Source organism: Equus caballus, chromosome 18 (genome assembly GCF_041296265.1).
Source record: "Equus caballus isolate H_3958 breed thoroughbred chromosome 18, TB-T2T, whole genome shotgun sequence".
Lineage (NCBI taxonomy): Eukaryota > Metazoa > Chordata > Mammalia > Perissodactyla > Equidae > Equus > Equus caballus.
In genome coordinates, this window is record NC_091701.1 from 81,806,372 (window position 1) to 81,950,550 (window position 144,179).

General features: G+C 44.3%; 2 protein-coding genes and 2 long non-coding RNA genes across 6 annotated transcripts in view; 2 read left to right on the forward strand and 2 right to left on the reverse strand.

The window, feature by feature from the left end:
• Nucleotides 1-10,029: 10,029 nt before the first annotated feature.
• CPO (carboxypeptidase O) lies at nucleotides 10,030-63,577 on the forward strand. Its single transcript, XM_023622607.2, is given in 10 exon segments — nucleotides 10,030-10,085; nucleotides 50,932-50,985; nucleotides 52,083-52,182; nucleotides 54,214-54,313; nucleotides 54,824-54,992; nucleotides 55,248-55,333; nucleotides 56,464-56,666; nucleotides 62,278-62,362; nucleotides 63,176-63,361; nucleotides 63,364-63,577. Coding segments are annotated over 10 exon segments (1,113 nt in total). The 3' UTR covers nucleotides 63,438-63,577.
• Nucleotides 63,578-64,682: 1,105 nt separating this feature from the next.
• LOC138918823 (uncharacterized) lies at nucleotides 64,683-77,054 on the forward strand. Its single transcript, XR_011428629.1, has 3 exons — nucleotides 64,683-65,630; nucleotides 73,293-73,503; nucleotides 73,716-77,054. It is a non-coding gene; the product is annotated as an uncharacterized lncRNA (long non-coding RNA).
• Nucleotides 77,055-83,400: 6,346 nt separating this feature from the next.
• On the reverse strand, nucleotides 83,401-99,449 carry LOC102149830 (uncharacterized). 2 transcript variants are annotated; one of them, XR_011428627.1, is made up of 4 exons: nucleotides 96,722-99,449; nucleotides 94,350-94,468; nucleotides 87,383-87,494; nucleotides 83,401-86,099 (listed from the first exon to the last, which is right to left on the reverse strand). It is a non-coding gene; the product is annotated as an uncharacterized lncRNA (long non-coding RNA). The 2 variants fall into 2 exon arrangements; XR_011428626.1 differs by lacking the exon at nucleotides 87,383-87,494 and having other exon boundaries at nucleotides 96,722-98,390.
• Nucleotides 99,450-106,661: 7,212 nt separating this feature from the next.
• Nucleotides 106,662-144,179, reverse strand: part of KLF7 (KLF transcription factor 7) — a 117,858-nt gene continuing 80,340 nt past the window's right edge. The window contains exon 4 of one of the 2 annotated variants that reach the window (XM_070242161.1): nucleotides 106,662-106,794. In XM_070242161.1, coding sequence (XP_070098262.1) covers nucleotides 106,677-106,794 — 118 coding nt within the window. In that variant the 3' untranslated portion in view covers nucleotides 106,662-106,676. Of the gene's footprint in view, nucleotides 106,795-142,437 lie in introns of those variants that run through there. The other variant, XM_003363309.5, reaches the window with a different exon arrangement.

The following is a 144,179-nucleotide window of genomic DNA, read 5'->3' on the forward strand; positions in this document are numbered from 1 at the left end:
TGTCCTGGGAAGGGAGGCACAGAAAAGATTCCATAGGAAGAACAATTGTTACAAAGGGCTGGAGCCGTGTCATGCTTACATTTGCATTTCTGCCCCTAATTCTCTGCTCCCCACCCCCAGCACCGCTCACAGTGTCTTAGACATTGTTACTGAACATAAACATGGGTTCGTTTACCTGCCACACAGGAGGGCCAAAAACTAGAACATCAGGAAAGAGGTTTATTATTGAAAGGCAGCCAGATGAGAAGAAAGGAGTTAGAACTCAGATCCACCTCCTCGAAGGGAAAAAGGTAGGGGTTTTTAGGTGGGGTTTTAGGTAGGGGAGGGGGAGCCTGTGGCCTTGCTGGCTGGCGTCTTCCCACCAGCCTGTGTTTGGCCTTGGTGATGGAATTTCTTTTCCCTCGACTGTCTGGACTTTTCTAGCTCGTTTCCTTCTTCAGCCTGCATTTCGCCTTGTGAGGCTGAGTCTTGACGTTTGAGCCTTGACTTCCTGGGGAAGACAGCTCACTCATACACCAAAGAGGGACAGAAAGACCTGGTTTTGGACAAGAACTGATTATGCTGAATATGCACAGCTGCACTTAGCCAAGCTTCTCTCAGAGGTTTTTCTCCCTTCTAGCCCAGGGAAGAATTTTTCACCTCTCCATCCTCAGTTTCGACATGTTGTCCATTGGACTTAGCTGAGTTCTTCCAGGCTCACGGAGGAGTCTCTTCTTTCAACAGGTGGTGACTTCTCTCTGGAGGTCCAACGAGATGAGACTGGGAGCTGTGGCCCAAAGAGGAAAAAGAAATCCATCAGGACAACTCTTAAGAATTCCCTTCTGAGAAAGGAAGTGGAAGCGAGTTTGGAGATAAATGGTCTGGAGCATGGATTCTGGATTTGCCGCATAACAGTTGTGTGAAGTTGGATGAGTGATATACACTCTCTGATTTCAAGTTGACACACCTTTAAAACGAAAGTAGTGATACCAACGCGCCTTTTGATAAAGTGTACAAAGTCAACTGGAAAAGTGTAAAACACTTAGAAGACTAGTTAAATTTTAGCTTCTTTCCGTTGCTTCCAGGAGACCGTCCGGAATATTTTGACTGCCCTCCTCTCCGTCCCTCCACCTGGCTGGCTGGCAGACAGGGATCTATTTCAGACGATACCATTCAGAAATTCAGATGTTGAAGGCTCGATTGAATGACCCCTACTCGGCCATCGTTCAGCATTAAAATCCTTCCGTGAGCACTGCTTTGACCAGCTGGGGTCGTAGTTGATTTTAATTTCAAATCCCAATGACCATTTTTAGGATTGCGTTCAGCAAAACATACCGCTCGGTTACGTCAGCATGGCACACCTTTTATCCAAGTGCGATACGCAGTCGGCCTCAGTCTAGAGAGTTATCTAAAGTCACAGAAACCTTTAAATTTATAGCAACAGGTAATTCTCTGTCGCCACGTCAGATGTGTTGGTGGATATGCCAGATAAGGGAGAAGACCAGCGAGGCGGTGACGCAGCACTCTCGGAAGTGAGCTAGGAGATGAAGCAGAGCTCACTGGGGTGACAGGGTGTGTTCAGAGGGCTCAGCCAGCCTTTCTCAGAACCTCAGGAGAACTCTCGAGTGTGTGAACTCACCTGGCTTCTTTGCAATGAGTCAACCCAATACCGTTAATGCTATACACACCTCCAAATTATTGCTTGTTCTGTGTTTAAAATGGGAAATTGAAGTTCGACAAAGTCATTTGAACCAGCCCAGATCTCACAAAAAGCAATTGGTTCAGAGCTCGCAGTACAGCAGACATCTCAGTCCATTGAGAGTCTGACATATTAGGGGAATCTCCCTGTGATTCTTGCCATTTCAAGCACCAGAAAAACTGCCCTCCTTTAGCTTTTTCTCTGATTACTTTTTAAGTGCCTCTCAGGAAAGTTTTCCCTCAATTTGGTGCTCACTGTTGCAAGCCTTCCATCCCTCTCTCCTTGCTCCCAGACTGTTGTTTCTTTCTACACCATCTTTGAGAAACCACATCATATGGAGATCTCCTGAATTCACTGTTCTCCACTCTTCACTCTTTTCTTGGCTGTCTACTCCTTTTCTCCCTTATATTCTTGCAGTAATATTTCATATATTCACTCTTTTCCTCTAAATGGTTGCCAAAATATGCAGCTGCTTCCTCCTAAGTGTTGTGAAGATCCAACCTCGCATCTATCAAAAGGGAGGGAAAAAAGACTTTACTTTCAACCCCCAAATTTCAGTGCAGCGTATAGGACATGAACAGAATCCCCAGACATCTACTACTTAGTCAGCAGGATTTTTCCTCTTGATTTCCCAGCCCCGTCTTCCCTTAGGCAGGTCAGCCAAGGCTCAGGGACCACCATCACCCCCATTGCCTCCACCGCACTCTGCTCTGGGTGCCCTGTCCAGGCAGCGGGGGTGGCATAGCTACCGTGGCTCGGGGCCTGCCTGCACCGGATCCTTCCTGTGGCCAGGGTCACGGGCAGGGCCTCTTAGAGGGTGGGAGCCATGGAGGAAGCAATCCCTCCTTTGGCCCTTATTCTTCCTGGCCAATAAAATAGACATTTCCAGCCTGCCTGCGGTAAGAGGAAAATGTTTTTTACTTTTTTGGCTCCTTCCCACAAAAGGTAGGGTGGTATGTGTCTGTTTGGTGGGACGGTGAGGGTTGGAAGTGAGCGGTCGCTGTTGGGCGGAGTTAATGTGTGAAAGGTCGCTTGCGCTCAAGGCCTCACTGGCTTCGTCTCTGTTAATAGGGTCCTTTGCATTCACAGGGGACGAGGGAGCCAGGGACCTCTACACAGCCAGCGGGTGAGTGCTTTGCAGGTCTGAGGGCTGTGGGTGCGTGAGGGTGGGAGGGAGGAGTGTTACGAAGCCTATATTGGCCTCACGTCCAAGCTATGTTCTTCAATCTAGTTTTACTCGTAATCAGATTTTTTTACCTCCATATCTATAGCTGGTTTGGGGCTCCAGAAGAGAGGCAGAATGATTACTATGTCAAACTCCAATAAGACCAGGTTTTCTTTTTCTTTTCTGATTATTAAAATTAAATATACCTATGAAACAGTAGTCATGTAATTTCCACAGCTCATTTCTTTCCGGAGGTATTCTCACAGCAGTCCTAAGAAACTGAAGAATTAAAACCACCTCAGGCCCAACGTGACTCTAGCAGCAGTTCTGTGAGGGGAATGGGGTCTCACAGAGTCAGCCACCTTTTGTAGGTGGGGAAACACACACGGGAGGCAGGATGACTTGCCGAGGTGCAAGCACTTGTACAAGCAGCAGAGGAGCGAGCACGATGCGCCATCTCCGTCCTAAACGCAGAGAAGCCGCCATGATGCCCCGTCTCATTCCTAATGCTTCATGTTATGCTCCACTAAGTACAAAGGACTCTTAGTCAATATCGTTATCTTAACATACATTAAGAGTTTTTTATTTCGTTTGGGAAAGAGGTGAATTGAGTAATTCTACAACTCAAGAAAAGAGGAATTAAGAAGGGACGTGGTGTGGCTCTTGAAGAAAAGAGAGCTCGTTTATGGTGGCCTAAGTCTAGGTGGATAGACAGATGTGGATCCATCCATCCATACCTGCATATAATCTTTTAATGCTCCTTACTTTCTATCTTTAAATTAAGCCACTTTCTCCCTGATCATACTGTCTTCCTTTCCAGCATTCCACTCATCTGCTTTTGCCTGCCACTAACTCTCCCCTCGTCTCCCTTATTTGGCTTATTTAAATGCCTTTTCACATCTCACTAGCTAACTTTATGCCTTGGGCAAATCATTTTATGTTTCTCAACTTCAGTTTTCTCAAACCTAAAGCTTGAGAGTGGGGCTGGCCCCGTGGCCGAGTGGTTAAGTTCGCGCGCTCCGCTGCAGGCGGCCCAGTGTTTCGTTGGTTCGAATCCTGGGCGCGGACATGGCACTGCTCGCCAGACCACGCTGAGGCAGCATCCCACATGCCACAACTAGAAGGACCCACAACGAAGAATATACAACTATGTACCAGGGGGCTTTGGGGAGAAAAAGGAAAAATAAAATCTTAAAAAAAAAAAAAAAAAAACAAAAAAAAAAAACCTAAAGCTTGAGAAACTTAAACCATTAAAGGAAATCTCTAGATTCTCTTTAGCTCAAACTGTGAGCCAAGTAAGGTAACTCATTTGCGGGGAGCTCAGGCCTGGATGCTATGGCTAGTGAATGTGGTCATCCTCACTCCACTAACTACTGCCTCTACCAATTGACAGTAGGGTTAAGAGGCCTCCTGGGAAAATACTTAAACTCTATCCAAGGTCTTAACTCTGGAGGTTCACTCATACACAAACACGTCTAATAAGTTAGGGGTTTCCAACTAAGGCCCTAACATAGAAAAGGCGACCGGGGAACTCACCAAAGGGAAACAAACACGGAGCACAACAAAAGTCCTAAACATGGAAGGAGGGTCATAGTTCCATCAATGGTTTGGTGGCTGATAGGAAAGTTCGTTTGACCCCAGCCACCCTTATCATAAGCTGTAAGCTCTGGGAGAAAAGAACCATGTGGGAATGAACAAAGCTTTATCACTAGGCTCTAATGCTTTGGGATTCACACTGTCTAGCTCTGGGACCTCCTCTTCTTTCCGTTAAAAATAAAAGCAGTGAGTTCCTTTTCACTGCTTAAAATCCCTGATCTTAAAGAGTGGTGGTGGGGCCGGCCCAGTGGCACAGCAGTTAAGTTTGCATGTTCTGCTTTGGCAGCCCGGGGTTCGCCGGTTCTGATCCCAGGTGCGGGCGGACATGGGACCACTTGGCAAGCCATGCTGTGGTAGGCATCCCACATATAAAATAGAGGAAGATGGGCACAGATGTTAGCTCAGGGGCAGTCTTCCTCAGCAAAAAGAGGAGGATTGGCAGCAGTTAGCTCAGAGCTAATCTTCCTCAAAAAAAAAAAAGAGAGGGGGTATTATATCAGCTCTGCTGGCATTAGGGCTCCACTGGGTTCTTACTCCATCAGCGTCAGGGGACGTGGAGTTCCAGCTCCTGGACGCTGCGTTCTTACTCTATCAGCATCAGGGCACGTGGAGTTCTAGCTCCAGGAACATGGCTGCCTCCGAAGCTGAGTTGTAGGTTGAAGCGGAACCACTGTGAAACTGTTGGTGCCTGAGTCTTAACTTGTTCAGCCACCACAGTGTCAATGATCAGGACAGATTAATTAAGGTATGTTAGCACCCCAGGAGGCATTCTAGAAATTTCTTGAAGAAGGAGACTCTGTAAACCTGACTTTCCTTGGTCACAGTAATGTGGAGATTAGTGTTGATTAGAGAATCTCCTATAGGTCCATTCACTGCCTTTCTCTGGCTCAGCTCTGTGTGACACGTGGTCTCTTGCAGGCTGCATGTCTCAGACATCATCTACCGCTTTCTGGCTGCTTTGGCCAGAGGCACTGGCAGAAGACTGGAGGGTGGAAAGAAGGGAGAAACCAGTTATTTTTCTACCTTCCTCTGCGCCTTAGGTGGCATCTCTGGCAGTGGCTATGTATTTCTTGTGTCTTCAGTGCCACCAGAAAGGTCTGTCAAGGTTCCAGTTTCCACTGGGTGATCCCCACCTGCCTCCCTTTTTTCTCCAGCCTAGGGGTAGAAGCAGCTCCTTATTGTTACCAAACTCTGGTTTATCTCAATGTCCTCTGGTTGACATTTTAGCCTTTTCCATCACCTGTATAATCAGTTCTCTACATTAAATTTCTCTTTACTAAATAATCAAAGTGCTTTCTGCTTCCTGATTATATCTACTGATACATTAATGAAGCCTGAGAAACCGAATGTTTTAGTCAGCTACTGTCACACTAAAACTCCAAAACTCAAAGGCTTAACATAACAGATTTTCTTCTCACACTGATGCGTCTGTAGGGTGAGTGTGACTTAGCTGGGCTCGTCTGGACTCCAGGCTCCAGCTGAGTTCATGTTTGTCCCATGCGTCACACCTCTTCCTTGGGCCAGTGGTTATCCAGAGCATATGGTACAATCCATGTGTCTTATTCTGGGCCAAGGGTGGAAGGGCAGCAGCTACACTGGGGACATGTTAATCTCATGGGAGGTCAGCAAAGCACAAAAGCTCAACTGTGCAAATTCAATCTGCTCTGGTCACATTCCCTAATATCTCATTGATTAAAACAAGTCACACATCAGAACACAAATCAAGAGCTAGAAGAGTACATTCTGCCCACCATAAAGACAGGCGGAGGTGTGGCTGTCTAATTCTGTACAGGGGAGAAACAAATGAGACCAGTAACTAAAGCTACCACATTTGGCTTAAAGTAAAATTCGCCATCTCTAAGAAAATTGAGCCATATTGTTATTTATTGCACTTTGTGCAAGTGGTGGCTCACTCTTATAAAATCCATTGTACTTAGACTAGACGTTTTATTTTTTATCCGTGTTTTTGGACACTAACGTTGAGTTTAACATTGGAAGCTATAGTCTACTTTTTACTAAGGAACTTTTTCCAAGGAATAGAAGAGTGTCAGCTATTACGTCTCAACTTTAAACCCGCCCTTCTGCATCCTTCTTTCTGACGCAGCGTCAGAAAGCATCAGGGCTGGGACTCTGAGACCTACTTCTGCTTTGCCAGCTGTTGCCATGCTGGGCTTTGCCAGTAGGGGGTGCTGGAGGGGACGGCAAGGCTGGGGCAGGAAGTATGGACTTCCTCCTTGGCGTCTGCTTCCTGTGGGCTCCCTCTCAGCTCCCTCTCCTGTGAGTCCACCCGGCCAGCTGTGTGCCTCAGCAGCTGCAGTGGAGTCCAGTTTCAGTGTTTCCCACCCTGGGCACTCCCACCTCAGAAGAGCTCCTCCTCCAGTCTCCAGCCTCTTCCCTTTGTGGCTTCTCTCAGTGTGTTGGAGCTGCTCCTTCATCTCCCCTTAGTGTTCTCCTTTCCAGTTGACAATTCTTTACGTCTAATGAACAGTTGTTAGTACTGAATTCCTTCCTTTAAAATAGCTGGTGGGGTTGCCTCTCCTAGCGGGACCCTGACTGACACCAGGAGACAGTTTTGTAGACTCCACTTTTACCCAAAAAGATTCTGCTCCTCTTCCCTCCCCGGAGGATGGGAGGTGGGGCTGAAAGTTCCAAGCTTCTAATCCTGATTGGCCTTTCTGGTGACCAGCCTCCATCCAGGATCCCACCAAAATTTGCTTTGTTAGAATGAAAGATGCTCTTATCACCCAGGAAATCCTAAGGGATTTAGGAGCCCTTGTAAGGTGCTCCTATCACCCCCATTACTCAGGAAATTACTAGAGTTTTAGGATCTCTGTGTCAGGAACCAGGGTCAAAGATCAAATATTAGCAGAACTGGGGCAGAGACCAATATGTTCTTATTATTTTATACCCATCCTCACTCTAGACATTTATATGTGTTGTTTCCTCTGCCTCAAACGATATTCCCACTCTTGACCTTAAATCCTTTCCTCCTGGCTGATTCCTACTTGTCTTCCCTCACAGCCTGCCCCGGATTGGGTTAGGTTCCCTAACTATGTCCTGCTGGGCAGGCAAATTCTTATTTTTTTATGGCACTCATCACAACTTATTGAAATGACTGCTTTCCACGTCTATGTTCACCACTAAAATGTAAACTCTGGGAGAAGAACGTGTGTGTTTTATTCTATTGTGTCTCTGGCACCTGGCAGTGACTGGCACATGGTAGGCATGGTAGGCATATTTAATGGAGGGACAACAAAGAGCTAGGTTTATGGGGGTGGTTGTGGTGGCAGCTAGTCCACGTAGATTTCCTACTTGTCTGTTAGACTTTGCACTCTGTGTATCTAGACCAATGCTCCCAGGAGATTTCAATAGCACAAGATAAGGGACCATGTTTTGAGAAGCAAAGCTAGACATTTGGAAAATGTACAAAAAATGGAGTGCTGTGGCTAAGGCCCTGAGTCGGGCAGAAGTGAGATGAGGCTCAGGCGTCCCCATTATTCCAGACCCACCTGCTTTTTCCCTACCCTTTAGATCCTGGGCTCTTCAGTTTCTTCTAGCCCAAATCTGTTTGTTGGAAAGCATCACACTCTTGGGTTAAGTGGCAGAAAAGTTTAAATGACCATGTTACTCATCCAATATTATTTACATTTTTTTGACAAGGAACAAAACCCCTGTTTATTTTGAACCAAAGAAACAGAACTCTAATTGTATGATGTCAGGTTTAAGAAGCTAGTGAGGAAACAAGAGACCACACTGCAGACGTCTACAGACTTGACTCGCTTAGGAAGCACAGCACCAAGCATGGGACCTGGCACAGGGTTGCTGCACAGACATGTTTGTTGAATCAGTAACGTCAGACCAGTCCAGCATATCCCTCAGTGAAAAGAAAGTGGACAAACGGTGTGTGCACAGAAAGTCTGTGTCACTGTGGACCTTCTGGAGTTGTCAATGAGATTCATTAGAGAAACTTAAAAAACATCCTACCTATAGAGTGCTTGCTCACTTGTCATGAACAAAATGAAAATAAAATATTGTTAAACTAGATGTTGCTCTGGCTGAGAATTTGCACATCTGGTAACTGATTCACTCTGTTAGGTAGGCAGAAATAAGCCTAGAAAACTCAGTTGGGAAGGGCCGTGAACTATCGGATATTGGGAATTAAAAGCAGGGAGAAGTACGAATTTCTGTGCCCAGTTCCTTGCATTTGTCCACCATTAAGAAAGAGTCTATCATTTCAAAATGTAGAGATTTATAGCCTCTGGTTTTTGGAAACTTCTCTTAAAGCTATTGGTGCTTCCAAAAATGGGTGGTCTTACCTTCTGTGGAGACGATCTGCATTGTGGCAGGTCAGAGCTGTCACAGCCTTTATAGAGAACAGAAAGGACAGCATGCTGTGTCCTTGAGCATTCATTACTTCAGAGAGGATGCTGTCATTCCTTCTGGTTGCCCTGACGAGCCACTGAGCAATGCTGACGGATTGGTAAGACTCATACCCTGACTCCGATACGCCATTAAGGTTAGAGAGGCTCTACTTTGCTGCCTTTTTGGTGGTTTTGTGTTTGCTTTATTCTTTTCCTGTCTTTTACACATCCCTCCACGTGACACTGATTGATATCACTGTTGCTGAGTTTGGGCATGCTTCCAAAGAAGCTCGGGTTTGCTCTTACTTTCCCATCCAATAAATTCATCTGTTAAGTATTGGGAGAAAAATTCTGGAAACTCCATCACTAGTTGGCAACTATCACATTTCTTAAGAGAAGAAAAATCTCCAATCTAGTTGGAACCATATTTCTTGTGCTGGAATGGATTTAAGACAAAAAAATATATTGCACATTTGAGCATGGACTTTGATTTTTCAACATACATCTTTCATGTGTTAGGAACTGATGATGCACATTCTTCCCTCTGGGGATATTCCTCTTCTTAAGGTACGAAATTCCCTGCTCAGATGTATCCACCACCCTGAATGGATGTGCTAATTAGCAACAGCAAAATTTATGTACATACATTGAGAAGAAAAGGGGCATCAAATTCTTACTTTCTTTAGGTATTTTATATTTACAAAAAGGAAAAAAATAAGGTAAAGTAACTTCCTTTGTCTAACTGACAATTTAGAAACGAAAAGCATTCATTCATACATTGTGTGGAAGGAAGAGAGCAAAGCTATCTTTTTTGATGCCTCTCTGGCAGATATTCCGCATCAAGGGCTCTTGAGCCCTGCTGGCCATGGTAGCCTCTGCCCTTGCTCATGCCTCTATCCATTGCCTCAACTCTCCTCCATCCAGCCATGTCCCACTTCATCTTGCAGGTTACCACCAACAAACAGCTCTTTAAACCTGGCCAGCCCTAATCACTGTTTACTCCTGTGACATTGCTATTCTCTAACTCAGTGGTTCTCAAAGTGTAGCCTCCACCCCAGCATCACCTGGGGACTTGTTAGAAAGGCACATTCTTGACAGTGATGTCAGCATCATGGCAGAATGAGCTCTTCCCTTGGACTCTCCCTTCTAAAATGCAACTTGAAGGACATTCAAACACCAACAGAGGATGCACACACAACACAGGAGACGTCTGGGAGACCCATGCAACCATGCGCCTGAAGGTGGTGGTGAGGCTGTATCCTCCGGAGGAAGGTGAAGCTGCTTGGTAGGAGCTCCATGGAGAGAAAGGACCCATGGCTGGGGGAGGGGCACAGTTGGGGAGCAGTGATCTGTTCCCACCTGGCACTCCAGCCACACATTTGCCAGGAGAGTGGTGCAGTGAGATAGGGGCTAGTTAGAAGAGTGGCACGGTGAGAAAGGGGCTGGTTAGAAGAGTAGCTCAGACGGGGAGAGGAGCTGTGGTCCTGCCCAGTGCTCCAGCCCTGTGCTCCAGCCCCACAATCTTGGGGAGCACCACACGGAGAGAGAAGCAGTGGCGGGTGGAGCCCCATGAGTGCCCAGAACATCACATAGAGAGAGAGGCATCGGTTGGGGGATGCATGTAAGTATAAGAAAGTGCTCCTTACCCCACCTGGCACTCCAGTCCTGCTATCACCCAGAGCTCCACACAGAGTGAGAAGCAGAGGCTGAGAGAAGCACAGGGAGGGAGAATACCTCTACCCCTGCCCAGTGCTCCAGATTTGCCATTGGCCAGAGCATCACACGGTGAGAAAAGCAGCCAGTGGCCAGAGCTGGAGATCCCCAGATCATGCTGGACACAGAATACATAGCACCTGATCCTCACCCAGTGGAAGCATGTGGCAGCAGCTACCAGAAAATAATGCCATGCAGAGGCAAAAATCAATACCATCAAGCAATATGAGAAAGGGCATTAAATCTCCAGACCAGAAGGAAGATGACAAGTACCCAGAAGCCAATCCTGAAGACACAGAAATCCATAACCTAAATGACAAAGAATACAAAATAGCTATCATAAAAAAAATTCAATGAGTTATAAGGGAACATAGAAAGACAAATTAACGAATTCAGGAGCTTCTTCACAAAAGACATTGAAACTTTAAAGAAGAACCAATCAGAATTGTTGGAGATGAAAAACACAATGGATGAGATTAAAAAATCTGGACTCCCTAAACAACAAAATTGACAATATGGAAGACCAAATTAGCAATTTAGAAGACGATACTATAGAAATGCTTCAGAGGGAGAAGAAGACAGAAATAAGACTAAAAAGAAGTGAAGAGGCTCTCAGAGAAATATCTGACCCAATTAGGAAACGCAACACAAGGATTATAGGTATTCCAGAGAGGAAAGAAAAGCAGAATGGAGCAGAAAGCTTGTTCAAAGAAATAATAGCAGAGAATTTCCAAAACCTGGGGAAGGAGATGGAAATCAATGTAAAAGAGGCTATCAGAACTCCCAACTATGTTAATGTAAAAAGACCTACTGCAAGGCATATAGTAGTAAAGCTGGCAAAAGTCAATGACAAAGAAAAAAAATTTAAGAGCAGCAAGGCAGAAGGAAATAACTCACAAAGGAACCCCTATCAGGCTTTCAGTGGATTTCTCAGCAGAAACCTTACAGGCTAGAAGAGAGTAGAATGATATATTTAGAATCTTTAAAGACAAAAACATCCAGCCAAGAATTCTCTATCCAGAGAAAAACTCTTTTAGATATGACAGAGAAATAAAAACTGTCCCAGATAAACAAAAGCTAAGGGAGTTCATTGCCTCAAGACCCCCACTACAAGAAATCCTCAAGAAGGCTCTAATACCTGAAAGGAAAAAAAGGAAAACAGAAAAAGGGCTACAAAGCCTTGAGCAAGGCTATGAGTAGGTATGCAACAATCAGAAATTGGCAGCTCTCTATCAGATCAGGTTGGTAAACACTTGACTCTTACATCAAGGATAAAGAAAAGGAAAACACCAAAATAAAAATTATATCATCACCTTTACCACAAACTCACAACACAAGATGGAATATGATATGACAAAAATAAATTAGAAAAGGAAGAGGAAAGGGATGGAATCGGTATAGTCTAAGGAAACAAGAGGCAATCAGAAAATTGACTATCTCACCTTTGAGACTTTTTATATGAACCTAATGATAATCACTAAAGAAATAATGAGAACAGAGACATATACAATAAACAAGGAGAAAATGAAGAAAACTAACATAGAAAACTACCTAATCAAATTGGTAGCCTGATATACTTGGGAGAAGAAACAAAGGATATGCAGAACTGGAAAATGTGCAATAAGATGGCAGTATTAAGCCCTTATATATCAATAATCACTCTAAATGTAAATGGACTGAATTCTCCAATCAAAAGACACAGAGTGGCAGGATGGATTAAAGAACAAGACCCAACAATATGCTGCCTCCAGGAAAGACATCTCAACTCTGAAGACAAACACAGGCTTAGAGTGAAGGGATGGAAGACCATACTCCAAGCTAATGGCAAACAAAAGAAAGCAGGTGTCACAATACTTATATCAGACAAAGTAGACTTCAAGATAAAACAGGTAAAGAGAGACATAGAGGGGCAGTATTTAATGATAAAAGGGACTCTCCAGCAAGAAGACATAACACTTATAAACATATATGCACTCAACACAGAAGCACCAAAGTTCTTTAAAGCAACTGTTAACAAACCTAAAAGGAGATATTACCAACAACACAATAATAGTAGGGGACTTCAACACCCCACTTACGTCAATGGATAGATCATCTAGACAAAAAATAAACAAGGAGATAGTGGAATTAAATGAAAAACTAGACCAGATGAACTTAATAGATATATAGAGAGTACTCCATCCCAAAACAGCAAAGTATACATTCTTCTCAAGTGTGCATGGAATCTTCTCAAGGGTTGACCATATACTGGGAAACAAGGCAAACCTCAATAAATTTAAGAAGGTTAAAATCATATCTACTATCTTCTCTGATCATAGTGTTATGAAACTAGAAATCAACTACAAGAAAAAATCAGGGAAAGGAACAAAAATGTGAAGACTAAACAGCATGCTACTGAACAACCAATGGGTTACTGAAGAAGTAAAAGGAGAGATAAAAAAATATTTGGAGACAAATGAGAATGACAACACACCAACCGTCTCATACGGGATGCAGCAAAAGCAGTCCTAAGAGGGCAATTTATAGCAATAGAGGCCCATGTTAACAAACAAGAAAAAGCTCAGATAAACAGTCCTAAGCTACACCTAACAGAATTAGAAAAAGAAGAACAAACAAAGCCCAAATTCAGTAGAAGGAGGAAAATAATAAAAATTACAGCAGAAATAAATGAAATTGAAACAAAAAGACTGTAAAAAAAGGTCAATGAAACAAGGAGCTGATTCTTTGAGAAGATAAACAAAGTTGACAAACACTTAGTCGGGCTCACTAAGAAAAAAAAGAGAGAAGGCTCAAATAAATAAAATTAGAAATGAAAGAGGAGAAATTACAATAGATACCACCGAAATACAAAGGATTATAAGAGAATATTATGAAAAACTATATGCCAACAAACTGGACAATCTAGAAGAAATGGATAAATTCTTAGACTCCTACAACCTCCCAAGACTGAATCAAGAAGAAATAGAGAATCTGAATCGACCAATCACAAATAAAGAGATTGAAACAGTAATCAAAAACCTCCCCCAAAATAAAAGTCCAGGACAAGATGGCTTCTCAGAAGAATTCTACCAAACATTCAAAGAAGATTTCTTGCCAATTCTTCTCAAACTATTCCAAAAAATTGAGGAAGATGGAAATATTCCTAACACATTCTATGAAGCCAACATCACCCTGATACCAAACCCAGAAAAGGACAACACAAAGAAGGAAAATTACAGGCCAATATGGCTGATGAACATAGATGCAAAAATCCTGAACAAAGTATTGGCAAACCAAATACAGCAATACATTAGAAAGATCATACACCACGATCAAGTGGGATTCATACCAGGGACACAGGGATGGTTCAACATCCACAAATCCATCAATGTGATTCACCACATTAACAAAATGAGGAACAAAAACCACATGATAATCTCCATAGATGCAGAGAAAGCACTTGACAAGATCTAACATCTGTTCATGATAAAAACTCTCAATAAAATGGGTATAGAAGGAAAGTATCTCAATATGATAAAGGCCATATATGACAAACCCACAGTCAACACCATACTCAAAGGGAAAAACTGAAATCCATCCCTCTGAGGACAGGAACAAGACAAGGGTGTCTGCTCTCACCATTTTATTCAACATAGTACCAGAGGTTTGGGCCAGAGCAATTAGGCAAGAAAAAGAAATAAAAGGAATCCAAATAGGTCCTCAAGAAACTCTCGCTATTAGCAGATGACATGAATTTACCTAGAGAAAACCCTCAAGAATCCATTGGAAAACTATTAGAAATAATCAACAACTACAGCAACGTTGCAGGGTACAAAATTAACTTACAAAAACCAGTAGCATTTCTATATTCAAATAACAAACTAACAGAATGAGAACTCAAGAATACAATCCCATTTACAACTGCAACAAAAAGAATAAAATGTCTAGGAATAAAATTAACCAAGGAGGTGAAAGACCTATACAAAGAAAACTATAAGATATTACTGACATAAAGAAATGGAAAGATATTCCATGCACATGGATTGGAAGAATAAACATAGTTAAAATATCCATACTACCTAAAGCAATCTACAGATTCAATGCAATCCCAATCAGAATCTCAATGTCATTCTTCACAGAAATAGAATAAAGAATCTTAAAATTAATCTGGGGCAACAAAAGACCCCAAATAGCCAAAGCAAGACTGAAAAACAAGAATAAAGCTGTGGGATTGCAATCCCTGACTTCAAAATATATGACAAAGCTATAGTAATCAAACTAGCATGATACTGGTACAAGAACAGACACACAGATCAATGGAACAGAATCTAAAGCCCAGAAATAAAACCGTACATCTATGGACAGTTAATCTTTGACAAATGAGCCAAGAATATACACTGGAATAAGGAAAGCCACTTCAGTAAATGGTACTGGGAAAACTGGACAGCCACATGCAAAAGAATGAAAGTAGACCATTATCTTTCCCCATGCACAAAAATAGACTCAAAATGGACCAAACACCTGAAGGTAGGACCTGAAACCGTAAAACTTCTGGAAGAGAATATAGGCAGTACACTCTTTGATGTCAGAGTTAAAAGGATCTTTTCGAATACCATGTCTATGCAGACAAGGGAAACAAAAGAAAAAATAAACAAGTGGAACTTCATCAGACTAAAGAGTTTCTGGGAGGCAAAGGAAATCAAGATCAAAATGAAAAAACAACCCACCAACTTGGAGAAAATATTTTCAAATCATATACCTGATAAGGGGTTAATCTCCGTAATATATAAGAGCTCACAAAAATGAACTACAAAAAAACAAACAACTCAATCAAAAAGTGGGCAGAAGATATGAACAGACATTTTTCCAAGGAACATATACAGATGGCTAATAGGCACATGAAAAGATGCTTAACATCACTAATCACCAGGGAAATGCAACTCAAAACTACACTTAGATACCATCTTACACCTGTTGGAATGACTATAATCACCAAGACAAAAAACAACAAATGTTGGAGAGGATGTGGAGAAAAGGGAACCCTCATACACTGCTGGTGGGAATGCACACTGGTGCAGGACTGTGGAGAACAGTATGGAGATTTCTCAAAAAGTTAAAAATAAAAATACCACATGACCCAGCTATCTCACTACTGGGTATTTACCCAAAGCACTGGAATCAACAATTCAAAGAGACTTACACACCCCTATATTCATTGCAGCATTTTTCACAACAGCCAGGATGTGGAAGCAACCCAAGTGTCCATCAACTGATGATTGGATAAAGAAGCTGTGGTACATATATACAATGGAATACTAGTCAGCCATAAAAAAGGGATGAAATCCTGCCATTCGCAACAACATGGATGGACCTTGAGGGTATTATGTTAAGTGAAATAAGCTGGAAAGAGAAAGACAAACACCATGATTTCACTCATATGTGGAATATATACAAACTCACGGACAAAGAGAATAAATTAGTGGTTACCAGTAGAAGAGGGGTGGAGCGTGGGCACAAGGGCCATACTTACATGGTGTATGACAAAAAATAATGTACAACTGAAATCTCACTATGTTATAAGCTATTACAACTGCAGTAAAATTTTTTTTTAATTAAAAAAATAATAAGAAAAGCACATTCTTGGGTGAAATTCCGGAACCATTAGATAATAAATCTGAGGCGGCGCCCAGTGATCTGTGTTTTAACAGGCACTCCAGGCAATTCTTTTTCTTATGATTAGAACTGTTTTTATTTTTTATTTTAGTTTATTTTTTTATTGCAGTAACATTGGTTTATTACATTACATAAATTTCAGGTGTACATCATTATATATTTTGATTTCTGTGTAGACTACATCATGTTCACCACCCAAAGACTAATTACCCTCCATCACCAGACACACGTGCTTAATCACACCTTTCACCCTCCTGCCTCTCCACTTCCCCTCTGGTAACCACCAATTCAGTCTCTGTTGCTATGTGCTTGTTTGTCATTGTTTTTATCCTCTACTTATGAGTGAGATCGTATGGTATTTGACTTTCTCCCTCTGACTTATTTCACTTAGCATAGTACCTTCAAGGTCCTCCATGTTGTCACAAATGGCCGGATTCCATCATTTCTCATGGCTGAGTAATATTCCATTATGTGTATATACCACATCTTATTTCTCCATTTGTCCCTTGACGGGCACCTAGCTTGCCTCTAAAGTCTTGGATATTGTGAATAATGCTGTTATGAACACAGAGGTGTACGTATCTTTATGCATTTGTGTTTTCAAGTTCTTTGGATAAATACCCAGCAGTGGACTAGCTGGATCATATGGTAGTTCTATTCTTAATTTTTTGAGGAATATTCATACTGTTTTCAATAGTGGCTGCACCAGTTTGCACTCCCACCAGCAGTGTACAAGGGTTCCCTTCTCTCCACATCCTCTCCAACATTTGCTGTTTCCTGTCTTGCTAATTATAGCCATTCTGATGGGAGTAAGGTGATATCTCACTGTAGTTTTGATTTGCATTTCCCTGATAGCTAACATTGCTGAACATCTTTTCATGTGCCCAACCAATTCTGATACATGCCCTAACTGGAAAGATCTTCCCCTTAATTTGAAAATGAGGATTAAAAGACTGTTCTTTGGTCCTAGTCCAAGGTAGTAAACAAGTAACCACAGAACAAGTATTAAACCCACACTAATCAAGCATTGATAGCCCCATGCCTTTGAAGCTCAGCCAGTCAGCAACAGCGTCACTCCAGGAATTGCTTCTGGAGGTGAGCTGATCTCTAAACTCCACAGCTGAAAGTGAGCCCAGCTCTGAACACCCCTGCTTCAGAGCGCCTGCCAACCCTGGAACTCCACGGGTCTAAGCCCTGTAGGACATCAAGTCCCGTTTTGTGCAGAGAGACTGAGATTTATCAGAGTAGTTCTCCACTGCTTAGTAAGCAACACGTTTAGCTTCTTTGTCTTATGTATACGTGATTGAGAGTTTCATCTTCCAACAAAAGTACCTCTCTAGATTTTAAGAAAGTCAAAATTTGTGTTGAGAGAGAATTTGGTGGTGGAGACTTTTGAGGAACATGACGTTACTTGTCCAAGACAAGGACCAGCTATGAATCAGACAGATTATTTATTTGGTATGGAAAAATATAAAAGAAAAAAAGGAATGAGATATAATCATTCATGATTGTACATACATCGCTATTATAGAGTAAACAACGAATATTCACTTTATAAAAAGTTGTGATGTAATAATATCAGGAGAGTGGCGAGAGAAGAAATGAAGGCATGAGGGTGGTGTTGGTGCTAACTCATAATTTCCTATAACAGGAGACAGAGAAAAAAAGAAGTACATGGCAGAGTTGGAAGTAGGTAAAAATACATGATGTCACAATTGACATTAATTCAATTTTAATGCAATTCAAGAAATATTTATTGAGCACATACCTTATATTGTTAGATGCTGGAGACAGAATGATCAAACTCTGTACAAGAGACAGGCCGTAGGTAATTTCAATATAATCCAAGGAAGAAACTAATTCTGACAGTGGCAATGGCGAGAAGAAGTGGCCAAGAGGAGGTCACGTGCGCTAAGCCTTTTAAAGATGAGTAGGTGCTTCCCAGGCAGACTGACAAGAGAGCAACATTCCAACTGAAGGAATGACATGACATGGGCCAAGGCAGAGGAGTGGAAGAGAAAATGGAATTTGGGCAATAGTCAGTAACTTGGGGAACTGGCCAGAAACGAGGCTGGAAAAACACTTTGGGGCCGGGATATAAAGGACCTTGAGCACCCCGATGGGGCGTTAGATTTATCCTGAAGGCATCATTGTCTTTTAACCTAAAGGAGTAATGTTAGTTTCAGTGTCTTAGTATAACCCTAAGCTGGAACAGACTAACCCTTACTGTTCTCAATAGGGGTGTGCTATAGACTCAATTGTGTCCCCCCAAAATTATACTCTGAAGACCTACCTATCAATGCGATTATGTTTGTAGTAAGAAGTAATTAAGGTTAAATGAGGTCATAAGGGTGGGGCCCTAATCTGATAGAATCAGTGTCCTTATAGGAAGAGACAGAAGAGAGCTTGCACTGGCTCTGTCCCCCCACACGAGGACACAGCAAGAAGGCAGTCATCCGGAGGCCAGGAAGAGGGCTCCCACCAGAACCCGGCCAGGCTGGCGCACTGATCTCAGACTTTCAGTTTCCAGAACTATGAGAAAGTAAATGTCTGCTTTCAAGCCATCCATTCTACAGTATTTTGCTATGGCAGTCTGAGCAGACTAAAACAGGTGTTACTGACATTGAGGGGAACAATCCTTCTGTGCAGAGGACTATCCTGTACGTTGCAGGATATTTAGCATTTCTGGTTCCCGCCGAGGAAATACTAGCAGTGCCAGTGTTGCTATGACAACCAAAAACTGCTCTGACACATCTCCAAATGCCCCTCGTTGCAGAATGGTACTGTTCCTGGTAGAAAACCACAAAAAGAAGCTATTAAGAAGACTACTATAACTAAAATAGGATCCATCATACTTCTTCCTGATCTCTTAGCAACTGTTGAGGAGGCTTTACTTATCAGAGTAAGGCAATGTGGCATCACAAAGAAAGAGCAAGCTTGATATTCTCCCAAATACTCTGCAAGTAAAAATACTATAGAACATTTCAACCACAAAAAATTTCACTATGCCCCTTTACAATCAATTAGAGGCAATTATTCGCTCTCTTCTATCACCATAGATTTATTTTTTCTTCTTGGATTTCATGTAAATAGAATCAAACACCATGATTCTTTTGTGTCTGCTTTTCTCCTTCAGCATGCTTCTGAGATTCATCCATATTGAGGGGTGTATCAGTAGTTCATTTCTTTTTATTGCCAAGTAGTATTCTAGTGAACAGATATAATACAGTTTATTTATCTCTTCTGCTGATGGACATGTGGGCTGTTTCCAGTTTTTGGCTATTATGAATAAGGCTGCTAGGAACATTATTGTACAAGTCTTTTTGTGGATATAAGCTTTCTTTTTTTTTTTTCCTCCTTCTTCTTCTCCTCAAAGCCCCCCCAGTACATAGTTATATATTTTTGTTGTGGGTCCTTCTGGTTGTGCTGTGTGGGACGCCGCCTCAGCATGGCCTGATGAGTGGTGCCATGCCTACGCCCAGGATCCGAACTGGTGAATCCCTGGGCCGCCGAAGCGGAGTGTGCAAACTTAACCACTCGGCCATGGGGCCATCCCCAAAGCTTTCATTTTGTATGTAGAAGTGGAATTGTCGAGTCATGGAATGGTTGTATATTTAACTTCATAGGGAACTGAAAAAACTTTTCAGAGGTTTTTACGGAGTTTTGCACTCCACCAACAGTGTATAAGAGCTCCAGGTGCTCCACAGCCTCGCCTTATATTGTTACTCTTTTAATTTGAGCCATTCTAAGTGATTGTGAAGCAGTATCTCCTTGCAGTTTCAGTTTGCATTTCCATCATGACCAGTGATGTTAAACCTGTGCTTGTTGGCCTTGCGTAAATTTCTTCTGGTTTACGTCTTCTGCCCATTTTTAAAGGGCTCATTTGTCTGTATATTGTTGATTTCTAAGAGTTTTTTATATTTCTGGATATAAGTTCCTTTTTAAGGTATTATAAGCACTTTTTTCCCAGTCTGTGACTTGCCTTTCATTTTCTGGATGGTTTGCTTTGATGAGCAGGCATTTCTAATTTTTATGAAATCAAATTTATTAATGTTTCCCTTTTAATGAATAGCGCATTTTGTGTCCTAAGGAATCTTTGACTAGCTCAAAGTCATGAAGACATTCTCCTATGAGTTCTTCTAGAAGTTTTGTAGTTTTACTTTTTCACTTTTACAGTTTTACCTTTTCTTTTTCTTTTCTTATTGCACTAGACTAGACTTCAGTACAATGTTTAGTAGAAGTCGTAAGAGTGTACATCCTTGCTTTGTTCGGGATCATAGAGAAAGGTGATCACAGTTTTATGATGCATGATATTGCCTTTAGGTTTTCCATACATGACTTTTATCACAGTGAAAAATCTCCTTTCTATTCCTCATTTGCTGAGGATTTCTTTTGCCCTCAGATCTATAATCCATCTCAAATTGTTTCTTTTGGTATGGAATGAGGTAAGGGTCAAATTTGCTTCGATTGAGTTCTCCATGAACCTGATTTGCATGCACGAGTTTTACTGAGGAGTGTTTACAGTAAAAATACATGTGAGGGGTGAAGGGAGCAGGATTGGGCAGAGGGAAGAATTGAACTGTGATGCAAAAGAGGCCTCAGTCAATCCTCTGAGGAGTCTCGCATATGGGATAGCTCTTCAGCATTGCCCCAAATGAGGCAAGGGGGCTCCTCCTTTGTACCTCTACATTGGCCAGTTGTTAGATGCCGGCTCTCACCAAGGAGAAGTTGTCACATTCTTGGCCACAACAATTCTTGGAGCGGAAGGGACTCAGCTGTGAGCCGTCAGCAGCCAACACTCCAGCTGCAGAGAAAATGAGTTTGAAGGAGGGATCTGGACGGTGCACCAAAGCAGCCATTACAAGATTCGTTTTGTTTTATTTTTCATACAGATATCCGATTATCTTACCCTCTCACCATTTGTTAAAAGACTTTTCTTTGCTCCATTGAATTGACTTGGTGCCTTGGTTAAAAACCACCTGAGTGGGTCAATGCACCTACTCTATATTCCGTTTCATTGATCTATTTCTCTACCTTTATGGTGATCTCAAACTGTCCTGATGGCTATAGTTCCTCAGTAATTGTTGATATTGGATAGTATAGGCCTTCTAAACTGTCAATTTGTTCATTTTCAAAATTGTTTTGGCTCTTCTTGATCATTAGCATTTTCAGAAAAAATTTAGGATCAACTTAAATTTCTTCAAAAAACTTCACTGAGTTTGGGATTGTATTGAATCTATAGATGAATTTGGGAAGAATAGATATCTTAGCAGTATTGAATCTTTCAATAGTGAACACTGTATATTTCTCCCCTTTACTTGCCCGTTATTTGTGTTTTCATTTCTCTTAGCAATCTTTTGTAATTTTCACTATGTAGCTATGCCCATCTTTCATTGGTTTAATTTCCAAGTGTTTGATTTTTTTAGATGCTACTATAGTTTTTTTAAATGAACTTCATTTCTGATTTTTTTTGCTAGTATGTAAAAATACAAATTGATCATGTGTCATACTACCTTGTTAAATTCCCTCCAGTTAGTTATAGTAGATTTTGGTACATTTCAAAGAGCATTTTAAATACAAAATCATGCGTGTAATCTTGTAGTCTGCAGATAGTGACAGCTTTACCTTTTCTTCTCCAATCTTTGTGCTTTATATTTCTTTTTCTTTTCTTATTGCGCTAGACTAGACTTCAGTACAATGGTTAGTAGAAGTGGTAAGAGTGTACGTATGTCCTTGCCTTGCTCTGGATCATAGAGAAAAGGTGTTCATGATATTACCTGTAGCTTTTCTATAATAGGAACTTTATCACATTGAAAAAGTCACCTTCTATTCCTCATTTGCTGAGAATTTCTATCATGAATAGGCACTGAATTTTGTCAAATTTTTTTTGCATTTATTAAGATAATTACATTTTTATATCCATTATTATGTTCGTGTCAGTCACTGATTTTTCAGATAACTAACTAACTTTATCTTCCTGGAATAAAACTAATTTGGGCATGTTTTTATGTATTGCTGCATTAAATTTGCTAATATTTTCTTTAGTTTACTCATGTCTATGTTCATATGGGGTGTTGGTCTGTAACTTTAAAAAATAGTTTCATTAAGTATTCTTATTGGAATTATGCTAGCATCACAAAAATGATAAATGTTCGCTCCTATTTGCTGAGTTTTCTTCTTAAAATTTTTGATAGAATAAACTGATACAACCTGAAATTTCTTTGTGCAATGTTTCAATTGCAAATTTAATTTGTTTACTAGATATAGAGCTATTTAATATCCTATGTCTTTTGTGTTGGTTTTTGTAAGCTGTGTTTTTTGAAGAATTTGTCCAGTCCAGCTAACTGGTGTTGGCATATAATTCTCCATGGACCTGTCAAATTTCTGCATGTCTTGTGAGCAGAAGCACTAACAGTTTTTGCTTTAGACTATGTTTTCAAGTTATATGCATGGCAAATAGTCTTGGAAGATCAAGATAGTTTCTCCGTCCAGAGTAGAGGGCAGGTTTGTTTGCTGTCCAGTATGATAAAGATAATGTTTTCCTCCAGGGCAAAGGTCAGGCAGGTTTGCTTACAGCTCCTTATCAAAGACTGGAGTTGCCTAACCTTAGGATTCCTCAGCTGTGACACAAGCTAACCGTGTGTGCAGCATCCACCTGAACTGCTTGTGTCACCTGACGGAACTTGGGGATGAGGGGAGAACCTACTCAGACATGAAACTCACACAGCTTGCTGTGTCAGGAGTAATATTGTCCTTTGTCTCTGACCCAGGAGTCTCATGTCTTCTGCCAGGAGGCGTGAAACTCATTAGATTGCAAATATAGTGAAATCTTCACAGCCCTTGACAATTTAAGACCCTTTACGCTTCTTTACAAGTGACATAAATTGCTTGTAATATCCCTTATTATCTTTTGAGTATAGATTAGTAATAAAATTGCCTTTTTCATGCATTTATTGATGTAGTCTCTCTCTGTCTCTGTCTTTTGATCAATCTTGCTAGGGGTTTATCAATTTTATTAATTTTTTAATGACATCTTTGACTTCATTGATTTTCTCTATTATTTTTCTTTTCTACTTAATTAATTTCTGCTCTCATATATATTATTTCCTTTCTTGTACTTAGTTTGGGTTTAATTTTCTCTTCTTTTTACAGTTCCTTAAGAGGAAACTTAGATGATCAATTTTTTAATATCATTCTTATTTTCTAATAAAGGCATTCAAAGTAATAAACTGCCTGCTAAGATTGCTTTAATGTACCTCACAAACTTTAGTGTGTGATATTTTCATTACCATTCAGTTAAGAATATTTTCTAATTTCCCTTGTGATTTCTTCTTTGACCTATGGGTTATTTAGATGTGTGTAGCTAACTTTCCAAATACTTGAGGATTTCCTAGCTGTCTTGTCATGGCCGGTTTCTAATTCAGTATTAATGTCATAAGAAAGCATGCTCTGTATGCCTACCTTGTGCACTTGATGCTCCACGTGCGTTTGAGATGAGTGTGTCTTTTGAGTATTGCAGTTACTGTTCTAAACATCAATTAGCTGTGGGACCGATAGCAGTTTTCATACTTTCTTTGTCGTTACTGATTTTGTCTGTTGGTTTTATTAACTGTGAGATAAGGATTTTAAAATTTTCTATTTCCATCTTTTTAAAAATAAGTGAAATTTCCAACTTTCCCTTTCATTCTCTTGGCTTTTGGTCCATTTATTTTGAAACATTTTTGTTAGGTGCACGCACGTTTAGAGGATGATTATGTCTTCTTGAAGACTTCTTGAATCTTCCAATGGTATAAGGAAGCTTATTCCCTCCTCCAATCCTTAGTGTTCTTATGGTTATAAATTTTACTTATACAAATGCTATAGGTCTCCACATACATTGCTATATTTTTGCTTTAGACAGTCAATAATTATGCATATCTGCATGCTGACATATTGACCATTCGGCCTCATTTCTCCCTGCAGATCCTCAGAGGGGATTTCTCTTGATTCTCCTGCCATACCCACAGCCTTCTGAGAACCAACCCCAGGAGCTTAGTGAAAGACTGTGGGCAGGAGTTCTAAATTAGTGCAGACTTGCTCTGTGTCTGGGAATCCCTGTGTTTCACGTCCACTGTGCAGTCCACATGCGTCCATTACGAGCGTGTGCAGATTTCAGCTGGTCCTTCCTTCCACCTGTTTATGTCAGATTTTCCTCTCTCACCACTGTCCCAGGGGTGCACACGGCCATGACTCTCTTTTCTCCTAGGAGAGGCTTGTCACTTTCTGGGACTTAGTTCATTCAGATTTCTTTGTGTTGTTAGCTCTCTGACAGATTAAGAAAAAACAGCCACAACTATGACTTAATAACTTCTCGTAGTGTTCTTGTTGCTAGGATGAAAGCAACAGTTTCTTGCGACTTTTTACATCATTACAAGAAATGGAAGTCACCTAACGTCTCTTGAAATTTATTTATTTATAAATTCATTTAAAGAGACATTAAATTTATTTGTGGAACTCAGTCCCTCAGTGTAAGTTGGTACAAGCCCTCCGACTGTTCTGATCTCTTTCAGTTAGTAAGATGTCTTAGAGGCAGCAATTCAAATGTTCAGTCCAGTATAACAATAAACTCTTAAATTTCCACTTAAGTTTTTCCCTTTTCTCAGTTGCAGCTCACTGCCTCTGGAGAGGAGGGCGCTGACTGTCCCCTACCCGCCTGTGCTTCTGCCTCTCCTCCTGTCCTTCTAATCCACGTCTAGACGCTCTCAGGTGGGAACAGTGGGCACAGAGAATAGCGAGGAAGCTCTTCACCAACTGAGGGAGGTCAACACCAATTCTGACTGAGGTAGGTGTTTGATTAGAATCTTCCTGGGGATGTTTCATGGATGCTTGGAGACCTGTGTCCTTCTCCCTCCTTTCCTGGGAATCTCTTCCCTCACTTTTCTTCTGTGAAGGTAGATCCATCTCTGTTCCGACTGGTCTTTTCCGCTTTCCTCAACACTTACGAACTTTGGCTTCAGTTCCGCTGTGATTTTTCTTCCAGGCATTCCTCTTGAACAAAACCTAAGTCATTCCACAGTGTCCTTGCTTGGGATCCTCATCTTGTCCCGAGGAGCACCATCCCTTGCCCAGCCCTTGAGTGCAGGCTCCACGGCAGCCATCTCTCTGTTCCCTTCTAAGCAGTTGGCCGCGCATCTCTCAACCTCAGGCTTTCTAGGTGGGCTGAGGGTGAGACTCAGTGGGTAAGCGTCTTGAAGCTTCTTCCTCTGTCATGAAATGAAGGGTAAGGATCCTCAGTGCGCCCCTCTAGGGAGCTGGATTCACAATGCAAGACTACCGTCTCCAAAATGCTTCCTATTCTCCAAATCCCAACCCTGTGCATCCTCTCTGTGGGTGGGAAGCTCGAGAGTCCCAAACCTGGTTTTTCACCTCCTTTAGAAATTGTATGACCTTTTACCTCACTTTGGGATGGTTAAAAATAAGACAACAGGCTCAAAATGGTGCTGCTTATGCTAAGCTCCATGTCACCAAACTGAGACCTAACTTAATTATAGTTTTGGCTCTCCCAGAAATGGAATCTCAAGCTGGTGAATCAGGAATGTCCTGGTCAGCACTGAGGTCATCTGCCTGATGGACTCCTGGGGTCCCCTAAAGGAAAGTGACCTTGCCACAAACAATTTGCTTTTTGCCCTAATATAACTTCCTTGTCTGGTCCTTCTGCCCATAAACATCTTTCATTTTGTATAGCTCCTTAGAGCTCCTTTCTGCCTGCTCGATAGCAAACAGCCCAATTCATGAATCGTAAAATAAAACCAAGAAGATTTTTGAAGTTTACTCAGTTGAATTTTGTTTTTTAACAGAATGTAACATCGTGGTGCCTCAGTGGAAACTTGCATTAAAAAAAATTTGTTTCTTCTTATAATCACTAAAATTGAAAACAACCCAAAGTCTAGCACTCTGAGACTAGTTAAATAAATTGGGGTACAGCTATTCAATAGAATATTCCGCAGCTCCCCCTAAAAATAATGATGATGCTCCTTATTTGTTGATTTGAAATGATCCCTAAAATACAGTATTAAGCAAAAAAAGGAACAGTGTGTGTAGATACAGGATGCAAAAGCTACTTCAAAAAGTGGAAATAGATGTGTTCCTGCTTGTGTTTAGTAAAGATCTCGGATGGGATCCGCAGAAAACGAGCTGCCTCGAGGGAGGGCACTGGTAACCAAGAATAGTTTTTTGTACTTCTTGGAACTTAAACCACGTGAGTATATAAACGTTTAAAAAGAATATAATGTTAAATTGAGAAAGCACAGGCACAGTGAGGAAGTAAAGACGACAGCTCAATCTTTCAGGAGCTTGTCCGTGAGGGGAAGAGAAGGGCAGGAGCTGGAACTCGGGGCAGGACTGAGGAGCAATGTTTTCCTGTTTGGAGTGGAGGCACGGCTCTTCCACGACTGGTGCAGGACGATAGGGTTCAGGAGACGCTGCTCTAAATCATGGCACCTGGCACACCGAGATTGTAAGCTAAAGGAGGTTGTGGAACAGCAGAGCAGGAAGGTCACTCGGACCTCCCCTGACCCCGTTTCCTCCCGAGAGAGGTCACTGCCCCTCATGTGAGAGGTGCTCCCTCTGAACCTGGAGGGAAGGAGCATCCTTATCCGTGCAGCGAAGGGATGCCGAGAAGGCCCTAGAAGCAGGCCTCGCTGAACCTCCCCGGGTTGACCACACTGACCTCAGACTCCCTGACAGCACATTTCTACACGGCAGCCCTCTCTTCATCAAACCTGGTGAAAGGTACTCAGGTCTAACACTTGCTTTGGGTCTTTGTTACCTTATGAAGGCTCCTATGACGTGTAAAACTTAAATAAATGTGTATGCTTTTCTCCTATTAATCTTTGTGTCAGTTTAATTTTCAGACCCAGCCAGAGACCCTAAGGGGATCAAGGAAAACTCTTCCCTCCCCTGAAACTATTATATTGAGTTAGACATCTTTCTCCCACCCGGGTGTCTACTGACACCCACTGGTTTACAGGAGGCTGAGGATCCTCTTGAGGAAGCTTGAGCTGCACCCAGGAGGGGGATTCAGACACATCTGGACATGTCTACCGGGTGGGGTTTGATTGGAGGTGGGCAAGCAGAGACTGGAATATCAGACAGCACTGCCCCTGAGAGAGAACACGAAGGAGTTATGTTCTGAGTGTGTCATTCACATAGAAAATAGTGTGCATGGAGCCCGCTGGAGTCATACAAGGCATCAGGTCTGTCAGGGGCGTGCTTGCCACTGGGCTTCTCAGAAGAAAGTAGGGCAGAGGCGTGGGAGCTGGTACCTTCACTTCTGTCGGCATCCCATGGTGGTCCGGGCACCAGGCAATGTCACAGTGCTGGCATCCACACTGAGAACCATCAGCGGGACTGCACCCCGGCATGGAGCCCTAGCTCACTGAGGCGAGGCCAGCAATTAGCACGTTGCAGATTCAGCTGGACTCCTCCGAGGCAGCTAAGCTGGAGGCAGCAGTGCCAACAGCTCCCCAGCGGTGGATGATGGAGCCTCAACACAGGCCCGGAGCAGGCAGGAGGGGCAGGGCCATAGCGGGGCAGCAGCAACAGGCACCAGTCCCAGCTTTTCCATGAACACGGGTAAGCCCCGCCTGCCCTTTGGGAAGCCCTCACACACCCAGAGGCAGGGCCAGTGGAGGCTGGGGTTAGAATACTTGGCAAAGTGCAGGAAAACATCTGTAAACTGGTAGGTTTTCTACCTGGTACAATTTGGGTTTAATCTGGAGGCTGGCAAGGCCTGAGAGCATTTGAGTTGTGTTATTTTAAAATTTATTTATAGTTTACTTTCTTTGAAAGAGAGATGTGTGTATGTTTTTTGGCTATGGGTCGAGTAATTAAGAAGAAGAGCTTGAATATATAAAAAAATATAAGTGAAGGAGGAAATAAACCAATTTGTCAAGGTCCTGGTCCCAGATGAATCAGGGGGTAACGGTGGAAAAAGAGGACCCAGGGATGGGCACCTTTCCCACTGAGTCAAGAGGAGAGGAGAAGACATGGAAACGCATCTATGCACAGGGACTGGACTTCCTCAGAGCAGTCAGAGGCTGCCTCACCTGATGAGACACGAGTAAGACAAGGGTGGACTGGGGGTCTTGAGGACAGCTATGAAGTCGTAAGCATAAACATTCATGTAGGGGAATTGCGGAAGACCAGACAAATCATAGCTGAGAGGTGCCAAGGGCCCCGTGGAGTTGAAGACCATGAATTTGAGGTCTCATGGCCTCCCCTGACCCTTCAAGTCTCTAGGTTAGGCCCCCCCTGTGGGTTTCCATGGCACTCTTATTTCCACACGATAATGCTTATCACACTACGGTGTAATTGTTGAGCTCCCCACCCCATCAAACCTCATGCTCTGAGAAGGAGGAAACCCTGTCTCCTATTTACACATGTGTTCTTCGAGGCTACCATAGTTTCTTCCACTGTTTTTAGAGCATAATAAGTGCTAGATAAATACTGACTGAATAAGCATCAGCAGTATGGCCATGGTGAGATTTCTCCCATAGCTCTAAGGAGCCAGGGTGGAGAAGCAAAGGAGGTGGATGGGCTAAGTGATCCCGAGTGATGGGAAGATTTTCAGGATGGGTGTAGTGGGGAGGAAGATGTTAAGGGTGCTGGCAAAAGCCTTGTTGACACAACGCTTCATGAGGGTTGGGTTGGGTAGGATCCGTGAGGTGGCGCTTGCCAAAATGAGGAAATGGTTGGGGTGAGGCCGTGGGAGGGGAGTGTTTGTGGGAAGCATTGGAGTCGAGGCAGGGCTGGGATGTGACCTTGGTGGGTCCAAATGTGCTCCTGGCCTTTAAATCCTGCTTCTCGGTGCATTCCTCACAATCCGGTGGGAACCTCCCATCATCAAGAACAAGAGGGAAAAAAGTTTAAACAACAAATAGAATCTACTTGAAAAATAGATTTGTGAGTGGCAGAAGGGAACAGACATTAGAACTCGATTTTTCAATGACAATGTTGACATTGAATTCTTATAGATAATTTTCTTTCAAGTAGTTGAAATGAGATCTGCACAATTATGTGGCTAAACTGTGCAACTCTCATAGTTTTTGGTCACTATTATTATGCTGGTTTTGAAAGCAGGGACCATACCCGAGTCATCTTTGCAGGCCCTGGGCCTGGCATGTGGGGCCTTGCCCGGTAGGCTGGCATTGACCTTCAACAGTCACCGGGCCTCCCATCCATTTATTTTACTAGTAGTTAGAAACTGTTTCCACTGGCCTCGCAATCAGGTAAAATTATGTGCCCGTTTTGATGGTCTTTTTCAGGCCATCCAAGAGTTGCCCTTTCTCTCGTGCAGATACGCTGTTTTAGTCACCCGAGGCAGGGCAACAAGGGGAGGCTTGTACAGACTGGGCACGTCAGGAGCAAGGGACGCTCACGGGGTCAGGACGACTGCATTAAGAACTGACGTCTGCAGGGATATTGCACTTCACATCCCCCGAACAGATAGGTGCTGAACATCTACTCTGTGGCAAACTGAACAAAGGGAAATATTTCCCACCCCAGCTCTCCAGAAGTTACAGTCGGGCAGAGGCTGACGGGAATCACACAGACGCAGGAGAAGGCAGAATTGCGGGGGAGCTGGAAGGCAGACGGGAAGGATTGAAAATTCACAGAGAGAGGGAAACCGCTCTCTGTGCCCGTAAAGGGCCTTCATTACTTGTCGTTAGTACCGATGAGTGCAAGCCGACTCCTAGCGCCCCCGGGGACAGCAGGACCAACGCTGCCCGTCTGCGTGCGCATCCTCCCCGCCGTCTGGCGCTCTGTCACACGGTGCTCAGCTGCGACTCACAGGGTTTTCCTTAATTATGCTGCTATAAATAAACAGCTTTTCTAAATTACATCTTACCAATATATTTTATATTAAAGAATGGTAAATTTGTAATAAAATTATGGTGTTAAGTTTTAAAAAGAATAGTTCATAGAAATCTATAGCAATTCCAGAGACTACAACTAATACATTACATGAAGTTAATCCTTGGAAATCAAGAAGCAATATAACGCTTGAGAAAAGAGTTATTAGATGATAAAAGATGTCACAATTGATACTAACGTGGAGAAAAATAAGTTAAATCCATGTTTCATCTCTAAAATTTCATTAAATTCTATATGAATTAGTGGGTTAAATGGTATCAAAATAAGAAGAAAACAAAAGTTTATTTCTCCCACTTATGAAGAATAGATACGTATCTGTTAAATTATGAATTTTACATCATTTAATAAAATAAATCTAAGAAATATGGCACTTTCTCAGAACGGGAAAATTACAAGATCAACGTAAAATATAAACTTACTGTTAAAAATAAAGAAATAATTGGGGCCTCCCTGGTGACATAGTGATTGGGTTCTTGTGCTCCACTTCAGCAGCCCAGGATCTATGAGGTTGGATCCTGGGTACAGACCTACACACTGCTCTTCAAGCCATCTGTGGTGGCGTGCCACATACAAAATAGAGGAAGAGTGGCATGGATGTTAGCTCAGGTACAATCTTCCTCAAGCAAAAAGAGGAAGATTGGCAGCAGATATTAGCACAGGGCCAATCTTCCTCATCAAAAAAAAATTAATAATAATAATATAGGTATAAAGTCAGTACCCAAAACTTAGTGGCTTAAAATGGTCACCATTCACTTAGTGCATGAGTCCATGGGCTGATAACTTGAGCTGCTCCAGGGTCCTTCTGCTGCTCTCTGCTGGCTCACTCAGACATGTGGAGTTGGTGAGGGGGTTCTGCCTCTCAGGGTTGGCTGGCTGTTGGCTGGAGCAAAGGAGGCACCTGCTCTTATCACCTGGAAGTCTCGTTGAAGTCTGTGCATGTATGGCAGGTGGGTTCCAGGTGCAGCCAGAGAGCAAACCGCATGCACAGGTACTTACCTGTCTCTGCATCATGTTGGCTGCTGTTCCACAAGCCAGAAGAGTCAGATGGTCAGTGCCAGAGTCCACGCGGGAGGGCGCTACCAAAGCGCGTGAGGTCAGGGAGGGGGTGGACTGCAGCCATTTCTGTAACCCACCCCGCATCAAGAATTGGCAAAGGAGGCTGGCGGCTTTACCAGAGAATAGCAGCTCATCGCCTGGGAACTGTGTGTCAGTACTAGTGATGAAAGAAATGCACAGCAGCGTTGGCTTCTAGCCTTCATCTTGCAGAGGAGGAGACTGAAGCACAAAGTCTTGCGAAGATGAAGCAGTCGATGACTTCTCAGCCTGCTGCCCCAGCAAGGCCTCCGATGCCACGTCCAGCAGCTAAAGGCAAGTCTGGGTTCAAACTCAGCTGTAGCATTTCCTAGTGGTGTAACTTTGTATAATATCTCTAAGCTTCCATTTCATCTCTGTAAAATCAGAACAATAACACCTGCCTCAAAGATGATGAGGATTAAATGAGATCGTGTGCAAATGCTCTGCAGAGGTCCTGGCGCCTGCTCAGTTCCTGCCTCCTCCTTCCCGTTTCTATGACGCAATCTTGTCACAGCAGTGACAAAGCGAAGCAAAGCAAGAAAAGCTCAAACAAAACAAGCCAGCAAGTGCATCGATACAGCTGTGGGGAGCAAGAGGAAACTGCTGCGCTTGTGTAGGACTGGGGGCTCTTCGTCCAGTTATTAATGCAATGGTTATTGAGTGCCTCTTCCGGGCCTGAACTGTGCTGGGCACTGGAAATGCAGTGGCAAACAGAAAGAGGCAGAGCCTGGCCCCATGGAGCTTATGGTCCAACGGCAGAGAGGACAATAACCAAATCACCACATAAGAAGTATGAAATTGCAGCCTTAATTAGTACTATCAAGGATTCTTGATTAGTGCTGGTAGGAAAGCGTGTAATAGGAAGATGTAACCCATTCAGGAGCAGGAGGCCAGGGAAGGTCTCCCTAGGGAACGAGTCGGGGTATGAAAGGGACAGTGGTCTTATGGTCTTATCTAGAGCAGGAAAAGGTCAACCACGCGTCCTAGGGAGTGACAAGAAGACTATCTTTTTTTTTTTTAAAGATTGGCACCTAAGCTAACAACTGTTGCCGATCTTCTTTTTTTTTTTTTTCTGCTTTATCTCCCCAAACCCTCCATACATAGTTGTATATCTTAGTTGTGGGTCCTTCTAGTTGTGGCATGTGGGACGCCGCCTCCATGTGACCTGACGAGCAGTGCCATGTCCACGCCTAGGATCCTAACCCTGGGCCGCCGCAGTGGAGCGCGCACACTTAACCACTCGGCCACGGGGCTGGCCCCAAGGAGACTATCTTAACCTTCAAGGCAACTTGCAGTCCTGGAAAGATATGACCAAATTTGGGTTTTGGAACGCTCTCTCCGGGATCAGGGTAGAGACAGACTGGAGGGGAGGAAGAGTGGCTTCAGGCTGATGAACTAGGAGACTGTTGTAGGAGTCTTGTAATTTGCAATTGTGTTCAATTTTTCGTAAAGTAATTGTAGACTTATTAATTCTGCTTTGGGGAGTCCAAAGGAACACACCCCAAATACTTGTGCATTGATCGAGTGATCGGTGACAAACGCTAGACTGAAAACAATATGTTTCAGAATAAATAAAGTTGACTAACTGGGTTTTAGACAGCTAAGTTAGTGTTAAAACCTGTATATATCTTTAACAACCAACAGGCCATATTTGTTTTATCATTATCAGTTTTAAAAATCCATGCACCCCAACCAAGCTGCCCTAATCTAACCTAATGTTCAATGGCAGGGAGACCGAATAAGTGAGCTGTCCCGTTGCAACATGAAGAGATCCTTGCACAGCTACTGAGTACAGCCCGACAGTGTGGGTGATGTGAAGATGCACAGCGCAAAACGAGCTGAATAGAATGATTAGCAGCACGCTTATTACCGTGGAAAACTCGTGAACAAAGTCCAGGAGTGAGATTGGATTTTTTCCTCTTACTTGGGTACTTAGTTTAAAAGATTTAAGAGTAACCCCTGAGTTGAACAGCCACATTGGGAATGGAGTCCACTTATTCATCAGTGGGGGGTTCAAGCACATGTGCCCCCCACATAAGGCTGAGAGGCTGTACTCCCTGTGCCATGTGATTGTAGCTTGGTCTGCTCATCACAGATTCTTAGAAACGAGGCAGTACGCAGATCTCCCATCCCAAGGCTCCACTTTAGCATCAGCACATTCCAGGTTTTTGGTAATTTACAGTACCTTCTCCTGCAATTGCAAAATACGCGTAAAAGTGATTGCATTTCAAATATCTTAGCTAAATAAGAAATGGAAGAAAGTAGAAGTAGATCTGGGAAGCATTCAGATATTTGGAAAGTAATTTGTGAAGTATGGGTGGAACTGGTGTCAAAAATGAAGTTTCAAGTTGCTGCTGGATCTCCTAGAATAAACCCAGGCCACACTGAGTAATAACCAATGTTTTCCCTCTCAGAGTAAAACCACTGCTTCAAAAAGTAAAAGAGGTTCCTGGAAATAACAGATAAATGGACTAAGTTAATCTGCAACCTTAAACTACAGGAAAGAGCGTGGATGTCGGCAAAGATGGGTCTGGTTCAAATCCCTGCCCTCAGCTGGGCAAATCCCACTGCCCATCTGAACTTCAATTTCTTCATGGGAAAAACGGGGATAAAAGTAACTACTTTTCAGGGTCGATGGAAAACTGAGGTATCACGTAAGCAGGTACCTGAAGAACATTCTGTTAGAATATTAGTTTCTTCTGTAACGTTCCTGCTTCTCTTCCATAGACCTGAATGAGCTTCCCAGTGATTATTCCCTCTCTTTCCCAGCTTGAGGATAATGGCTTTCCAAGCAACACTGGAAATTTGACCTCCTTATCAGTAAAATTTGTGCCGATGTCTTGAAAGTCTGGGCTCCCCCAGACAAAGCTTGGATTTGGGGCTTTACCTTGGCTGCAGTTATTTGAAGAGACTGTTAGCTGAATTAATCTCACTCAAATTCCTAAGTGAAGCTTCCTCCTTGGTTTTCATCTAACTGTTCATCTGTTCCAACAGTCAGTAGATCAGAAAACTAGGGAGTGCTGTCAGGAGAAATGGTGGAGAGCTATGTCACGACCACAAAGATTATGGGGCATCTACAATGGAAAAACTAGACACTGACTGGAGCACTGTTTGTGATTATCTCTGTCTTTCATCGTCTTTGATCTATTTTACAACTCTGTACCTTGCACAAAATGAATAACAATCCAAATGATTCTTGTCCATAGAAATACAAATGACTAGTGTTTCGTGGAACACAAGTGACTAATTTTGTGTCTTTTTGTAAATTCATTTCAACATTCCTTGTTGTCTATATAGCCGTGTTTCTTTGACTTCTTTGAACTGGTTGCAGCATCTTATTGGATCTCTCATCAGTTAACGCGTTAAATAAAATCTTTGACCTGCGTTCATTTTACGTGAAAGTCTTGACTTTATGTTTTTGAAAAATTACCCTTTTTCAGTGTCTAGTTTAGGGTGTCACTAGCACTGGGCTGGAGGCATGGGAGAGATGCCAATTTGACACGTATGAAACAGTTACAAACTACATATGAGAGAATGGGGCAAGTAAGTAGATTTAACAACATAGACTTCGATGGCCATTGAACTTAAACTTGCCATCAGGGTTGGAGTAACCTGTTTTGGTTTCAGAGAAGAGGTATGATTTCAGAGCTAGGACTTCAGAAAACCCAGAGCAGAGGGAGAGAGAACTTGCCTTGAGAGCGGAGGACATGCCTGAGAGTCAGGGTGGTGGAAGCCAGCATGACCTGTTCAGAGATGTGCTCCTTGACAAGGCCCGTGTAGGAAAAATGAGAATCAAGGCTGAATTTTATTTGGCATCCGCAACATAGAAGGCAAAGTGTGCCAGAGGTTGTAGAACCTGACTACCCATTAGAATCACCTGTGGAAATGCAAAAATTCTGAGGCCTGGGCGCCATTATCAGAAATTCCAATGTAATTGGTCTGGGGAAGGAGGTGCCAGAGAAAACTCACCAGATGATTCTAAAATGAAACCAAGTTAGTGAACTACTGTGCTACCCAATTTACATGAGCTCCTTGAGTTAATTTACCCTGCCAGTAACCCCACAAGACAGGTGTTTGCATCTTTGTTTTATAGATGAGGAATCAAGGCTCAGAGATACAAGTGGTTTGCCAAGGGGGCTTCTGTGACTTGCTACTAAGAGAATGAGGGAAAGCTTGACTGGGGTGGGTGGTATGTGGATAACTTTTTAATGTTGCTATTACGTTATATAACAATGAAAATAGAATTCACTCCTTCGCCGTATATTTACCAAATACCTACTATATGCAGGCTCTGTTCTAGAGACTGGGAGTAAATGTGATGGTCAAAACTATGTCCCAGTGGTCATTCTGATGGAGAGAGAGAGCTGGCTAGTTGGCCATCTCAGAGCAGAGCCCTCCAGGCTGAGAGAGGAGCAAGCACAGTAGTAACACAGCTCCTCCAGGTCAAGGAGGTGTTGGTAGAAACCAATAGAACCTGCAACAAACCAATGACACAAAGGTAACAAAATGTGACTCACCAGGGGTCTTGTCACAATGGCGTGTCTGGGCTGGGCTCTGAGACTATGCCTTTCTGATGGTGTCTGGGTCCTCCTGAGGCTGGTCCCAGGCCACATTCTGATTTTTGATTTTGGGTTTTAGACAGCCTGGTCAATGCAGACCTCTGTGACTCAGTTTCCTTTTCTATAATTGGGGTCAACAAATGATCCGACTACATCAAGTTTTTTGTGCATTAAAGCATAGTAATAAATAAAGCACACTATGTCTTGGACATAGTAATAACTCTATAAACTTTCTTCACAACTCTACAGTGTCCTTTAAATTTTAAAAGACTTCCCAGAGAGTAACATGACCCTTCTAAAGAGTTGCGGAAATGCAAATAGAAGCAAGAAGGATATAAGAAATACTGTTCACCAACAGTATTAGTTCCTGTTTGGAGATAACAAGTAGGGGTCTTGTGAAATTTGCTGGTCTCAGTGTATAACGTGGAATTGGACTTTTCAAACGTGTTTGGATTTATTAAGCCCCATAATAAGTTTAGTAACAATTACTTTTCCATGTATAAAATTAATCTCAATTTATGAAGTAACAGAGTCGCCTCACTTCTATCCTTTTATAAAAATTATTTTAGAGATATAGGGAAATTCACAGGAATAGGGATATAGGAATTACATTAAATTAGGGATTTTTTTATATGAGGTCACTTGTGCTGGATAATGTTCTTATTTTATAAACAGAAAGCTAGGATGGTACAGACCATATACAGTTGATTTTAGTAACTAAGATATGGCCCATTTTCAACAGATGCTGCATTTCCAAAATCTGTTTTCTAACATACATAAAGCTGATAAACTGCCCATCTCCCTCCCCCCACCCGTCACCTGTAGGGAAATTCTCTATTGAACTTTACATTAAGAAATTTCATGGTGGAAGAGAAAATAGTTTCACATTTTTCTTTTTGGGGGATTTGTTTTTCCTCTTTTTGATAGTGTGGTTACCGTATTGGAATAATCCTGCGTAGAACTATAATCTGGTTACAGATCCTTGTTATTAGTGTCAATGATAATTACACCACACATTTTTGATCATTTTTACAATCTTCATGTAATTTCATTTAATATGCTCCACAACTCTCAGTGGGAGGCCAGACAGGTATAATTGTTTACGAAGGAAGACGGGTGAGGTTTGCCCAAGATCACATGGCTGATAAATGGTGGAACGACAATCGGAACCCCAGGCTTCTGGTTCTAACCCAGTGCTCAGCACCTGGCCTGTCTAGTATTGCACCGAGGTTCTGACGATGAATATAAGGATCTGTAATGATCTGAATGCGTATAGTAACAGCAATGAGAAAGTGTAGGGCAATGAACCTGGGGGGAAATTCAGAGGACAGGAGAAAGCCTGTTCTAATTGGGTTGCCTTCCTTTATATATATTTTTTCCAGCTTTATTGAGATATAGTTGACATATAGCATTATGTAAGTTTAAGTTGTACCATGTGTTGATGTGATACACTTACATGTTGTAAAATGATTACCATCATAGTGTCTGAGAAGCAGATGTCAAGATGGAGTTGGAAGTGGAAGAGATTGATAGGGGTAGTCCTTGTGAAGGGTAAAAGGGAGAGGAAGCAGAAGGTCAGGAGAGCCTTCAGACTGTGCTCAGGTCTAACACCTGTTAAAGCAGGGAGGAAGAAAGGATGATTAGGTAGGAAGAGCTTCTGACTGTGGTGCAGCTCCAAGAAGACTGCTCAAGAAGAGCCCTGCACAGGCACAATGGTGAGCCCCCGTGCCACCTCTGTGCTCGGTCAGTGGTTGGGGGATGTCCAGGCAGCACTTAGTCTCAGCCTGAATACTGAGTCAGATTCTGAAGACACGCACAGCCAGAGATTGGCAGCAATTTCTTTCTTGAAAGTAGATCTCAATGGGGGCAATCCCACAGCGGCCACATCTGACCAAATGGAAGCAGACGGTCACAGAAAGCTAAGTGCCTAGCTGTATATGTGAGAGGCCAGATCTAGCCAATGGATTTATGCCATCTGACAGAACGTGGGTACAGATTCATGCATCCATCCATGCATCCACCCACCCACTCATTTATTGCCTTAGATGATAGCAGCAATCTCTGAAGCTTCTGTCAGAACAAGAATCTATCCTTGATGCCTCCTCAGAAACCAAATCTAGATTTTGCCTCTTCTGCTACTAAGGCCATAATCTCTAAGTGACAACCAGCCTGTATCTCCACCTAAGCCGCTTCCATCCCTGCCTGTGACCATAAGTCAACTTCTCATACATCAGAAACTAAGTCCTTAAACACACCCTAATTTCTGCCAGTTGGACACACCTCTTTCTTGAGTCCTGCAGGGACGTTGCTCCACTGGATGGACTGTAATTCATGTTCTAGCCCTTTGACTCAGTGTTCCAGGCATAAAACGTACACAACAAGTGTTGAGGTCTACTGCCATGTCGTTGGGTTCAGGGTCAATCAGAACAACTAAAGAGCAGAAGAGATGGTGAGCTGGCTTGGCTGTGTGCTTTTCAATTCTTAAGTCACTGAAGCTGTTTGCCTTCAGAACGACCCTGGCCTTTCATAATAATATTTCATAGCAGCCTCTTTCCAACAAATATGGCAACCAGCCATGAGAAATCATGGGCATCATTTTGAGAGCACATTATTGTGGAAGATAAAGACGGTGGAATTCTCTAGGTCTAGGCAGGTAATAGAAAGAGGGTGATTTTTTAAACAAATGTTCCTGCCAATTAGAATTTAATCTTCCTCAAAATCATTGGTCTCTAAGGTCCTTTCATTTCTTTCATCCTATTACTTGCCTTATCAACGAACTCACCATAATAGAAACCAATTCCCATTTTGTTTTTTCAAGAGCAATGTTTACGTTTCAGCAGGCCTTCTCTCATGTGGCTTAAAGAAGCGCATGTGTTTGCAGGCATTCGATCAAGTAGTTTACAGAACATAAAACTTGCAGTCATATTTTTGGGAGTAAATTTTATTGTTATGGCTTTAAAACACAATCAAATAAAAACAAGAATTCCATTAGTAGTGGAATATTGCAATAATAGAGATGAGAATAAATTTTACTGCTATAGGAACTATAAAACAGCAATCATAAAAAACATGATTATTGTGAATAAATTGTGTTGAGATGACTAACTAGAAAGCTGTTAAACACGACAAGGGATAATCTAATCACCAGGAGAGATGTGATGATAATTCACCCTTGTTAGTGAGGAGTCCGTGGGTCCAGCTCATCGGCCCGGGTGCTCTGGGTCACTGCTTGCATTCCATAAGGCTGAAGAAAGATAACTTTGACCAGGGGGTTGGAAGAGACCACATGTTACAGTGAAATTGGACATGGGGATTGAGGAAAATCCAATTATCAGTGACTGTTAGGAAAACCCTGTGTAATAATGCCAAATGTCCTCAAAACACTTTTAAAAAAATTATGTACAAGTTTCTACTACAATTTTTGTGTATTATTTGACTGCGAATTTTTGTGTATTTCTTATTTTTATTTATGTTGTTTTCTTCAGAATAATGGCATGGAATCACGTATCTGTTTGGGGGAAAGCCTATTCTAAACATGCTTTTTATTTAAACTCCCCACACGTCCCTTTGCCTTGAGTCCACCTTGGTCCCATTCCAACTAGCCGGAGAATGGAAAGAAAACACCCTCCCGTCCTCTGGCCCCGCTCCCTCTGCGGAACCCACAGCTCCCTCAGAACCGAGGCAGGCCCCGTCCCTGCACTCGGGTGGGGGGAAGAGTGTCGTGGGTGTTGCATTCTACCCCTTGTTCTGAACATCATTAAAATTCAAAGTCAAGATTTCTGAACTGACAATACCCCAAGGGGATGGAGGAAGATAGCAACAATAAAGTTTCCACTGAGCAGGCTAAGCTGGTGGAGTTTCCTATACCCACTGCCGCCTCTCTCGCTTTCCTTTCCTCCTTTGACCGACTTCAGTCAGGCTTCTGTCCCCACCACATGCCACATGCCCACTGAAATTGGTCTTCTCAAGGTCTCCAGGGGCCTCTATCCTGTTAGATAAGATCGCTAGTTCTCAGTCCTCGTCTGGCTCGACTTCTTAACATTTGGCCCTGTTGGAAACTCTGCTTCTTAAGATGCTGCCTCACTCGGCTTCTGGGACACAACAGTCTCTGTTTTCCACCTACCTGGTTGGCTCTTCTTTCTCAATTTCTGTTGCTGGTTTCCTCTCTTCTACCGAGACCTCTAAATGATGGAGCCACGTAAGCCGCAGTCCTTTTTCTTCTCTTCTCAGTCTACACTCACACCCTAGATGAGCTCCTCCGTGTGGCTTCAAACATCACCTATTAGATGCTGAAGAGTCGCCAATTATGCGCCTCGCTCCAGCTTCCCTCTGAACTCCAGCCTGCCACAGCTGCTGCCCACTTGCCAGTCCCCTGGATGTCTAAGGAGCATCTCAGACTTATCAGAGCCAAACAGAACTCCAGACTTTTCATCCCCTCAGACCTACTCCTCCCTCAATTTTCCCCGTCTCATAAAAAATCACTATTGTTCATTCAATTCTTGTGCCCCAAATTTAAGAATTGTTCTTAAGTTCTCTAATTCTCTCACATTTCATCTTCTTCCCATAACCAAATTTGTTAGGTCTGCTTCTAAAGCCAATTCCCAGCGTGACCGTGTCTCACCATGTCACCATGACTGGCTAGCCTGAGGCCCCACTGCCCCTCCGCTGGAATGCTACGGTGTCCCCCTAGCTGGTCTTTCTGCTTCCCTTCTTTGCCCTCTCCTGCCTACTCTCTCTGCAGCAGCCAGAGTAACCTTTTAAAATACAAAACCAATTTTTTCCAGTGATTTCTTAGAATAAAACCCACAGTCCATCTGCAGCTCCTGCTTATCTCGCTGGCCTCGTCCTCCACCGCTCTCTCTTGCTCCCGCTTCACTCACACACTGGCTTTCTTCCAGTTCCTGGATCACATGAAGCTCACTTCTTTCCTAGGACCCTGACACGTGCTGCCCTTTACCTAGAACACTTTCCTAGAGCCCTTCACCCACACCACATCGTTTAGAACTTGAAAATCATCTTAAATTGGTCAGGAGAGGCCTCTCTATCTTAATGTACTCTTGGCCCACGATCATCATCTATCTCCTTAATTTGATTCTCTTTACTTAAAATTGTATTTTTCGGTATACTTGTTAATGGTTGCTCCCTTAGCTCCACTGTGAGTTCCAGAAAGGCTGAGACTGCCTCATTCATCCTGCATGTATTCATCTTTGTACTAGTGCTGGTGTATGTGGGTATCATTACATTTTTGTCAAATGAATGAATGAATGACTGTAGGGCAAAGGATTGAGACTGGGCCCCCAAATGCCTGGAGCTCTGTTTAAACCCTCTACTTCTCTGCATTGAAGTTTGCCTTGCTCAATTAGACTTTTAGCAACAATCTTAACCTGAGCCTTTTCCTTTACTGATCACCATCTGAGATTTAGGCACATCCTGGGTTTGTCTGAAAACGTGACGGGGATAGAGTTCTTTATGTGAGAGGGGGATGTGGGAAAATCCACTTGGGAAAGGATTTAAAATATTTTCACTGCTCAGATTTGGAGAAACCTGGGTTTGTTTAAGAAACTGGTGATGCGGCCCACCAGAACAAGAGAAGATATTTGACCCCAAATAAAGCTTTAGATTGCAGAGGGGAGTGGAGATCCTGAATAGTCATGGCCACCGTGACCAGAGTGGAAGACACATCACCTATGATGCCCAGGGGCCTGTGTGGAGGGGACAAGAGTGATCAGCTCCTGAGTATAGGTGATGGGGATTCCTAGAAATGAGGACTTCACATAAGGAAGAAACTTCTTTCTGGATCTAGTGGGGCCAAGAGTTTGTGTAAATGTGGTTTTAGAGGAGAAATGAAAAATCAAATGGTAGGACTTTTACTGTTCAAAACTTGCTTGAAGACATGATGGAGTTAATGAAGCACCTGCTTGCGTATTATTTCTGCTGAGACATCCACTGACTGACTTATCTTATCTTGATTGTGGGAGCCTGCCCTTCGTGCATTCTCAGAGACACTTGATTCTCTGACCTGCGGGAGAAGCCCGGATTTTCTCCCTCTCTTTGCAGAAGAATGAAGCCTCTGCTGGGAACCCTTTACCTCTTGGGACGCTGGTTCCCGGGGGGCTAGGACGTGGTAGGTGAGTGTGAAGTGGGAAGGGGGCCATCTGTTATGGTTCAGATTATCTAAATGAAAGGCTCTTTTTAGTATCAATGCAGCTGGATTCTCCCCTCTTCCTACCCATACACACCACCATGCAGTGAGAATAATAAAGATTGCTGAAGTTTTATCACTGAACATTCCTCTGATAATCTTTGAATAAGATAATGAACAAATATCTAACAAACATTTCCTAGCACAACATATGGTAAATACCGACAGATATGTCATGTTTTGTAATTGAAAAAAGGAAATTATAGAGAAAATTTATATCCCTCATTTACGTGGTTTCTCAATAGGTAAATCACATTATTCTGATTACTGAGGAAAAAATGTTTAAAACTACCAAATAATTTCACCAAGAGATTAGTACTGCTAATTTTTTGGATAGATAAATAGATAGATAATTATGTATAGAGTGCTATTGCCAGAATTTTTCAGTTAAATTGTCCTATAGACATTTTCCTATCACATTCATAATTCATTTAAAACATGTTACAATTGCTAGTACCATTGCATCATTGCTACCCTAGGGGCATTTAGTTGATTTCTACTTTGTTGATTTTGCAAATAACGCCATAATAAGCATCCAGCTACATATAATTTTCTTTGCAAATTTTTGATTATTTCCCTGATATAAGTTATAAGAAGTGTGACTACTGGGTCAGAAGCTGAGAAATTTTAGAATCTTGCTACACATTGCCGAATGGCCTCTAGAAGTGTTGCGTCAGTTTACACATCCAACCACACTGTATGAAAGCACTTCTTAATGTTTTCAGTCTGACAAGTGAATAATACCCACAGTCGACCTCCTTTGCATTTTGTTGATTTCTAATAAGGTTAATAAGCATTTTGTCTTGTTTGTTACTGATTTAATTAGTTTATAAATTGCCTGTTCATGTGATTTGCCCATTTTTGTGTTCTTTTCCTATTCATAATGAATCATAACTTCTCTCAATATGTAATCTACATTAAACTCTGCGGGCATGCGTGCATGCATGTAGTTTCCATAGAAAAAGTGTCTTCCTCTGTTCATATGTTGCTTGTGACCCTGCTCCTGTGGCATATCCCGTCAAGCATGGACAGTGATAAACAATGCTGCCTCCTTTGCTTCATGGTTAAAAGAATCTTGCAATGAACTTGCTGTCACAGAACAGAGAAATCCTCTGAGATTTTTGCCCCAGACAACTGTGTGACCTCAGCTTGTCCCTTAGCTTCATAGACAGTCTGATTTCAGATACATAAACAGAGTCCAAGATCCACGTGATGCCAAAACCCCTGTGGACACTGCCATCTCATGTTTTCCATTCGTTTACTTGGTTTCATGTAGATGCTGCACTTATCTGCCCTTCTGAGATTCGTCATTTGTAAATTAGAGACAAAGACTCACATACATCACAGGGCTTTGATTGGGGAAAAAATCCACCTGCTTAAAAATATCAAAAGCCTTAAAACTTACACATTCTTTGGCCTAGTATCCCTGCTTCTGGAAATTTATACCTAGAAAATAAACTAAGAATGGAAAGAGTTTTATGCACTGAGATGCAGCTTTATTTATAATATAAATATTATATTAAGTATTGTAATAATTGGAAATAATCTGAATGTCCCCTATTAGGTTAGACAAATGTTGATACGTGATATATGACCATGGATATTATTCTTCCAGGAGAATAATGACTTTGAAAAACTTTTAATAGCATGGGAAAAGGCATGTTTTATGGTAAAAAAAAGATTCAGAATAAATAGTGTAATAAAATACTTAGAAAAGTAAAAGAAAAAATATGAACCAAAATGAACATTATTATCCTTGGTTGATAATTTTTTCCTTTCCCTCAATTATTCTTCATTTTGAAAATATTCTACAATGAAGATGCATAAAACTTCTATTTGAAAAGATGATTGCCAAGCCCAGATTAAATTATGAAAGTGGTTTGGCTCAGGCAGTGGAACTCAGACAAGACGGCTCCCATTGAGCAGCTCCTCATGACTGCACTTCAGGAAAACATTCCAAATCTGCTACTCCTGGCACTTATTGGCTGTTTTCATTTTCATTATCATTTACCAAGAATGATACTTTTTAAAATATACTTTAAATGTATACTTTATATGTGATGATACTTTAAAGAAGTGAAACTCTCACTGTTCACAGATGACATGATTTTATGTATAGAAAACCCTAAAGAATCCATTGGGAAACTATTAGAAATAATCAGCAACTACAGTAAAGTTGCTAGGTACAAAATCAACTTTAAAAAATCAGTCTTTCTATACTTTAATAATGAACTGACAGAAAAAGAACTCAAGAATACAATCCTGTTTACAATTGCAACAAAAAGGATAAAATATCTAGGAATAAATTTAACCAAGGAGGTGAAAGACCTATACAATGAAAACTATAAGACATTACTAAAAAAATGGATGATGACATAAAAAATAATGTCCACTTTTATATGCTCCTATCAATTCAAAACATAGGCTAGCTGCCATTTTTGATACTCTTTATTCACTACATATTATGTATTGATAGCCTAGGAAATCCTTAGTTAAAAATTACAAGCATGGTAACCTTTTCTTGGGTATTTAGGGTGGCAGTCTCTCATCCATATTGCATACTGTCAATACAAGCGTAAATCTGTAGAATCATTTGGGACTTAGTAATATGACTCAAATGCCTTAAGAATGTTCATCCTCTTTGACCTTGCAATTCTTCTTCCTGGAATTTAGCTCAAGGAAATAATCAGAAATGAGCACAAAAATTTATGCAAAAAGTCATTAATTCCATAATTACTTATAATAGCAAAAAAACAAAAAGGGGAACAGCTGTAATATCCAGCATAGATGACAACACTTAAAGAAATGATCTATGTAATTTATACTCACTGTCAAATATTATGCAGTCATTAAAAATAATATTTATAGGGGCCGGTCCCATGGTGTAGTGGTTAAGTTTGGTGCACTCCACTTCAGTGGCCCAGGTTCGCGGATTCAGATTCTAGGCATGGACCTACACCACTCATCAGCCATGCTGTGGTGGCAACCCGCATACAAAATACAGGAAGATTGGCACAGACGTTAGCTCAGGGCTAATCTTCCTCAATAAAAAATAAATAAAAAATCTTCATAAAGGATTTTCACTGCTTTCAGGAAATGTCTCTGGTCTAATATATAACAAAAAGAGTGAATATAAAATCATCTATAGATATAATCTTCAGCATGTTTAAGGAAAAAAAAATGCAGAGATAAAAGACTGAGAAGACATATGCCAAAATACCAGCTGTGGTTACCTCAGGGAAGTAGGGTTATTGAAGACTATTCTTTCCTTCTCTTTTCTATTTTTCTTCCCTCTGAACTTTCCAAATTTTCCACTATAAGTATATGCCAATTTTGCAGAAGGAAAAATGTTTGAAAATATATTACTATCATGAAATATTCATGTAGCTGTTTCCTCACTAAGTACTATTTAAAATACCAAATTTGTCTCAATATTCATTAGTTTTTTTGCCTCTTTATACATTCCAGTGAAAATTCCATCAGACAATCTTTGATCTGCAGTATTTATTAACAATGTACCCCAAAGGATCATTTTCTCTGTTAAACATTTTATGAATTTCTGTTCAGAAAGAATACTCCAAGTGCAATAATCCTTTCATTTGATGGGTGAGATGAGACTGCTGATAAATTGCGGGAGTAGACAGCTTTTCCCGTCCCTCTCTCCGTGGATTACGCATCACCCAAGAAACTGCCTAGGAACAGGAAACTGCCTTTTCTAAGTATATTGTTTAAACATTGCTTGAACTAAGTATTTGGGTTTCTGAAGTTTAAGTATTGTGTTTAATTTTGTCTGAAAATGATGAGCACTTTTAGTATCATGGTTTTCACTCAAATTCCATACGTTTCACTTTTTTTGCATATTACATGTACCCAGTCATTCTATGCTGGGCGGAGGAGGCAACATACTCACATATTTTGCAGTCATGGGCCGGGGAAAGCCAAATGTTGGTGCTTGATGGTGTCCAGTTACCTTTAATTTATTCCTTCTACTTTGTGAAATTGCCAGGGAATACTGGCCCAGGTGAAAGAGGAATTCACCAGATGACCGCTTTGCTTTTTAGGGCACTCATCTCCTACCCTACTGAGTGATTAAAGCAGACCCGGACATTTGCTGATCTATGTGAAGGAAGGAACAGGGGCTCTCTGAACAGCCACCGTCCCTGGTCCCAACACTGGCATGAAAGTGTCTCTAAGGATCTCAGTTCCCAGCAGGACACAACAGGCAGGACGGCCAGTGTGAGGGGCTGGGAGGGCGGGGGCTGCGAAAGGCACCCTTCTCATTGGCCTCATTCGCTCCCCTCTCTCCATTCTGAAAAAGCACAAAAATTATTCCATAGTGACTTTATAATGCCGATAATTATTTTGTTCTCTCTGTAGTCCAAATCAGAGATGGACAATTTTTTAAAAATGGGCTAATAAATATTTTATGCTTATATTCTAGGGTATAATAAAAGTATAATTTAGCCTATGTAACAAAATTTTCAGAAAAAAACTCCAACAACCTGGGATAATAGTATTTACCTTAAGAATTGTTGTTAGGATTATATATATGTATGTATGTTAGAATTATGCATCTCTCTCTCTATAAATGGAGTCCTCACACAGTGCTGGCGTGTGTAGTTGCCAGGAGAAGGCTGGTTGTTATTATTCCTGGCTGGGCTTCAGTTTGGAGTCCTCCCTCCTTGTCCTCAATACACCTAGTGCGCCATTTAATTGGTTGCAAATCAGGCACCATCTTATCACACCTCCTGCCTTATTACTTATTGGCTAAATTTTTCTGCTTTTCATGTATTTATATCTCATTCCCCTAAGTAGATATTAAGCTCTGTAAGAGACTAATCTACTTTTCTTTTACTACTATCTATTATTACTTTTGCACAGAGTATCGAGAGTACTTACCCACTGTCTTGTTGAATGGATTAAATGAGATGATCATATCAATGTTTTGGCCAGTGTGTAGCATATAGTGCTCAATAAGATCTAACTAGTGTTATTATAAAATATATATATTTGCTGATTATTTGATAAAGACATGAAATGTGCTCCTGAAAATTCATGTGCAGATTGACTTCTTGTGAGTTTTAAACACACCACGGAATATACTTGTTTTCTTTACAACATGATACTGTGTTTTGTAAATCAATCAGCCTCAGCATATTGCTTGCACCGATATACATGCTTGTATTGAAATTGCTCACTCTGAAACGCTCTTGCTTATTAAAAGAAATCAAATGAATAATAAATATTAGAAATGAATCTCTGAATAACAGAAACGTATTTCTCCTCAACTATTACAATTTTAGTAACATTTGTTTCTTTTAATCTCCTTCTAAAATTCATTTTCATTGTTTTAATTAAGTCTTTAGACAATCCTAAGTCATGAGATTTTCACTTGGACAAGTTAAATAAGGTAAAATTCATTCAACAATGTAATACAACATTTACAATTTTGAGAGTAAAGATCTTCTGTTAAGCTCAAATTATTATTAATTTTAGTAACAATTAAAAATAATAAATTTAGCTCCAAGTTTAAAGTTGTAGAACTGTGTAGAGAAATTGATTCCTGTTAGCATAAGTGTGGTACATGGTGCCAAATGAACCAGATTAAAAAATTTAAAATTTAGTCACTCCAGTTACTGGAGCTGTGTAGATATGAATGGAACTTGAGTTTTAATCACTTCTATCAAAATATTTTTTTAGTTTAGTATTATTTGAAGATAATGCCAGTTAGATGGCCAAATCACTCTCCATATAATTTTTATTTTTAATATCTTTGAAGCTAAATTGGATTTTTACTTTGCTTTGTTTTGAACTACTACTGTTTTTTTTTTTTAAAGATTGGCACTTGAGATAACATCTGTTGCCAACCTTCTGTTTTTTCTTCTTCTTCTCCCCAAAGCCCCCCAGTACATAGTTGTATATTCTAGTTGTAGGTCCTTCTGCTTGTGCTATGTGGGACGCCACCTCAGCATGGCCTGATGAGCAGTGCCATGTCTGCACCCGGGATCCGAACCAGTGAAACCCTGGGCCGCAGAAGCAGAGCGTGCAAACTTAACCACTCGGTCACAGGCCCAGCCCCAAACTACTGCTGTTTAACACTTACTAAGTAAGCATTAACTAGGTGTCAGAAACTGTCCTCATTGTTCAACATGGGTTAACTTATTTAATCTTCATAAGACTCCTTTGGGATGGTATTATTACTCCCATTTTTTGATAAGGAAATGAAGGCTTAGGGAAAGAGCAGATATCATACCATGGATGTTAAGGGGAAAAAATGTAGGAAAATAGATAAAAGTCATTGAAACATTAACTAATTAGATTTCTAACACGTTTCCTTGCAATTCAGGGTCACTATCCAAAAGTTCACACCTCAGCTTCCCCAAACCTCACATCCTGGTGCTATTAACATGGTAATCACTCCATACTTACTTGTTGGGCAAAAAAATTATCAGTTAGTATGTGCTAATAATGAAAATATCACCCCATTTCTTGCTGAGATAAAGCCTTTTAACTAGTGAATAAGACATTCATCAAACATTTGTGAGACTTAGATAGAGGACCAGCTGTAGACTTACTAGCTCTGGGACGTTTGCAAGTCATTTAATTTCTCTTGGCCTTCATTTCCTTCTTTGTAAATCATGGATGAAAACACTTCACAGCGTTGTAATGAGAATGAATTATATAATGTGCATGAATGTGCTCTCTTAGGTGCCAGCACAATCTCTAGCATAGAGGAGGCATTGAACAGTTTTATTAAATGGTTAAAAGATAAGCCATAAATAACAATCTGAATAGGTCCGTATCTATGAAAGAAATTGAGTCAATAAGTAATAACCTTCCAAAACAGAAAGCACCAGGCCCAGATGGGTTCACTGGCGAATTCTACCAAACATTAAGGAAGAAATTATACCAATTCTCTACAGTCTCTTCCAGAAGACAGAAGCACAGGACATACTTCCTAACTCATTTTATAAGGGCAGCATCATCCTAACATGAAAATCAGACAAAGGCATTAAGAGAAAAGAAAACTACAGAGCAATATTTCTCATGAACATAGATGTAAAAATCCAAACAAAATATTAGCAAATTGAATCTGACAATATATAAAAAGAATTATCCACCATCTCTATCAAGTGAGATTTATCTCAGGTATGCAAGGCTGGTTTAACATTCAGTAATCAGTTAATGTAATCCATCACATCAATAGGCTAAAAGTGAAAAACCACACGATCATATCAAAACATGTGGAAGAATCATTTGACAAAATCCAACACCCATTCATGACAAAAACACTCAGTAAATTAGGAATACAGGGAATTTCCTCAACTTCATAAAGAATAGCTACAAAAAATCTACAGCTAACCTAATGCCTAGTGGTAACAAACTAGAAGCTTTCCCACTAAGATTAGGAACAAGTTAAGGACATCCACTGTGACCACTGCTTTTGAATATTGCACTGAAGTCTTAGCTAACGCAATAAGACAAGTAATGGAAATGAAATGTATACTGACTGGGAAGCAAGGAATAAGATTGTCTTTGTTTGCAGATGACGTGATCATCTATGTAGAAAATCTGAAAGAATTGACAAAAACACTCCTGGAATTAATAAGCAGTTATAGCAAGGTTGCAGGATGCAAGGTTAATATATAAAAGTTAACTGCTTTTCTATGTACCAGCAATGAACAAATGAAATTTGAAATTACAAACAATTATCATTTAAATTATCATCCCTAAAAATGAAATACTTAGGTATTAATCTAACAAAATATGTACAAGATCTATATGAGGAAAGCTACAAAACTGTAATGAAAGATATCAAAGAAGAAATAAATAAATGGAGAGATGTTCAATGTTCATGGATAGACTCAATATTGTCAAGGTCTCAGTTCTTCCCAACTTGATCTATAGAGTCAATGCAATTCCAATCCAAATCCCAGTGAGTTGTTTTGTGGATTTCAACAAACTGACTCTAAAGTTTATATGGAGAAGCCAAAGACGCAGAACGGCCAACATGATATTGAAGGAGAAGAGCAAAGTGAAGGACTGACACTGATCAACTTCAAAACTTACTGTAAAGCTCCCTGATGGCCACTGTGATCAAGACAGTGTTGTGTTAGTGAAAGAGCAGACAAACAGGTCAGTGGAGCAGAACAGAGAGGGGCCCACATAAATATAATCAATGATCTTTGACAAAGGAGCAAAGGCAGTACAATGGAGCAAACGTAGTCTTTTCAACAATGGTGCTGTAACAACCGGGCAGCCACATAGAAAAAAAAAAGAATCTAGACACAGACCTTGCACCCTTCAAAATTAACTCAAAATGGATCATGGACCTAAATGTAAAATACAAAACCATAAAATTCCTAGAAGATAATATAGGAGAAAGCCTAGATGACCTTGGGTATGGTGATGACTTTTTAAATATAACACCAAATGCATGATCCATGAAATAAATAACTGACAATCTGAACTTCATTGAAATTAAAAACCTCTGCTCTGCAAAAGACAATGTCAAGACAATGAGAAGACAAGCCACAGACTGGGAGAAAATATTTACAAAAGTCACATCTGATAAAGGAGTGTTATCCAAAATACCTAAAGGACTCTTAAAAACTCAACAATAAGAAACAAATAATCCAATCAAAAAATGGACAAAAGACCTGAACAGACACCAAAAAAGATACAGAGAATGTAAGTAAGCATGTGAAAAGATGTTCAGCATTATATGTCATTAGGTAAAGTTAAAACAATGAGATACCAGTACACACCTACCTGAATGGCCAAAATTCAAAGCACAGCCAACTCTGAATGCTGGTGAGGGCGTACAGCAACAGGAACTGTCATACAATGCTGGTGGGAATGCAAAATGGTGCAGCCCCTTTGGAAGACAGTTTGGTAGTTTTTTACAAAAGTAAATACACTCTTAACATATGATTCAGCAATCACGCTCCTTGGTGTTTACTCAAATGAATTCAAAACTTCTGTCCACACAAAACCCTGCATACTGATGTTTATAGCCGCTTTATTCGTAACTGTGAAGACTTGGAAGCAACCAAGATGTCCTTCAGCGGGTGAGTGAATATATAAACAGTGGTCCATCCAGACAATGGAATATCACACAGCACTAAAGAAATGAACTACCAAGCTGTGAAAAGACAGAGAAAAGTTAAATGCATAGTGCATATTACTAAGTGAAGGAAGCCAATCTGAAAAGGCTCCGCACTATATGATTCCAATTTTAACGACGTTCTGGAAAAGGCAAAACTATGGAGACTGTAAAAAGATCAGTGGTTGCCAGAGGTTAAGGGGTAGGGAGGGATGGATAGGCAGGGCACAGAAGATTTTTAGAGCAGTGAAGCTCCTGTATGATACTGTAATGGTGGATACATGTTATTACACATTTGTCCCAACCCATAGAACGTACAAGACCAAGCGTAAGCCCTAATGTAGACTATGGACTTTGGGAAATAATGAGTGTCAATGTAGGTGCGTTGACTGTAACAAACGTACCACTGCAGTTGGGGATGTTGACAGTGGAAGAGGTTGCGTCTGTGTGGGGAAGGGGGTACATGGGAACTCTCTGTACCTTTTGTCCAATTTTGCTGCAAACCTGAAGCTGCTCTAAAAAATAAAGTTTATTTTAAAAGAAAGATACATTACTGTTTAAAGATTAATTCTCACCATTACACGCAGTGCAGTGGTTAATGTTGCAGGCTCTTCAATCAGACCGTCAGGGTTTAAATCCCAATAACACTTTCCCTCTGCCTCAATTTCTTCGTTTCTGAAATGGGGATAATAAGAATCCCTGTCTCAGGGCTTTTGAGAGAAGCAAATGAGATTTGATTGGCTTAGAGCAGTGCACGTCTTATAGTAAGTTTCAGTTCAATAAATCTTGGCTATTATTTCTTTGACAAATTTATAAGTATTTTTATCGATAATATCTTATGGAATTATTCCAGCCTCCCAGCGAGGTTGGAATGGCTGTTCTCACCCTTCAGATGAAGAAACTGCAGCCCAGAGGGACTCCCCGGTTGCCCGAGGTCTCAAAGCGCTGGCTCTGTCCTCCAAAGGCTGCGCTCGCCACTGTCTCCACCTCTCAACAGCCTCGCAGCCCCCGTGACAGCCTGCTTTCTTCATTGCTTTTGGTCTGACCTTCTCCCCTTTGCAGATCCCTAGTGCAACACAGGCGAGAGGGCATGGACAAGACAGTGAGTCCGAGGAGGAGCGCGGAGACCTATTCCTATGACAGATACCACCCCGTGGGGGAGGTGAGCAGGACACCTGGGGGCCGGGGGCTGGTGGTGTCACACCTACTTTAGGATGGGTGATCCAGTTCACTGTTGCTGCCTGTGGACGGGGGGGGGGCTCGAAATGTGAGGCTGAGATCTGCATGTGCACTGAGTTCAGCGGATTCCCAAACATCACCCACCGATGACCACCGTTGAAGCTACAACCCTGGTGATATGCAGTAAAAAAGTAAATTAACAACAAGAATGAAACGGGGGAAAAGAACATCCCAACCAGCTTTGCTCGTGGGAACATGGATCAGAATTAACCCATACTCTTGTTCATCAGGTCCATGGCCAGTGTGAGCAGGGCAGGGCCAGTGCATATGGGGGTGTGGGACACAGAGTGGAAAAGCCTTCTCACTGAATTGTATTGGGCTGAAAATGTGGTATTTCCTGTGGGGTGTGAGGGACACAGGCAGCAGTTCTCAAGAGGGGAAAACTTTTTTTCAAAGAAGTATTTGTGTTGCTGCTAAGATAAGCGCGGTGGATTTTGAAACTGGATACGGTAAAAAATTAGTTACTACATATGCATATGTGAGGGGTGTGTGAATAACATTATGCAAAACTTTTTTGGAGTATAAATTCCTAAAAATAGAATTACTGGTTAAAGGATATGCACATCTAAATTTTTTATATAAGTGCACAAGTCACCCTCCAAACAAGCTTTACCATTTCTTCTCTCAGTATTGGGAAATATATTAATATTTTCCAGAACTTTTTTCAGAGTACAAGAAAAAAATTACATTTTCCCCTGTAACAATCACTCAAAAGCACTGAAAATTCTACGATTTTGCACAAGGCCCAGTAAGGCCCATGGAAAACTACTGCCCTGCTATCAGAGACAGGTCACACTTGGCTTGGCCACTTGCTCTGTGACCTTGACCAAGACATTTGTCCTCATTTGGCCTCAGTTTCCTCAGACGTGAAGCAGGGAGAGCAGTAGCCTTCTCGCAGCTTTGTCTCGGGGGTAAATGAGATAAACCACACGACAGCTCACTGAACAGCAGATAAACATTGCTGCTGCTGCTGCCCCTCGCTGCTGTGTGCAGCTCCCCAGGATGTGAGGCGTCTGCACCCTGCCCAGTGCCATCAAGAATCACACACGGGCCCCGGGGGACGACTTCTCAGTCTCCTCCCCACTTAAGCACTGTTAGTTATAATCATGCCTTTTATCTGTGGAGGTTCTATGACAAGATGAATGTCAATTGAGATACGAATATTTTCAAATAGAATATTTGTAATCGCAAATTAACTATTATTATTTACCATTATTCTTGTCAGTCAGATATTTCAACTCTAGAAATTGAGTGCGGCAGTGTCATATCACATGCCGACGACTGTCTTAATATGCCCTATCTTTGTGACTTCCCTGTTCACTCTCCCTTATAGAGCCCCAAGGTGTTGACTTATGGGAGAAGGTCTCAGGCCCTTCCTTTCTAAGCATGGTGTACGGCTTGTAATTAAATCAGCATCTACTCAGGTCTACTCAGGCGGACCAAAATGATTAACTTGGCTTGATTTAGAAACTTCTGTTGTGTTCTGTGAAGGGCATCCCCAGGTCTTCTCCAATTTTGGATCCACAGACATCAGCAAAGGAAATTGTTGGGATCCACAAAGACTGAAGAAGCTCCCACAAAAGAAGGCTGACCTGAAGCTTCCGGCGCAATGGAGCACCACCTGGCAGCCTGGAAGTTGGCGCCATCTGAAGGATGTGTTGTTATACAGTGTTTCCGAAGTGTTATCAGTGGACTATCGAAATTGTTAATTTGCAATAACTTATTTGTAAAGTTCGACAGTGTCCTAAGACTGGGTGACAGGGTAGATCTCTAATGAAAATGGGAGGAGGTGGGTAATGATTCTTCGGTTTACTCTTCTGGTTTGTTTAGCACACAGCTGTTGCAACCTAGAGCAGAGTTTGGAGTTCAGTATCTTCATGAAAGAAGCGGTCATCTTAATTCGAGGCAGCAAACGGTCTTCTCATTGATACCCTCAGTCCTCCGGCTGCTGCAGATCTACCAGTGGATGAGCCAGATAAGAGAGAAGTGCACGGAGGTGGTGACTCAGCACTTCCTGGGGACGACCGATGAGGCCCGGCCCGGATTATCTGCAGGTGAGTGAGAGGGCTGGGAATTACCTCACTGGGGGTGAGAGGTCTCCCTGCCCCAAGCCAGGGACATTTGTTTACTATTCAGGGACCCTATAGTCAGAAATGGGGACAAGGTTAACAGAGGCAGTGCAGGGGCCAGCCCGGTGGTGTAGGCAGCCCAGGGTTCGCAGGCCTGGATCCCAGGCACAGACCTACACACCACTTATCAAGCCGTGCTGTGGCAACATCCCATGTACAAAATAGAGGAAGACGGGTGTAGATGTGAGCTCAGGGCTAACCCCTTGCATTTAGTAGACAAATTCGTCTTTAAAAGGTTTCTGACGCATATCACTCCACAAACAAGGGCCCCTGTTTCTAGAGAGTATTCGCTCCTCCGCCTCCCCCATGGTGACCCACAGCCCCTTCGTGAGACCCCTTTGTCTTTCTGGTGCTTTCTGGCCCGGAGTGTGAACAGGTCCTTCCTTCCGAGCTCATCTGGCAAAACTTGTCTTTATCCCCATCTCCACTCACCAGTCTTCTGCTTCCAGAAACACGCAAAGGCAATCTCTGACACATCTGGAACAGCCTTTTTCCATCTGCCAAGCTATTTCCCTTTCCTCCTTTATCACTCGGACCTGAAAAAGGACGCTGACGCTTTCCCTGATGAAGCAGATCTCATCTACCCAGAACTGTTAATCTGCTTGTGAGGAAAAGGCCAAACCACGCCCTCCAGTTGGATGGTTTACACGTGTGTACGTGTTTGGTTGGACAGATCTTCCTGTTTTGGGGGTTGCTAGCCCACCTGTGAGACTAAAAATGACACACACAAGCTTCATAATGTTAAGGCAATTCTTCCAGACAACCCTAGGAACCATTTTTAACATTCGAGAGCCACCCATCATCACTGATGCTGTGATTTATGAGACAGAAGGCAACATCCTCATTTCCTCTGTTACAGGATCTGGAGGAAATCCCGTTCATCCTATAATAATGGCACATGTTTTGGGACCGATCTCAATAGAAATTTCAACATATTCTGGTGCAGTAAGTACATGTTGAGTAGATGAATTGAGGAAGAACAACGACAAATGGAGCAGAGAAGCCAGGAAAGAGGTGAATTACTAGAAATATGACTTTTGAAAATAAACAGGTTTTGTGCAGCTTTCTAGACTTCCTCTCCAGTGTTGTCGTCTAAGGGGATGACCTTATCTCCACGGCAGGAACCAGCGACACTCGGGCGCAGGTCTCTGAGATTGGCTAAACGGGGTCACAGCGCACCTAGACCCCTGTGAATGTGTTTGAAATCCTATTGCTTTGTTTTAAAATATATGAATTATCATAAAGAAAAGGAGCATCAGAGAATGATCCTTGCAGATTATTCTACAGCAGGAGGGCAGAGGTAAATGAGTGCTTTCTTCTCCTTGAGGCTTTTCCATGCTTCCGAATCCCAATGTGCCCGATGAATCAGAAGCACAGAAAGAGGTCAGCGTGGTTAGGGGGAGTCTGGCTAGGAACAGGATGGCAAGAGTTGAAATTCAGGCTTGGCGGCTGTGTGATCTTGGATAAATTTCGTCTTCTCTCTGCTTCGGTTTTTCCTTATTTATAATGTGGCCCACAGTAATACCATCTTATCCGCAGGTTGTTGTGGGGATTAAACGAGATGCCACTTAGGAGGGGCTGAGCATGTGCCCAGCGTGTAAAGGGTGCTTCGTTGATGGTCCTCACTGGTATTGATGAGGAGGACTGACTGCTGATGTCCTTGCAAAATAGCTCTAATGAGACTCAAGCCGTTTGGACTGTGGGAGAGAGACTTCAACCAGCGAGACTAAAGAGTCTGACCTGGGAGCCCAAAGACTGGTCCCAATCATTTGTTTCAGGGCCCACCACAAGTTCAAGTGCAAGGTTACTGAAAATGCCATTCCGTGTTGCTTCTTCCTTCCCAGGCCATGTCAGCATGATGTTTGTTTCTAAATCTGAACGTTAGCCCTCCTGCCTGTCTGCGTTTCTCCTTGAATGACTATCCAGGCTGACTTATTTAACCAGGGCTAACTTAGACAAGCAAGAGCAAGCCCCGATTCCACCCTAGACGCCCTGAGCAAGGATGACTCACCCTCGGTGGGTTCTGAACTGGGCTGGGGATTCCCGCCTTGTTTGTGGTTTCCTGTATATTTTAGGTACTGGCACAACTAAAAACTGCCAAGATATAGCATTCTGTGGGGCAGGACCAGCGTCTGAACCAGAGACAAAAGCTGTTTCCAGCTTGTTAGACAGCAAGAAGGAGAGCATTGTTTGCTTCCTGACCTTACGCTCTTACGGGCAGCTCCTCCTCGTGCCTTACGGCTACACCACAAACAAGTCAAGTCACCACAAGGACCTGGTAAGACCAGAGCGTTGGGAGAAGCCTCGTGGCAGCCCTGCCTCCTTTCCCTGTTTCTGTTCCAAAGACTCTGGCTCCAGCCCCGCTTTTGTTCTCTCTGCTCTTCCTTCTTTCCTTTCTCCTGCTTTCTGCACCTTGCCAGATGCCTGCTGGAAAGGCTTTGGGTTAAATGCCGCTTTACCTACACTAATTAACTAACTGTTTCGCAAAGTGTCAAGTTGGGAGACATCTTAGCTATTCGGCTATAATATAAATGAGATGATTATGTTAAAAATCTGCAGGAATGCGCTTTTATTTCTGTAAATTCTCTTGAAGCTTCGTTCAGCAATTACAGCTTTCGAACCGTGCTTTAAAGAACTCGCCAGCTGTTAGTGGAAGATGGCAAATCTAAGATAACACGGCTAGTACTATCTGCTCCTTCTCTGCTGCACACAAGGCTTTATTTTCTTCCAAATTCTGCCTCTGGTATTTGCCTGGGAGCATTTGTAAGGGGCAGTGCTGTGCAACCCCAGCTGGGTCGGGAAGCGGCTTTGTCCCCTCGGGGTCCCTCTCCGAGGCCGTGTTCACCCAGCCCTGGTGGGGGAAGTGCTGACGAGGCCTGGACTCTTCTCCCTGCTGTGAACCTGAGGACAACAGACACAAGGGGTTGAGGGGGTACATTTAGAATTGTTGTGATATTCGTTATCTTTTTTAAAATTACTTCTTCAATTTTTAATTGTGGTAAAATACACATAACATACAATTTACCATCTTAACCAGCAAGTGCACAATTCAGTAGTGTTAAGTATATTCATATAATTGTGCAACCCATCTCCAAAAATTGAAACTCTACACCCATCGAACAGCACCTCCCAGAACTCCTCGCCCCTGGAACCCAGAATCCCACTTTCTTTTTCTATAAGTTTGGCTCCTCCAGATTCCTCATGCAAGCGGGATCCAGTACGGCTCTTTTTATGACGAGCTTAGTTCAGTCAGCATAATGTCCTCAAGGTTCATCTACGTTATATCATGTGCCAGAACTTCCTTCCTTTTTAAGGCTGAATAATATTCCTCTGCATGTACATATCACATTTTCTTTACCTGTTCATCCACTGATGGACAGTTGGGTTGTTTCTGCCTTTCGGCTATTGTGAATAATGCTGCCGTGCACATAGGTACGTAAATATCTCTGAGATCTCGCTTTTGATTCTTTTGGGTATATATCTAGAAGTGGAATTGCTGGGTCATATGGTAGTTCTATTTTTAAGTTTTTGAGGAACTCTCACCCTGTTTTCCATGGCAGGTAGACCATTTTACATTCCTACCAACAGTGCACCAGGGTTCCACATTCTCACTAAAGCTTGTTATTTTCCCTTTAACTTTTTTATTTTTTAAAACAAGCTCCCCATTATCAACCAGTGCTGGGATGGGTGGGGCTAAGTTTGCTCTGTCTTAAGATCACAGAAGCCTGGAGGCCCATCAGTTCCATTACGCCTCCATTCCCTCTCCCTCGGGAGCAGGACCCATAAAACAGAGGCCTGGACAGAAAGAGAAAAGCCACCCCAGCTCTTTGCTGAAGGGAAGGCTTCCCCCAGCAGTCAGAACTACCCGGCAGGCCCCCAGTATCTTTCTTGCGCTTGTTCTTGAACATTTATACTATGTGATCATGTTGCAAGGTGTGGAAGTTACTAACATTCGCCCAGACCTTTGCAATCTACAAAGGGATTTGACAGACATTATGGCATCTGAGCCTCACGACAATATACTAAGCTCACTTTGGAGATGTGGACACTGAGTCCTGAGGTTGACTGCAGCCCGGGAGCCCCTCTCGACAGTGAGGGAGGACCCGCGCTGGAACGCCCGTCTTCAGACTCCAGAGGCTGCATCCAGCGACCGCCTCACACTGCCTCTCTCTGCTCAGGAAGGGTTTGCAGCTTCTAGGAGCCGGTACCAGGGTAGATGCCCAGTCCCCTGTGTCCTGTTCCCTCCTCATTTCTGGGCCCCAGAAGTTCTATTTCTTCAGTAAAGAAACCTGCAGAGATAGACATTTCCACGGGGAAGCCCAGAGCCCTCCTTATCTCCCAGTTTCTGTGATGCTTGCCATAGATGTCTGCCTCCCGCTTAAAGGGATCTGTGACAAATACAAACGAACCACCAAAAACAGGCCATTGTAGATCTTTGATGGGACGGGCCTTCCACTAGCAGAAAAAAGAGGCACGTAGGCCCAGTATTTTTCTAGGGAATTTTATTTGCTTTTTGGTTCAGGAAAACAGATACTACGTGACCATTTTGCAAGCTTTGTATTCAAAGGTTAGAGGGTCGTGTGCTAATTGGCTGTCAGATTAGAGCCCTCCGGCCACAGGCTGAGTGGGGCAGGAAGGCAGGAGGAGCCTGAGGCGCTGCATCGCCATCCCTGGAAGGTAATTCTGAGGTGGAAAGGACTAGACCGTTGGTAGCCTGTGTGGAAACCAGTCAACTGAATTGAGAGACTTCTCCCTTCTGTATCTCTGACAGTCTCAGGTGCTGAAGAATTAGCATAAACATTCATCCCCAAGACTTTTCAACAACCAGACACTGTGTAGATTTTGCCCCATGTGTCAACCTTATTGACACTGGCTAGCAGTATAAATTTTAGGTTCTTAGGGGTAAGCTTGATAGAGTGCACAAGGACACAGGTTCAACCAACTGTACAAGGAGTTTCCATTTCTAGGAAGATTTGCAGCCACCAGAGACCAGCAATTAATCTCTATGTACTTACAAAACCAAATGCGTAGAAATCGTGATAGATCTTATACTGTGTGATCAAGAACTTGCAATCACGATACAGGGAGGCACAGTGTTAGACAGCCCTGTTCCAAATGGCTCTGGAAATCAGAACAGCTGTGAGAAGCTGATGCTGTAGATGCTGACATTCTTTCCATGTGAGCTCTTCCCACATCAACCCCTGTGGCCCATCCCTAGCTCTGTCCTCCCACACATGCCCGGGCCTTAATCAATCTGTCTGAGCACCTGCCTGTGACCATATACCTATAGGAAATTCTCTGGGTCCAGGTGAGGAGTTATGAAGCAGGCTTGGGGTCTTTAGCAATGTAAATTATGTACTACTAGCAAAGGGATTTTCATTAGTTTGACCAGAAAGTGCCTTTAGGCTGAGAAGAAGGGCAGCCGAGAAATTGGCTGTCATGGCCTTGTAGTCTAGTGTCAGGAGAGAGAAGAAAAATCAGGAATCCCACGCCTAGAGATGGAAGCCGGAGTCTAGGAGATTTTCACTTCACCTCCTCAGAAAGGACTGACCTATAAGCTACGGATTGCGACTGTAATTCTCAGATATCTTAATTTCTTGCTTCTATCTACTTCCCCATAGTCATTGCTGGTGGGGTCATAAAAAAAGGGGGTTTTTTTGTCAATAAAGAAGGGGAACTGGGAAGACTGTTTCCCACACCACAGCCGGGATTTGAGGGACGAGAAGGGTATGGGATAAAATAGGTGAAGGCTAGTGATGGGAAGAAGAAATGGGTGTCTGGGGTGACCTGCAGGAAAGACAAAAAATGCAAGACACCACTGGGATGGAAAAGGTAGTCTGGAGCTGCTCCATGAGACCCACATAGGAGTGGAGGCCCCACAAGGACCATCGGCATGGAGTTTCAGTTGAAGAAATGCAGAACCCATGGGAATTAAGGACAATTAACAGTGCTTCATAGCTCTGCTAGGGACTCTCAAAGAACTTGAGAAGGGAGTGCAGCTGGTGACTCACAACCACTCTCTCCCCAGGCCTCAGGCTCTCATCTCCACTCACGCAGCAGCCGCCCCAAATCCTTTCTCTCCACCCTCCGTTCTCATTTCTCACCAGAATTTCTCTCTCCAGAAATCCCCTTTCTGATTCTCCTCTCCTTATAATTCCCTCTTCTTCCTACAAACGGCGTAATGATTAAACCAGCTTTGCTCCGTGACTTCCTCAGCTCAAGTCCGGGCGACACAGCCCAGGAACCAAGGCAGACTCAGGACCTCTTTTCAGGGAGAGAGACAGAAGGTCAATGGCCAAAGACAGAATCCCCAGTGGTGAGTGGAGAGGAGGCAAAGAGCTTGAAAACATGTTCAATTTAATGTTTTTTCTTTTATCTTAGCCACACACAGGAAGTCCCAGCGCCCTGAGGAGCTGCCCACAAGCTGCGTACAACCCACCACCACTCATTGCCTTTTCTCCTCTCCTCTTTGAGTTTCACTGGGCCTGCCCCCCACTCTCCCCGAGCACCACCCTGTCGCTCCTCAGGGTTCAGTTGGGCAGCACAGGACCAGGAAGAGAGAGGCAGTGTCTGAAACGAGACCCGTCCCGAGTCAGCAGTCAGGGGAGCTGAGACACCTGCAAGTGCAGTCAGGCTGCCCTGAGGGTGAAAAGCGGTGGAGGGCCACAGCCCAGGCAGGGAGTGGGCGTGCGTTCTGGGGGGGTTTGTGTAGAACCCAGGGGAAGTAGCGGGATATCCCAGCAGGCAGGGAGAATAGAGCATCAGGGAGTCTGGGGCGGGAATATTTAGACTGTCGAGAAGGTGTGCGAGGAGATTTATCAGAATGTGAATAAACACAGCAGAACACTTGGATCTCAGTGACTCTGATGTCAGGAAAGGGTCTGCCAAGAGCAAGGCCAAGACCTTGGACAGCATTGCCTTCTGCAGGATTTGCAACGTAGTAAGGTGACGAGGTGGTCTGTGTGGGGAAGGGTGTAGTTTCCAGCTCTGAAGTTCCACGAGCCCATGAGAGATAAGTGTGAAATACCTATAAGGAAAAATAAGACGGGAGTGGTGAGAAAGATGTGAACAAAGGACTCTGGGGGAAAAAGCGGGAGAGAGAATCAGCTGCGGTGATCAGGAATGGCCTTGTGGAGATGCTGACATTTGAGAAAGTCCTTTGAGGTTGGGCAGAATGTCAACAGACAGAGACAAGAGGTGAGGCATCTCAGGTAGAGGGAACAGCTGAGAAAAGACAGAGAGTCTGAGGAAAGGGGCACGTCCAGGGAGGAGCGAGGGAGCTTGAATTTCATCATCTGGCCTGGGATGTAGAGAATATGACGTTGGAAAGACGGGTTAGGGCCATATCATAGAGGATCTCAAATACGAGACTGGGAGGTTTGTATGGAACTCAGTGGGCAACTGAGCATTATTGAAGGCTTTCAGCAGGATCACAATCATACTTCCACCCTACATAAGTTCACCTGGAAGCCAGGTGGGATCAACTGGGATAAGGAATGCTGCTGACAGGAAGGGAAACAGAAGATGACAATAGTCCATTTCAGTGGCAATGAGACTCAGATGGGGTGAAGGCACTGGAAATGCAACTTGGTAACTATTTGAAAGAAGGAGAGTCAAAGATGGCTGCAGGGTTTTACATGTGTTTGTGGAACAAGGTCAGCCAGAAAGATGAGAACCTGGATAGCCTTATTAGTTGGGGAGACGCGGAAACTGGGCTTGAGTATGCGGAGCCTGAAGTACCAGCAGGCTACCTAGGCACAGATGTCCCATGGGAAGTTAGGGACATAGTCTGGAACTCTGGCGATGGATTTGGACAAAATACCAAGCCCTCTGGATTGTTGGATTTATTTTTCACACCAGATATCTGTCTCTGCATTTCCCACCTACAGATCCAAGTTGGACAGAAGGCAGCAAACACATTGAAAGCAAAGCATGGAACCAATTATAGAGTTGGATCGAGCGCAGATATTTTATGCGAGTATCTTTTTTTCACCTCTTCCATAGTATCCAAGGCACAAAAACATCAGCGGACTTTGGGGTGAGCAGAGGAGAGAGAGAAGAGTTCCTGAGATCAACAGGAAGTTTTACAAATCAAAATCACCAAGGATAAAAGGGAGTCTACGAGTCCAGAATTGTGCTCTCCAGGGAGGAGGTGTGAGCGAGAAGAAAAAACTAACACACGAGCTCAGACCAGAACTCCCTCTGGCTTCAGTTAAAAAGAGCTGAGAAGGAGCGCGGGAGTTAACAGGAAGGATGTTTTCCGGTGATCCTTGGTCAGTTGATCCAGTTCCCAGAGGACCCATCAGGCTAAGAAAGCAGAGCAGGTGGGGCCTGGAGAAAGACTCTAAAAACAAGGAATTTAGTTGAAAGGAGAGTGCACTCTGCCTTCCCCCAACCACCACCGCCTCCCCCCGCCCCCCGGAGGACCGCCTGGAAAATATTTGCGCAGTATCTTCCTGTTGGTCACTTTGTTTCCTTTACATGTCAGTTCAGTCTTTCCGTGAAACGTTAGGTTGTTCAGTCTTTGATTTAGCTGAGAAAAGTTAACCAGATCTCTGCTATGCACCGGGGAGAATCTTCAGCCCTGTGGGGATGGTGGAGCGAGAGGGAGGCTGAGCAAAATATAACCCCTGTCCTATAGGGGCTTAAGATAGACGGGGAAGGAGAAGACAGCCAGCCAGGGGACCCTAACTTGAAAGAGTTGATTTATTTTGCTGGATAATGGCCATAGAAATCTGTGCTCTCACAGTACAGTTTCTAAATCTGCCTTCATGGTTTCATTCATAGACACCACACCAGGGTCTTCCAGAGACTGGGCTCGTGACATTGGGATCCCCTTCGCATACACTTTCAAGCTGAGGGACAATGGTACGTAAGGATTTATTCTGCCAGAAGCTGAGATTCAGGCCACCTGTACAGAGGGCATGGAGGCTGTCCTCTCCATCCTGGATGAGGTGCGTGAGAAATACTGGCACTGAACGGTGCTGGAAAGGTGGTGTCTCCCGCAGCGGTGCTGAGCCTGCTAATGTCCTTCACATCCATTCTCTGAGCGCATCCTCCCAGGCCGGCTCAGCTCCAGTGATGAGGATGTGCTCACAGAGAAGGTGTTTGTCTGCGGTCGGAGAGGAACCAAACAATTCAACTAAAAATACGCACTTTCTGTTTCAATAAAGATGAATCATATTTGCATTTTAATGTTTGTTCTGCTGGTAATTAATTTGTATTACTTTAAAAGAGTATAATAGTAGTTAGTTATTGCCACAATAATGCTACAAGCCAAACCACTCTGAAATTCAGCGGCTCAGGAAGCTACAGGTCAGCTGATCTTGGCTGTGCCCACTGACGCATCTGTGGGCAGTTTCAGGGCAGCTGCCCCAGAATCAAGAGATTTTTTTTTCCCTGTCTAAATTCTGAAAATTTGCTTGTGCTTCTGAACATGGTTTGCACTTAATTTTGTGTTTTAAGTTAGTGGCAGCTTTCAAGAGATCAGTTACATAATCTCTCTCTATAGCTGTTGCTGGTTTCATTTATTTTTTTATTTCATATTTTGTTTATTTATTCAAAAATATTTTTTAAGAATCTACTAGGTACATTTTGCCAGGCTCTGGAGTTACGATGGGGAATAAGGTAGACTTGGTCCTTGTCCTCTTGGAATGTCTCTTCCAGTGGGTGAGAGTGGGGTTGGTAGCCATAAATAATTGGAATGGGCACGCTGTTGCATACCAGGCAAATCTCAGCCTGAGCAGGCCACAGTAATCAAGAACACAAATAAATAAACTAAATGTTGCACTTGTGACAGATGCTATGCGAGAAAGAGTGAGCAGAGAGGTAAGCAAGGGCGGATTGCGTGTTTACGGGATCCAGGCATTTAGCTGTGCGTCTTGTCTGTTAAACTGTAGGTGCTCTTAAGGCAGCGTCTGTGACTGCCGTTTCTGGTGGATCTCTATGCGACACCCTGAAACAGTGCTCAGCACTTGTCAGGCTTCAAACAAATGCTGTAGCTGTGACCAGGTGACAGGGCACCCTTGGGTGTTCAGTCACCCATTCCCGACTTCCCTTTTGGTCACAGTCACCATACACTTCTGGGTTGTAACACTTTCGTTGTCTTTCTTTGTCCTCCTTATTTCTTCCTGTTTTGCCAGTGTGTGGCTGATAAGGGTCAGAAAGGAAAACGTCAGGGGCGATGGGGCTTAATGAGTCAGAGAACAGCTATTTACATGGAAACTCGGACTCCACAATTGTGGCATTGTCTGGAAAAAATGGTTGGGTTTCATCCACAGCCAGCCTCGGGTGGGGGAAGACTGGCGTGGCCACCGATGCCGTGATCAAGAAGAAAGCAGGGGAGCTGCGCCTCAAGGCTCAGTTTGAGCTTTAATCTAGCCTGTAGTTTAGTTTCTGACGCTGTCGTTTAACCATTTGGACCTCTGAGAATGAGAGGAGCTCTGGTCTACAAAGCTGAACTCGTGTCTAAAGATTGAGCCCACGGCCGAGGAAAGTTGGAGGGAACAGATGGAAACGCAAGCTCTCAGCTGGCCTGAACCCTCCCACACGGATTCTTCTAAGAGCCTAGGACACAAGCTTGGCTTTCCTGGGGGGCTTCACATGGCTCTGAGGGTGTGGGGGTCGGAGAGCTACGACACGCTTTTCATTTCTCCTGAAAGTGTTTTACTTCCTGTGAAAGGATCCTGAGAGCAAGGACAGGAACGTGGGGACCACCCTGATCTTTCTCTAGGACGCTTTCGACTTCCTGGTCTTAAATGGTAATAGGGAAAACTTCACAACTGGTACAACTAATGCAATCTTGAGAGTGCCCTGTACTGTGGCTTCGCTGGGTCTGGGATCGGATTTGACCCTACCTTAAAGCCAAGGAGTTAGCTCGTTGCTGCTCCGTGGATGTCAGAAGACACGAGACGCCTGAGTCAGAGACGGGACGTTGTTACTCACTGCACAGTAAGCCGCATGAGCATCCGCATGTTTACATCGGTTCCCCTTGCTCCCAAGTTCCAAGGGGTGATGCAGAGCCCAGGGACCCCTGCAAATGTGGTGAGTTGTGTGACAAGAGAGAAACCCCCCTGTGAGGGTTCACTGCTTTCACAGCAGCACGGAGCAAGCCTCATCTTCATCCTGGAAGGAGACCTTGCCTCAGTGCTCAAGTTGCTTGTTTGCTGCAGACACCACTCTGAGAAGTGGCCAGGTCAAGAGTGGTCAGGGCCCCACCTCCTTGGCATGGCCAGCAAGTCAGGTAGGAGAAGAGAAGCCACCAGAGGGCTCTCCCCCGACAGGCTCTATGAATTAGGTTGAATCATATGAAACTGCTGTTCTCACGGGTCGGAGAAGTCCTAGTATTAGCCATTTTGCACAGTTCAACTTAATACTGTCCCAGTGCTAATGAGAGTGTCTCCACGATGCCTTTCCTTTTATTTTCAGGAAATTTGAACACACTGCTTTTCCTGCTCCTATTTCTTTCCTTCCACCAAACTTCACTGATGCCTTTGTTCCATAACTATTCCTACAAAGGAGCCAGATCTTCTTGAGCATAGGTGAATTTAGAGTTTAAAATGGTGATAAATGATAAATTAAGGTGGTATCCAAGCTTCTAGCTCTATTTTTTTGACATCAGTGTCAAAATGAGTTATATTTTTGTTTCCACTATGGATGACCAAGCTCCTGTCCTCCTTCCTTTCTGACGCCGTTCAGCAATCTCCTGATACGTTACTGAAAATATATTATTCATATCTCCCAGTATTATTCTTATCTTCTGCGTATAATTTGAATCTGTCACAAATTTATTCTGGCACTGAGAGAAGCCCACTGGCCAAGTATATAAATTGCAATACTAAATACAAAGGAATTTAAAAAATTAAAATCAATAATTATTAATTTCTGTTACTATATGCAGTGGTTGAAACACTTTATGCGTATTACTTGGGTAATACTCGTAAGAATCCCAAGTTAGCTACTTTCATTCATTCAATGGAGGAGCTGAGACAGAGAGAAGGTAGGTAGCCAGCCTATGGTCATGCTGTTCTTAATAGTGACCAAGCGATCAAATATTTATAGGGATAGGAATTTTCTGGTTCCAGGATGTTGGACATACTGTCCAGTGGCCACAGCCAGTGCCTCAGCAGACCCCTTCAGGCCCCTTCTCCCATCCTTGATGTGTCTTCGCCACCAACAGCTCACACATGTGACTCTTTTTTCCGACGACCACGGTTGGGCTCTGCCTGCACTTTGCCTGAGTGTGTGGGAGTTACACTGGCCGCCAGACACCCCCGCCCCTGCCCGGATGCTGGCGAACGGGTCCAGGAGAAGGAAAGGCCAGTCTCCGTGCAGTGGTTGGGAAGACTCCAAAGCGTGATTCCTGTTCCAGGGGTCCTGGGGGTCGGGAGGAAGTTACCCGCCCAAGAACCTTCTCAGAGGCTGTGCCCATGCTGGGCCTCCTCCCTTCCCTGCCCTGCTGTCCTCAGCCCTCACCACCTTCTCCGGGGAGCACCTCCTGAAGAAACCACCTGTACGTGAATCCTCACCGCTGAGTCTGCCTCTGGGGAATCCCACACAAGACAACGCCCTGGGAAATTATTACTAAAACGTAGCACATTCTTAATTTCCTAAAATGAACTTTAATAAAAGTATTCCCATTATTTAATATTCAGAATATGCCTGGGCATCATGAATGTCGTCTGGACAGAAAAATTCTTATTTTGAAGATGTTATTCTAGAACACAGGAATCTTGTTCCAAATAAGATTTTTACTTCAGGAAAATGTATGCATTTCCAGTTTGGTCTCTATTGAAGACACAGTAAAAAAAAGACTAGTGTTTACGGACTTGTAAATTTTGAAGTATTCGGTATTATGGTAAGACTTTATGGGAAAATAATAGCCCCTTATAACAGTTTCCCAGTCTGCTGTAATCCAGACTGCATGGTCTGTCCTTAGCTACCCAAATAAAGAAATCTTATTTATTTTTAAGGAGTCATTCATTTAAATAGTAATAATAATCATAAAGCTTCAGAGAGCTTGAGGGTGAGTATATTAACTCCTCTCCTACCGGTGTGCTCCCTTCCCACTGAGCCCTTATGTTTTTCTGAGGATTTGTTCGTTTTTCAAAATGCACTTAACACAAGTGAGCTCCAACACATTGGTGCAAATCAAAGGTGAACCGTGTCTTTTATCTTTACATAGATGGTGCAAAAGTAACCGCAGAAACACACAGGAGGCAGAATAATGTGTATTCACGGGTTTGAACAACAACAACGAACACCCCAGTTGACAGGCCGGAGGATCCCGCGGGGAGGGCAAGTCCAGCTGGGATCCGGTGGTCGAGGGTCCTGAGCGCCAGACAGGACTTTATACTTTATGCCCATAGGCTGCCCAGAGGACCAAGGTTTTCGCACAAGGAGCGTAAATAAACACATGCTGTGTGAAGATTCATCTGGAAGGATGAATTAGAGTGAGACAGTTGGAGACGAGAAGTTGGAGGCAAACAGTTCAGAAAATATGACACTGTGCATATACAAACTGACCAAGATGAGTTGGTGGCAATAAAAATGGAAACAAAGGGGCAGAAATCAGAGGTGTTCAAAAAGATTCACTGTGGGGTCTGCTTGCATGTGGAGACGTGGAAAAAGGAGGGTTGAAATTAGTGTGTGTGGCTGGTTAGAAAAATGATGGCACCATAAGACCACAAGAACTTGTCTTAGGGCAGCTTGCTTTCCTCCCTTCCTGGAGAGGTACGGCAGACCAGCGCTGAAAACCGACTTACAGATGCCGGGAGCCAGAGGGAAGCAGGGAAACTGAGGCACCCGTGAGCTTCAGACAGGAAGCAGGAGATGTAGCGTCCTGCTGAACTGTCAGCAGAAACTCGGGGTCCGTTTTCCGACTTTAAATCAGGTCTGTGGTCACAAGCAAGCTTCATTTCAATCTCAGGTTTCAAAATTTCATTCAACACGGACATTTGGTAAAAGCTTTAAAAAAGTTAAAAAAATGTAATACCCACCAGCCTCCTGTACGTAGGCTAATTTACCCTATGACATTTGTTTTATAATTGGGTTTGCAAGTCTGTCCCTTTAAAGATGACTATTTTCTGTAACACAGCTGCTTAAAAGATTAGTTTGCAGCAGAATTCTTTAGATAAAATTTTTCCTTGAAGCATGGCATATAAATCAGATAAAAACAGAGTTGCTCTGCCTGCCCATCTCCCCGCAGCCCTGAGCACTTTCCAGGCTCCCTCTAGGCCTGACTCCTCACGGAGGTCCACTGTAGCATCAGTCCCACCTGGGAGCTTGCTGAACATTCAGATTCTCGGGCCTTGGAGCTTGGGTTTCACAAGATCCCTCGGTAATTTGATGCTCTTGAAAATTGAGGACGCTCTGGTTGACAGCACACAGCTTCCTGGAAAGCGGGTTAAAACATGGATTCTTGGCCCACACCACAGGTCTGTGGCAGAGCATGAAATGTTGCTTGTTTACCAAGCTGCCCGGTGCAGCTGACGCGGTTGGCACTCGGACTCCTACACAGTGAGTAGCGAGGGGCGAGGCAGTGGTTCTCCAACATTATTGCACCTCAGAATCATCTGGAAGGCTTGTCAAGCATGGATTGCTGGGCTCCATCGCAGTTCCTGATTCAGCAAGGGGCCCGAGAATCTGCATTCCTCTCAGGTTCCAGGCGATGCTGATGCTGCTGGCCCAGGAAAGGCACTGGGAGACTGAACCACGGCACTCGGCTCATATCAGGGCAAAGCCACTGAAAGGTGGGCAGCGGCACCTGGATTTATTTTGGGGGTAAAAGGGAGTAAAAGGTGAAAATACAGAAGCCTCTTCCCTCCAGGATCTTTGAGTCAGGTTCCAAATGCAGACAAGTAACCCACACTTCACAGAAGCATCGTCCTCACACGGAGGCCAGGCAAGGAGTGGGAAGATTCTGAGACCAGGAGAGCCGTGAACTCAGCTCCTGGCAGGTGCACGGGCACTGGGAAGGTCTCCTGGCTCGTGGGAAAGCTTGAGCAGAACTGGGACACAGTCTTTGCTGGATTTAGTCGTGCTCTAAGCAAGACATATCCTTTAACTGGAGATCCCGATCACAGCCGAGGGTTTTCCATTCACTATGCTTCCGTAATCAAGAATTTTCTCACAGTCTTCCAGAGGCGGGATGGGGCGGTGATGGGGTGGGGGGACAGGGCTGAGTCAGGGGCTCGCAGGGGAGCCGGGGTGGGGGTGCCCCTGAGCAAGCCCTCCCAGAGGCGGGAAGAAGAGGCTGGAACTACATCCCAGTCAAGGAACATCTGCTTGTCTCCGCTCTTCGTTCCTTAAAAAGTTGAGTGTCTGATGTCGGCTGCTACCCCTGACAACAGGAGGAGATGCCAGGACCCTGCTCTGAAGGAAAGGAATTCTTAGCCTTGGATGAAGGGGAGCACCTTCTTCCGAGGATCCACGGATGTCTTAGGCAGAATTCTTCGCATACGAGGGACTGGAACCCAAAACAATCTGGCTTTAAACCAAAAAAAAAAAAAAGGTAATTTATTGGTTTATGTAATGGAAAGGTATAGGGGGAGTTCAGGAACCGAAGGACCCATGCATTCCAAAGATGTACTCAGGGTTAGTGACTTTCCATCCGCTTTTTCTCTGTTGGTTTTACTAATGCAGCCTCTTCTTACCTGGAGGCAATGTGGCCCCAGCAGCTCCAGGCCTGTCTCTGAGCCTCTCTGAAGCCCGGGAGAGAGAAAACTCTTCTCTTTTCCACTAATTCCAATTAAATTCCCAAGCAGGGTCTGAATGAGCCTCTTTGGGTCAAGAAGTTGGAATATGCTGATGTCAAGGCCTAGATCACGTGCCCACTACAAGACTAGCTCCTCCGAACCATGCAGATGGGGACAGGAAATAAAATCGGGCTGTTTGTACTAAAAGAAGAGTGAATGGACCCTGGTCAGTCAGACAGCAACAGCTGACCACTATCCCAGAAAGTGCCAGGCCTTGCACAAGCCTCAGAATTCCTCCCAGAAGATTCAGAGTAGCATATTCTCAAGAAGAAGTCAAACAATTTATTTTTTGATCTGTGTGCTGGGCATCCATCCAAAGTTAGGTTCTGGGTCCCCCAAAGCCACGCCAAGCCAGAGTCCGTTCCACTCACAGTGTCTGCTCAGTTGTAGCCATGGCGTCTCTGGGCCCTTCACAAATTCCTCAGGTCGCCCTTTCCATGGACTGTTCCCAGATTTCATGGAGAGACACCTCAGGGCAGTGTTAATAGCAAAATTTTGAAGCCTTGTTGCCCAGGTTTATAGCTTAGCTCAATCACTTCACGGCTGGATGTCTGGAGCAAGTTACTGAACTTGTGTGTGTTTCAACTGCCTCATTGATAAAATGGGAATAATAGGGGGGACCTACCTCATACAATTTTGGGGAAGATCAAATACGGTAATGTTTGTAAAGCACTTTGAACAATGTTGGTTTTCCAGGACAAAGTCACTTGTCCACGCCAGACCACCTCTACCAACCAGAAAGGAGGTATCCAATAAATGGAAGGAGTTAAGACACCTCCTAGTATTCCTACCACCCCAGCCCCAGCTCTCACGGAAGTTCCGAGATACAGGAAGGGAACTCTTACTACAGAGTCACCATAAGAAGTAAAGCATCCTTGAGTCTGTTGAGCTGCTAACCATCCTCCCCATGCTGAAAAGCCTGGGGTATGACTGACGTGATTGTCGATGACAAAATATTCCCAATATCCCTTCCTCTAGCTCCTGGTTTCTCAGCATTCTGTCATCCTGGGTTGATGTCTCACAGTGACATCACTGAAGAGGCATTTGCCCCTCAAGAAAAACAATTGCCATAGAAGGCTGGGCTGGAGGAGGGAGGCAGTGTACAGATGAGTGACTCTTCCCAAAATGCACCCAGGGGTCCCCCATATCTTGGCTGCCTGCTGGGCCTCTGCACTTGCTCTGAGAGCCAAGCCTCACTGATGTCACCAGGAAGAGGGGGCTTGTCTTCTTTCTCTTGTAAGGAACCTTCTAATGTGCCTCTTCCTCTCACTGCCTTTTTCCTTGGCTGGCCCCAGAGTCACGTCTCTTCCTCCATGGGCAATCTGGGCTCTCTTCCTCTCTCCATCTGTAAGACCGTTCTGTGTGTCACAGTCACGAGGCACACACGCGTCTAGTGAAGAGCAAAGAGCGGTTGTCAGTAGTTCCTTAAATATTACTTCAGGTTAGAATAGGGAGAAGGAGAGTAGGACCGTTGTCTGAGGTTGTCCAAAGAGATCGCTCCCAAAAGAGAGGGAAGGGGGAAGGTCATAAACCCTGTGGGAGGGTTCTGGATGTCAGAGGGGCCAGTCACCTCTTCTTGCAATGACCTCCTCTCAGTCTTCACTGGCTTATTGCTGGAGCATTTGGATGCCTGGTCTTGACATGGGTTGCTCTCACGTGAGATTATCTGCAGTGGACCCCAGCAATCTCACTCTGAGTTGGGTCCAAAGTTACAGGGAATAGGTCGTCTGCCCCCGGCAGGCAAAGGTTTCCTGTGTGTTCACTCATCTGCTCTCTGTCCGCTGCCTTTATTTATCCCAATCCCATTAGTCCTCAAAGGTTATTTTAAGGCACCATCCCTTCTCTTTGTCTTCATCTGGTTCCTGGACCTTGGCTTGCTCTCTTGCTGCTCCTCTTGAGGTCAGACATTGATGTCTCGGGCTCCTGCCCCCTTTCCAGGAGAGCACAGTGTCACTGGCTTATGTAAGTTTGGGCAGGCTCCTTCGATGGGATACACCCCCCAACTTACTACTGAAAAGTGACTTTGAGTCTCAAAACATTTGCACATGTCAACATGGATACTCAGAAGACAAAATGGGACATTCTGTTCATTTGCTCTGAAGTGGTGATGGAAACGATGAGAGAGTATTCTGTAAATAGTGAGCATTGGGGAATTGTGACTTATTGCTATGGTCACAACTTCCTTCCTGGTCCCATTTCTTATTCTTCCATCATTTCTTCTTATTAATAACTTTCCTCTCCTACTCTCGTTTGTTTGTCTACATTAATCCACCCAGTCTATGCAGGGACAAGTTGCGTTCTTAAAATAACAACAGTGGCCCTTAAGTTCTGATGAAGTTACATAGTAGTTTAGAACTTGGGTCTTAATCTATGCAGCCTTGGTCCAAATCCCAACTCTGCCCCTTAGCTGGTTTGGGTCCAGTTCTTTACCCCACCCTAGACCCACTTTTGCCATGGTTTCATCTCTGGCTGGGGTACTCTCCCATTCCTTGACTTTGGGGTTACCCATGTTACTTGCTTTAGCTGGTTTCATATAAGTAGAAGTGTCTCCATGTTAGTTCTGAGCCTAAGATTCAAGAGGTCTCATGTGTTTCCATTTTTCTGCTTTCAACTCTACCAGCACCATGGGAAGAACATGCCCCAGCTAGCCCGCTGGTCCAAGAAGGATGGAAGACACACGAAACAGAACTTCCCCAGCCGAATCCTGCTTGACACTGCCAACCTCCTGCAAAGCCAGAAATGCATGACTTGAATGGGTGCTTTCTGTTGTACTCCCCTGAGAACTGCGGTTGTTGGTTTCACAGCATGATTGCAGCAATAGCTGACTGAATCTTCTGTCAATTTCTGAACTTTTTCTAAATTAACTTAAAAAGAAGGATGATAATTGTAATTTTTATAGGGACTTTGGGGAGAGTAAAGAAAACAATGCGTAAGAGATGCCAAACAAGTGCCCAACACACAAGAACCATCAGCATTTGTCCACTGTTGTCACTGCTGTGTGCCAGGAGTTGATGTTCATTAGCATCATCTACATGTGCTTCAGTTTTCCACCCACTAAGTGGAAAGAAATGAGGTTTAAACCAGTAAAATACCAAAAAAGTGAAAAGTACTATATAAATATGAGACTCTGCCATTTCCATCACTTTCAGAGACAGAAACAAGAACGAGTTCCCAGGGACCTGCTGAAGTGGCCCAGTCAGAGGAGAAGCTGGAAGGTGAAAACTTTCTTGGAAGTTCAAATCAAAACTACCCATGTGACCAGCCAGTCTCTGCCAACAGATTAGGAAAGAAGACACTTCCAGGAACTGATGATAAAGACACAGCCTTTGGTTAGAAGCCTGAATCCCCGGAATAAATCCTGTAAGTCTGTGTTTAACCGCTAATTTAATGTAGTTCTTAGCATTCATCCCCTTCCTGTGCCCTGAGATTGACCCCTGGTTTCGGACACGAGAGGTCCCTGAGAGGTTTGTGGGGCTCCCACTGGGACCTAGGAGAGGTGCCGTCTGCTCCTCCTGCCACGGGGAGGGCTGTGTTTGCCATCACTTTCATTTGGGTTTCTCTCCGGGGTACAGACGAAGGACAGTCCAACCAGGTGCCGTGGCAGAAGCCTTGATTCGGTGTTGTTTTCCTGGAGCCAGGCTGAAGCAAGGTGTCATCAGAGCTTCTCGGACATGTGCCTCTGCAAGTTCAGGATTCTCAAAGGATGAACATTTAACCCTGCTTCCAACATGAGGCCGGGGAATGGACGAGAAGGGGCAATACCCCTGGCCCCATCTGGTAGGTGCCACCCCAGCGGTGAGTTCATCTGCAAACATTTCTGTGGCACCCACTTCCCCCTGAAATTACCAGGAGGCGCAGAACATAAACCCAGGCTTGCAAAGAAGTGTCACCGCCAGAGGCATTGTAACTGAGCGCTGCTAAGGTCAGTTTGGCTCCGGCCACTGTGGGGATGAAGCGCCACAAACTTGAGTAAATCACACACAGGATGTGTATGCGTTTTTCTGGGGAAAGAATATATAAATTTTCAGATTTTTCAAAGGTCTTCCAAAAGATAAGAACTGCTGATTCAGAGGGGCGTAGTTGAATTTAAGCTTCAGTTAATTAACTGAAATCAATTAATCAGTTAATGAGAATATTTTCTTATTTGTTTTTATGCAGATAATCGTTTGTTATTTCAAAGGAAATCCGTTACCCCATTCTTGTTCATGATGGTGAGGCTGATATCCTCCTAAATGCATCTTGTTCTTCTAACCAAAACCTGACCACTCACCAGCTGTGATCAGTAAAGCCATGTTTTGGAAAACCCGCTGTGCCGCTAAGACACAGCCGTGTGTGCTGGCCTTCATATGCTGTGAGTTTAAACAGAAACCCAAGACTGTTTTCCCATGTCCTGGGTGCATTTTGAAAATATCTCATTAGTTATCCCGATATGCCCGTGGGGTGGAATCGCGAGGAACAATTGCCACGGAGTGAATGGGCCAAAGGAGTGTCTCCTTTGGATGCTCCGCCTGATGAGGTGGCTTCTGCCCCGTCCTCGGTCCTGACCTTAGCGGTGTAGCTAAGGCTGCCGCTTCTTCCCCAGAGCCCCAGGGCGGGATCGCACTGGTGCCAGGCAGTCACTTACAGGAAGCAGAGTCTGTTAGCAGCCCTGGGAGCAGAAGGAGGAGGTAATGATCACAGACTCGGCGCCAGTGGTCTCCCCAACCTAGTTACTTGTTTTTAATTAAGATGACAATACAACACCTTTGAGTTTCCTTCGGGAATTGGTGTGTTCCAATTGGAAGGGGCAGGAGAAGATGGCTCTGTGCGCCCAGATCTTTGGTTCTAAAGATAGAAGGCCGCAGCCAAGGCCTTGTTTTCCCGTCGGTGGCACTGGAGGAGCGAGGACGGCAGGCCTCACGTGGAGAGGGTTTCCAGGAGGTGGCAGTGCACTCTAAGGCTGGATCCCGGCTGTGCCTGCCTTCCGCACCAACCAAAGGATATTGTAATTGAGACACAACGTTATAATGCATTCCAGACCACACGGCTGCTCAAGTGTCACCTCAAAATGCTTCTTACCAGTCTCAAAGTCACTGTAAACAGGGTAAGGAGACGGAAGTGAGACGCAGCGTGGGAGGAAACGGGAGGGGGCCCTGAGAGAAGCCAGACAGCCACACTTGGCATTGCTGTCAGTGGAGTTTCGGTACCTTCAGGCCTGAGGTACCCTGATACATATTTACACTGTTCCTGGGTTCACCTCTGAAAATCAGCACAAGGAAATTAAGGACAGGTATTGTCTGCATTTTAATTTCCAGGTTTACAAGAAATATTTCATGATTTTCATTCAGGGGGAAATAAGACATCTTGGCTTTATAAATGAAAGGTCCCCTTGTTCTGGGTGAAGAGCACAGCAAATCAGTCTGTCCCCTGAGAGGCGGGGCCGTTCCCATGGCCGGCCACCGGTTCCAGACCACAAGGGGAATGGAGGCGTGGGGGTGACAGGCAACACTGCCCTCGGACTGTGTGTGACCCTCGGGTGGGAAATGCTTTCCCACTGACCGTGGTACCATGAGGCAAGCGGACACTGTCATTCCCACGAGCTGATAATGACATCTCAGGACAGACCTGGGGACAGAGCCACAAGAGGGGGAGGCAGCCATCTTTCACCTGAAGGACGCTGTGCTGAGGCACGGCTCACGTTTACAAGAGTGCACGAGCCTGGTAAGATCAGGGCAGGAGGCTGCAGTGATCTTCAGCAATGCCCCTAATTTACTAGATGCTTTCAGAGCTTCGGGGCTGCATGTCTACTTCTAGGGCTCTTATTTGTATTTTCTGTTGTTGTTGTTTATATCTCCTTGGACTTTGCCGGAGACCTCGACATGAATGAGGGAGCAGAGAGGTCAGCCAGGTGTATTGGCTGTGAAATCTGCAGAGGAAAATGATGCTTAAAGAAAGAGAGGCTGGCCTCTATCTTTTTAGAGTCTGTATGTGGTTTCCCTCCAACTTTTGGAGAAAACTAGTTGCTTTCTATCTTCCTTAACCCTCTCCCCATGGAACTCTGTTCTGTATTGTCTGCAAGTCCTTTCTCCCATGAAACTCTCTCTTCATCCCACCCCCTTTCTTAATTCTAAGAGCAATCCTCACGTGGAGCCTGCAAAGAGTAGACAATAAATGCACAGAAGTGGTGTTTCTACAGCACTTGGAATACGCCTGCCTTTGCGACAGCCAAGTGATGCTTTAAAAGAGAGAAAACAAACAAAAATTCACAGATAAAGTTTAGTTCTGAGTGCTGGGGTGAGGTTCTTCCAAGAGGCCAGTCCGTCCTCGCAGAAACCAGGCTGTTTCCTGGGCAGGTAGGAAGAAGTGCCTGTTCTGCAGCGTGAGAAAAAATTCACAGCGTGCAGAACTCGGGGTTCAGCATGCATGGTGGCGGTTCAAGGCGCGCTGTCAATAATCAAGTGAAGGAGACAGGGAGAGAGAGGCCCAGAGGACGACAAAGAGGCCGACACTCAGGGCGGGACGCAGCAGAGAGCAGGAGAAAGATGAAGACTCCTTTGGGAGTACAAGGCAGAATGTTCAGACCACCGCAAAAGACACTCAACAAGGGGAATGGGTGGAGCCCACGGAGGTGATGAAAACGATGAGGAAAACCTCTAAACATTTACGATGAGGCCAAAGTCCTATAAACAAACTGGGCGGAGCACAGAGGAAATGTGTGCTAACTGTGCAACCTCCGTGATCACAGGTGTCCCAGACAGAACTCTCAGAAAGAGCCCGAAGGCAGGCCCGCCCTGATGGACACCAATCCCCAACCTGGTGAGAAGGATGCGTGGTCCACGCTAAGCTCATTCTCGTTTCACTGATCTGTGCTGGTCACTTCTGTTTACTTCTTATAATGTTTGAGTCCTCAGAATTAAATTATTTTCCACAAATGGCTTTGTTTGAGTCTCAATCACAGGAATCGAGGATTTGTCTGATGCTCAAATATCTGAATCCATGTAGTTCCTATTGACCATCTGGCAGGAACGTTGCATCATTAGCCATATTTAAACTCGTAAATATCAGCCAGGAAGACTGAGGAGGTGGTGCCAGGATTACACAAATTATTCACCCAAAATGGTGTCTCCATTGTACAGAAATGGTGCAAACCTAAAAAGCACCTCATTCAAATTTGGCAAGTGTATAGGATGGTGTTCTTTCTCCTCCATCAAGAGAGAAGTATAGGGTGAGGCTCATGAGGGAGCCCTCGATCACACAGTTTCAGAACGTGCAGGCCTACAGCTTTCGACTGTTTGGATGTTAGAAAGAGTTAAATTTCACAGGCCAGCACAGGAAGATTGGTGGGAAAAATATTGAGACATCTTTTACACGAGTATATTACTGACCTACGTTTCTTCGTGGTTCCTGTTGGTGGTAACGTTTGCATTGAGTCAATCACCAGACCTGCAATAAGCATTTTCTTCTAAGGTTTTTTAAGCTTAAACACACAGGACCAGGAGCAGCAACTCAAATCATCTGGTCCAAACTCTCACATTTTAGCAGCGGAACTCCACGAAAAACAAACAAAAACAAATCTTCATGAAACTTTATCCACTTAGGGTTACTTGGTTGTAGGCAACAGAAACTAATGAGCTGACTAAAGCATAATGGAACATACTGGAAAGATATTAGTGCTTTTGTATGATTGAAGGGAGGATGAAGGCACAAGGCTGGGAATAGACGAGGTGGCAGGAACAAACGTGGCATTGAATGAACCCTGACCATTTCTTTTGCCCTTGTAGTCACTGGTCTAAGGGTCAAATCTAAGGAGAGGGAGTCTGATGGAGCTTGGGTCACACGCTTGGCTGTAGCTGGGTGGTGAGAGCTTCTGTTGAAAGGAGCCAGTAGCCTCTGTGGCTGGTGGGCAGGACATCCTGAGGCTGCATACAACATGGAGGAAGTAATTCTCCAAAGGGAAATTGGGGTGCTATTAGAAAGGAGGAATGGATGCTGAGAAGCAGAAGCCATCAAACACACATAAATACACACATAAACAAAAATAAAACAGATGAAAATAGTTGAGGAGAGAAAAGGAAGGAGAATCAGAACCTTACCCCTAACCTCTTATGGAGGCATCTGAGGCATTTCATGGCACAGAATGAAAACCACCAACCTAGTTCATCTGTGGGCAATTTGGGATGACAAGACTCAGGGCATTCCGCCCCAAATTTTCAGGGAATGAATTCCACACTATATTTTCACAATTTCCTTCAGGAATTCTTAAGTATCATGATTACTTAACATCAATGCTTACTACTTGCTGTTGTCAAAATCCTAGTGTGAAACCCATCAGTGCAACCTCAAATCTACAGCTTTCCTCCTCTGGTCTCGTGATATGGTGGCACTTCCTCACAGGCTTTGAAGTTAGGTGTGACCACATGTTGACCAAAGAATTGTGAGTGGAAAGATGTGTGTTGCTTCTAGGCAGAAATTTCAAGAGCCAGTGCACAATTTGCTGTGTTTCCACCTGCTGTTGTTGTGATGATGCCAGCGTGGGCCAGATAAAGCCTCTCTCAGCTGGGGTCTCTGCTGTGGGGGACCACCCCTGCCCACCTCTGCTAGAGTTATCAGGTTAAACCACTGAGATTTCAGAATTGTTTATTACTGCAGCCAATCCTTACCAATAGATCTGTTTTCTTTTATTCTGGCCTCATTGAGGTAGAATATCAGCCTTCTTCTCCCAAAAAAGGTTCTTCTTAGAATCATGCTTCTATCTTTGGTAAAGACTTCAGAGATCCTGGACAGAAACTGAGATCCAATAAGTTAGTAAAATTAGTATGCTAATCCTTAATAGTCATCTAATCCAACCTCCTCTAAGGCAGGAATCTACTTGGCAACATCTCTATTTTGGAATTAAACAGATATGGGTTCAAATCCAGGCTCTGCCACTTATAAGTAACACAATCTGGAGCAAGTCACTTAACCCTCAAGACATCGGGCTCCCCATTTCTAAAATAGGAGGAATAAATTTGCCGCCCTGCAGGATTATTGTGAGGGTTTGAGATAGGGCACGTAAAGCACTTGTCATGGAACCCGGTGTGTCAGGAGTGCTCAGTAAACGGCAGCCAGTGTCATCACTGCTAACCTCCGTTTCCTCTTGGACACTCGTAGGGCTGTGCAGGCGCTCAGGAAGAAAGCGTATTTCCTCACACAGGACATCCCCACTCCTTAGCAAGCTCCTTCTTCTTCAGCACCAGTCTGCCTCTGCCTCTCTCTACTCCACACTCCATGTGCTTCTTTTATCCTCGCACAGCAGAAATCAGCCTTATTTCTTCCTCCACGTGACCACTTATTGAATACCTGAACACACATCTCCTCTTAATAGGTCTGCTCTCCTCTGGTCAAAACATGCCTGGTTCCATTTCTCATAAGATTGCATTTCCAGATGGCCCATGTAACCCGGGCCCTGTAGTTAAAAATCTCTCTGTCTGTAGTGTCCAGCAAGTAATAGGTGCTAAATAAATATGCATTCCTCCACTTCCTGAATTTGGGTTTCTGAGGCCTTTAAAGCACGGAGCCCAGCACTGAACACACCCCTGGCCTGACAGACCCACGACCTACCTTCTCCCGCACCTTGGCCTCCTACCCTGACATGGACACTGTACTTTTAAATGCAGCCTAAAATGGTGAAAACTTTGTTAGAAGCCAAGCCATGCTACAACCAGCTCATGGTCAACTAAGATTCCCAGATTCTCTTTTTAACTAACAACTGTCAAGTCAGGTTTCCCCCATCCTATTATTACAAAATAGATTGTTAACCTAATTAAAGATTCTTTTCTTATGGAGGTGATATTGGCTTATAACTAATTAAGGATTCTTTCTTTGTCTATTACTTATAATCTTATTGCTTTGGACACTATTTAAGTTTACCAAACTCTTTCAACATCCCTGTTTCATCACCTAACATATTAGTGGCTCCTCCCAGTTTTAAGTGTCCCTGAGTCCGATGGGTACACTATCTCCGTCATTAATAACTGTTGTGACTAGGACAGAGCTGGGAATCACCTCCGGGTGGTGGAGTCCATGAGATGATGCTCCCTGGACGTGTTACTTTCATTAGCATAGTGGACACCCATAGTGTCATCTGATCAAAGGCCTCCCTTGGAGGACTGTCTCTTCTCTTTCACCTGGGCCACAGGACAAGCTTGGCCACAGGCTTCTGGGATGTGTTTGTGTAACGCTACACCCGCCCCAAACCTTTGCTTCCTGGCTACGATTGATTGGTCCAGGGCTTATGTGATACAAATGGGCCAATCAAATTCCTTCTCTTGGAACAAAACATCACAACAGCAGAGTCCAGTTCAGGCTCCTGGGTGCAAGAGCTCTGGGTGACAGTCTTTCGCCCTGTGGCCTGGGGATAGAGAAGAAAACAGTGAAGCAGGTGTGCAGGTGAGAGAGAGGAGGAGCAGCTGCCGCTGGTGCTGAGACGGCGGGCAGCTCCGGCAAGGCTGCAGCCAGGTCCTCTGCGGCACCCAATTCTTTGTAACACACGCTCCCTTTTACGGTTACTTGGGGGTTGGTTTCTGTTCCTTGGAAAGAGCAAAGTCCCAATTAATTCAAGAACCTTCTGATTCCTATCACGCATCAACTCTTGGAAACCATCTCAACAAAGGCTCCTGCTCCCAGCTGTTTGTGGGTTGGTCCATTGCCTTTTCTCCTCTGCACCGTGGCCTCTGTTTTAAGTCAGGTTCTCTAGAACCAGAGGCTGAGACAGAGATTCAGGTGGTGGAATTTACTGAGGGGCTGCTCTCCAGGAGGTAGCCATAAGGGAATCAACAGGAAGGAGAGAGAGCTGAGCCAGGAGGTGGTCTCAGCTAAGTCTGGCCTTGGCCCGAGGCCCGGGGGCTCAGGAGAGAAACTGCACCACAGATGTGTCTCGGCTTGAGCGAAGGGGGTGGGAGTTTTCTGTCCCATTAGTCAGCGATTGGCTGGGCATGGAGGGAGCCGGGTTAACTTCCTGGGCGAGGTGGCTCCCTTCAGCCAATAGCAGGTCATCCCGGAGGACAGGAGGACTTTAAGCTGTTAGCAGCCAACACTCATAGCAGCTGGGAAAGTTCCCTGGTTAAAGGGATGTGGGTGGTGAATCAGTTGTATCTACACTGCCTTCTTTGATTATAACTATTAAATCCATCTTCCTGGTTCCAGCATGCTCTTTCAAGGATAGCTCCCATCTGACCTCGCAGGCCCCCAAAATACCAGTTGTCCTTTTCTGCCTTTTGTTGTTACATCTATTCTGTCACATTCTGTAACGTATGTTGAAATTGGCATCTGTAGTAGTTACCGTCAGGTGAAAGGCACCCATTCAGGGCCGGAGGCCGCGGTCCTCGTCACGGCTCTCAACTGTAGTAGGTACCTGGGATTTTGCTGCCTGTATCCGTTTCTTCCTCTTTCATGATGGCACATCCCAGAGTCCCCTTGGGGAAAAGCCTCCCTCCCAGTGGGAGCGACCCCACTCTCTGCTCCAGGGATGAGCTCTGACAAACAGAAGCCCGTCCACCCCTGCCCAGGCCTTACTTTAAGAGATGAGCACATCACCCAGAGTGCACCAATAAAACATAAGGAGAGTTTTCCTTGGGGTTTCAGGGGAAAATGCTTCCTTGCTCTTAAAAGCATTAAAGACTAGGAAAGATGCTTTCTCTTCTTCTGACTGACATTGGGAAAGAATGCAATGTTCAGAGCTGTGAAACCATTTCTAGAACCTGAGCCTGGGCCCAGCCTGAAGAAAAGAACTGACACTAACGTGGACAAAAAGCTTTCAAGTCAACAGAACCCCTGAGAATTTGCTGACTCTCTGCATCAAATCACACCAGCAGCCAGGTACCCCTGGATCCGTCAGGACGTGAACCAACAAATTCCATTACTCACTTCAGCGAGCTTCAGACAGATTTTTGTTTTCTGAAATGTAAACTAGCCCAAGTGATAGACTGCAAGGAGGGGGCGGAGGAATGGATCATAGTCAGGAATGTCACCGCCCACTCGTCTTTGGCAAATTTTCACGTGTAAACTCTTCCCCGAGTCCCCTCGTTTGTTCAGATTTAAAAGCAGGAACAGATGATTCCGCATCCCCGCTAACCCCTCACCCGGCATCCTCACCTGGAAGCCGCGAGCCTGGCCCTCCCCTGCAGGCTTCCAATTTTAGGATTTGGTTTCCGGTATACTAAACCATTGACATAATATCAGCTTCATTTGGAAGACCTCCAGCTGCTAGCTGAATTTCACAAAAACATCTCCTGAAATGAGAAGAAAATGACCTCTCCCATGGGGGTCTCTTCTAAGGTTTATTAATAAAACATGCGATTGAAACTGTGCACTAATGTCCTGCTGAAACTACTTTGGAAATAGTGAAAGCGCTGGAGATAGGGTTATGTGTAGAATTGCACCCAGTGGTGCACACCGTCCTAGAACTGCTTCCAGGTGTGGGCTGGGTGCAAGAGTCCACTCCGGGCTGCCCAGAGGACACCAGCGGCCCTGATTTCGTCCATTTCTCTTGATCTCTCTTCCTCTCCAGAATCCTTCTGGAGCTCTTGAACAGGAAGGCTATTTTTGCCTAATTCCTGGAGGTTACAGTGCCCCTGGACTTTAAAAAATAATAATACAAACTATTATCATGGTTAGATATCTCTTTGTTTCTTTTCTCCATCTACGGTGCTTAATGCTATCTTTGACCAGATGGAGAACGCAATTAAAATAAATATAATGTAATATAAAAATAAAACAGAACATATTGCCTTTGCAGGGCAATCTGGGCCCAAGATTTTCTGCAGTGGAAATTACTGGCTAAATAAACCTATCTCCTCCTTGACACAAAGCTGAGAAGAGAGATTGGTTGCAACAGAAAAAGAAAGAAATGTGATTATTTCCTAAACTGAGGCAAGAGAAGTTTTGCCTAAATGGAAAATTATTAGAGTACAAAGTTCTCCTTTTTTTTTTTTTTTTGCATAAACACCATCAGCAAATTCCACAGCATCGCAGCCCAGGTGCTACAGGGGATGAAAAGATGAATAAGGAGAGTCGTCTCCCTAAAGGAGCTGCCGGTTTAGTCAGGGAGAATCCGCTTACAGGGAGGAGAGAGAGAACCACATGGCAGGTGAACTTGAACAAAGGGCTTCGTGCAGCTGTGTCCAGCAGAGGCTCTGCTCCACGGGACTGCCGCACGAGAAACCCAGCCTCCCAACAAGACACGCCCAGTAGAGAGCAGCTGGATTATAACCTTCACCACTTAATCATCTTAGACACAGCTTCAGTCAAGAGAGGTTTTTATATAAGTAACACACAATTTCAGATGTGTAAAAATGGGAATTTTGGAGGAGGATCCATGTCTATCTCACAGAATTCAACAATCCTTAGGCTCCAGGAAAGAAGGAAATAGGACCTGGACAATCCCTGAGGACCAGAGGGTGCACGGCCACTTTTTCTGTGCAGTCACTCTCCTCTCCTTCTCTCCAGGTTCCTGCCTTATTTTTTGTCTCTCCACACTAGCTCCTTTTGCACATGGTGGGGTATCATGGGTCCAACTCTAGAACCACATCAGTTCCTGGCATCAAGGCTCCCAACTAACTGATTACCACCCTAGGTCCAAACCCCAGGAGAGAATCTCATTGGCTCAGATTGGGTCCACTGTCCATCTTTCATCCAATCAGCTTTGACCAACGAAAGAGTTGTTAGTCAGTATAAATACAGCCACAAAAGACCTACCCATTTGGATGGGTGGATAGTTCTCAGAAAACTGGTAAAGTAGTGGCTGGGCAGACACATCAAAAGGTCTTCTCTACAAATCTGATTACAATTCATTATATTATTTCTTGGCCATTTACTAAATACTTTCATTTACGATCATTTCTGTGGTTACGAGCCCATGAAAGATATCCTTATCCTTCACTAGAGTTTACACTTTGTTATTGACATGCATAATGTAACATCGTGGAACTCTGTTTCCGTTTCCAGACCTGAGAATATGACTGACATGAGTAGGTACCAAAGTTTATAGCCTCAGAAGAGGGGCCTGTGTACAGTCTTTATTCTGTTCAACTATTCTCTCTTGAAAACCCGTACACATACCAGCTTAGCATATCAAAGTAGAGGCAGAGTTTTATATGAAGGATTTAAATAGGGAGGCTTAGGAAAGGTTAAAAAGCTGTATTCCGCCTTATTTCATGCCAATAGGAAGATCTGAAAAGTCATAAAAAGAGGGGACCATGGTTGTGCCATGGAGCAGTGTGATCAGAAGGCATGCTGCCACCATGGTTGGGTGTTTCTGTTGATAACTTGATTGTACCTAAGCAGTTAGAGATCTTCCGTTCTTGTCACTCTTGAAGATTTTGTGTCGACAGAGCAAACTGGGGAGACGTTCTAACGTCTCTCGAATATTTGCTCCTTGAAGTGAAATGAAAATGAAAACCATTTTGTGTAAAGATAATCGTCCGTCTATATATTAGTCCATGAGGCAGCTATTGTTGTTATTTTGTGGATGAGAAAATTATAGCTTGGAGAAGCTGAGTGGCTGGCCATCACCACGCAGCTGTGAGCCTGTGTCTGTAGGTAGGACGTCTCAGCTCTGTCCACCACTCAGAATTTGCCTCCCCATCCTGACGTCTCCCTGATGTCTGGAAACACTTGATTTGAGGGTTGCACATGCACAGAAGGAGTAACTGAACTTACTGAGGTTTCAGGTGCTCTGGACTCAGTCGATGTGCAACCTGAGGAAAATCGGGTCTCCTCTGCAAGCCCATTTTCTTCACTTATGACAATGGGACACGATGCATGAAAGAGCATCATGACACAGGCGCCACATCAAAGCACTGAAGCAAGTGAGGAGTTACGCACACCTTGCTCGTGTCCTTAGGAGCTTCACAATTCTAATTTCTCTGCTTCCTGGCACTAATTATCAGAGAAGTAACCAATAAAATAAAACAATACCCTCTGTTTCCCTTTACTTCCAAACTCTTGGAAGACAGCTTGGAAATTGCTATGAAAAAGTTTGGGTGGTAATAGAAGAGAAAGAGTCAGCTCTATTTTTAATAACGTGGTATTTTGGCTCTTGAGTGAATCATCGCTGTTCTCCCCCTGCCAGCTCCCTCATGTACATGTTGCTCTTCCTCTGCTGCACACGCAGAAGGGGGAATAGAGTGACCTCTGAGCAGACCCTACGTCCTGCCCAGCAGAGGCTCCGTGGTACTGTGCAAAGAGTACTGGAGTGGAGGACCACAAGGCCTCGACTCCGGACTCAGCTCTGCCTTCATTGACTTGGTAGCTGGGGAGTCAGACCACACCTCTGGCCTCCAGTCGCTCTATCTGTAAAACGAGAGGTCTGGAGAAGACTGTCTTCCTAGGCCCCTTCAAGCTTCAGTGTTTCGTGACCCTGGGTGAGAAGGAGGAGCACTCCTCAAGGTTTACCGGTCTCCTCAGCCACGTCTTTCCGGGAACACTACAGAGTTTGCTTCAAGCCTCTGTCCTTCCTCCTTTCTGGGTCTGAGAGCTGCGAGGTCGATACACAAGGACGAGCGGCAGAGTCAGTGGAGAGCGCGAAGGGTGATATTCACTTCCTGTGTGATTTGCACATTTCATTGTGACATTTTGTGGTTTGTTTTGCACGTTTTGCCAACTTCTACTCTAAAGAGGCGTGCACTTTAATGGATTCCTCTTCATGGTGAATCCTCGAATCGGCAGGGCTGCCATGCAGTGTAACTCCGGGTATGAAAGACCCCTCTGGATTGTGCAAAGCGGGGACTTGCAAGAGTTGTGGCAGGTGGGGATCTGCAGCATGACCTTGACGTTCTTGCTGATGACCATGACAGTCAGGGAGTCAAAGGACACAAGCTGGTTTGCACCTGGTTCAGGTATTCATTTTCAATTCAGGGATTTCGAATTCCAACTTCACTGCTTACTTGCCGTTTGTTCTCAGTCAAGGTATTTAACCTCTCCACACCTCACTTTCTCATCTGTAAAAAGAGAAAAGCATTCATTCCTACCTCGCAAAGATCGTTGTTGAAGGTAAAATTTCATCTTTCCTATAACATGCTTAGCAGAGTGCCTAGTACATAGTAAGTACCCAAAACATGTTAGTTAGCATTATTATCCCCAAAACATACACACATGCACAAAATAAATTTTTTAAAAAGCAACATTTTGATTATAAAACACAAAGACAATTTTCCTATTACATAAGCAAAACAATTATGGTTTTTCATTTCTTTGAGTTTTCAAGCAAAACCATGGGTATAAAATTCAGAGCAGGGCCAAACTGAATTTCCAAGAAAGTAATATTTGAGAAGCTTTTAAGCATGAGAGAGGTTTGTTGGCTGAAAGGCATAAACACATCTTAACCTTGGAATCAGAATGGAAGCAGACAGCACGCCTGGCCCTTGACCACTTACTGATGAACTTCCACCTGTGCGAAGACCAGGGCGTGCTGGCGAAATTTAACTCCATTCCATATCTCTGCTCCCTGTCCCTTTGTTTATTTTCTATTGTGAGATAGTTACATACCCAGAAGGAGCTTGGGAAAATTGGGTGTATTAACGGAATAAAGCTATCATGGGGAACGTGGCCATGATGGAGTGGATCACACTGGATATTGTGGGCATACTACTTAGGTGTAAGTTTATCTGCCCGCATGCCAGGATCACATACACAAATAGCTACAGGGATAAGACAGACAACACAACTGAGTGAAACGGACTGGCTTGGGACTGTGGCAGACCAGAAAACACATAGCCTCTCTAAAGAAGGAAACCACTGCTCTGCTCCAGGCTACTGTTGCCATGCTCATTGAGTGCCACCAGATCTTTCCATTATAAAAAAGAAGTAGAAACTCTGGATTTTATGTCAAACTTCTCAAATTTTTAATTCATGGCAACTCACGAAAAAAATTTGAAACACTATTGAAGCAAAAGTCTTAAATACACAGCCCTAGCCACACTGGAATACCCAGCAGTAATCAGAGCTCAGAATTTGCAGATGATTGGGGTGTGTGTGTCCACAGGGGTGAGGGTGGGACAGAAGGGAGGGCAGTGAGAAAAACTTCAGTTTCTATTGCATTGTTTTCACCAAACACATTTGTGGTTAGTCATAAAATCTTAACTTAAGGATACAAACAACTTTCAAACTTCTGCTCCCAACCATAAGGGAGTAATTGGTACCAGATTTGCCTTCCCACAATAAACAAGTATAAAAGATGGTCAAAGTATATGACATATCTGTTTTCAAGCATTGAACGACTTACAGTGAAGGACTGTGATCCCTGAGAGAAGAGAGGAATCTCCATGGCTTTCTGCTGGGGGACATTTTCCTTCCACAATGTAGAAAATTGGAGCCCACATAGAATGGCAGTATTGCTGAGTGGAAAAGGCAGAGGTCAGAATTCTAGACTGCAGAAGTCCCTGGGATTTTCAGGTCAGGGTACCAGAAAAGAGGGAGCTCCAAAAGGGGGTGTCCCAGAAGTCTGTGGGGATTCCCCATATGTCCGTGGCTGAAGGCTGGGCTGAAACTCTGCAGGGAAAGACTCCACAAAGTCTAGTGGAGCAGCTGCTGCAGGGCCAAGAGCTCTCTGGAGAAGCAGGAAGCTGTGTGGCACTGGGAGGCACTGGGAGACACTGGAGCTCTGGCACATCCACTGGAGAGGCCCCCTGAGCACCTTGGGTGTTCATCCAAAAACTCTAAAAGGCCACACTTCAGGAGTAAGAATCAGATCTCAAAGGAACGGCCACAATGCAAGATTAAGCTCAAAACCAAAACAGACCTGTCCTTAAAGAGGAATAAAACAAGCCCAACAGAACCTGAAAGATCCTCTAGTTATTTAACTGCTTCCCAGAACAAAACTCAAAATTCTTTAGAAGAAGAGGGCATAACTCAGTTTCCTACAACAAATCATCTACAAGGTCCATCATACAATGCAAAATTAAGAAATATGAGAAGAGGTGGGAAAATATGACCCATAAAAAGGAAAAAAAGCAATAAAGAGAAACAGACCCCTAAATAGCCGAGACAAGACAGAAAAGAACATGAAAGCAGCTATTACAAATGTGTTCAAAGGCTTAAAAGAAAACATAGCCGTAATAAATAAACAGATGGGAAATCTCAACAGAGAAATGGAAACTATAAAAGGAATAAATAAAATTCCAGAACTGAAAAGTACAGTATCTAAAATGAAAAATTCACTGCATAGGCTTCATAATATATATTAGGGATTATAGAAGAGTTAGTGAACATGAAGGCAGATCAAAAGAAATTATCCAATCTGAAAAAGATAGAGGAAAAATGAAAGAAGATTTATTGATCTGTAGGACAATGCCACACAGTCTAACACGTGTAACTGGAGATACAAAAGGGAAGGAGAGAGAATGAAACAGAAAAATATATGAAGAATAAATGCCAAAACTTTCCTCAATTTGAAGAAAAGTATCAACTTATAAATCCAAGAAGCCTGACAAACCCAAGCAAAATTTTTTAAAAATCGTAAAGGCAGATCATAGCAAGCTACTGAAAACCAAAGATAAAGAGAAAATCTTAAAAGCAGTCAGAGGAAAAAAGAAAACATCCTACTTTCAAGAGACTAAAGATGTGAAAATGGCTGATCTCTCACCAGAGACAACTGAGGGGAAAAAGACAATGAGATGATTTTTTTAAAGTGTTGAAAACAACAGTAGTAACATCTCTCAACTAGAAGTCTATATGCAGTGAAGATATCCTTTAAAAGTGAGGGTCAAATGAGATATTTTCAGATAAACGAAAGTGGAGAGAATTCCAGCATGTGGGCACTATGAGATATGCCACAGGAAGTTTTTTAATCTGAATGAAATAATACTAGTCAGAAATTTGGATCTATAAGAAGAAATGAAGAGGGTCTAAAATAGCAAATGTGACATTAAAATATAAAAGATATAAAATATAAAAGATATATAAAAATATAGAAGATATATTTTCCCTCTCTTCATTTTGCTGCAAAAAATCACTCTTTAAGTAAAAAATAATAAAATTTATTTTGTTTTTATTACTTAGGTACATATAAAACATATGACAACAATAGCAAAAAAGATAGTGATTAAACTGAATTTTATTGTTGAAACTTTCATACATTTTATATGAAGTGGTACAATATTAACTCTGAGTAAATTATGATAAGTTAAAGATGCATGTTTTAAGCCATAGAAAAGTGGTCCTCAAAGTTTGGGTTACAGTCTAGCCATATCAGCATCACTTAGGAATTTGGTAAAAATGAAAATTATCAGTCTCTATCCAGACTCATGGAATCAGGAATGCAGGGGCAAGGGCCCACCAATGTTTGTTCTAACAAACTCTCTAGGTGATTTGAAAATCATTGCCTTAGAGCAACAAAAAGCAAACCAAAAAAGCTATAAAGATGTGTTTCTCCAGCAATGGAGAGCAATGGAGAAGAATATAGGAGAAAATAGTTCTCAGCTCGTTTCATGATGCCGCTACATTCCTGAGGTGAAAGCTTGACAAAGACACTACAAGTAAAGACAACTATGGACCAATATCTCTCATGAACATGGATGCAAAGCTCCTTAATAAAACATTAGCGCATTGAATTCAGTGACACATGAAAAGAATTACACATCATGACCAAGTGAGGTTCATGCCTGGAACATAAGACTGGTTTAACATTTAAAAATCATTCAATATAATTCACCACATTAACAGGAAAAAAAGAGAATAACTATATGATCATCTTAATAGAGGCAGGAAAGTATGTGACAGAACTCAACACCCCTTCATGATAAAAATTTTCAGTAAACAGAAAATATAAGGAAACTTCCTCAACCTGATCTACAGCTGCATCTACAAAAAGCCTAAAGCCAACACCATGTTCAATGGCAGATCATTAAATCTCTTTTCTCTAACTTTGGGAGCATGCAAATTCCACCACTTCTATTCAAATTGCACTAGAAATCTTAAGGCAAGAAAAAGAAATAAAGGGTATAAAGATTGGAAAGGAAAAGCAAAACTAGGTTTATTCACATATTCACATGATTATTTATGTAGAATATTCTAAATATGTTTCTACATACTAGCAGTAAATAATTAGAAATTGAAATTTCTAAAAACATTATTTAAAATAGCAACAAAAAATCGAATAGAGGCAGGCCCTGTGGCGGAGTGGTTAAGCTCCTATGCTCCACTTTGGCGGCCCAGGGTTTTGCTGGTTCGAATCCTGGGCACAGACATGGCACCACTCATCAGGCCACACTGAGGTGGCGTCCTACATACCACAACTAGAAGGACCCACAACTACAATACACAACTATGTACTGGGAGGATTTGGGGAGAAAAAGCAGAGGAAAAAAAAAAACATTGGCAACAATTGTTAGCTCAGGTGCCAATCTTTTAAAAAAAAATCGAATAGCTAAGAATATTTTGAATGACAGACGTGCAAGACCTACACCTACAAGAAAATTAATAAAACATTAAAAATGGGGAAAAAAAAACATTGTTCATAGATTGGAAAAATCACTATTGTTAGGATGTCATTTCTCCCCAAACAGACCTAAAGATTCCACACAATCTCAGTCAAACTCTCAATTGCCTTTTCTTTGTGAAAATTGACAGGATAATATTTTTAAATATATAAGAAAATCCAAAGGATTTAGAATAGCCAAAACAATTTTGAGAAAGTTGGAGTACTTGCACTACCAGTTTCAAAACTTACTACAAAGGCGTATTAACCAACAGTGTAGAATTGGTATCCAACAGTAGAACATAACAGAATCCAGAAACAGATACGTACAAAGTCAATTGATTTTCAACAAAGGCACCAAAGCAATTATATAGGGGAAGGAAATCTTCTCAACAAATGGCGCTAGATATCCATATGGGGCAGAAATCAAAAACTATGACCCTCTACCTCTCAACATACACAAAATTGATTTTAAATGGCTTCTAGACCTCAACGTAATGGCTAAAATGTCAAGTTTCTAGAAGAAAACGGAAGAGTATCACTAAATCCTGGGGTTGGGAAAGATTTCTTAGACAAGACACAAAAAGCAGTAACCATAAAAGAAAAAAATTCATCAGATAGACTTCACCAACATTCAAATTTTTCTCCTCCTCATAAACCACAATTAAGTAGTGAAAAGGTGAGCCCGGGAAAATATATTCACATTAGTTTTATGTGACAAAGATCTCATCCATATTTATAAAGAACTCACACAAATTCACAATTACAAACAGCCAAATTTAAAAACAGGTGAAAAATGTGAACAGACGTTCACAAAAGCAAACATATGGATGGCCAACCAGCATGTGAAAAACGCTCAATATCATTCACCGTCAGAGAAAGGCATGGGGGAAATTTCCAGTGCCATGGAAATGTTCTGTGTGCGCTGAGCTGTTGTTTGTATAGGTGTATATTTTGACAAAACTGAACTTTACACGTAAGATTTATATCTCATTGTGTATATCTTACCTCAGTTTAAAGGACTACAAACTGCTTGTATTTTTTCTAGCTGATTTGTTACTATTCTAATATTTGTAATTGAGAGTAGATTTGTTTTTAATTTTTTGTTTGTTTGCTTGCTTATCTTATTGATTCATTCAGCATTTTCTATGTATCAGGCTTCGGGTTTTGGAGAAACCAATCTGTCATCAATTTGAAGGTGACCGGGAGAGGCAGCACGGGAAGATAGGATGCAGTGTGGCCAGTTCACTCAGGAGGTTGTAGCATTCACACAGAGGAGAAATGACTGGGCATGAACTAAGGAGTTGACGTTGGAGATGGAGAAAAGGAAAAAGTAAAGTGATTTGAGAGAAATTTGGAAAGTATATGCAACAGGACTGATTAGATTTGTGGGGCAGAACAGGGGGGTACAGCAGAAGGAGAAATATAGAAGTACTTTTAGATTCCTGTCTAAAGTGACTAAAGATGAATGATGGTGTCCCGCAGTCAAGAAAGGAAATATAAGAGGGACCATGTTAGAGCAGGAAAGGGGTATGGGCGATGGGCTGATACAAGACGATGGGTTCAGTTGTATACACACTGAGTTGAGGTACCTGAGGGAGACCCAAAAGGAGGAGTCCAGTCAGCAGTTGAGTATAACTTCAGAACACTGAGTCCCAAATACTTTCTGTTTTGCAGTGGAAACTGGGGTTGGTCCCTGCATATCCTTTTCCCATCTCGTCTGTTAAACGGACTTAATCCTTCTGACTCCTTTCACCAAAATATTCCAAGTTTGATGGCAAAATTTTGATTTAGTTGGTATTTTGAAACAAAAGAATCATCCCCACACTTGAGATCAAGCTCTGTTATGAGCAACCATGGTGGGAGTAAAAAGCATGTGGGTTTTGGATTAGGCTGGCCTTGATTCCAATCCTTGCTCTGCCCTTTAGAAGCCAGATGATCTTGGATAAATTAATTAATGCATACCGGCCTCAATTTCTTCTCCAGCAAGAGGAGATTAGGAATCCTATTTTGCAGCAGTGTTATCATAATTCTGAGAGACGCTGTGTGGGAAAGCACCTCTCCTATAACCTGGCACGCAGTAAATGCTTAATACGTATCCATAGACGAGGAGTCTGCCGTTCAGATGAGGAGGCATGATGTTTCATCACCAAAACAGCCCCAGGAGAAGCATGAAGTATGACAAACCCTGGACTCTTTCCCTCCCCATCCCTCTTCAAAGCCCAGGTCTTTCTCCCCTCTTTTCCTCATCAAAATCAGCTCTCAGGAGAGGATGTGACATCAGCCACTTGCCCCTCTTGTTAATGAGCTTACATCATCCCCTCCCTCACCAGGGAGACTTCACATTCCAAACCTTCCACGTAACAATGGAAAGAAAGGCTTTGTTTCTAGTGAGAGGCTCAGCGCACTGGGAGGGGAGGCGGTGAGCAGGGCCCCTTCCTGAGACTCCTGAAATCCACCTGTGAAAGTAGCGAATTCTCTCTTCTTTGCCTCCAAGTTAGTGGCTTAAAGCCAAGGAGAACCCTAGTCCACCAGGTCTAGCCTAGAGACGTCCCAACAAGCCCTCCGCGGCTCCCCTCTCCCCACCCCCCCCCCACCGTCTGATCACCTCCCTGCCTGTGTAGCTTTATTTTAGATTTCAATTATTACATTATTAGCAGTTGTAATTCTCCATAAGAGACAAATAGGAGAAAGGGGAGTATTTGTCTTTTATTTATTACTCTTTAAGCTGAATGTCTGCAGGTTAATTAAATTGAAAAGTATTCCCCCTGGGATGTACCAGGTCCCTGGTGGTCCAATAAGGTCATAAAACCATGGTGAAACTGAAAGCATTATTGCTTGGTGCTTTGTTCTCATCAGCAACGGCATCCAAATACAAATTTAGTCAATTATTGAGTGATTCAGAGCAGGTTTTCTGGGAATTTAATTATCGAAATGGTCTGTGTGGGCACCGTGGTTGCTGCGGGGTAAATGAGCAGGAGCTGTCCAAGGGCCAGTGGTCTCATGTCCTGCCTAAACACATTCACCCAGAAAGCGGCCGTTGAACAAAGGATTCTGCTCTGGCTTCATTAAAGGAAGTGTCTACCACAGAAGCAACCTCCGTGAGCAACGTGTGTGTATATTCAGATCACCTCATTTTCTTTGTTTCTCCAATTTCCCTCCATTAATTTATTAATTTGGTCTCAGTCTTTGTAAGTATTTTAAATTCCTCCAAACAATAGCACAGATATTATCAGATCTGAGCAAAAACGAAATCAATAAAGGCTTTGGAGGGGAGCAAGAAGAAAGGTACAGGATAACAGCAATTCTTCACTGAAAGCAATCTAACCCATTTTTAATTTAATTTGGAGTGCCATTATTTCAGGATCCCAAATGCTAAGGTCAATTTAATCATGCAGATCCCATGTCTTATTGAGTTGTGGCGGAGAATTACTCTTTTTTGTGACCCTGAGTTAGCAAGGACACGCTGGGCAAACAGCCAAGGTGCTTTAAGCTCAATAATAATAATAATCCGTACTGAAAGTTAGCGTGATGGCTGTTAGCCGTTGGCTCTCCTGGCCAGAGGAGCACCCCCTCCTCGGACCCTGGAACTGTGTGACTTAGCACTTTCTTTAGCGAATGAGAAATATCATCAAATAAGCTGTCTTTCTCTTACATGGGGGGAAAGAAGGCATAAAACAGACTAGAGAGAAAAGCTGTGAGGTAACTAAACGTGTAAATGAGAAGTGGGTGTAGGGGTGGGGAGGGTTTGGGGAAAAAATGAAAAGAGACTGACCTTGAAAGGAGGGCAAACCCCCCTTCCTGGAGAGCTGTCTTGGGGGCATGAAGAGCTGGAGATTTACTTTGAACTCATCGGCTCTTCGCCCAAAGACAAACGGCTTGGTCATCTGCTTCCTGTAGAAGAGCAAATAGACATTAAACCTCAAGTCATTTCAGCCTGCTTCCTAGGCGTGGACTCTCTCTCCCAATAGCTACCTCTATTGGGTTCATATTGCATACAGAGAGCTCACAACTCCTTTGCATACATTAGGCTTGCTTAATTCTCCCTGCAAAATCTGCACTATGTATTTCCTTCATTTAATGGATGAGAAAACTGAAGCTTCAAGAGGACATATGTAGTTTGCCCACAGCTAGCAAGAGGCAGTGCTGGAATTTTTATCTGGAATTCCAAGCCTCCTGCTTTTATTCTGCGTCGCCATGCTTTTCTCAACAACTTGTAAGGGTATTTTGTTACTGTTTGTTTGTTATAGTAAAGAGTTCAAACATGGCTTTCTAAAATATGTTTTTCTTGAGTTAAATAGGTGTCTAAGCCCTCAGATAAGTACTGAGACGACTGATCACTTATTCTCTCCTTCTCAGAGTATTACAAATATTGAAGATTGATTTTAAAGGCACACATTAAAAAGGGACCTCAGAAAATCATCATGTTATCAGTTTGGAAGACAGCCTCTCCCTCAAAGTCTTAGGAATTTGCTGCCAGGGGAATGTAGATGTTGAACTGGAGACACTTAACGTATCCTATGCTGGGCCAGCTTGTGCTAGAAGGTTCTATGAATACTCTGAAACCAATTTGTTCTCAAAGGCATAGACTGATCCTCTCTGTGCCTCACTAGAAACTGGGAGTAGTGCTTTTAGTCAGTATCTCATTTTGCAAGATAATCAAGGATGAATAAAATAATACCCAATTGCTAGAAAGGTATACACAAGTTTTTTTTAAAAAATGACTTCAAAAACATGAATTCCTTCAATTCACCTTCCAGGGAATGAAGACACAAGACAGTCAATAATTCAAATTCCCCAGCAAAATGGGAAAGTATTATTGACACTGAAGAGCACAGGGGTTAATTTATTTGCAAAAATCACCTCCTGCCACATGCCGTGGGTGGAAAAGAAGCCACGTGAAGCCTCATGAGAAAACAATCCCCTCCCTCCTCCACATTCCTTCAATTCTGTTTGTTTCATGTGTGTGTTGGTGGGGGGTGGTTCCCGGGAAGCCATGGAGGAGAGAGTTCTAGAGTGCTGGAGTATATCAGAGTGTGCGTGTTCTTACTCTGTCCACGATAGAAGCCCAGGCCTCAAGAGGATGGTAATATGGAGGGCAGCCAAGCACATTTTGCAGGCCAGGCAGAATTTTTGCAGGCCTATGTTTTTACTTATTTTTTAATGATTTGCAAGGCTAGGTAAATTGAATTACTCAGGTTGATTATAACGTAGGTTAGTAGGCAAGCCCAGAAGGTCAACTTGTTCACCTACTTGTACAACTACTGTCCTTTGTCTCTTCCTGAAATTATTCCTCAGGAAATTGTTCTCATCTTTAATACAATCGATAAAGAGTATGGCATTTCCTCAAATTAGTCCCAATAATTCGAAGAAGAGAACACTAAATTTAAGTCATGACTTGTTGACATTTGAATTTTAAATTCATTAATGGACTCATTAAGAAGCTTTCTGACTTAAAAGATTCTTCTTTTAAACTGCATTTGGGAATGATACATAGTAGACAATTGTTCTTTCTTTGATTATCCAGAATCCATGCCCCTGTCTTTTGGTAATGAAATCTCCTTCCCTTTAGGGAGAGTTTATCTCCCCCAAGATGTATAGTCTGGGTGGGACTGTAAGTGAAAGCTCCTCCCCTCCCCAAATGAGTGATGGAAATGTCACAAAGCCAGGTCAGTCAGAGCCACCCTCCTAAATCTTGAGGAGGGCCCACACCCATCTTGGCAGCAGAGCCTAGTGAGATGGGTGAGTAAATCTTGAAACTAAGAATGCTAAAGCAATCTGTTTTCTTTTTTCCCTAGTTCAGTCCAGTGCCTGGGTTTTCCTTTCCATTCTGTCAGCTTCCCTCAATGGTCCTCCCGCACTGCACTCTCATAAATTCCCATTTTGTTAAGTTAGCCAAAATCCATTCCTTTTGCTTGCAACCACATACTCTAATACACGACCTTAAGGCACTGAGATGAACTGGAAGCAATGATGTTAAGACCAAGATCTAACTGGGCCAAGGATGTGGATGACTTGTTTTAAATTGTTCTGGCTTTGGTCTTATTTCTCCCTTATGTTGTTTTAGAAACACCTGGGAGAGAAAAAAAGTTACAATGGAATCTCGTAATTGCCAACCAATCTCATGAAGAAGGAGTCAAGACTTACCTTTCTCTTGGATTTGCCTTTTTGCTTCTGTACCCTTGATGGTAGTCCCAATATCCAAGCCAATTCTGGTATAAAAAGCAAACAAAGGGGCTGGCCTGGTGGCACAGTGGTTAAGTTCACGTGCTCCACTTCAGCGGCCCAGGGTTTGTGGGTTCAGATCTTGGGCATGGACTGGCACACTGCTTATCAAGCCATGCTGTGGCAGCGTCCCACATACAAAATAGAGGAAGACTGGCACAGATGTTAGCTTACAGCCAATCTTCCTCACAAAAAAAAAAAGAAAAAGCAAACAAAATATATCACTTAAGAAAAAGATAAGACCAGGTTAGATTTCCATCTGACATTTTTCATCAATGTCCCTTCAAAAGGCAACACTGGGAAATTACGAATGAAATTAATCTGAATTCTGTATCAGGCCATATGAATTCCTTAGCTTTTGGACTCCAAAATCTGTTTCCAAATCAGGTATTTCACTAGCTTTAATGTATCTTCTAACCTGATTCAGACTCTAGAATGCATTTTGTAGTTTGGGTTCTTCATAATTTACTCTTTAGGAAATTACTGTGTGAATAACAGCTGGAGAAAATCATCCTCATTGCTCTGTTCTAAAACTTGAGGTGATAACAGCAAGTTAGCACAGGTTTCCTTGGGCGCTCAGATAGCAAGCAACATGGGCAACACAGTGGCTGAGACCACAGAAGGCGGAGGGAGGTAAGGGAACTAACATTTGTTATTATTACATACTCTGTGCCAAGGTTTATGTTAGGAATTTATTATCCCCATCTTTTTAAGAGAAGGAAACTGAAGCTTAGAGATGCTAAACATTTTCTGTTTGGTACCCATTTATTGAAGATTTACTGTCTGCCAGGAACTATGCTAGGCCCTGGAGATACAAAGATAACTAAGATGTAATAATAAATGGCAGATCCATGAATTAAACCCAGGTCCATCTGCCCCAAAGACTGGACTATAACCAACATACCTCCCATGGAACATCCTCTGGGTCAGGATCACTTCTCTCGACACGAAAACTAGACCCAGAACCAGAATAGAACCTGTGTTTCCAATGTTTTAGCATCAGAACGACAGATTCTTGGGAATTTTAATAATTGGAACCATTTTTAAGCATGGTAAAAAAATTTATAATTCTCAATCTCATGATTTTAATTTTCCCAAGATTCCTGTAAAATTGGGAACAAATATTATCACTTTCAATTTACATATAGAAGAAAAACACCAGAGCTTAATGAGATTACTTAATGAAGGTCCTAGAATGAAAAAAAGAAATGATAATCCGGGTTTAACAGTCTGGACAAGATGGTGAGCACAGATCATTGGCTGGCGCCACCTCTCCACTACAACTCAACTTGGAGACGCCACACGAGAGTTAAGAGGCTATAGGAACACAGAACCTTCAGAATTTACCGCTTCCTGCAAGCAGCCCTTGGGAAGACGGGAAATGGTAAGAACAGCGGGAAGGCAGGTCAGAGGCCAGAGAAAGGGAATGACTGGGAACAGTTTTCTCTCCTCCTCATCGTCTTGGCAGATCCCCGCTTACCCACGGCCGCCTCAGGGCAGGCCAGCGCAGTCCGGAGTGGCGTAGCCTCAGGGCGGTAAGGGAGCCCAGGAGACGATCGGGGACGTGAAGCAAAAACATCCAGTTGGAGAGCTATTAGTGTTGAAAATATCAAGAATCAATGGGTAGTCTGAATAGCAGAGTGAACGAACCTGGCTGCAGAAAGAATTGGTGAGCTATAAAATCATATACAAGAACTATCCTAAAAGTCATTAGAAAGAGATAAAAGTTGGAAAGAATCAGGTAAAAGGTAAGCAATATGGAAGACAGAACCAGGAGTAACAGGCCCCATCAATTAGGAGTTGTGAACGGAGAGAAAGCAGGCTTCAGACGGAGGAAGAAAATATTTGTAATGGTGAAGAATTTCCTAAAATTAAAGGAAAAATATGCCCTTCGCACACTTTGTCCTGTGCCACCGTAGGATGTGATCCACCAAAAACAGTCAACCAAGAAAGGGAAAAGCATGGGATCCAGGAAACAGGACTTTCGTCACAGGACAGAGGCAGAGGAGATCCTCGAGGTGTGGGGAGAGATTCCAGGGTGAGCGTCACGTGGCAGAGCTGGGGAACGACAAGTCCATGTTACAGGAGGAGGTCATGGCTCCAGGAAAATGAAATTTTGGACCACCTGGTATATTTGAATGCATTGAGAAGAGACTTACTCACGGTAAAAAGTTTGGGGGTGAATTAATGTTTTGTGCTGACAAAGCTAAGCACGTAGAGAAGCAAATCAAGTATTGGTGCCAAGGAAAACACAAATGGTACAAGAAAGAAAATATACTCATAATATACTACAATGCTTAGTTCTTTTTTTTTTTTTTTAAAGATTGGCACCTGGGTGAATGACTGTTGCCAATCTTTTTTTTTTTTTCCTGCTTTTTCTCCCCAACCCCGCCCTGTACACAGTTGTATATCTTAGTTGCAGGTCCTTCTAGTTGTAGGATGTGGGACGCCGCTTCAACATGGCCTGACGAGTGGTGCCATGTCCACGCCCAGGATCCGAACCCTGGGGCTGCCGCAGTGGAGCATGAGAACTTAACCACTCGGCCACGGAGCCGGCCCCTGCTTAGTTCTGAATAATCTCTATTTTATTTAAATCACGGCCAAAACTGGAAAAAGGGAAGGCTGACTGTATTAGTCTGCTAGAGCTGCCATAACAAAGTCCCACAAACTGGGGGCTCAAACAACAGAAATGTATTGTCTCGCAGCTCTGGAGACTAGAAGTCCAAAAGCGAGGTGCTGGCAGGGTTGGTTCCTTCTGAGGACCGTGAGAGGGAATCTGTTCCAGGTTCCTCTGCCTGGCTGGTAGATGGCTGTGATCCACCATTCACATGGTGCTCTCCCTGTGTGAGCGTCTCTGTGTCCACATCTCCCCTTTCATAAAGATAGTCATATTGGGTTAGAGCCCACCCTAGTGACGTCACTTTAACTTCATTACCTCTGTAAAGATCCTGTCTCCAAAGAAGGTCACGTTCTGAGGTGCTGTAGGATTAGGACTGTAATATATGAATTCTGGGGAGACACAATTCAACCCGTAACACAGACCAACGCATTTCACGAGGCTAGAATATCCTTGATATCAAAATTGAATAAGAATTTAATTGAATAAGTACTGCTTTGTAACAGTATAATAAAGACACTTATACGTCAGTTTCATGTATGAACACAGATGTAATAATGTTAAGTAAAGTTAACCTAATAGTATACTAAAAAAAATTCATAATTAAATCAGGTTTATCCTTGGAATGGAAGAATGAGTGAATCAGACATTCTATAAATATAACTCACCACATTAATGGACAAAAATAGAAAATTACCTAATCATCTCAGATGCAAAACACTTTCGGTAAAGTTCAATACGTACATTTATAATTTCAGAACTTTAAAAAATAAGAAAAATACATAAATGTGATGGGTAAAATGATTAGGTTAAAAGAACAAAATGTAGGGTAATATCTTTGTGACCTAGGGCAGGGAATGACCTCTCAAACAAAACTTCAAAAGCATAAATCACAAGGCAAAAAAATGAGGTAAACTAAATTACACAGAAGTTAAGAATTTTAGTTCAATCAAGAGCTCTATACACAGAGTTCACAGACACCTACCAAAATGGGAGAAGATATTTGCAGCATCTAAACTAACAAGGGATAAAACTTTTTGAATATACAATGAACTCCTAAAAATTAATAAGGTAACAACTCTAATAGCTAAAATGGGCAAGATATAGAAGAGGAAACCCAAAAGGCTCACAGGCATCCGTCATGATGCTCCACGTCGTTGCTAATCAGTGAAATGCATGTGAAAACAATTAGACTGGCAAACAAGAGGACGTTGGCTAATGCCAAAGGCCAGTAAGGAAGAGGGACAGAGGGACTCTCATGCACTGCTGGCAGAGGGCAGCCTGGAGGGCTGTTTGTCACTACTTAGTCTTATTAAGCAGGCCTTTGCGTTATGAGCCAGCAACTCCACCTGGGCATGTATCCCAAGGAAATGGTTCTTTGGGTCTGTAAGGGGTTTGGAAGCACCCTGAGTATTTATCACCGTGAATGTGGATAGGAAAAATGTAATTGGTACACATCACGGAGTGTTATGCAGCAGTTAGAACCAAAGGATCAGATGTTCAGATTCTGGGTGAAAAAGTTGGAAACAGAATGAGATGTATAATACAGTCCCACTTACAAAAATTCAAAAATTATGTACGCTCAAAAATACACATATTTCAACAACATATTGAATTTAAAAGATACATATAAAACACATTCACCTGGTTGGAGGGAAAAGATCGTGTATGAGGATAAAATGGGATAAATAGACAGATGAAGGAAGGAAGAAGACCAGGGGAGGGAAGGAAGGAGGAAGAAAAGGAAGGAGAGAGAGAAAAAGGGAGGGAGGAAAGGAGGAAGGAAGATGTAATAGTCAGCTATGTTGCAATCCTACTACATAACAAACATTAGAATTTCAGAGGTTTACAACCACAAAAACCTATTTCTCTTCATCTACAGGTCAGCTGGGAGTTGGCTGACCTAAGCTGGGAACTTGGTTACAGCTACAGATTGGGTCCAGGTCTGTTCCATACGTTTCTCATCCTCCTCAGACTAGTGGCTATTCACAGTACGTTCTTCTTGTGATGAAGGGCAGGAGCTCAAGTGGGTGAGCCCAACCATGCTAATGCAAAGGGATTAATATCCCACTGGCCAAAGCAAGTCACACAGCCAAGCCTAAAGTCAAGTGGCAGGAAGAATGCCCTACTCACCAGGTGGCTATGGCAAGGATGTAGATATATAATACCACTGCAGGGAAGTTAAATATTTGGAATCAATAATTCCATCAACCATGATAGATAGATAGATAGATAGACAGATAAATAGATAAGATAGATGTATGCATATGCACATGTGGATATGTGGATATATACACACATTCATAAAAAACAAACAAAGAGGAGCTTTGCAGGGACAAATAATGATAATAATCCATAAACTAATGAGTCTGATTCATCAACCCTGTGTAACTAAGGTCCAAAAAACTGAAACAAAACGAGACCAAAACACCAAACAACAGCTGGGACAGAATTGAACAATAAGCGAGTAGGAAGTTCAGACCGAACATCAAAGGTGGCATGCAAAATATTTTAATTAGTTATCTGCATGCTCCTTAGAGGGAGCAAGAGGACAAAGAGAATGCATTATCCTCTTTACTTGGAACCTGGGAATGTGATGAGTGGATCCACACTGAAACACACGACTGTGATGTGGTTCTGTTCTAAGCAACACTGCACACGTGCCGGGTGTCTCCAGCTTGGTGCTCTGACCTAAAGTGAGACGAGCCTCGTTCTGGCTCCACCCTATTCCGGCCTGCTCAGTGTACCAGACCCCGCTCTTTGCGCTACGTTTATATTTAGTGTATCAGAAGGAAGAGTCAAACAAGGATTTTATGTAGGGGTTGCTAATGGAAATCTGCCGATGAAAAAATGTTTGGTGGATTAGACCACATCTAAATTAAAGACTCCCATTTTTCCACAAAGAAATCAGCAAAATATTGGGGAAAAAGGTATTTGCAAAAGTGATGTGGAATTGATGTCTAGAATATATAAAGAACTTTGCAAGCAAACAAGAAAAAAAGAGGAAATGCAAAAGAAAAAATGGGCAATGGACATGAACAGGCAACTACAGATGGGGAAATGAAAATAGCCTCTAAGTACATGGATGACAGATATCTTCACTAGTAATCAGGGAAATGCAAATTTTAAAAAATAAGATACCATTTTACACCCATCAGATTGGCAAAAATCAGAAAGTGCTGGCAAGAATGTGGGGAAATTTCCCCCTCACTTTGGTGAAATTTTGAATCGGTGCAAACATTCTGTACAGCAATCTGGAAGAGCTTAGTGAAATAAAGTATGTGTGTACCCTCAAAACCCCGAAATTCTACTCCTGGGAATACACTCTAGGAAATCTCTTGCTCAGAGATCCACAAGGAAACATGGTGCTAAAGGGCTGTTGTAGCATTATTTATGGTACCAAAAAGTTGGAAGTGATCTAAGTACGCACTAGAGAGTAGACGTATCCACGGGGGAAATGAATAAGTGAAATGTCCTCCATGTGAGAATCAGGAAAGGATGCATGTATTGGAATAATCTGCAGGACTAAGAAGCAATGAACTGGATTTATAAGGAGAAAAATGTATAGATGACAAAAACATTATGTTAGATGAAAAGTAAAAAAGAACCAGATTTATAGCACATTGTCATCTACGTGACTAAAAAGCATACATAAATGATACAGTGCGATCTTCCAAATAAACACGCGGACGGTGGATTAGAAGGATCTATGTAAAACGCTCTTGAGACGGTGCTTATGGGAGTGCCGGGGGAATCAGGGATGGGGAGAAAACAAAACAAAATATGATGAAATAAAATAATAAAATAAAAATAGGGGCCTTGCTAGGTTGATAGTATCTCATGAATTATCTCGATTCTGTATATCTAAGATAATAAATAAACAGCAATTGGAGTCCCTCTAACAATTCTCTCTACTTCTTTAAAAAGTGCTATGATCTGAAAGTATGGTATTTTCAAGCTTTTGAAGAAGTCCAGCAGCAGAAAGCAAACTAGATTTGAAGAAAACCATGCCATTTACAGCATCTCTGGGCTGGTCATTCATTTACATGCAGCAGTGGCATAGCGCCGATCTAGAGAGAGATTCTGTTGGCTTTGAACAAGTTTACTGCAGGTGAGTGATTGAACCATGGCGTTTGCGTAAGTTAAATTGTTTTCTCTTTGTTTGCACACCCATCATCTGAGGATGGAGCACTCTATCGCTTAACTCTATGTATCTGACCAAAATGCTGATTGCCAGGGAGTGTGCAGGCTGAGTGAGAGCACTCCTCCACACGTCAGGCAGCTCCGATCCCCCTCGGTCTTCTTTTTAAACAGGGACACCAACAAGTGCATGAATCCTAAGCAACTAGAAAGTTCAGACTGAATATCAAAGGTGGCACCTCAAATAACTTTAATTAGTCATCTGCCCACTCATTGTAGGGAAAAAGTAGTTTAATGGGATTGCATTGCCCTCCTTATTTGGAAACTGCACAAGTGCTGTTTATTAATAAAGATAAACGGGACCCAGGCTGCAGAATAGCGCTATGATATGGCTCTCTTCCAAGCAGGCCTTCAACGTGGGCAAGAGTCTCGACAGCTCCAGAGCCTCCTACGAAGTGAGACGAGATTCTTCTACAGCTGCATCTCTCTGATCTGTGCTGCCTAATGTACCAGTGCCAGCTCTTTGCTGCTAGACGTATATTTAGCAGATCGAAAGGAAAACCAAAGCAGGGATTTTACATAGGAGCTAATCTGATAATTACATGGGTATCCAAAAGCCAGACAGTAAGGGATAGTGAAAACAATATAATTAAATAACTTGAGTGAGGCGGGAAGACTGGAGGAGAGGAGTCTGCCTCTGAGACTGGATGCTGAATACATTTCATCGAAGAAGGAAATCGAAAGAAGAATTTGATGTAGAACCACATTCGCTGTCAGAAGATGGATGGCAGTTAATAATCCCAAACCTCCCTCTTGGCCCGGAGTGCAGTTTTCAGCGAGAACTCAAATTGTGATTCCAACTGAAAATAGAACGGCCAGGAAGATCAGGGACGACGTAGATCGTGACAGCATTCCAGGTCAATTCTCCTAACTCCGGCAGTGTGGGAATGGAGACCACCAGGAGAACTTTGGGATCCCTAAGAACAGCATTCTATAAATAACAGTTATTTGCAATTAACGCTTTTGCTGTCAATGGAAGATTTCCATTTACCAAAGTCTTCCAGGCCATTTCTGAAGCTACCCAAATGATGCCTCCAAGGGGCTGGCCCTCATGACTTCCAGGTCCCAGGCGACGATGCTGAGCCGCTAAGTGAGCTGTTCCAGGCCACACACTTCATTTTGAGACATCAGGTGCCAATACGGGGTCATCTCTGAAAGTTTCTGATTCTTTGCACAACAAATGAATCTTCCCAGGGTGAGACACATCATATGGCAGCTGCTGCTTGTACAGTGTCAGAAGCCCTCCTGCCCAGCGCAGCCCCCTCGGGCTGTAACGTCTCCCTCCAGAGGGCCCTGGCAGGGAGGCTCCTCCAGATGACATGCGGTGCACTTCACGTTTATTCAGCAGTGAGGACAGGGGCTTGTTCCAAGTTCCAGCGCTGAGTAGGCACCAGACTTCCCAGGTCACTAGCAAGATCGAGACGTGCCATAAGCAAACACATTGGATCTTAAAAGACATCCTGCATCACTTGAGGAGCCAAAAACTGGCTTGCTGTCCTGAGAAGGCAGCATGATGTGGACAGGAGAGGAGGGGGTACTAATCGAATAGGGTTGTTGTATGTACCCCCCAAACTCCTAACCCCCAGAACCTCAGAATGTGACTGTATTTGGAAATATGGTCTTTGTAGACGTAGTCAAGTTAAGATGAGATCGTTAGGATGGGCTCTAATCCAATACCACTGATGTCCTTATAAAAAGGGGGAATCTGGACGCAGACAGACAAGCTCAGATGGAAGTCAACGTGAACAGACACAGAGAGGACTCCATGGGAAGATGGAGGATTGGAGTGGTGAAGCTATAAGCCAAGGAAGGCCAACCGTTGCTGATAAATCACCGGAAGCCAGAAAGAACAAAGAAGGATCTTTCTCCCACAGGTGCCAGAGGGAGCACAGCTCTGTCGTTGTCTCGATTTCAGACTTCCAGCCTCCAGAACTGTGAGACAATGAATGTCTGTTGTTTTTAGCCACGCAGTTGGTGGTACTTTCTTACGGCAGCCCTGGCAAATTAATTCACTGTAAATATTAAAAGCAATTATTTATGTAAAGCAAATAGCAGACCCTCAATAAATTCAACTTCTCTTCTTCAAAGAAAAGGATTTCCACATTGAAATGCAGACACGTCCTGCTCACTTTCTCTCTTGATTCCACTGCGGTCTGACCACACGGCAGGTGGATCTGCGAGTGTGCAAGAGCAGCCTCGAATGCCACGGATCAGTGCCAGAAATTGTCCTGTGTTCCGAGGGGTCTCTGGGTTAGAAAGGACTGAGAATGAGCCAGAATTCCTGGGTCTGAACTGGAGCAGAGGAAACTCCTGACTGGAACACAAACTGCCATTTACGGGGAAGAGCTGGGACGCTTTTCTCCAAGGGACGCTGGGACATAGGCCAAGCCTCACTGACCCCAGAGCCGAGGCCTCTCAGTACTCAGCCCTGGCCAAGGTCCTCGGGCCCCGGAACCCTTAAAGGAGCATCCGCTTTGAGCCGCTAGATGCAGTGGTGGAATGTGGACCCTGGAGCCAGACTGCCGGGTTTAATCCCACCTCTGCTACTTGCTACGTGTCCTCGGGCAAGTTACTCTCTAAGCCTCAATTTTCTCCTCTGAAAAACAGGCATGTTGAAAATAGTCCATCCCAAAGCTTGTTGTGAGGGTTAGTTAACACAGCTAAAGCGTATGGATCGGTGTCGAGTCCACGGTTGGGAATACATAAGTGTGTGCTGTGATTGCTGCTGCTGTTGTCATTGAGATCTAGTCCCTGCTGGTCTCTAGTACTGGCGGCTGGTTCCTAACCTCAGACTGGAAGGAAGCCCTCGTCTTGATAGCTTGCCTCGCTTTTAGTTTCTGTAGAACTAGGACCTGGACCAGACTCTACAATGTCCACATATTGTCATGAGAGAGAACCCAATGTCTGGCCCTGTTGTCTCCCCAAAGACATCTTTGATGCCGCCCACCTGCCGGGATGTCCAAATGCTTTGAACGCTCTACCCCTGGGCTCCACCCTCTCATGGTGTCATCTGATGATCTTCTGTGTTAACCCCTCCAACGACGGCAAATGGTTTGACTCTTACCTGCCACCTGCCAGACAGAATGGGCTTGCTTCATGTCTCAGCAGCTGAACCATGTCTGAAAAGTCTGCCCAGACACCCACAAGCAGGCTGGCTCTCTCCTGTTTGCTCAGCTTCCTGCAGTAAACAGAGTCATGTCTCAATGTCACACTGGATGTTTCCACATCCCACCAAAATGGAGTCTGCCCCTTTAGACCACAAAGCTCCTAAAACATTAAAAGTATGTGGGGACTATGGGCACTTGGCAACATGTATTTAATAACAACAAACCCACCCCTCTGAGGGATCACGTTTGATTGCATCAAATCGTAAGATTAAGCAGAAAAGGAAAGTCAACGTTTGTGAGACTTTGTAAAAGTTTCTCTCAGTTTTGCAGCTGAGAATCTCTCTAACTGCTTCAATGAGTGGCATTTAGAAAACATCAAGAAGAGCAAAATACAAAAGTCAAGGTTAAATCGTCTTCTGCCCCTCATTTCGTCAAGCTGACCCTGCCCCTGGGTGCCCGTCAAGTTCTGCAAACTGAGGATCCGAAAGGGCAGCTGAGACCCAGGGAACATGAGAGGGCCACTCCCTCGCTCCCTCACTTGTTGGATCAAGTTTGTCAAGTACTAACTGTGGTTCAGGCTCGGTGCTGATTGCTTCACACAAACTCTGTAATTGAGTCCTCACAATAAGCTTGTAAATTCGGTACTAATCCTGTGTTTGCTTTGTTTTTTACAGATAAGGAAACTGAGGCAGAAAAGAGGCTAAGATTCAAAATCTCCTTTAGCCGAGATCTGAAGCTAGGTCCAGCGCAGACCCCGAAGACTGAAGTTTAAGAATTAAAACTCTTGTACCCTCCTTCTTCCTTTTCCGGTTGACTTTGGTCCCTACGGCATGCCGGTGACCGACTGAGCTCCGGCCATTGCACTCAGTGGCGTTTGTTTGTGGGAGTCATGGCCAGCAAACACGACCCTGTGTCCCGGCGTAGGCAACGTCACCATGGCCCTGGGAGGCAGAGGTGGCGAGCTCCTGTTCAGTTTCACTGACTAACCTTAGGGGGCTGGCATGGGGAACATGAGCACCCCCGTTGTCCTGGCCAGCAGGCAGCCCGGGCCACGGATGGAGGAGGAACATGATTGGGACCTGTCTCGGGGGACGGTTCCCCTCTGTCTGCGGTGGGCCCCCAAAGGTGAGCTCTGGAGATTCGAGTTCCTTGATGCAAATGGGTGTGGAGAGGGGACCTTCGTGAAAGTTTCGCAGAACGTAGGCAGAATAATGGTGGCCAGCTTCCCCCAAAACCGGAGAACAAAGCTAAGGAAGCTGAGTCTCTCTGCCCCTGCTCCTGTCTCCTCCTAAATGTGCCCCAGCGGAATCATCAGGAAATTGGAGCGATTGCTTTCTCCCTGGCAATTACGGGAATTCCAACTCCGGGCCCATTAGAACACACCCAGAATTGCCCGGAAAATGTTTCACTGACTTGACTTTATGGTTTCACAAAACAAGTGAGAGAAATCAGAGAGTCCAGAGCTGCGAGTCTCTGTGAAGCAGGTTGAAGGGCCGGGTGGGCTCCTGGTCTCTGTACCTCCCCCGACGCCCTGCTGCCAGCCGCTGCCACCTGCCTGAGCCTGTGGTGCGTGAACACCAGCTCCCACGCGGCCCTGCCCGCCCCGTACTGCCCTGAGCATCCGCGCTTTAGCGGATCTGCGTCCTCAGAGGATGTACCTGCTTCTTCTGAGCCTCAGTTTCGTCACTGGCTGTGTCAGATGATACCCTTCATCCCTATTTTAGGCACAGGTGTAATTGAAGATGTTAGAGGTTGCCCAGAGCTTAGAAATGCAAGGAATCGTCTTCTTCCTTTTCCCCCTGGCAAACACGCCTGCGTTGCTTTTCTCGAAGGGTCTCGAGCCTAGGCATGAATTGTCCTTGCTCCCACTGACCCCCTATTTCAGGAGCTGCATGTGTGTGAATGCTTGTGCCCAGCCTGTCTGTATCCGGTCATTCTCTTTGTTCTTTCCCAAGGCTTCCCTGGGAGTAGCGAGTGGAATGGGATGGCCTTGACCAGCCCCTCCCTGTCACCGAGAGGAGGACAGACCACCCACTACCACCCCTGCACCTAGCCCTCTGTTCCGTGAGTGCATTCCATGAAATGAGAGCCTAGGAGGAGCCATTCTGTTACCTGCCTGAGTTTGGCAGCGCCACAAAGTGTGTAGGTCCATGCGATTCCCCCCGAGTGCCCCTTTGGGGCTTTTCTGAATGCGTCCCCAGAGGAGCCCTCCCACGGCTCTTTCAGATCAGTCTCAGGGCGCTGGATGTGGTTCCAAGCCGGGTGACCCGCCTCCCGGCCCCCCAAGCCTGCCTTTGTCCCCCACGTGCTCACTACAAACCATTACTGGCAGCAATTAGCTGCCCAGAATAACAAGGACCTGGTCTTTGCTCGGCTTTCCTCCCAAGGCGCACGGGCAGATCTCCCTGGGCCTAAGCTCCATCAAGAACATTTGGGAATCCCCTTGTGGCCTGGTGGCATAGTGGTTAAGTTTGTGCTGCAGTTTGGGGACCCGAGGTTCACAGGTTCGGATCCCTTGCGTGGACCTACACATGCTCATCAAGCCATGCTGTGGCAGCATGCCACATACAAAATAGAGGAAGACTGACACAGATGTTAGTTCAGGGACAATCTTCCTCACCAGAAAAAAGAAAATTCCCTTTTAGAATCCCAGGAAACACGACCCACCCCCGCCTTGCCACTTCCTTAGAACGTGTCTCACCAATTATCCTTTGTGAGGTTGGATTTTCCTTTGGGGTAGAATACAAACAGGTGGAGAGAAAACTTGTGTCTAAGAAAACTGTCACTTTGTCATAATTTTTGACACTGCTGTCACTTGATCAGGATTATTTTACCATACACGGGCTCTTTGTATGCATTTCTTGGGTTATAAGGCTTAGGGTGTGTTGAAGTTGTCAATATTGAGGCAACGGCATGGATCAAACATGAAGCCAGAGAGGGGAAGGGTGAGAAGTGAGGGCGCCGTTGAAACCCTGGAGGGCTGGGAAGCCAGCCTACCAAAACAGCAGCATCAAAAACCTGAGAAACGACTTCCCCACCAAACGGCGGCGGCTGCTCCACTGGGTTCAACCAGCGGGTTATTAATAGAAAGCCCAACAGCAGGGAGCTGGAGGTGAACGTGCTCGCACTCACAGGGGAATGACTAAATGACTCACAAATGCAAAAATAAATAAATGGCTCCCTACGAAAATCTGAAACTGTATTACCCTGCCCGAAATGACTAACTTTTCAACTGCAACCTAACGTGTTAAATCCGATCAGTTTTATTTGAGGCCACAGAGAGATGGCGCGATCAATCTCCATTATCCAGGGCCCTCTTTCATCTCTGCGGCGCTATTTTTCTTCCTATGAGACATTTCAGTTCATTTCCTTGAGGCTTCTTCAGTTTAATGGCTGATTTTCAGACACACGCACACACACAAATTTCCCCTTGCTCTAGAGGGAACCAGAAAAATAGTGCAATGAGAAAAAATTTAAGAAGGGCATGTCTCAATTCTGTGCAGTAAAGAGAGGGAAGGAGGACACAGCGGGAGAAAAGACAACAGGTGGATAAGTCGTGCGTGTTGCACCTTGTTTCAAACACTGTTAACTGCACAGGTGCTGCCTCAGACGCTAAAAAAAGACCATCTTTTTGTCTCCTTTGTGATTTGTGAACAGGTAGGCCCAGAGGACCTGAATGAGGTCATGCCAATTAACTCACGATTCCACAGTCCAGGTGATAATGACACCCTGAGCAACCACCGTGTCGCTGGACGCCGGCCTGCTGCTGTGGACCCGTTTCCTCTGCACTAGTCTCAGTTACGTGGCTGTCACTGGGGTCCCAAAAGCCTCAGACTGAGAAGTCACGCTCACTCCTTCCATCTCACCCGGGGCACAACACCTTTCCTCTGTCAAAAGAGGAGCAGTGGGAACGACATTTTCACTGGCTCCAAAAGCTAAGGATGGGGGCTTTCCCAAACGCCGTGCAGGTCGTGGAATCATCTCCTGTGCAGGGAGCTACTGAATGTTCCCTCCACGCCCTCCAGACTGAGGACACTGCACACACGCATCCCTTGCATAGAAGCCACGTTACCTGACTGCTTATCAATAAGGACTCGATCAGTGACTGCACAGGGTGAGAACTGAGACCCCACATGCAGCTACACAAAAACTGTCAGCAACATCTGGGGGCCTCTTCCCAGAGTACTTTACAAATTTTCAGTTCTCTAGAGATAAACTGAATACATGTAACAACCAGAGGGAGAAAGATCAGGAATATATAGTCGAGAAACGTCTCGGGTGTGCACGTTTACCTCGACAGCCTTCTCCAGCTATAAGCGTGATCCCAAGCCTCTCCCATATGCTCCTCATTGTATTGCACACTTTGGGAAGTCCACAAAAGTCTAAGACGCTTGAGTGTGTCCTTATTTCAAGGAACTTAAAGTCTATTTGGGAAGAGACAGAAAGGCATCTGAACGACAACGACAACAAAAATCCATTTGGAAGAGAAATCTTCATGGTGTAATGTCTTCATGGTCATATGACTTCCTCAAAAGACCTCTGACAGTATAAATAATAGATAAGTCATGAAATAAAAGAAAAGAAGGAAGGAAGAAGGTGGGGACAGAGGAAAGAAAGAAAGAAAGAGCGACCTGTCTGAGAAGCAACCAGAGACCACAGAACAACTGAACAGAGCAGGCGAGTAGAGAGAAGGTGATTGAGTGTCCCCCAGGGCCTTTGCACTTGCTGACCTCCTTGGTGGAATGCTCTTTACTCAGAACATCACGTGACTCATCATTTTCATTTTTATATGAAAATATCTTACTTTGTACTTTTCCATTGTTCTATCCCCCCCACTGGAGCCAGAGACTCTATCTATCCTGAAACAGTGCCAGCACAAGGTCGGTTTTCAACAAATTGGTTGAATAAATGAATGAATGGGAAGAATTAATTACAAGGGATGGAAATTGCACAGTGAGGGGGATGGTGTCTGGTAAGAGCAGTGGCAGCATAACTGAAGTAAGAGCCGGGTTCTCAGACAGATTCCCCAGACGTGGAGGACAGTGTCCCGTAGGCCTGTGACTTCAGAGATGGTTAGCAGAGCCAACATTATCTCTCATGTGGGCAGGTGCCATCCAGTTCTCATTGGAGGATATCAATTCTCCGTTTTCCTAATTGATTCCAGTAACATAGATACCCTGAGTGCTGTATACAGCTCGCTGATTGCTGGGCAAACATAACTGAAGTGTCAATATTTGCTCTTTTTTCCAGAGCATCATTTTCAAAAAGACTGAGATTCATTTGGGACACTTCTCTTCTATTTCACGCACGGGGAGTGCCTATACAAATCAACTCTTCATTTTAGCGTTCTTTACCCTTGCTTTGCTCCCAGGGATGGCTTGACTGAGCAGCCACTGTGGCTTGTCGTTAGGCAGCTCCAGAAATGTTCCCATTGGATGCTGCTGTTGGCAACTGCTACCCAGCCCTTCTGCTGAGCCTACAGTTGAGAGAAAGAGACTCTAGAGTGGCTTGGGCCGTTGACAGTCAAGGTTCTCGATCCTTCTCTTCTGGACAGCATGAGATATGGCAGCTGACTCTCCTGTCTGACCTCTTAATTCTCTTGGGTTAACCTGAACAAAGCTTTGGCCGAAAGCTCAGACTTGAAACACAACAAGGAATCATTCTGCTGTCATGCGTCTGCATTATTGAAGGCTAAACACAGACAACATTCTTTGGAACATTCTCTTCCAACATGGCAAACAAATGTGTGGTCCCTTTTTTGGTTTGTTTGTTTTGCCTTAGACAAGAGAGACGTGGCCTTGGCAGAGTCAGTGACCTTGAGATTAGGTCCCTATTACTCATATGGAGGTGTTTTTTCCTGACATTTATTTCCAGATGCAAATAGAGCCACACTCCAGTGCTTTCTTTCTGGGGAAACTCCTGTAGTTGCTTCTCCTGGAGCATGTGTCCTGCTACCTCACTAAATTAGCGTGTGCCACTAGCCCTGAGCAGTCCCATTTCTCAGGGTTACTTCTTTCCTACTCCCTCTGGGTGAGAATCCCAGACTTGAAATCATACCAGACCAAATCATTATTACGCACGTGGGAGTTTAGAAAACGTTTGACCAGGGCCTTTGATCCTGAGGTCCCTGGACCTTTGTGTGCTTCCATTCCTCAAGACTTCAGATGAAGAAACTAATAATGCTTAATTCCTACCAACCACATTAATGGCAACTGAGGTGCTTCTGAAAATGAAAACAACCCATGATGGTCCTGAGACATGAGCTGGTGTGATTTGCCAGCCATAATATTTCTCATTAGTCATTACCGGGCCACCTAGACTTTCAGTTTACTTATAATTGCGTTTCAGATAATGCTATTCCCAGTCAGGCAGATGATCACTGTAATTTCTGGTAATGAAATGGCTAGGGAGCCCATCCTGTGCTGGGAAGACAGCCAGAGCCCAGCACTTTCTACGAAGCAGGCGTTATGGCCCAGGACAGAGAGGTGGGGCCAGGTGGCTGGTTGAACTTTACAGCATATATCACAGATGGAGTCTACCCAGCGCCCTCTCTCATCCTCAAGACTGACACATTTTCACAGAGACATCATAGCTTGAAAGCAACTCTGCAGAAAGCAAAGACACTAACAGTTTTCTTTCCCCTTTGCACCCTTTAATGTGCCAAATCATTGCTGTTGGCCTTCATGACAGCAAAGCCGTGTTCTTACCGTAGTCAATAGTGGTTTGATCAATAACTTACACAGCCAGCTTCGATAAATAATAATAGAACTCTGCTGGTGAATGTTATTGAAATGATTGTGGACAACAGCTCTCTAGATAAGAAAAGAAAGGAAAGGAATAAAAAGAAGCCTCTGGAAAGGGTGGGACTGTCAGCTCTCCTCGTTTTCCATGTTTCCACATCTTACACCTCAGGCATATTTATAACAAAATAATCACCCGGCCTCAAACTTCTGGATCTTATGGCATTCCAGCTAAAAGCTGAGACCCAGACTCTAAACGGCTTCTTTTCAGTGTATCAAGTGGTTCCTCATTGAACCGCGTAGGTATGAGAGTTCATTCTCCTCCGGGGCTGGAATCCATCTCGGTTGCGTCTGTAAGCCGTTGATGACTCTGCGGACTACGCTTCCCAGACTGCCCTGCCCCGGGCTTCCTGCTGGGTTCAGTCAGTAGGCAGGATGGCCCGGCAGGAGGAAGCGTGTCCCACGGTAGTTCTCTCTGCTCAGGTGACAGTTTAGAGCAGAGCGGCCTCCCTGTGTTCAAGCTGCTGTACCAACAGCCCTGCCTCTGAGGTCCTGACCAGGTAGCCCCTGGCTTCTGGCCTCTGTAGCATCATCTTTTCCCTGCATTTCTTCAGTCCTAAGGGTGGTAGCAGCTTCCTGATGTTGTTAATCTCTGGGTTTCTGCCCATCTCCTGTTTTGGCTTCTAGTCTCTTCCACTGCCTGTGTCATCAGTTCTTATGTTAAATTCCCCCCATTTAAAATACTTAGAATGGCTTCTGTTTTCCTAACTGGACCCTGGGATCACAGCCCATTCTGTTCTTCTCTGAGACTCTTCATTGGATACAGATACAGATTATACCTCTATTCAGAGTTCAGGTCGTCTCACCAATAATTAAAATTAATAATACGATCATGACAATAATAATAATAGCATCTCTCACTACTCAGCCAGTGTCTGTGGCTTCCTTACCTGTGGCCAGTACTATACTAAGCACATTACTCACATTAGTGTATCTGATTCCCTCGAAGCATTGAGGTAGGAATTATTATCATCATCCCCATTTTCTAGATGAGGAGACTGAGGCTGAGAGAGTTTAAGTTGATCAGGGTCATGCAGGCAACAAGCATCAAAACATTGATCTGAAAGTATGCTCATTTCAAGCCCTGGTGTCTAACCCCTCTGCGAATTTTGACGATGACCGACACCCCGTTGTGAAGGCACGGCAGCTCCAGAGTGTGATGGTCAAGGGTTCCAGGCAGCGAGTCTTTGAGTAACACTGCCACTCCCTGCCTTAACCTTCTGTGGTTATTCCTTTTGTTTAGAGGCATTGCAATGGATATTTTCTGTGTCAAGGACCCGGGGAAAGAACAAACGCCCAGAGTTGAGGATGACTGTTAATCTCCCTCGGGGTGCTTGTGAGGGACCAGAAAGCGTCTTCCACTCAAGGAGGGCAGTTGGGCGCCTGCCGGATGCCTGCTGGGTGTCTGAGGGGAGCACAGTGCCTTCTCTGAGCTCCCAGCGGCCCGGCCTGGCTGCCTGCAGAGGGAGGGTCGCCTCCGGAGCCAGCCTCGGCTCAGATCTTCCTTTCCTAAGGGCTAAGAGAGAAGCGGCAGAGAAAAATTAGTAAGAGTGAAGGAGGAAACCTCCACAAGAGGAGGAGGGGAGGCTTCTGGAAACAAAGGGGCTCCTCTAGACTCTGCTGCATCCTCTCTGCTGGCTTTTCTCCCCCTTCTCTTTCCACTCTTTTCTGAGCTTTGTTTTCAGACTGATTTGCCCAAGCATTCCTTTCTGACTTTCGCCTTCCATGTCTAAATATGGGGGGGTCGGGAATAAGAACCGAATCAGCCAAACATTTTACCTTTGGGACTGAGTGATAAAAATAACAGCCCATTTTCAGCTCTGAATCATTTCAGCAGCATTGGAAGCATGTGAAGGAGCGCCAGCTGCGGGCGGGGGGCCAGGAGGAGAGCGGCCAAGACTCCCACCCTGTGTTAGAAGGAGATTTATTGCGGGGGTCAAGTTCACGTTCCTCTCAAGGTCTGGTTTTGAGCAAAAGCAGTGACAGTCTGCCAAGTAGGAAATCCAAAATGGTCAGCAGTGTGCGAGCGTGCCCTGCGGCCGGGAGGCGGCATCACCGAGATCCCCAAGCCTACCTCTGATGGGACAGACGGCTTTCGTCCTTCAGCCCAAGGCTGTGTCGAGAACTAAGAACGGCCAGCGTCCTGTTCCCCAGTTTGTGGTTGGACAATCTCTGACTCTCCTGTTTTCTCCCACCAGCTGTTCACCTTTCCGGCCCCTTGCACAGAGGCGGCAGTAGGAAGGACCGAGGACACAGCCAACTGGTCAACGGCTACGGCTGCTTCTCTGAAACACTGGGGCCGCCCCTTTAGCCGAACTTTTCTTTCTTTCTATGTTTTTTTTTTCTGAGTGCACAAAAAGGTGTTTCTGAATTTCAAAGAATCAGGAGATTTGGTGACCCTTCCAATAAATTCCAGTTTACATCTCTGTGCCTAATGGACACCATATTTTCAACCGACTGTGTGAAGGGAAAAAGAGATGTTCTTGTTTCCTTCTTTCACAAAGTGGTGAACAGTGCGTGTGTTGGTGCTTTAGCAGCCACACCCGCACCACGTCTTTTTACACCCGGAGCCCACCAATGCCACGGTGATTTAACACTGCGATCCTAAAAGCTGTTGCAAATGCAGTTTTTATGAAAAGGGGGCACTTTAATATAAATACATGGATGGTATAAAATGAAAAAAGTAAAACAAATCCAAAGATAAATCCTACAAGAGATAAGTGCCTGCTGTTCTAATTATTATTAAAAAGAAAAAACAGCAGATGGAGAAAGCTGAAGAAATGTATGTGTGGATTGAAAGACAAAGGAAAGGGGACGAGGTGGCATCCCAAGCTTGAGACGCTGGCCTCAGCAGCAGTTGTCCCTGCAGGTGCCCCTGACGAGGGGACACGGGCTGTATACAAAGGGATGGTTTCGTTTTTACTTCCTAGAGTTGGTGAGTAACTGGCTTCCCAGGTGACAATTGCTCTGCCTCCTCCAAACTCTCTTCCCTACCTGCTTCGACCCCTCACAGAACAAACACAAAGTATAAACCCCCCTGAGCGCTCGGGTGCCCTTCTTTCTCTGAACTGCAAGTCTGGCCTTGGAGGACCTAGAGTTTGGAGGACGGAGATAGGAGGAAGAAGGCTGCCTTTAAGAGGAATCTCCCTCTTAGAGTTGGTGGCTCTCCAGCATCTCCTGAAGTTAAAACATAGTCCCCAACTCTGTGAGCTCATCAACAAAAGACCCAGACAAAGGGCCACGTGCTACCTCGGCCACTTCAGACCTGCTGGGGAGCCTGATGGTCAGAGCCCAAATGTGCAAAGGCCAGAAAGATCTGTGGTCTCCGGGAAGGTGCCGGTGCAGTGGCCTCGGGGCCCCCATGGAGGCACTGCCTGTAGGGCACCTTCTCCTAACATCTCTCCCCGGGGCAGTCGCAGTTCCATGAAGATGGCTTGTAGCGTTGGAGCAAAGCAGCGGTCACAGTTGCAATCTGGAGCATCCTAAGGAGATACGATTTCAGAAAGACTGGGCTCCTGGGCTCGACATCTCTCCTTCCCCAAGGAACTTTTTATCCTCTTTGAAGATTCTAACATCATAGAAGAAGCTGTCATAACCAGTGAGACTCTAGTGTGAGCTAGTTTGTTCAAATTACATTTCTATAGACACATTTTTGTGAAATAACACATGAGGGTCACTTTTTGAAGATGTCAACATTCTACCGAGGAAGGCTGGGGAGGAACGTAAGGGTTACAGACAACGCAGGATGGTGCCTCCACGGTGAATGGAGGATTAGTGGAGATGGATGGATGACCGTGGACTTTCACAGCAGTTCTGAGCAGGGTGAATCATGGACAGCTTCAGGGGGAGGTGGGACTGGGGTTGGGAGGGAAGATGGGGCAGAAGTGGAAAGATGCAGTAATCGCCCAGCTTCTGGCAACGTTCACCGTTTGGAGACTTTCCTTTGAGGGAGTGATACCAGCTGAGCTAATACTTCTGAAGAATTGATCTGAATCACTGATCCTCTTCTGGCTCCTGCTACCAGGACCTCTTCCCTGGGTTCTCGCTGGTCGTCCCGCCCTCCTCCATCTATTCCACAAAAAGCAGCAGAGGCTCTAGAGCTCTAATTGGATCCTAATGCAGCTCCACTAGCTAAAACTCTTCATGCCTCCTCACTGGTTTTAGGAGAATATCCAAACCCACATGTGTGGTTCACCGGGCCACACTCCCACCTCCATCCCCCAAACTCCCCTTCCTCAGCCTAGAATTTCAGCCGTGCGCTCTCCCCTCCCAGCTGACAGCAGTAACTCCTCCCTCGCCGCCTCTCCCTCTACCACCAGAAAACCTGGTTAGTTCCTATGCATCCTTCAGACCTCAACCTAAAGATCATTGCTGCCAGAAACCTAAACTAACCCCCCGACTAGGTCCCTTCCTACTCCCTGTCAATGCTTTTATGGACCCTGTGGGTATGCTGCTGACAAATTAGTCATGGTGCCTGCTCTTGGTGTAGCTCCCATTCTAGTGGGAGAAGGCACAAAACCAGCAAATAAACACATAACTATACATGATCATCTCTGATGGTGTTAAGGACTGTGATGAAAATAAAACAGGACAGTGGGCCAGGGACCAATGAGGGCAGTGAGGGGTTGGTGAGTAGGGTACCATTGTGTCCTCTGTGAGTGGAGTGGTCAGGGGAGTTGAGGCCCCTTCCGCATGCTTCCCCTACACTCTGCACGTCCCTGTCAGAGGTAGTAACAATCCAAGTGGTAAGAGCCATTTATTCCTCTATATTCCCCACGAGACTGTCAAAGCAGGAGCAAGGTCTATCCACGTCCTCATTTCCCCTGAGGTGCTTAACATGGTCCCTAGAATACAGAGCTCAATGAATGTTTGTTGAACAAATGAGAGATTAGAAGAGGAAAGACTTGAGTTAGAAGATCAACATAGTCACCCAGTTAGAGCTCACAAGCACAGTGGGGAGAGCATGGAGAGGCTGGGTATGATGAGTAGTTTGCAGAGGAAATATCACAGGACCTGGTCACCAACTGGAAAAGGGAAGGAGATCAGAAGGAGTGAGGGATACCATCTTCAAGGCTTTGAACGCAGGTGAGAGGGAGAACAGGAGACAGCGAGCTACCCACTAAAACCTGTCTCCTTCTGACACAAACACACAGCTAGATAACATCACCCAGCCTCCTTTGCAGCTAGGCCATGTGGCCAAGTTCTAGCCGATGGAACATGAGCAAAATGGTGTGTGCCACTTCTGGACCCAGCCCATAGAAACCTCCCACGACCCTTCTCCTCCCGCCATCTGGACGTCAGTGCCTGAGGCCTCACTGGAAGCCATGCATTGGCAATGGTGGAACGGCTCTCTGCCTGGCCCCTGATGGAACAGAGCCCAGCCTTCCTCCATCTCTGCCTGTCGGGGGCGGGAGGATGTCTCTACCTTGGGCTGTTGCTAGATCGAGAAATGTTTCTGGATCAAGAAATGAGCAGAAATAGGAAAGGTAGGAGGAAAAGATGGTGTAGAGTTGGGTGTGGGGAAGACATAAATTTGATTTTAGAAAGAGGAGTGTGAAGTTTCAGAGAAGTTTTCAGTTGAAGATGTCTCAGAGGAAGCTGGGAAGCTAGCCCAGAGTTTAGGACCAGGTTGGGGATGTGATGTGTGGACATGGGTTACGACTAGTGGGTAAAGTTGTGGGAGTAGATGGAGTTGATAAGAGAGAGGGGATAGAGAGAGAACAAATGGGCAGCATCTTTTGAAATCACTAATTTTAGAGACTAGGAAAGAGAAAAGACTCTGAAAGGCACTGAGCACCCAGGAACTAAGTGTCTCGAATCCCGTGGGGAGGCCCAGGAGGAAGGACTCTGGCAGGTCGGGGGATCTGCCAGGGCTGAGGCACGTGGTGTGTAGGAGCATGGTGGGAGGAGAAACCAGACTGCACACTGGTGGCATGACAAGTATGTGGAGTCAGTAACTGCAGAATTCTTTTTTTCGCCTCCAAAAACTGTTGCAGTGAAAAGCTGACACCTATGTTAGTGGCTAGAGAGAGCCGCAGAAGAAAGAGAAGTCTTGGGGGTATGTGGAAGCAGAGAGGAGGACCTAGGGAAGCTGTGAGACAGAGAAGGACTGAAGAACATCAAGATGTCTTGGGGGGGCAGTTTGGGAGGCAATGGTATGGAGCACATGGGTTAGAGATACAACACTGTCAGCAGAGGGACTCTCCACACGAGACCTCAGCGAAGGAGAATGGAACTCTGCCTCGACTCTTAAGGGGGCAGGGGGCATGGGAAGGGGAGAGGCGCCACCCTAGGAGCAGGTGGCAGACACTGAGCCGCGAGGACCAGCTCCCTCCTCGGGCTGCGCAGTTGCCAACTCTCCCATCATCCTCCTGTTCTCGTCTCACTTGGAGGCTCCCTTCACCTATCCCGTCTTGCCTCACCAGCTCGAAGAATTTCTTGGTCACCAAATGCTAAGGTTGTGTCCAATGTCAAGGTGCTTGAGTGTCCTAAAAAGAGATGATAATTATGTGAAAGCCAATACACCGGCGGAAAGAGTGGAAAAGAACCATATTCACACTTGTGATTGCAATACGGTTAATATGGAACCTGGAAAACAGACGGCCTCTCCTGAACTGTAAACTCCTGGGAACCTGGATCCCTGGCTAGAAAGGAAGAGGTGTCTCCCGCCCCTAGCACAGAACCTAAAACACAGTACGAGTTCAGCAGATGCTGGCTGCTCTTATTAAGGTCATCATTAACAACACTCCCCTTGAGGGGGAACTGGTCAGCCCAGAAACGTTACAACCAACATTAGACAAAGGGGAGGTTGTTCATCACAGGTGAAGCCCAGACTTTCGTGGCAGGATTTTCTCTGGGGAGAGGCAGGTGGGAGGAGGAGGCAGGACAACCACGGGCCTGGGCCTCCCACAATGAAGAGGATCAAATTCATACCGTAACCATTTCACCAAACGAGGTGGTGTCTTCAGTCTCAGGGTCACCCTAACAGGACTCAAGGAGCCATTCATCATACAACCTTACCCGTGTATTCCATTTTCAGACCAGACTGCCTATGGATCCGAGAATGAATCTTTTTCATTAACCTTTCACTATCTTGCAAGATTAAATTGCTTTGCAATCTTACATTAAGTGTTATGGGGTTAAATGTAAACACAAGTTATGGGATTCAAAATGTGCTATTTAAATGATTTTAAGCCTCATTTTGATTTTTCTTCACTATTTTTTATTACACAGTAGCCCCAAAACATTGAGTCTGAGAATTCCTGGCTAGAGATTACTCAGTTTAGTGATTTTTTCTTTTTTTTCTTTTTGTAGCTTGATGAGCGGTACGTAGGTCCACACCCAGGATCCGGCCCACGAACTTAACGTTATGCTGCCGGCCGGGCACCCAGTTTTGTGATTTTTAACCAGAGGAGCACATCTGAGGCACCAGTGGAATTTCTTGAAAAACAGTGCCCCACCCACCCCAAGAGTCTGATTCAGGGGGTCCAGGTTGTCCAAACCTGCGTCTATTCTGGAACGCTCCCCAGGATTCCAACCCACAGTTCTGATTAAGATCCACTGATGGGTCCAGTCGTCAGGCCCTCCCCCCCTCATCGTTTACACACACGCCCTGACCTGGGGCCAGGCAGGTGCATTTGCACTCCCTCCATATCAGCAAGCGAGTCATTTGTTTCTGGCCACCACCATCAAATTGGAGCCCCGAAGCAGGACACACCTCCTGAAAGCATGTGCATCTGACTTCAGAAAGAACAAAATAAAGAAATCTCGCTCACTCTCTCTCTCTCATGAACTTTGGTTTGGAAGGTGTATGTCCCCAAACTTGAATTACAGACGAACTAGCAAGCTTGTTTTGTGAACAGGACTATCATTCCCGTGCCACTGGGCACGGACAGGTCACGGGTGAATTCCCACTGCCTTCGCATCGCAGCCCTGAGTCCTGCGCTCAGGATCTGGGAGCTCTGCGTCTTGCCCTCAGGGCGCTGCTCCCGAAGAGGCTGAAGTCAAGTGGCCTGCTGCTCTCCTCCAGGACCCCGGGACGCTGGGACAGCTGGCCTCTGGCGCTCCAGGAAAACACTGAGCTTGTGTCTATGTGCTTCAACTCTGCAGGGACGGTGCGGGACGCAGCTGCCGGAGGAGCACCCGCCATGTGTCACTTTGTGCTTCCAGAAGGTCACGCACATTAGCATTGGTCTTGGTGCCTCTCAGCAGGGCTGATTCATTCAAATTCTGGACTTAATGTCCTCTCTTTCGACACTAAATCGCATCCTGTCTCCTGAAATCGATGATTTTGTCTTCTGTTCTCTAACTTCATATGAGCATATCTCATCTCCCCTTAGATCGGAGATTCCTCAGACAGGAACTGTAAGCCACTCATCTGTGTGTCCCCACAGCCTAGGGCACAGTACGGGCTCACAGATTTCAGATCCAGTAAACAAAAGATTTCGGGAAAGATGCCCCACTAGGTATTGGTGCTACCAATATTAAGTCACATCCACAGCTGTGGTCCTTAGGCCTTGTCCCAAGCGGCAGAAAGATGAAGAGCAGTAAAGCAGGTGGTTGAATTCAGCCCTGTTGTTAAGGGCGGCTCTCTGCAAATAAACAGATCTGGGCTTTGCCCATTATTGGGGAATTGTCTATGGACATCCCCATTTCAAGTTCCTGAAGCCTCTTGAATATTGGGAACACTAAGAAGAAAGATAAGAATGAGAGTAGATGGCAAATAAGGTGTATGGCTTTGGATTTTTCTTATTTGAGGTCCAGGCCAGGTTTACATAGATGGCATACAAATTGCTGGGGCTGAAGGAGGTAGACGCCCAGAAACACAGCTGGTCAGAGGGTAAATCAGTATCACCTGGTGTAGACAGAATTATCACACTTATCTACTCCAACAATTCTACTTCTAGGAATTCAACCTGAGGAAGTAATACGCCAAGTGTGCAAAGATGTACATTAAGGAAGTTCATGAAAATTTGAAAATATTGGAAACAATGCAAATGTCTACTAATAGGAGATTTGTTGAGTAATTTATGATACGGCCGTACAGTGCAGAATTATGCAGCTGTCCAAAAGGTTAAGGAAATTTTTAATACTGTATTCATCATTTATAAGACATCTTTTTAATATTTTAACATCTCTGAAATTAGGATGTGTCTTGTAGTCTACAGAGCCTGCTAATTATAATCTGCAGTACTTTTTCCCTCTTATAGGTACATAATCTTACAATCATGAGTGTCTTTCATTCAATGAGGTATGGCATGTTGACATGGAAAATGGCCATCATACATTAAGTTTAAAAGGACATATTTTTGTTAATGTACATATATACATATAATACGTATTTATCTTAATATGTATGTTGATTTCTGGAAACACACATCAAATTCTTGATAGTAATTGTCTGGGTAGGGTGATAAGATCTTTACCTTTCTCTGCATATTTTTGGAATAATTTGCAACATTCAAGTGTTATTAGGAAGAATAAAGATATTTTCAAATTGATCAGTTGCTTTGTCTGTTTCTTTCTACCCACTATGAGGCAATTACTCTGAGTGAGAAGGATTTCAGGACTGACTGCCCACAAAGGAGTCAGGTGAGCAAAATGTTGCCTTTCTCTCCCCCCATCACAATCAGCAACGTGGTCACAGCCATAAGTCTATGGTTCTTGGCTCCAATCAGATAGCTTTTTTTGAAGGTAACTTGCATGGCTGGGGTCCCAGATGACCCACATGACATTTAGACTAACAAGATTGACGCCATGTTTCTCATGACGAAGGCAGGGAGCTGCTGTCAGCCACCCTGCTTGGTAAGGGGAGGAAGGAGAAAGAGACGACGTGGTTATGTGAGGAGAGAAACTAGCTCTTTTTACCATGGAAATCAGGGACAGAGGAGAAAAAAGTAAGGCATTTAGAAGCTAAATTTGCCGTCTGTCCTCTTCTACCTAACAACTACCTCCGTTCTGTGAGGGTGTGGCCATTCAGGCGCTATGCGTCCACAAGGAATGCAGGATTGAATGGTAACTGCTCCAAGGGAGAATTCACTTAAAATTATTAGGGCTTTTTATTTTTTTAACATTTAATTGTATTACATTATTTAAACAACCATAATTAGATGATAACTGAAGTCATTTAAATTTATTTAATGTGTGATTTTTAAATTCCTGAGCATTGTGCTAAGTATAATGTTATTATCAATTAAATTAGCCTTCTTACCACTTTGGTTCTCAATAACTTTTCCGCTGCTATTGTCTGGAATTTCAGTAGCATCTCATCAGTAAAGGCTCATTGTGGCTGCCCCGTCTGTTCCATTAATAATTTCTTAATTAAATGAGATGACAGCTGTCCCCCCTTGTCCTCACTACCTTGTCACTCTTTCTTTCCAAAGTAATTTTTCTTCTGGTCTTCCTTATTTTCCACCACCCTCCACAGACAGGCTTAGCTCCTGGCATAGTTCACAAGTGGATCTGGAATTTCTTCCCTGATCCCCACCCACCTACCCCAATCTGTTTTCTCTCTGTCTTCTTGATTTCAGTCCCTATTCATCGCTCCCCTTCAGAAGTTGTCTCATTTCTTGCATCTTCAGTCCTTTCCATTGTTTCTTTTACCCTAAACAATTCAATCGTGTTACCTTCCTCTCCTGTCTGTTTCTCTCTATATTTCACCTTATGTTCTAAACACCCAGTAATAGGAACACAGTCCATATGCAAAGAGACAAAATTGGTGCCAGCCTCATCATGGAAACCCCTTACGACCTTGCAACTGTCAACATCATATAAACAATTCCCCCTGCAGCCTTTCGTTTATTTATGCAATTCCAAATATTTTTTCCCTAGCGATTTTTCTTAATGAGAAACGGAGAATATTAACTTTGGAACAAGTAGTCTACTTGATATCAAAATATAACTCCCAGGAGAATGTGTTTCTCAAGTGGTTCATCTTCCAGGATTGTCTTTTACTTGAAACTGTGTTGTTGTTTTGAAGTCTTTCCTGTTGCTGATTGATAAGCCAGTTACGAACTTTAAAAAAAGCTGTCTAGGATTAGCTTTGACTTGGGGATAAGAAAAGCGACTCGGGATTCACCCCTTATTTTATCCAAATTGGCTCGTCTATTTCTGAACTGTGCATGTAGAGCGTGTATAGAACTAGAAAAGACCTTCGTGGGTCCTCATGGTATGGATGAGTCCTGAGAAAGTCGAGCTTTTGGACTTGTACGGCCCAATACAGTAGCCACTAGCCACACGTGGCTATTTAATTTTAAATTAATTAAAATTAAAAAAATAAAAGGTGCGTTCCTTCATCACTCTAGCCACGTTTCGAGTGCTCAATAGCCACGATGGCTAGTGGCTACCACATTGGGCAGCACCATTTCCCCAGAGAGGTCTACGGACAGCACTGGTGGACCACTCAAGGCTGAAGTTCAAGAGCTTGCGACTCAGTCTTCTTGTAAGCTGAAGACCCTAGTGCTCGATAATAAAATTTAGTTTGTATTGTGGTCCTACAGTATAGGAACCTGAGAGGTCCTGTATACAAGGTAACTGAATTAAATATAATTTCACGTAGTTGATTGTTCATGAAAAGATGTTTTTCAGCTTACGAAGCAGTTTCACCTCCATCATCATATCTGCAGCTCACAGCAGCCTTGCACAATGGAAAGGACAGGTGTCCACATCCTCATTTCACAGGGGACGCAATAGGGCTCCAGGAATCAGGACGTGTCCAGAGTCACACTTCTCTTAAACTAGCACATAAACCTACGTCTCCTGCTCCAAATCCCTTCATCTTTTCAGCACGTTGAAAAGCACCAGGAGGATGGGTATGATTTTTTTAAACGATCAAGTGTTTAGAACATTCTAGAAGCCAGGTCCTGTGCCAACTGTTTATGCACGTTATCTCACATAACCCCCAGCCTGAGCTTTAGTCTTAAGCGTCCAACTGCCTATTTGACCTCTCCCTTTGAAAGTCTGATGAGCTCTGAAACTGTATAGTGTCTAAGGTTGCCTTGCCATAGCCTGGACAGGAGACAGCCGCTTGGAAGAAGGCAGTCTTTGTGGAGGTGGGGAGAAACTGAGATGCTCGGGGTGTATTTCAGAGGCAAGTTCCCTGAATTTGTTGATGGAGAGGGAGAGGGGAAACTGAGGAGCCAAGAAGGACTCAGGTTTTTCGTAGAAGCAATTAGGTGGGTGTTGATGCTCTTTACCGAGCAGAGGACTGTTTAAAAATGTCAATCGGAGGGGCTGGCCCCGTGGCCGAGTGGTTAAGTTCGCGCGCTCCGCTGCAGGCGGCCCAGTGTTTCGTCGGTTCGAATCCTGGGTGCGGACATGGCACTGCTCGTCAGACCACGCTGAGGCAGCGTCCCACATGCCACAACTAGAGAAACCCACAACGCAGAATACACAACTATGTACCGGGGGGCTTTGGGGAGAAAAAGGAAAAAATAAAAAATCTTTAAAAAAAAAAAATGTCAATCGGATAAGGATGCCCCCTCTTCAGACTCACGGTGGATCCCCAGTGCTGTCACAGCAAAGCCCCCATCTCCGACCTTACCCTGCAAGGCACTCCGTGACCCGGCTGACCTTCAGCCTCTCTCCCACCATGTACCCTTTTGTTGCCCATGCTCCAGCCCAGGGGCTTCCATTCTGCCCCACCAGCTCTGCAACCCCGGCCCCTCCCTGGGCTTTGCTCTTGCTACCCTTCCAGGAAGCTCTTCCTTTGTTCTACCCGGGGATGCCCACTCTTTTCTCCCCAGGTCTTAGTTCCAATGTCACCTCCTTCGAGAAGGCTTTTCTTAGCATTCTACCTGATGCAGCCGCAAGTCCACAGCTGGCCTGCATTACTTCACTTCCTTTCTAGCTTGCATCACGATTGTAACCAACTCCTTACTTATGCACCTCCTTGCTTGTTGTCTAGGGTCCCTGCCACCCGTGTTTTCTGAGATGTCTTCCTGAGCCTTGAACAGTGCCTGGCATACAGTAGGCACCTGATACATTTTTATTAATAAACCAACAATGATGGGAGCGAGCCCATTATTGTTTTCACTTTACACCTGACGAGATGGAGCCTTAGATCCTAACTTGAAGATTGTTTCACATTTAGCAGGTGGTACAGCCCAAAGTGGATCTCAAACATGTCTGACACTGAGGCCCGATCTTAATCATACACCTATGTTGCGTCCTTATTTTTAAAAATTCTCTGTGTTCATTTGTTCATTCATTCATTCATCAAACATAATTGCCAGGCACAACAGGCCACACTGGGCAAATTCTGGCTCTTCAAAAATGTGATACGGTCCCTGTGTTCATGTAGTCTGAAATCTAACAAGCAATTCTTTCATAAGGTGAAAAATGATCATTTTACATATTTACGTGTTTTGCTGAAGTCTGCATGTACTGGTTATAACAAAAGAATTACAGGAATAAACAAGTTCCTGAGAGGACATTTCTTCATCCACCTCCCCTCCCATTCCAGGTGACAAGAATCTCTTCTTTCAAATGATTTTTTGGAATAGGGGTTTCAAAGGATATTTTAATAACTGACCCAAATAAAGTATATATAACTTGTTTGGGACCATCCAAGTGTTTTGTCGCAATAGACTAAATTATTAGTGATGTAGACATGACCCTCACGTTGGAGCTGGAGGAAAGCCCAAGGAGGGAGAAAGAACACTGAGTTGGGAACTGAGAACCTGAATTCCGATCCTGGTTCTGCCCCCACTGACGGGAGCCAAGGCACAGCCCTTTACAGATTTCTTTCTTCATCAATCAAATGGAAAGAAATGCGAGTCCTGCCTACGTCCTGGCAAAACCACGGGAATCGAGTGAAAGAGACTGGGTGAAATGCCCTGGGCACGTGCTTTCCGACGCGGTGGACCACGTCGGGGCCTCCTTTGCTCCTCAGAAGACGGGCAGGCGGGGGCCACAGACCCATCACCAAGACCACTGGCCTCGTGCGCCTCTAATCCCTGAGGCTGAACAGTCTTTGGTTCATTGTACTTATTAGTCAGTAAATTAATTAACCCTTATCCCAACTCCCGGGTCACAGAGTTTTCACAATACTAACCAAAAATGCCTGATCTTATAAATGACCAAATACAATAACGAGGTTGTGTTTTTAACCTTCAAACATGGACTAAATTACTTTAATAAAAATACAATAACACTCATCTTTTGAATGAACTCCCAGAATACTGTAATAACTCAACTGTAGACATAAACATCTATGGAGTGAACCAAATCTTTGGGATCTCGTCACAGCAGGGCGGGATCGCCTCGTGCAGCGCTGCTCGGCACCCGGACATGGGGGAGAATGAACAGCAGGGTGATGTTTTCGCCTCAGCATCATTGCTCAGCACGGCTGTGACCTTGGGCACGTCACCCAGCCTCCCTGGGCCTCGGTTCCTCCTTCAAAAGACAAAGAGGAGCAGGGAGCTGGGCTTAGACAGGGTCTGTCCTCCTGACCTCGCTAGTTATTATGAATACTAAACGAGATAGTATATTAAACCTTTGATGAGCTATTAAAACGGTAACTGGGAGGGGATAACTCGCTGTTATCCCATTGGCTCGCTAGTGAATACTTGGATAAATAGTTTCCTTTTCGTCTTGTACCTACAGAGAGCTCTTGTTAAAAATCTAATCAAATCAATCGAATCCTACCCCCCGTAACAGCTTTTCTATCAGGAGACCCGCGACCTCTGAGTGGCCGTTGAAAACCCCTCCAGTTCCTCGAAGACAGGGTGGGGGAGGGGAGATCTCAGAAGATCCTTCTGGAGCACTCTTCGGAGCCTTCCTTTTTTCAAGGTTTCCTTCTGCTTTCCTCACCTCTCACTGAGTGCTATTTCCCAAGACAGAAGCCTTTTACAACAATAACAGTCAGTTAGCCTTGCCTGATATTTTATTCTGAAGGAACTCCAAATCATCTAACAACCAAGTACTGTCTCCTGGTACGGAGAGGCCCAGGGAGCCGACGCTCCCGGAAAACCGCGCTGCTGGGGAGGGACAGACCCGAGGGGGAAATGCTGGAGCTTCTGCTCACAGCCTCAGGATGCGTTCACAAAGACACTGTTCTTTCTGCGCAAACATCTCCGATGTGGGAAACCTGGACCCCCGTCCTGCAGTCGTGAAGGAGGAGGCCGGACACGAGCGGGCGCTAGGTCACTGCTCCCTCTGCCCGCTTCCTGACTTCTTCCTCCCGGTACTCTCCAAGAATCGCAGGAAATCAGATCTCTAATACGGAAAAAATAACACTTAGTAAAGAAAATGGCAACCATCTCCACCGGGCTTGTGTTTTCTGAGAACACGCTGATCGGCTTTTCGGGGTGAGGTCTCTGGAGAGGGAGCCAGACCGAACCTGGGAAATACTGGCCCCCAGCCTCTCTGGCGATTCCACAGTCAAAGAGAATCTGAGCTGGGCAGGGAGTGGGGGTCACGACATGTGGGGGTCCACAGAAGAGGAAGGGAAAGGTGCTGTGTGGCACAAAGGGAGCTCCCCTCCTTTGTCCTTCCTTCCCTGATCCCCCCGCACAGGCCACCAATGCAAGACATGGGGCGAGTGTGGGCAGCCTGTGCATTTCCTCCAGGACTGTGTTATACTGGGATCCAGGAAGCCCTCCGGGGGATGTCGAGGGTTTGGAGGAGTAACGATCACGACGCCAGCACTCACTGAGCGCGTAGATGTGCCCGGCCCAGTGCCCGTCATTCCTGGGTCTTAACTCGTGTAATTCCTGAAACGGTCCTCAAGCAGTTGGCAGAGGTCAGCCACTCAACATGGCGATGGCTCATAATCAGTGTCTGGTTGTGTTTCACGATGCTGTTGCATCTACCTTTGAACATAAAGGCATCCGATGTTTCTGGAACTTATTCCCAGCCTACAGAGGAAGTCCTGTTAGAAGCACCTGACAGAAGGAGATGGGAAAGCGGGTCGATTTCTCTGTCCAGCCACGTCCATGTCCTCCCAGAGCAGTTAAGTGTTAGGGTTTCAGAGTGTTTTTACCCAGAGAGCAGAGGCCGCAGTCCCAGTTAGGCAGAGAGAAGGGAGCCCCATGGCCTCAGTGTGTGCAGAGTTCTAGGGGAGAAGGCAGCACTAAGCGAAAAGGAAGTTTACCTCAGAAACACTGCAACATAGATGACAGAGATTTTCCCTTACAAGCTAAATTGTGGCATTTGTGAGTGGGGGGATCGGCTCTCTGCTGCCCTTTGCACATTCAGAGTCTAGAACTGAGATTAGCCAGCACGTTAAACACTCTCAATAAATTTCTGTTTAATGGACAAAAAGAATGAATGGGGAGATGAACAATTCTCTTAGATCATTCAAATTCTTTTGCTGTTTTATAATTTTTGTATCAAATATTTCTCGAAATTATATTATCACAGAATTTAAGAATAAGAAAAGACTCAATGATTCAACTAATCTATTCTCTATTTTTCAGGAAAAAAGTCAGGCCCAGAAAGGCTAAGTGATTGACCTCAGGTCACACAGCTCACCAGAGGCACAGTCAGAGCCAGGAAACAAGTCCTAACTCCTCGTCTGCTGTCCTTCCTGCCCATACCCCATGCTGCTTCACACTTGAGTTAAGAAGGAAGCCCATATTTGTCCCCAATGTCGTGGAATTAGGTGTTTTTTCTCCCATTGCCGCAGCTTTTCTCTTGGTTCTCATGGAACCGACTTGAAAGGTTTTCTGATTTTTTTTCCCTCCTAAATCTTTTGAAAGGAGAAGTAACAGATGTGGATGAGGAGGAGCTGGTTCTGGGGAAGCGAGCGGTCAGCGCAAGTGTTGGCGTATGTGACAAATTATGAACATGAGCAACGGAACTTCTTGCAAGGCTATGCTGGACGCTCTGAGACGCTGGGCCCAAACGGAAGAGGTGGGCTCCTGGACAGTGCCCTGAGGGAGCGCACCGGGCTGCCCACCTCCTCCTCTTGCCCACGGCCCACTCTCTGCCCTGGAAGGATGCACACTCTGCACCTTGCCCATGCCCCGCCCCCCAGCTGATTCAGTCGGGGAAGAGCCTAGACCTGAGCCTGGCCAATTATATTCTTCCTCCTGGGGAATTAGAATGGGGGCCTTGGGACTACTCAGGTCAGTTCCTGTGGGCAGCGGTGACAGGTCCTGTAGAGGCTGGAACAAAGGGAGTGATTTGGGTGCAGCCCGGGGGAAGGTATGCTGGACCATACACAACGCCTGAGGGAGCAAAGGAGCTTGTTTGTGGAAGGAAGGGCAGAGCAACAGCCAAAAACAAACAGAAATGGAATACGAAAGAGAGGGGGCAGCAAGGGGGGAAGCCCAGCCACTCTCCCGTTCCCCAGGGACTATTTTCCCACAAAAGGGTTTCCATGAACTCTCCCTGCATCTTTTTCTTAATCTTTTTATTTTGATAGAATTGTAGTAAATTTTTGTTCTTTGTAAAGAGATGTTGACTTCCGAGTTAGAGAAGCCGGAAAGAGCAAAGGCTCTGTTTTGCTTTGAAAGGAGGAGGGGAACTGGTCCTGGAAAGGGACTACAACCTTGAGAAGGAGGAGAAACAAGAGCAGGAGCCTGCAGAGCAGAAAAGAGGCCAGAGAAGACCAGTGTCGGGAGCGCCAGGCCGAGCGAGCCCAGCAGAGCTGAGGGTAGTCGGGTGACAGTGGCCGCCTGCCAGACCCCCGTGGACGCCGTGCCAGCCAGACTCGTTTTCCACCCCGGAGCCAATCAGCGGCTCATGGCCGCTGCACGGGGAGCACATCAAAGGGATTTAATAGTGGTTGGCAAATGTGAAATTACATTGAATCTAAACCAAATTCCAGACATTTGGGGCTGCGTAGTCATTAGCAATCAATTAGTGCTCTCGCTTTTCAGTCAAAGCGTTTTCTCTACCCTCTCCTTTCCAGGACGAGGAAACACACACTCTGCATCCTTTTCCTGGCGCGGCTGAGCCAGGCCTTCCTCCTGGAGCTTAGTCAGTGCAGGACAGTCCAGTCCGTGTTCCCGCTGTGGTGGCATCTCCCCGTTTCCTCCCCTATCAGCACTTTCAGGAGTGGACGAGACCTTAAGTGGCCTTTGTACCTCCCATCCTGCAAACATGGGCTAAGGAAAGAGAAATCGGTCACTCTTCTCTCTTTCTTGGGGATCATGAAGTAATAATAACGGGTCAAGAGGATGTAGAGCTTCACGGACAACCTTTCCTCCAGCTGGAAGCAGGGGACTTGACTCCCGATGGTGGGGAGTGGTGCACACCAGGGATCACACCGGAGGCCCCAGTGACCTCGCTTCGGCTCCGGGGCAGCAGGATCACATTCAGCAGCAGAGCCCGAAACGCTGACAGAAAGCAAGATGCCGCTCTGCTGATTGCCAAGGGTCTGCTCCATCCCTCCCTTCCCAAATTAGCGCAGATTTACAATTCCCTTCCTGTCCGCTGAGCCAGCCCCTCTTCCGCAGGGGGTCAGAGGAAGGAGATGGCAGGAGACCGTATCTGACATTTTCCCTGAAGAGCTCTCAGAGTCATTTTGAAAATTCCTCTTTTGCTCCTGCTTTTCCCTGCTAGATCTTCCACAGGGCTATTTTTAGAATAACTGTCTCAGAATACAGAAAAGCCCATATTCTCCAGCTGTGACGTGGATTCCTTCCCCTGGTTAGTTGATCGGATCTGCATGTGCACTGGGGGCTTAGTTCACAGGGCTTTGCTGACAGACAGCAGAGACTGGGGTCCTAGGGGTTCTCAGTCCCAGGTGGCTTCTGCCAAGAAGGTGGACTTAAAGGCGTACAGGCGGCAGTGACGAAAGAGGCCAAGGCTTAAAAACAAATAGGACTTGACACAGAGAGGGGGTCGTTGGCCTCTTAGAAGCCGAGGGCAGGGTGCTGACTGCGGTCTTACCTAGAGCAGATGCGTCCTCCTGGCCCGGGAATGGGCTGACGTCCCTGTGCTCCAGGAGGGCCTCTGCCAGACATCATCTCAGCGAGGGCATGAGCCGCCAAGGCCAGAGAAGAGGCTTGAATAAAATCAACAGAACAAAACTCACGTCCCCAAAGTCAGCACCAGGGGTCGTTTCTAAGCAAAGGCCCAGGGAAGGCCCGAGTTAGCAAGCTGTCGAGAGACGGTTCCTGGACTTTACCTGACCAGCTAGCTCCCTGGAAGCCGCCCCGTGGTGAGTGTGCAGGGCAGCCCTCAGGGTGGCAGCTCTCAAACCAGTGCAGTCCGCCGAGGAGACTAGCACACACTGAGCAAATCGCAGGTGCCTGTGAAAACTCATATTTTCACAGAACAGAAACTAGAGAACACTTGTTATTTTAAAATGTTGCTTTGGTTTCTATGCGAGTGTTTTTCAGACTCTGAGGTGTTCTGAAAATGACCCTGAGAGAACCTGTTAAAATGCAGATGACCAGGACCTACCCCTAAAAATCTTGATTCCGGTCTGGGAGGAGACTCAGAAAATTGCATTTTTAAAAAGAACTCGCGATGATTCTGCTTCCAGTGGTCATTGGCCTGGGAACCCCCTGGCCTGGCACCCTGAGAAACGCTCACACAGTAGGCTGCTGCATGCATGTAAACAGACGGCAGTTTCCATCTGGGGAATAATTACGTTGCATAAATCAGAGCCCACCTGTATCATAATGTATAGCACTGCGAGCTAAGGAAAGAGATCTACATTCAATGTTTTACAATGCTGACCAGGACTCACCAAATAGCTAGTTATTATTTTATTATTGCTGACATGTCTCTTTAAGAAACATTCAATGGATATGTATATGGCTGACACATCTTATAAACGCGCGTGTCCCAGGTGAGTGACGTGCGGCCTGGCACGGTGTTCAAGGAAGGAGGCTGCGTTGTTCCTCCATGCCAGCCTGCAGCTCTCTCTTGCTCACTGTACCTAAGGAAACCAGGAAGACAAGCAAAACCGTTCTCTTAGTGGCACCATTTTAAATTATGCTGCAAATGGACGCCTCCAACTGGGCAATCGTGAAGCTGTAAAGGGGCAGAGGAGGTGGGGGAGGAGAAAGGAGTGCCTGGAAAGACGGGCCAGGTCACTGGGACAGCACCAGAGGGGGCCCAACATGGGCTTCAGAGCCCCTTCCTCACATGGTTTTTGCAGATACCAGGAGGCAGAGAAGAAAGAGGAAAAGAGAACAAATGGGAAGAAAAATGAAAAAGAAGTCAAGATTGGGAACAGAAAGGTGTTAAAAGTTCCCAGAACCAAAGACAAGGTTCACATTTTGGCCATTCATTAACGTTGTCATCATGTACCATGTGCATTAGAGTGTAATTCAATATTTCTAAGCAGGGATGGAAAACGATTTTGTAACAAGCTTGAGTCAATCCATTTAAGGTTTCAAGTGCAAACCTTTCGGTCTTGGTCCCATGAGTTCGCCGCAGCACGTAAGTAAGATCAGGGGCTTTATTCCTTACAGCGTGGGTTCCTTGCCTAGCAACCCCATAATCCCACCTCCTGTACTTGTCAGAACAGTCTGCAAACTTAACCCCAAGAACATAGTATGTTGTGTAGCTGCAGGAAGTATGTCGCCACTGCTTAGGCTCTGATGTTATTTGGAGTTCACCAGCTATGACCCTTTAAATATTCCCCAAGTGACTCAAGCACATTCCCATCTTCAGGAACCTTAACTTTCTGCTCACAAGACCAGGACCCTGGAAGCTCTTGCTTCAAGGAACAGAATCAAGCCCAGCAACCAGGGACCTGTCATGGCCACGATTATCTAACTGGAGCCCACCCATTCGTTGGTGGCTGGTCCCTGTGATAAGCCTGCAGACCCAGACTCCTGTAGATTCTCTTTTTGATCACGTAGGAAACTGCAACAAGATATTGCGTCAGTCCCTTTATGACGTCACTGACCATCCTGGGGCTCCTTGGCGACATGCCTGCCTGACAGCTTACCTCTCCTCACCTCCTGTGTCCCAATGTTGGCCACCTGCTTCTATATTTTTTCCTATCCATAATCCCCATATCTCTCATCACTTAAAGCCTTTTCTTGTGAAAGGATGGGATAAACTCACTCACATTAAGGAACACACGGTGGATAAAACATAAAGAGTTACCTCTTCCTGGTTAGTTGTACTTCAAAAATAGGGAAGCTTTGGGGCCGGCCTGGTGGCACAGCGGTTAAGTGCGTACGTTCTGCTTAGGTGGCCCAGGGTTCACTGGTTAAGATCCTGGGTGCAGACATGGCACTGCTTGGCTAGCCCTGCTGCAGTAGGCATCCCACATATAAAGTAGAGGAAGATGGGCATGGATGTTAGCTCTGGGCCAGTCTTCCTCGGTAAAAAAAAGAAAAAAAAAAAAGAGGAGGATTGGCAGCAGATGTTAGCTCAGGGCTAATCTTCCTCAAAAAAAAATAGAGAAGCTTTTAGACAAAAAATTAACATTTAGTAGTAGACTATCAGGAGCCTGGAAGCTGGTCCCCCCAAAAATTTTGGGAGCTGAGCTGCATGTCTGTGTGCATGCATAGGCAGTGGACTAGGGATGCCAGGAGACGTGCCATGAAGGTGAGCACAGTTTTTGAAGCATGCATGTATTTCATAGCATGCATTTGTTTCTAGACATTGACTATTGACTGGGGGGGGGGGGCGGGGGCGGGCACAAGGAAAGAGTGACTTCCTTGAAGCAGTCGATGCCTAAGGCCCAAGCTCCATTCCCAGAATAATGGCATGAACTGGCCACGAGCCCATCTGCTGAGAGTGCCTCTCCCTGAGGGAAGATCCTGCAAGACCCTGTTCCAAGGATGCGAAGGCAGGGTGGACAATGCACTGCTTCATTCACGGCCACATGGCCTTCTTCCTCCTGGGGGACCTCTGGGTCCTTAAGTAACTTCCCAGTCATCAAATCAGTCTTTATTAAATTTTCACATGCACTTAGCTTTAGATTCAATTTGAAATGTGCTCCAAGGAGCATCATACGCACTAAATAATTAGCTAAAGAGAAACGGTACAGAATAGCTTTCACAGAACAGCACAGAACTGGCCTCTCCAGCACCTTCGGTGGTAACCCAGTCTCTTAATGCAACACAAAGATGAGCATTTCTATTTTGAGTTATATATTTATTTCCATTTGTATTTAAAGGGAAAACAGTCAAATCAGTGGTTTCCAGAATATTTTTGCTTAGGATAAAACTAAAACAGGTATTTAAACTTTTAAGAAGTGGGTCAATTTAAAGAAAAATATTAAGGAAGTAATAGTGCAAGGATACTGGAATAATCTTGAAGGTTGAACTCACCTGACTAAAGTTTAAGAAACACCACAAAGACCAGTAGAGCGTTATGCATATCAAGAACCCCGGGCTGACTCCTGTCCTGCAAAGGATGTGCTCTGTCAACTTGGGCAAGTTACAACCTCAGTGAGCCTCAGTTTACTTACATGCCATGGTGGCGTTGAAGGAGGTCTGCAAGATACCTTCTAGTTCTAGCATGCAATGACTTATCTACCTTATAGGTCACCTTCTGTGACTAATGGGGAGAAAATGGGGAAATTAAGTCAGTGTTGCCAATGGTGATGTCAAGGCCAGACACACATAAGCATCCGTTTAACTCTTGGTTACCCAGAAGCAGTGAGCTATAGAGGAAAGTCATTTCCGGATTGAGTGTCTGGGGACCTATGTGCAGCTTTGCCACTTACTGTGTCCCTGGGCCTTGCCAAAGTCACGTGTCCTCTTTGACCCCGTTTCTCCATCTGGGAGGGCAAAGAGTCATGGTGGAGAACGATACCTACTCCATTACTATGCAGTCTTGTGGAACAGCTCAAATGCAGTATACGAGAAGCGGAAAATTCCATACAAACGTAAATCTCATCCTCCCATTCTCTTGTAATGTCTTTGCTGTCATTTCAACATTTTAAGGTAGTACGGTGGTATGTATAACTATATTAGAATCAGGCAGAATTTTTGAAAAAGTAATAGGTTATGTTCAAGCCAGTCAATATCAATAATTTTTAATAGCTAAGATAAAATATTTAATGTTGGAGAAAGAATCGTGAATTTGCTCATCATGGATAACCCAGAAAACCACTGCCTACCAGTCGCCTCAAAATCTTGTTTCAGTTAAAAGCTTTAACCATCTCCTCTTCTAAACCTATAACCATAAGTGGGAGATTAGCTAGATAATACTAAATTATTTATCAATTCCACTGAGCTCTGCTTTTTCTGCAGTTCCTTTCCGGGAGCCCAGAATTCCCAAATGGATATGAATCCTCAGACCACAGCTATCACAGGGCTCATGAACTGGACTCCCCTGGGACACCCAGGGCACACTGTCCCACCACTGCCTGTTGAATTCAAATTGTAGTCATTTTTGCACTTTCTAGGTTATCAAGCTTGCTCCTCTGATCTGCTGGTTAACAAGGAGATGAATATTGCTAGAGGACGACTCAAAGAACTTGTAACTTCCAAATAGGGTTAGCACAGCAGACAAAGTCGGGTCACCCAGGATGAAGTGTGGAGTCCTTCAGTGTACGGCCAAGCAACCCCACAGTCTGGAGTCATCCCTGAATTTATATCATGTTGCAAAAATGGATGCTCGAAAAGGTTGTGAAGTGGGTAATGTATTTTTAGACATATTCTAAGAAAGTTTATGCCTCTAAATATGGAAGCTTCAGTCGTCTAGAATATTCACTTATGTAAACCATCTCGTTTCCTTATGCCAAATAGTCTTAACCCTCTCCTCGTAACACTTCAGCACAGTGCAAGCTGTCCTCCACCTAAAATGTCCAAATTGATATTCTTTTGCAAGTCAGGTTTATTATTACAGAATAATAATACTGCAAAGTTATCTTATCCTCCCTCATGCAAAGAAATTTCTGGGCAAACGACTTTGGTTATAAGAATTAAACTACTCGTCTAGTCACTGAGTGACGAGGGACTGGGAGGGAGGTGTGCGGACTCTGGGCCAGTGCTTTTCCCACTGGATCCTGTAGTTTCTCGTCAGCCAGCCTTGCCTGCTCGGGAGATGTGGCAGCTGGTATTCACACTTTTCGAAAACACCTCCCTGGCCTGTAGCATCTAGTGTTCTCTTTACCTTAAGTCTTACTAGGGGGGGACCCAATCGCTCTCACACCTGCTTTCCTGCTCAGGACTGCACCATCCAGCAAGTCCAGTCCCTGTAGCCACCGTCTTTAACGAGAAATTTTATTCAAGTTTCTTGTCAGATTCATTTGATGAGGGATAGAAGTGATTCACCACTGTCATCTGTCACTGTAAGTCCAAAGCATGAAAAGCAAGCTTGACCAGTATTGTGTCCGTGTAAATGACGAACGTGTTTATTGTTTCCAGCTAACAATGCCACTTTCTGGGGGCTCATGACGCAGTGGAGACTCTCCCTTCCTCCTCACTGTGATGCTCTTTCCTGGAGTCACGTGTGGAAGAGAAGATCTGAGTCAGTGTTCTCTTCAGTTCTGAGCACGTCCCCAGGCCTGTCATCTCGTCTTCCCGGGGTTTGAGGCTGGCTACATCTGCATCTTCCTTCTTGTACTGTATACCACTCAAATTTCTCTGCCTCTGGTTAGCTGTCTCTTCCTCACTTTGTTACCAACCTCCCACCCTCACTTAAATGATGCCTTCTGACCTTTGCCCTTCCGCCCTCTCCCACAAGCTTCAAGTCAAGCAAATGTCCTCCTATTTAACACCATCCCAGAACCAACTTTCCCCTGCTTTCACCAAATAAACTGCTTTCAATAAGCCTCTCCTAACCCCCTAAACAAATAACATCCCACAATCCACCTTGTTCTAAAATATTGTTTTCATAACCTCCAACCATTTGCTCCCTGCCTCCCCTCGAAGAAATAAACTGTCTTCAGTGCTCCTTCCAATGTGGGCACTGAGCTGCCTCAGTGAAACCATAAAGCACACACACACACGCACACGCACACACACACTCCTGCCCTCCAAACAGAGAAAAATGATCTAACACAGTCTTTCGCTTTCCTTTTCTCTGAGAAAGAAAACTCTCGTGAGGTCTATAAGGACCCATTTATGTCTCTTTTAGGCTTTCTTTTTCCTGATGAAAAAAGCTAACGAGAAATACAGTAAAGCATTCCAAGGCCAAACACATTCTACTGTTTATTACACATATTACATTCTTAAATAAAAATGCGTCACATAACATTTTTTGCATAGATATCTTACAATATACCAATTTAAAAAAGAATTATGAAACAGACCAGTAACAAAAATAAATTTTTTCTTCATTAATAATTTTGTAACATTAACATACCACCATCATATAATACAAATAATAGTTTTAAATCTTAAGACTTTTGTACAGCAAAAAAACTTGACAAAGTAATATATTTATATATATATATAAAAAGCTTAAAAAAAATAAAATGTCAAAAAAAGGCATAACCGAGGGCTCTAAGACTGGGTACTTCTGTGATATATTATAAATACCAGAGAAGGCCTGAGAGAATGTGACCGGGGCGGGGCTGCGAGTCGGTCTCTCCAAACACACTTGTCAGACACATCCGGCAAAAAGAAAACGACAGTGCAAAACAAACTTCTCAAGCAACTGTTCAGAGGAGAAGAGAGATCTGGAAGAAAGGTGGTGGGGGCCGGGGAGTCGTGTGGCGGGAGTGGGGAGGGGTGGCGAGAGGGGAGGGCTCTGGGAGGGTTTGTGAAAAGGAAGGGGAGGCTTCAAAAACATGAAACATTTATTTTTGCCTCTGTGTTAGCAAGGAGATCTTGGCCATAACAGGTGTACTTTTCCTCCCTGGAATGAAGCAGAAGTGAAAGATAAGGAAATTAAACTAAGTCTGAGCTTAGGTAGAAAATGCATGCTGGGAAAAAAACCCAAACAGGTTGAGAACCAGCCAATGAGCCCAAAAGCCTTTCTGGACCGAGACTGGCAGAAAGCATTCTGCCTCCGGTCCAAAGGCCTAGGAATAAAAGGTCCCCTCTCCCACCCGCAGCCCCTCCCCTCTGTGTGGAACTCCCAGTGTGGTTTCAGTATACTGGCATTATAAGCATCCATCCCCCGAAAAGATATTAGGCACTGGTGGCTACTCCTCTTAAACGTCAGTAGCCTGTTTTCCTTCTGCGAAGGTACCATAGGTACATATGCACACCCTCCAGGTGTGGGCACACATACCACCCTCATTATTCTGATGTGGGGTCCATTTTATGGCAGTAGACAGAAGCTGGAGTCAAAGCAATTTACGATTCCAAAGCTCACAGTTGAAAAAAATTGTATAAACAGTCCCCAACAAAGAATGCGTCAGCCTTCCCTCAGGACCACCGAGAGGGAGCCCTGTTTGAAAAGTCTCTTGTTTGGGATATTTGTGAAGTGACAGCCTAGGATTTCTCTCTCCATTTCTGAAACCTGTTTTCTCGAGGACTTACACATAAATGCAGAACTCCTGAGGGATACAGTACTATACTGGAAGGGTGCACAGAAGAAGGTTAAGTGCAGCTTTATTGTTCCCTTTTCTGGGATCTATTAGGAACCAACAGAGGAGACTGAAGAGAGTGTTAAGAGCAGGAGAGAACCTGAAGCCTCAGGCAGTTGGTCCTGGGATCTCACGTCTACAAGCACTGTTTGCTGCCTTTGACACATTTTTGTTGTTCCAACTCAAGTATTCCCAAAGATCCTCATGGAGGAAAGGAGGCCATCAAAGAGGCGTTGATGTGTACTCAGGCCGACCCCTCCAGTTTTCAAACTGAGATATCACCATGTTTACCGAAATTTAACGCAGACCCAGAATGCAAACTCTTGCCTCTTGCCCCTACCCTACACCTGGCAGGTGGCCACTTCTGGAAGATGCTGGGGAAAGCCTCCACAAGCACATTTCAACCAGGTTCTACTCAATGAATTTTCACTTTGGCAAAGATCTGGGTGCAAAATTGCCACCAGAAATGCTGGCCCTCGTAAGATTTAAAACAAAGAAACAATGAAGCTGATTTTTGTAGTTAAGTGTGTTGCATCTCTCTGACTTTCCCTACCTTCTTCCTTCTCCTAAAACCAACTCACGTGAAAGAGAAGACAAAAGACTTCGCTCTGTAGTTTATATTTTATGAAATGATTTCCACAGAGGAAACCATTTTGAACCAATAGAACTAATCAGGAGGTTTTGTTGTTCTTGCCATTTGACTTCATTTCTTTGAATTTGCCATAGAATTCAGGAGTAGGGGCAAAAGGCAGAATGTTCTGGATGAGCTGCCCTGAAAGTCCCATTTATTTCCCCTTTGATGCAAATAGACATGGCTAATCTGGAAGCTTATCCCAAACTAAAGTCCTTTAAAAAATCTTCTCTGGCTTCTGGATTCAAAGAAGATTTTTTAAAAATAGGAATCAGGTCTGGTAATCGTGCATGAGGTTGGCTGTCTTTTTACCCTGTTATAATCAGGCAATCAAAGATGTAAGAAGGGCACAAGAGGTGCAGGAGCGACGAGAGGGGTTTTGGAGGGCTTTGCAAGGGACAGTACACAGAGAGGAGAAGGAAATGGTCAGCATCACGTTGATCTTGGGGTCTCCGATACTCTCATAAAATGCAGCTTCGTCACAGAATCCAAACATCTCTTTTTCTGGACATAACACTCATCACCACCAGGCATTAAGCTGGGCCAATTAACCAAGAGTGGGGCAGGAGGCCAGTTGCTGGGAGCAGCATTATAATTTCAGGTTTCCACATCTTTGACTTACAGCCATGTGGCAGGGGGAAGAAGCAGAACTTGAAATAAAGAAAACTGTCAATGGCTTAGAAACACTCTTTTTCTACATCAGCTCTGAGCCCCGCATTAGGTGTGCTTGGGGGACAAGCACAAGAAACACCAGGCCAGGTGTCTCCTCTCAAATTTGGGATCCCCTGGAATGTTAGGAGGTAACAATTTAAACGAGAAAGCAGTTTAATGTGCTTCAAATGTCCATTAAAGCACTGTTTTAAATAACCTGTCCTCTTGGGAGCAAAATACCTTCAGGTTATTTCTTAGGAAGCCTGTTTCCTGCAGCAGGCTCTTCCCAGCCATCTCTGCCACTTGAGAGATGACGGATATTTTATCACAAATCTGTTTCCAAAATGACTGGGGCTCCCCCGACTCCCGTGGATAGGACTGCTCATCGTTCACAGGTGTCATCAAGCTGGAAAAGAATAGTTTCAAAGCCATACACTTAGCACCCACCAAATTCTCAGGCCAATTCTCACAGTTGACAAGTGACTCTGAAGCAAGCAAGCCCCCCAACTGCGGTTCAGCCCACCCTGCTCTGAGAAAGGCCAGGGGCAGATTACAAAGGACCTCACTGGGACAAAAGAGAGAGGAACTACTGAGCATTTCAGACACTGATCAGGACCAAAGGGCCTTTGTTCCGCCACATTCAAATGAGATCTTTTCAAGACCACAGATGGCAACAGGGAGCAAACAAGAAACGATTACTCTTTTGCATTCTTTTTTTTTTTTAAAAAAACTTTCTTTTTAATAGAGCCTTGCATTGGTCAGTTCAAAAATTAAATTAAGTATTATAAACCCTTAATAATAGCATTTCGAGAGGCAAGAGCGGCTCCAGCTAGGGAGAGCACGTTTGTGAATCATGGCAGCCACGGCTAACGCCATCACAGGTGTGCGCGCATTCGTGCTGGAGGCTGCCCCAGAAAGGGAAGTCAACGACCAACAAAATCTGGGGCGTCTCAAGTTTCATCTAGTGCACTGACGGAGGCGCTACAGTTTAATACAGCTGAGGTTCAAGGTCCCTCACACATCCTTCATCCAGAAAGGATGCACCACACATTCAAATATGACCCCATGGTGCGCGCTGATGGACTGGCCACAAAATGCACTCAAATGCAGTAGAGGACTAGAGATTGTCAGCAAGCAGTGCTCCAGGAATTGTTTCTAAGTCATGTCTAGTTTTAAATCTTTGGAATAAAACTGATTTTTTTAAAATACCCTCCAACTAACATATACATAATTGCCTCTGGCAGATAGGCAGATTTTGTGTGTGTGTGTGTGTGTGTGTGTGTGTTTTTAGGGTGGTTTTTCTCTTTTTGATGGTTTTTTTTTTTTGGTCTAAATTGAAAAAGGAAAAATAGAAAACTTTGAGGGCCAGACCTCAGAATGCCCCAGGAGTCCAACTGGCAGCTACAGCATTGTGATAAGGAGGCTCCTTCACCCTCAGACGAGCAGTTTCAACATCTCAGTAAAAGCAAAGGTTGCAGAAAGCTGAGAAACCAAATGCCAAGGATCTTGAAGGTTGCTGTCATAAATGTATTTGTGTTTCTTATATTATTACTTCCTTTTAAAGACTTCAGTTTTGCATCCCAATAGGTGTGGGGTGGCATTTTAACAGTCAAGGAGTCAAACAGCCACAGGAGGCAGGAGGGGAGCCAGCTGGTGTGAAGGAGCAGCAACGTGTGTGGACCAAGCGCCATTTTTGTTTTTTAGACGTGTCTTGAAGGGATGGTCCCAGAATATACAAAATATACAATCTGTCCTAATAACCACCCCGCTTGCTTGCATAGGCCATTTAATGGTCCTAAAGGCAGTCTTTGGAGTTGAGGCCAGTGCCAGCTAGCTAAAATGCGGTAGACAGAGACCGATGTCGGACGTGTGTGTGGGATGGGAAGAGCGGACTGCACACCCCCCCGGAGCCAGCCTGCAGAGCAAACGGGAGCCTCTGTGGGTCCTGGGTCCCTGGGTCACAGGTCATGGTGGGCCTAGCCAAAAACAATTAGAAATATGTCTCTCCGTTTAGACAGACAGTAAGAGAAACATCTCAACCCTTTCCTTAAATGTCCACCCTTCGCTCCCACAATGGCATTTTGAACCGTGTGTTTTAACAAGTAGGGTAATATGAGCTCAGTGGGTATGAGAGAGGAAGATAGGATGATGTCTTTTGAAGCCACTAGACCTGGGAGGCATGCTCAGTTTTCTCCACTCCTGGAAAGAGTGATATTTTTGGCTTTTTGTCAGGTCATAACCCAGAGTTAGGTTAAATATGCAGCTGCCCTTTGAGACTAGCGACATCTATGCTGAAACTGGTTATAGGGTAGCAACGACAGACAGCACGGGGTTGATCACTACCAGCTGAGGTCAGGATGCCTCGGGGGGATGAGAGAACTGTGATGTCCCATCTGATTGGCTGCTTTGAGAGCTGGCCATCCAGGTGCCGAGAGAGTCCTGGAGAGGTTTAGTCCATGGAGAAAAGATAAAACATTTAAGCTTCGAAATAAGCTTTTCAAGTTTCGTTAGCAAAAACAGAGAGATTAAAAAGAAAAAATCTAGCACTGGCAATAAGGTGAGGCTCAAGGGATATACTGTGATTTATCATCAAGGACTTTATTCTCTTGGCCACTTTGCAGTCATGCTAGAAGTTTCCGGAATCCCTAGTGCATATGGTGTGCAAGAGTCAAAAAGTAAGAAAAGAAAACTCCTCCTTGAGAGTGAAGTCTAGAGAAATGCAGGCCAGAAAGGTGTAAGGTGTTTTTCCAGAGTCTGCCGCCGCTAAGGCCGTTGGTATCGCCTGGAAAGATCTCAACAGTACTAAGAAGGACCAAAACCCATCGACAGTTCTGTGAGGAAGTCGGACGCACGGAATAGCAGGACTTTTCACACACAAAGGACAAATGAACCAAGAGTTAATTTTGGCTACCAAACTGCAATTTGGTTTTCTAGGTCATTTTTCCCCCAACTACTTAAAGGAAACATTAGTGCTACACATATGCAACTTTAAGACGTTGTATTCTCCTATCAAGTTGCACTGAG